Source organism: Dendrobates tinctorius, unplaced genomic scaffold, assembly GCF_039654945.1.
Source record: "Dendrobates tinctorius isolate UK_male_01 unplaced genomic scaffold, ASM3965494v1 ptg000331l, whole genome shotgun sequence".
NCBI classification, from domain to species: Eukaryota; Metazoa; Chordata; class Amphibia; order Anura; family Dendrobatidae; genus Dendrobates; species Dendrobates tinctorius.
This window is the reverse complement of record NW_027361997.1, coordinates 1078398-1222576: the sequence shown is the minus strand read 5'-3', so window position 1 is coordinate 1222576 and position 144179 is coordinate 1078398. Positions and strand designations below refer to the sequence as shown.

The 144179-nt window shown below is 43.7% G+C and overlaps 2 protein-coding genes across 3 annotated transcripts; both read left to right on the top strand.

Annotated features, from left to right (window-relative positions):
• Nucleotides 1-30773: 30773 nt before the first annotated feature.
• Nucleotides 30774-72478, top strand: LOC141074237 (uncharacterized). 2 transcript variants are annotated; one of them, XM_073561836.1, is made up of 5 exons: nucleotides 30774-30988; nucleotides 31260-31405; nucleotides 43153-43341; nucleotides 43425-43548; nucleotides 64168-72478. In XM_073561836.1, exons 2-5 carry the CDS (start codon nucleotides 31328-31330, stop codon nucleotides 65967-65969), a joined length of 2193 nt encoding a protein of 730 aa, XP_073417937.1. In that variant the 5' UTR covers nucleotides 30774-30988; nucleotides 31260-31327; the 3' UTR covers nucleotides 65970-72478. The 2 variants fall into 2 exon arrangements, with proteins under 2 accessions (XP_073417937.1, XP_073417936.1); XM_073561835.1 differs by having other exon boundaries at nucleotides 30774-31066.
• Nucleotides 72479-86528: 14050 nt separating this feature from the next.
• LOC141074247 (oocyte zinc finger protein XlCOF7.1-like) lies at nucleotides 86529-126166 on the top strand. The gene is made up of 5 exons (XM_073561861.1): nucleotides 86529-86770; nucleotides 117514-117621; nucleotides 118609-118794; nucleotides 119466-119538; nucleotides 124464-126166. The coding sequence occupies exons 2-5, from the start codon at nucleotides 117547-117549 to the stop codon at nucleotides 125810-125812; spliced, it is 1683 nt and encodes a 560-aa protein (XP_073417962.1). The 5' UTR covers nucleotides 86529-86770; nucleotides 117514-117546; the 3' UTR covers nucleotides 125813-126166.
• The last annotated feature ends 18013 nt before the right edge of the window (nucleotides 126167-144179 follow it).

The window sequence follows — 144179 nt, the reverse complement described above, 5'->3', positions numbered from 1 at the left end:
CACACTCATACATACATACACACATGGGTATATATACACATATATATATACACATACACCCATGCACACAAAAGAAAGGACTTTATTACAATTATTATAACAGTCTCACTACAGAGATGAGTAGATCAGAGTTGCTGCACTAAGGCTCATGATTTCTGTGCACACATTACTGTCTATAAGGACGTCCTCTATACAGCAACTCCATTCTAGCTGTCTCACTACAGAGATGAGTAGATCGGAGATGCTGCACTGAGGCTCATGATTTCTGTGCACACAGCACTGTCTATAAGGACGTCCTCTATACAGCAACTCCATTCTAGTTGTCTCACTACAGGGATGAGTAGATCGGAGTTCCTGCACTGAGGCTCATGATTTCTGTGCACACAGCACTGTCTATAAGGACGTCCTCTATACTGCAACGCCATTCTAGTTGTCTCACTACAGAGATGAGTAGATCGGAGTTGCTGCACTGAGGCTCATGATTTCTGTGCACACAGCACTGTCTATAAGGACGTCCTCTATACAGCAACTCCATTCTAGCTGTCTCACTACAGAGATGAGTAGATCGGAGTTGCTGCACTGAGGCTCATGATTTCTGTGCACACAGCACTGTCTATAAGGACGTCCTCTATACTGTAACGCCATTCTAGCTGTCTCACTACAGAGATGAGTAGATCGGAGTTGCTGCACTGAGGCTCATGATTTCTGTGCACACAGCACTGTCTATAAGGACGTCCTCTATACAGCAACGCCATTCTAGTTGTCTCACTACAGAGATGAGTAGATCGGAGTTCCTGCACTGAGGCTCATGATTTCTGTGCACACAGCACTGTCTATAAGGACGTCCTCTATACAGCAACTCCATTCTAGCTGTCTCACTACAGGGATGAGTAGATCGGAGTTGCTGCTCTGAGGCTCATGATTTCTGTGCACACATTACTGTCTGTAAGGACGTCCTCTATACAGCAACTCCATTCTAGCTGTCTCACTACAGAGATGAGTAGATCGGAGTTCCTGCACTGAGGCTCATGATTTCTGTGCACACAGCACTGTCTATAAGGATGTCCTCTATACTGTAACGCCATTCTAGCTGTCTCACTACAGAGATGAGTAGATCGGAGTTGCTGCACTGAGGCTCATGATTTCTGTGCACACAGCACTGTCTATAAGGACGTCCTCTATACAGCAACGCCATTCTAGTTGTCTCACTACAGAGATGAGTAGATCGGAGTTCCTGCACTGAGGCTCATGATTTCTGTGCACACAGCACTGTCTATAAGGATGTCCTCTATACTGTAACGCCATTCTAGCTGTCTCACTACAGAGATGAGTAGATCGGAGTTGCTGCACTGAGGCTCATGATTTCTGTGCACACAGCACTGTCTATAAGGACGTCCTCTATACAGCAACCCCATTCTAGCTGTCTCACTACAGGGATGAGTAGATCAGAGTTGCTGCACTGAGGCTCATGATTTCTGTGCACACAGCACTGTCTATAAGGACGTCCTCTATACAGCAACTCCATTCTAGCTGTCTCACTACAGGGATGAGTAGATCAGAGTTCCTGCACTGAGGCTCATGATTTCTGTGCACACAGCACTGTCTATAAGGACGTCCTCTATACAGCAACTCCATTCTAGCTGTCTCACTACAGGGATGAGTAGATCGGAGTTGCTGCACTGAGGCTCATGATTTCTGTGCACACAGCACTGTCTATAAGGACGTCCTCTATACTGCAACGCCATTCTAGCTGTCTCACTACAGGGATGATTAGATCACAGTTCCTGCACTGAGGCTCATGATTTCTGTGCACACAGCACTGTCTATAAGGCCGTCCTCTATACAGCAACGCAATTCTAGCTCTCACTACAGAGATGAGTAGATCAGAGTTCCTGCACTGAGGCTCATGATTTCTGTGCACACAGCACTGTCTATAAGACGTCCTCTATACAGCAACTCCATTCTAGCTGTCTCACTATAGGGATGAGTAGATCGGAGTTGCTGCACTGAGGTTCATGATTTCTGTGCACACAGCACTGTCTATAAGGACGTCCTCTATACAGCAACTCCATTCTAGCTGTCTCACTACAGGGATGAGTAGATCGGAGTTGCTGCTCTGAGGCTCATGATTTCTGTGCACACAGCACTGTCTATAAGGACGTCCTCTATACAGCAACTCCATTCTAGCTGTCTCACTACAGAGATGATTAGATCGGAGTTGCTGCACTGAGGCTCATGATTTCTGTGCACACAGCACTGTCTATAAGGACGTCCTCTATACAGCAACTCCATTCTAGCTGTCTCACTACAGAGATGAGTAGATCGGAGTTGCTGCACTGAGGCTCATGATTTCTGCGCACACAACACTGTCTATAAGGATGTCCTCTGTACAGCAACTCCATTCTAGCCGTCTCACTACAGGGATAAGTATATCGGAGTTCCTGCACTGAGGCTCATGATTTCTGTGCACACAGCACTGTCTATAAGGACGTCCTCTATACAGCAACTCCATTCTAGCTGTCTCACTACAGGGATGAGTAGATCGGAGTTGCTGCACTGAGGTTCATGATTTCTGTGCACACAGCACTGTCTATAAGGACGTTCTCTATACAGCAACTCCATTCTAGCTGTCTCACTACAGGGATGAGTAGATCAGAGTTCCTGCACTGAGGCTCATGATTTCTGTGCACACAGCACTGTCTATAAGGACGTCCTCTATACAGCAACTCCATTCTAGCTGTCTCACTACAGAGATGAGTAGATCGGAGTTGCTGCACTGAGGCTCATGATTTCTGTGCATACAACACTGTCTATAAGGATGTCCTCTGTACAGCAACTCCATTCTAGCCGTCTTACTACAGGGATAAGTAGATCGGAGTTCCTGCACTGAGGCTCATGATTTCTGTGCACACAGCACTGTCTATAAGGACGTCCTCTATACCGCAACTCCATTCTAGCTGTCTCACTACAGGGATGAGTAGATCAGAGTTGCTGCACTGCGGCTCATGATTTCTGTGCACACAGCACTGTCTATAAGGACGTCCTCTATACAGCAACTCCATTCTAGCTGTCTCACTACAGGGATGAGTAGATCAGAGTTCCTGCACTGAGGCTCATGATTTCTGTGCACACAGCACTGTCTATAACGACGTCCTCTATACAGCAACGCCATTCTAGCTCTCACTACAGAGATGAGTAGATCGGAGTTCCTGCACTGAGGCTCATGATTTCTGTGCACACAGCACTGTCTATAAGGACGTCCTCTATACAGCAACTCCATTCTAGCTGTCTCACTACAGGGATGAGTAGATCGGAGTTGCTGCACTGAGGCTCATGATTTCTGTGCACACCACACTGTCTATAAGGACGTCCTCTATACTGCAACGCCATTCTAGCTGTCTCACTACAGGGATGATTAGATCACAGTTCCTGCACTGAGGCTCATGATTTCTGTGCACACAGCACTGTCTATAAGGACGTCCTCTATACAGCAACTCCATTCTAGCTGTCTCACTAAAGGGATGAGTAGATCGGAGTTGCTGCTCTGAGGCTCATGATTTCTGTGCACACAGCACTGTCTATAAGGACGTCCTCTATACAGCAACTCCATTCTAGCTGTCTCACTACAGAGATGATTAGATCGGAGTTGCTGCACTGAGGCTCATGATTTCTGTGCACACAGCACTGTCTATAAGGCCGTCCTCTATACAGCAACGCAATTCTAGCTCTCACTACAGAGATGAGTAGATCAGAGTTCCTGCACTGAGGCTCATGATTTCTGTGCACACAGCACTGTCTATAAGGACGTCCTCTATACAGCAACTCCATTCTAGCTGTCTCACTATAGGGATGAGTAGATCGGAGTTGCTGCACTGAGGTTCATGATTTCTGTGCACACAGCACTGTCTATAAGGACGTCCTCTATACAGCAACTCCATTCTAGCTGTCTCACTACAGGGATGAGTAGATCGGAGTTGCTGCTCTGAGGCTCATGATTTCTGTGCACACAGCACTGTCTATAAGGACGTCCTCTATACAGCAACTCCATTCTAGCTGTCTCACTACAGAGATGATTAGATCGGAGTTGCTGCACTGAGGCTCATGATTTCTGTGCACACAGCACTGTCTATAAGGACGTCCTCTATACAGCAACTCCATTCTAGCTGTCTCACTACAGAGATGAGTAGATCGGAGTTGCTGCACTGAGGCTCATGATTTCTGCGCACACAACACTGTCTATAAGGATGTCCTCTGTACAGCAACTCCATTCTAGCCGTCTCACTACAGGGATAAGTATATCGGAGTTCCTGCACTGAGGCTCATGATTTCTGTGCACACAGCACTGTCTATAAGGACGTCCTCTATACAGCAACTCCATTCTAGCTGTCTCACTACAGGGATGAGTAGATCGGAGTTGCTGCACTGAGGTTCATGATTTCTGTGCACACAGCACTGTCTATAAGGACGTTCTCTATACAGCAACTCCATTCTAGCTGTCTCACTACAGGGATGAGTAGATCAGAGTTCCTGCACTGAGGCTCATGATTTCTGTGCACACAGCACTGTCTATAAGGACGTCCTCTATACAGCAACTCCATTCTAGCTGTCTCACTACAGAGATGAGTAGATCGGAGTTGCTGCACTGAGGCTCATGATTTCTGTGCATACAACACTGTCTATAAGGATGTCCTCTGTACAGCAACTCCATTCTAGCCGTCTTACTACAGGGATAAGTAGATCGGAGTTCCTGCACTGAGGCTCATGATTTCTGTGCACACAGCACTGTCTATAAGGACGTCCTCTATACCGCAACTCCATTCTAGCTGTCTCACTACAGGGATGAGTAGATCAGAGTTGCTGCACTGCGGCTCATGATTTCTGTGCACACAGCACTGTCTATAAGGACGTCCTCTATACAGCAACTCCATTCTAGCTGTCTCACTACAGGGATGAGTAGATCAGAGTTCCTGCACTGAGGCTCATGATTTCTGTGCACACAGCACTGTCTATAACGACGTCCTCTATACAGCAACGCCATTCTAGCTCTCACTACAGAGATGAGTAGATCGGAGTTCCTGCACTGAGGCTCATGATTTCTGTGCACACAGCACTGTCTATAAGGACGTCCTCTATACAGCAACTCCATTCTAGCTGTCTCACTACAGGGATGAGTAGATCGGAGTTGCTGCACTGAGGCTCATGATTTCTGTGCACACCACACTGTCTATAAGGACGTCCTCTATACTGCAACGCCATTCTAGCTGTCTCACTACAGGGATGATTAGATCACAGTTCCTGCACTGAGGCTCATGATTTCTGTGCACACAGCACTGTCTATAAGGACGTCCTCTATACAGCAACTCCATTCTAGCTGTCTCACTAAAGGGATGAGTAGATCGGAGTTGCTGCTCTGAGGCTCATGATTTCTGTGCACACAGCACTGTCTATAAGGACGTCCTCTATACAGCAACTCCATTCTAGCTGTCTCACTACAGAGATGATTAGATCGGAGTTGCTGCATTGAGGCTCATGATTTCTGTGCACACAGCACTGTCTATAAGGACGTCCTCTATACAGCAACTCCATTCTAGCTGTCTCACTACAGAGATGAGTAGATCGGAGTTGCTGCACTGAGGCTCATGATTTCTGTGCACACAACACTGTCTATAAGGTTGTCCTCTGTACAGCAACTCCATTCTAGCTGTCTCACTACAGGGATAAGTAGATCGGAGTTCCTGCACTGAGGCTCATGATTTCTGTGCACACAGCACTGTCTATAAGGACGTCCTCTATACCGCAACTCCATTCTAGCTGTCTCACTACAGGGATGAGTAGATCGGAGATGCTGCACTGAGTCTCATGATTTCTGTGCACACAGCACTGTCTATAAGGACGTCCTCTATACAGCAACTCCATTCTAGCTGTCTCACTACAGGGATGAGTAGATCAGAGTTGCTGCACTGCGGCTCATGATTTCTGTGCACACAGCACTGTCTATAAGGACGTCCTCTATACAGCAACTCCATTCTAGCTGTCTCACTACAGGGATGAGTAGATCAGAGTTCCTGCACTGAGGCTCATGATTTCTGTGCACACAGCACTGTCTATAAGGACGTCCTCTATACAGCAACTCCATTCTAGCTGTCTCACTGCAGGGATGAGTAGATCAGAGTTCCTGCACTGAGGCTCATGATTTCTGTGCACACAGCACTGTCTATAAGGACGTCCTCTATACCGCAACTCCATTCTAGCTGTCTCACTACAGGGATGAGTAGATCGGAGATGCTGCACTGAGGCTCATGATTTCTGTGCACACAGCACTGTCTATAAGGACGTCCTCTATACCGCAACTCCATTCTAGCTGTCTCACTACAGGGATGAGTAGATCAGAGTTGCTGCACTGCGGCTCATGATTTCTGTGCACACAGCACTGTCTATAAGGACGTCCTCTATACTGCAACTCCATTCTAGCTGTCTCACTACAGGGATGAGTAGATCAGAGTTCCTGCACTGAGGCTCATGATTTCTGTGCACACAGCACTGTCTATAAGGACGTCGTCTATACAGCAACTCCATTCTAGCTGTCTCACGACAGGGATGAGTAGATCAGAGTTCCTGCACTGAGGCTCATGATTTCTGTGCACACAGCACTGTCTATAAGGACGTCCTCTATACTGCAACGCCATTCTAGCTGTCTCACTACAGGGATGATTAGATCACAGTTCCTGCACTGAGGCTCATGATTTCTGTGCACACAGCACTGTCTATAAGGACGTCCTCTATACCGCAACTCCATTCAAGCTGTCTCACTACAGGGATGAGTAGATCGGAGTTCCTGCACTGAGGCTCATGATTTCTGTGCTCACAGCACTGTCTATAAGGACGTCCTCTATACCGCAACTCCATTCTAGCTGTCTCACTACAGGGATGAGTAGATCAGAGTTGCTGCACTGCGGCTCATGATTTCTGTGCACACAGCACTGTCTATAAGGACGTCCTCTATACAGCAACTCCATTCTAGCTGTCTCACTACAGGGATGAGTAGATCAGAGTTGCTGCACTGCGGTTCATGATTTCTGTGCACACAGCACTGTCTATAAGGACATCCTCTATACAGCAACTCCATTCTAGCTGTCTCACTACAGGGATGAGTAGATCAGAGTTCCTGCACTGAGGCTCATGATTTCTGTGCACACAGCACTGTCTATAAGGACGTCCTCTATACAGCAACTCCATTCTAGCTGTCTCACTACAGGGATGAGTAGATCGGAGTTCCTGCACTGAGGCTCATGATTTCTGTGCACACAGCACTGTCTATAAGGACGTCCTCTGTGCAGCAACTCCATTCTAGCTGTCTCACTACAGAGATGAGTAGATCGGAGTTCCTGCACTGAGGCTCATGATTTCTGTGCACACAGCACTGTCTATAAGGACGTCCTCTATACAGCAACGCCATTCTAGCTCTCACTACAGAGATGAGTAGATCAGAGTTCCTGCACTGAGGCTCATGATTTCTGTGCACACAGCACTGTCTATAAGGACGTCCTCTATACAGCAACTCCATTCTAGCTGTCTCACTACAGAGATGAGTAGATCGGAGTTGCTGCACTGAGGCTCATGATTTCTGTGCACACAACACTGTCTATAAGGATGTCCTCTGTACAGCAACTCCATTCTAGCCATCTCACTACAGGGATAAGTAGATCGGAGTTCCTGCACTGAGGCTCATGATTTCTGTGCACACAGCACTGTCTATAAGGACGTCCTCTATACCGCAACTCCATTCTAGCTGTCTCACTACAGGGATGAGTAGATCAGAGTTCCTGCACTGAGGCTCATGATTTCTGTGCACACAGCACTGTCTATAAGGACGTCCTCTATACAGCAACTCCATTCTAGCTGTCTCACTACAGGGATGAGTAGATCGGAGTTCCTGCACTGAGGCTCATGATTTCTGTGCACACAGCACTGTCTATAAGGACGTCCTCTGTGCAGCAACTCCATTCTAGCTGTCTCACTACAGAGATGAGTAGATCGGAGTTCCTGCACTGAGGCTCATGATTTCTGTGCACACAGCACTGTCTATAAGGACGTCCTCTATACAGCAACCCCATTCTAGCTGTCTCACTACAGGGATGAGTAGATCAGAGTTGCTGCACTGAGGCTCATGATTTCTGTGCACACAGCACTGTCTATAAGGACGTCCTCTATACAGCAACTCCATTCTAGCTGTCTCACTACAGGGATGAGTAGATCAGAGTTCCTGCACTGAGGCTCATGATTTCTGTGCACACAGCACTGTCTATAAGGACGTCCTCTATACAGCAACTCCATTCTAGCTGTCTCACTACAGGGATGAGTAGATCGGAGTTGCTGCACTGAGGCTCATGATTTCTGTGCACACAGCACTGTCTATAAGGACGTCCTCTATACTGCAACGCCATTCTAGCTGTCTCACTACAGGGATGATTAGATCACAGTTCCTGCACTGAGGCTCATGATTTCTGTGCACACAGCACTGTCTATAAGGCCGTCCTCTATACAGCAACGCAATTCTAGCTCTCACTACAGAGATGAGTAGATCAGAGTTCCTGCACTGAGGCTCATGATTTCTGTGCACACAGCACTGTCTATAAGACGTCCTCTATACAGCAACTCCATTCTAGCTGTCTCACTATAGGGATGAGTAGATCGGAGTTGCTGCACTGAGGTTCATGATTTCTGTGCACACAGCACTGTCTATAAGGACGTCCTCTATACAGCAACTCCATTCTAGCTGTCTCACTACAGGGATGAGTAGATCGGAGTTGCTGCTCTGAGGCTCATGATTTCTGTGCACACAGCACTGTCTATAAGGACGTCCTCTATACAGCAACTCCATTCTAGCTGTCTCACTACAGAGATGATTAGATCGGAGTTGCTGCACTGAGGCTCATGATTTCTGTGCACACAGCACTGTCTATAAGGACGTCCTCTATACAGCAACTCCATTCTAGCTGTCTCACTACAGAGATGAGTAGATCGGAGTTGCTGCACTGAGGCTCATGATTTCTGCGCACACAACACTGTCTATAAGGATGTCCTCTGTACAGCAACTCCATTCTAGCCGTCTCACTACAGGGATAAGTATATCGGAGTTCCTGCACTGAGGCTCATGATTTCTGTGCACACAGCACTGTCTATAAGGACGTCCTCTATACAGCAACTCCATTCTAGCTGTCTCACTACAGGGATGAGTAGATCGGAGTTGCTGCACTGAGGTTCATGATTTCTGTGCACACAGCACTGTCTATAAGGACGTTCTCTATACAGCAACTCCATTCTAGCTGTCTCACTACAGGGATGAGTAGATCAGAGTTCCTGCACTGAGGCTCATGATTTCTGTGCACACAGCACTGTCTATAAGGACGTCCTCTATACAGCAACTCCATTCTAGCTGTCTCACTACAGAGATGAGTAGATCGGAGTTGCTGCACTGAGGCTCATGATTTCTGTGCATACAACACTGTCTATAAGGATGTCCTCTGTACAGCAACTCCATTCTAGCCGTCTTACTACAGGGATAAGTAGATCGGAGTTCCTGCACTGAGGCTCATGATTTCTGTGCACACAGCACTGTCTATAAGGACGTCCTCTATACCGCAACTCCATTCTAGCTGTCTCACTACAGGGATGAGTAGATCAGAGTTGCTGCACTGCGGCTCATGATTTCTGTGCACACAGCACTGTCTATAAGGACGTCCTCTATACAGCAACTCCATTCTAGCTGTCTCACTACAGGGATGAGTAGATCAGAGTTCCTGCACTGAGGCTCATGATTTCTGTGCACACAGCACTGTCTATAACGACGTCCTCTATACAGCAACGCCATTCTAGCTCTCACTACAGAGATGAGTAGATCGGAGTTCCTGCACTGAGGCTCATGATTTCTGTGCACACAGCACTGTCTATAAGGACGTCCTCTATACAGCAACTCCATTCTAGCTGTCTCACTACAGGGATGAGTAGATCGGAGTTGCTGCACTGAGGCTCATGATTTCTGTGCACACCACACTGTCTATAAGGACGTCCTCTATACTGCAACGCCATTCTAGCTGTCTCACTACAGGGATGATTAGATCACAGTTCCTGCACTGAGGCTCATGATTTCTGTGCACACAGCACTGTCTATAAGGACGTCCTCTATACAGCAACTCCATTCTAGCTGTCTCACTAAAGGGATGAGTAGATCGGAGTTGCTGCTCTGAGGCTCATGATTTCTGTGCACACAGCACTGTCTATAAGGACGTCCTCTATACAGCAACTCCATTCTAGCTGTCTCACTACAGAGATGATTAGATCGGAGTTGCTGCACTGAGGCTCATGATTTCTGTGCACACAGCACTGTCTATAAGGCCGTCCTCTATACAGCAACGCAATTCTAGCTCTCACTACAGAGATGAGTAGATCAGAGTTCCTGCACTGAGGCTCATGATTTCTGTGCACACAGCACTGTCTATAAGGACGTCCTCTATACAGCAACTCCATTCTAGCTGTCTCACTATAGGGATGAGTAGATCGGAGTTGCTGCACTGAGGTTCATGATTTCTGTGCACACAGCACTGTCTATAAGGACGTCCTCTATACAGCAACTCCATTCTAGCTGTCTCACTACAGGGATGAGTAGATCGGAGTTGCTGCTCTGAGGCTCATGATTTCTGTGCACACAGCACTGTCTATAAGGACGTCCTCTATACAGCAACTCCATTCTAGCTGTCTCACTACAGAGATGATTAGATCGGAGTTGCTGCACTGAGGCTCATGATTTCTGTGCACACAGCACTGTCTATAAGGACGTCCTCTATACAGCAACTCCATTCTAGCTGTCTCACTACAGAGATGAGTAGATCGGAGTTGCTGCACTGAGGCTCATGATTTCTGCGCACACAACACTGTCTATAAGGATGTCCTCTGTACAGCAACTCCATTCTAGCCGTCTCACTACAGGGATAAGTATATCGGAGTTCCTGCACTGAGGCTCATGATTTCTGTGCACACAGCACTGTCTATAAGGACGTCCTCTATACAGCAACTCCATTCTAGCTGTCTCACTACAGGGATGAGTAGATCGGAGTTGCTGCACTGAGGTTCATGATTTCTGTGCACACAGCACTGTCTATAAGGACGTTCTCTATACAGCAACTCCATTCTAGCTGTCTCACTACAGGGATGAGTAGATCAGAGTTCCTGCACTGAGGCTCATGATTTCTGTGCACACAGCACTGTCTATAAGGACGTCCTCTATACAGCAACTCCATTCTAGCTGTCTCACTACAGAGATGAGTAGATCGGAGTTGCTGCACTGAGGCTCATGATTTCTGTGCATACAACACTGTCTATAAGGATGTCCTCTGTACAGCAACTCCATTCTAGCCGTCTTACTACAGGGATAAGTAGATCGGAGTTCCTGCACTGAGGCTCATGATTTCTGTGCACACAGCACTGTCTATAAGGACGTCCTCTATACCGCAACTCCATTCTAGCTGTCTCACTACAGGGATGAGTAGATCAGAGTTGCTGCACTGCGGCTCATGATTTCTGTGCACACAGCACTGTCTATAAGGACGTCCTCTATACAGCAACTCCATTCTAGCTGTCTCACTACAGGGATGAGTAGATCAGAGTTCCTGCACTGAGGCTCATGATTTCTGTGCACACAGCACTGTCTATAACGACGTCCTCTATACAGCAACGCCATTCTAGCTCTCACTACAGAGATGAGTAGATCGGAGTTCCTGCACTGAGGCTCATGATTTCTGTGCACACAGCACTGTCTATAAGGACGTCCTCTATACAGCAACTCCATTCTAGCTGTCTCACTACAGGGATGAGTAGATCGGAGTTGCTGCACTGAGGCTCATGATTTCTGTGCACACCACACTGTCTATAAGGACGTCCTCTATACTGCAACGCCATTCTAGCTGTCTCACTACAGGGATGATTAGATCACAGTTCCTGCACTGAGGCTCATGATTTCTGTGCACACAGCACTGTCTATAAGGACGTCCTCTATACAGCAACTCCATTCTAGCTGTCTCACTAAAGGGATGAGTAGATCGGAGTTGCTGCTCTGAGGCTCATGATTTCTGTGCACACAGCACTGTCTATAAGGACGTCCTCTATACAGCAACTCCATTCTAGCTGTCTCACTACAGAGATGATTAGATCGGAGTTGCTGCATTGAGGCTCATGATTTCTGTGCACACAGCACTGTCTATAAGGACGTCCTCTATACAGCAACTCCATTCTAGCTGTCTCACTACAGAGATGAGTAGATCGGAGTTGCTGCACTGAGGCTCATGATTTCTGTGCACACAACACTGTCTATAAGGTTGTCCTCTGTACAGCAACTCCATTCTAGCTGTCTCACTACAGGGATAAGTAGATCGGAGTTCCTGCACTGAGGCTCATGATTTCTGTGCACACAGCACTGTCTATAAGGACGTCCTCTATACCGCAACTCCATTCTAGCTGTCTCACTACAGGGATGAGTAGATCGGAGATGCTGCACTGAGTCTCATGATTTCTGTGCACACAGCACTGTCTATAAGGACGTCCTCTATACAGCAACTCCATTCTAGCTGTCTCACTACAGGGATGAGTAGATCAGAGTTGCTGCACTGCGGCTCATGATTTCTGTGCACACAGCACTGTCTATAAGGACGTCCTCTATACAGCAACTCCATTCTAGCTGTCTCACTACAGGGATGAGTAGATCAGAGTTCCTGCACTGAGGCTCATGATTTCTGTGCACACAGCACTGTCTATAAGGACGTCCTCTATACAGCAACTCCATTCTAGCTGTCTCACTGCAGGGATGAGTAGATCAGAGTTCCTGCACTGAGGCTCATGATTTCTGTGCACACAGCACTGTCTATAAGGACGTCCTCTATACCGCAACTCCATTCTAGCTGTCTCACTACAGGGATGAGTAGATCGGAGATGCTGCACTGAGGCTCATGATTTCTGTGCACACAGCACTGTCTATAAGGACGTCCTCTATACCGCAACTCCATTCTAGCTGTCTCACTACAGGGATGAGTAGATCAGAGTTGCTGCACTGCGGCTCATGATTTCTGTGCACACAGCACTGTCTATAAGGACGTCCTCTATACTGCAACTCCATTCTAGCTGTCTCACTACAGGGATGAGTAGATCAGAGTTCCTGCACTGAGGCTCATGATTTCTGTGCACACAGCACTGTCTATAAGGACGTCGTCTATACAGCAACTCCATTCTAGCTGTCTCACGACAGGGATGAGTAGATCAGAGTTCCTGCACTGAGGCTCATGATTTCTGTGCACACAGCACTGTCTATAAGGACGTCCTCTATACTGCAACGCCATTCTAGCTGTCTCACTACAGGGATGATTAGATCACAGTTCCTGCACTGAGGCTCATGATTTCTGTGCACACAGCACTGTCTATAAGGACGTCCTCTATACCGCAACTCCATTCAAGCTGTCTCACTACAGGGATGAGTAGATCGGAGTTCCTGCACTGAGGCTCATGATTTCTGTGCTCACAGCACTGTCTATAAGGACGTCCTCTATACCGCAACTCCATTCTAGCTGTCTCACTACAGGGATGAGTAGATCAGAGTTGCTGCACTGCGGCTCATGATTTCTGTGCACACAGCACTGTCTATAAGGACGTCCTCTATACAGCAACTCCATTCTAGCTGTCTCACTACAGGGATGAGTAGATCAGAGTTGCTGCACTGCGGTTCATGATTTCTGTGCACACAGCACTGTCTATAAGGACATCCTCTATACAGCAACTCCATTCTAGCTGTCTCACTACAGGGATGAGTAGATCAGAGTTCCTGCACTGAGGCTCATGATTTCTGTGCACACAGCACTGTCTATAAGGACGTCCTCTATACAGCAACTCCATTCTAGCTGTCTCACTACAGGGATGAGTAGATCGGAGTTCCTGCACTGAGGCTCATGATTTCTGTGCACACAGCACTGTCTATAAGGACGTCCTCTGTGCAGCAACTCCATTCTAGCTGTCTCACTACAGAGATGAGTAGATCGGAGTTCCTGCACTGAGGCTCATGATTTCTGTGCACACAGCACTGTCTATAAGGACGTCCTCTATACAGCAACGCCATTCTAGCTCTCACTACAGAGATGAGTAGATCAGAGTTCCTGCACTGAGGCTCATGATTTCTGTGCACACAGCACTGTCTATAAGGACGTCCTCTATACAGCAACTCCATTCTAGCTGTCTCACTACAGAGATGAGTAGATCGGAGTTGCTGCACTGAGGCTCATGATTTCTGTGCACACAACACTGTCTATAAGGATGTCCTCTGTACAGCAACTCCATTCTAGCCGTCTCACTACAGGGATAAGTAGATCGGAGTTCCTGCACTGAGGCTCATGATTTCTGTGCACACAGCACTGTCTATAAGGACGTCCTCTATACCGCAACTCCATTCTAGCTGTCTCACTACAGGGATGAGTAGATCAGAGTTCCTGCACTGAGGCTCATGATTTCTGTGCACACAGCACTGTCTATAAGGACGTCCTCTATACAGCAACTCCATTCTAGCTGTCTCACTACAGGGATGAGTAGATCGGAGTTCCTGCACTGAGGCTCATGATTTCTGTGCACACAGCACTGTCTATAAGGACGTCCTCTGTGCAGCAACTCCATTCTAGCTGTCTCACTACAGAGATGAGTAGATCGGAGTTCCTGCACTGAGGCTCATGATTTCTGTGCACACAGCACTGTCTATAAGGACGTCCTCTATACAGCAACGCCATTCTAGCTCTCACTACAGAGATGAGTAGATCAGAGTTCCTGCACTGAGGCTCATGATTTCTGTGCACACAGCACTGTCTATAAGGACGTCCTCTATACAGCAACTCCATTCTAGCTGTCTCACTACAGAGATGAGTAGATCGGAGTTGCTGCACTGAGGCTCATGATTTCTGTGCACACAACACTGTCTATAAGGATGTCCTCTGTACAGCAACTCCATTCTAGCCATCTCACTACAGGGATAAGTAGATCGGAGTTCCTGCACTGAGGCTCATGATTTCTGTGCACACAGCACTGTCTATAAGGACGTCCTCTATACCGCAACTCCATTCTAGCTGTCTCACTACAGGGATGAGTAGATCAGAGTTCCTGCACTGAGGCTCATGATTTCTGTGCACACAGCACTGTCTATAAGGACGTCCTCTATACAGCAACTCCATTCTAGCTGTCTCACTACAGAGATGAGTAGATCGGAGTTGCTGCACTGAGGCTCATGATTTCTGTGCACACAACACTGTCTATAAGGATGTCCTCTGTACACCAACTCCATTCTAGCCGTCTCACTACAGGGATAAGTAGATCGGAGTTCCTGCACTGAGGCTCATGATTTCTGTGCACACAGCACTGTCTATAAGGACGTCCTCTATACCGCAACTCCATTCTAGCTGTCTCACTACAGGGATGAGTAGATCGGAGTTCCTGCACTGAGGCTCATGATTTCTGTGCACACAGCACTGTCTATAAGGACGTCCTCTATACCGCAACTCCATTCTAGCTGTCTCACTACAGGGATGAGTAGATCAGAGTTGCTGCACTGCGGCTCATGATTTCTGTGCACACAGCACTGTCTTTAAGGACGTCCTCTATACAGCAACTCCATTCTAGCTGTCTCACTACAGGGATGAGTAGATCGGAGTTGCTGCACTGCGGCTCATGATTTCTGTGCACACAGCACTGTCTATAAGGACGTCCTCTATACAGCAACTCCATTCTAGCTGTCTCACTACAGGGATGAGTTGATCAGAGTTCCTGCACTGAGGCTCATGATTTCTGTGCACACAGCACTGTCTATAAGGACGTCCTCTATACAGCAACTCCATTCTAGCTGTCTCACTACAGGGATGAGTAGATCGGAGTTGCTGCACTGAGGCTCATGATTTCTGTGCACACAGCACTGTCTATAAGGACGTCCTCTATACTGCAACGCCATTCTAGCTGTCTCACTACAGGGATGATTAGATCACAGTTCCTGCACTGAGGCTCATGATTTCTGTGCACACAGCACTGTCTATAAGGACATCCTCTATACAGCAATGCCATTCTAGCTCTCACTACAGAGATGAGTGGATCAGAGTTCCTGCACTGAGGCTCATGATTTCTGTGCACACAGCACTGTCTATAAGGACGTCCTCTAAACAGCAACTCCATTCTAGCTGTCTCACTACAGGGATGAGTAGATCGGAGTTGCTGCACTGAGGTTCATGATTTCTGTGCACACAGCACTGTCTATAAGGACGTCCTCTATACAGCAACTCCATTATAGCTGTCTCACTACAGGGATGAGTAGATCGGAGTTGCTGCTCATGATTTCTGTGCACACAGCACTGTCTATAAGGACGTCCTCTATACAGCAACGCCATTCTAGCTGTCTCACTACAGAGATGAGTAGATCGGAGTTGCTGCACTGAGGCTCATGATTTCTGTGCACACAGCATTGTCTATAAGGACGTCCTCTATACAGCAACTCCATTCTAGCTGTCTCACTACAGGGATGAGTAGATCGGAGTTCCTGCACTGAAGCTCATGATTTCTGTGCACACAGCACTGTCTATAAGGACATCCTCTGTACAGCAGCTCCATTCTAGCTGTCTCACTACAGAGATGAGTAGATCGGAGTTGCTGCACTGAGGCTCATGATTTCTGTGCACACAGCACTGTCTTTAAGGGCGTCCTCTGTACAGCAACTCCATTCTAGCTGTCTCACTACAGGGATGAGTAGATCAGAGTTGCTGCACTGAGGCTCATGATTTCTGTGCACACAGCACGGTCTATAAGGACGTACTCTATACAGCAACTCCATTCTAGCTGTCTCACTACAGGGATGAGTAGATCGGAGTTCCTGCACTGAGGCTCATGATTTCTGTGAACACAGCACTGTGTATAAGGACGTCCTCTACACAGCAACTCCATTCTAGCTGTCTCACTATAGGGATGAGTAGATCGGAGTTCCTGCACTGAGGCTCATGATTTCTGTGCACACAGCACTGTCTATAAGGACGTCCTCTATACAGCAACGCCATTCTAGCTGTCTCACTACAGGGATGAGTAGATCGGAGTTCCTGCACTGAGGCTCATGATTTCTGTGCACACAGCACTGTCTATAAGGACGTCCTCTCTACAGCAACTCCATTCTAGCTGTCTCACTACAGGGATGAGTAGATCGGAGTTCCTGCACTGAGGCTCATGATTTCTGTGCACACAGCACTGTCTATAAGGACGTCCTCTGTGCAGCAACTCCATTCTAGCTGTCTCACTACAGAGATGAGTAGATCGGAGTTCCTGCACTGAGGCTCATGATTTCTGTGCACACAGCATTGTCTATAAGGACGTCCTCTATACAGCAACTCCATTCTAGCTGTCTCACTACAGGAATGAGTAGATCGGAGTTGCTGCACTGAGGCTCATGATTTCTGAGTGCACAGCACTGTCTATAAGGATGTCCTCTATACAGCAACTCCATTCTAGCTGTCTCACTACAGAGGTGAGTAGATCGGAGTTGCTGCACTGAGGCTCATGATTTCTGTGCACACAGCACTGTCTATAAGGACGTCCTCTATACAGCAACTCCATTCTAGCTGTCTCACTACAGGGATGAGTAGATCATAGAATCATAGAATCATAGAATCGTAGAGTTGGAAGGGACCTCCTGGGCCATCTGGTCCAACCCCCTGCTCAAAGCAGGATTCGCTAAATCATCCCAGTCAGATGTCTGTCCAGCCTCTGTTTGAAGACTTCCATTGAAGGAGAACTCACCACTTCTCGTGGCAGCCTGTTCCACTCATTGATCACTCTAACTGTCAAAAAGTTTTTTCTAATATCTAATCTGTGTCTCCTCCCATTCAGTTTCATCCCATTGCTTCTAGTCTTTCCTTGTGCAAATGAGAATAAAGTTGATCCTTCTACAATGTGACAGCCCTTTAGATATTTGTAGACAGCTATTAAGTCTCCTCTCAGTCTTCTCTTTTGCAAACTAAACATTCCCAAATCCTGCAACCTTTCCTCATAAGACAGGGTTTGCAGACCGGTCACCATTCTGGTCGCTCTTTTCTGAACTTGCTCCAGTTTGTTGATGTCTTTTTTAAAATGTGGTGCCCAAAACTGGACACAATATTCCAGATGAGGTCTGACCAAAGAGGAGTAGAGGGAAATAATGACTTCACGTGATCTAGACTGTATGCTTCTGTTAATACATCCTAGAATTGCATTTGCCTTTTTTGCTGCTGCATCACACTGTTGACTCATATTCAGTCTGTGATCTATTAGTATACCCAAGTCTTTTTCACATGTGCTGTCACTTAGCCCTATTCCTCCCATTCTATATATGCTTTTTCCATTTTTATTGCCCAGATGTAGTACTTTGCATTTCTCCCTGTTAAAAACCATTCTGTTTGTTGCTGCCCACTTCTCCAGTTTATTTAAATCTTTTTGAATCCTCTCTCTCTCTTCTCTAGTATTAGCTATCCCTCCTAGCTTTGTGTCATCAGCAAATTTAATCAGTTTACCCTCAATGCCTTCATCTAAATCATTGATAAAGATGTTGAACAATACAGGGCCCAGGACAGAGCCCTGTGGTACCCCACTTGAGACATTCTTCCAACTGGATGTGCAGCCATTTACGACCACTCTTTGGGTCCGATCACTAAGCCAGTTATGAATCCACCTAACAGTTGCCTTGTCCATTCCATACTTAGTCATTTTTTCAATAAGGATTGTATGAGAGACTTTGTCAAATGCTTTGCTGAAGTCAAGATATACTATATCTACAGCATTTCCTTGATCCACCCAATCAGTGATACCGTCATAGAAGGAAATTAAGTTAGTCTGACATGACTTATTAGTTACAAACCCATGCTGACTCTGTTTAATCACTTCATTCTTATCCAGGTATTGACATACATGTTGTTTAATAATTTGTTCAAAGATCTTTCCTGTTATAGAAGTCAGACTCACCGGCCTATAGTTACCTGGGTCCACCTTCTTCCCCTTTTTGAAGATAGGAACAACATTTGCTCTTCTCCAGTCTTCTGGCACTTCTCCTGTTCTCCAAGAATTTTCAAAGATTATAGAGAGGGGTTCAAAAATTTCTTCTGCTATCTCCTTCAGTACTCTGGGGTGTAATTCATCTGGACCTGGAGACTTGAATTCATTTAGGCTAGCTAAGTGTTTCCTCACTATCTTTCTGTTTATAGATATCCTGGACTCTTCTATTCCCTTAATAGGACAGTGAATAACAGTTGATGTTACATTTCCTTTCTGAGAGAAAACAGATGCAAAATAGGAATTTAAAAGTTCAGCCTTCTCAACATCCTGTCTTACCATTTCATCATTTTCATCCTTTAAAAATCCTATAGCATCTTTGACTTTTCTTTTACTTTTGACATATCCCCAAAATCCTTTATTATTGCTTTTGACATCTCTTGCAAGCCTCAATTCATTTTCAGCTTTAGCTAATCTGATTTGTGCCCTGCAGGTTCTGCAGACAGCATTATATTCTTCTTTAGATATGCCTCCCTCTTTCCATTTTATAAACATTTTTTTCTTCCTTTTTAGCATGTGCTTAAGTTCTGTGTTCATCCATCCTGGTTTCCTTAACTGCTTCCTATTCTTCCCTCTTTTCGGAATTGTTAACAACTGTGCTTTGAGAATTTCATTTTTCAAGATTTCCCATCCTTCCTGGACATTTTTGTCTTTAAGGATATCCAGCCATTGGATCCCTCCAATTCTCTTTCTGAATCCCTTAAAATCTGCCTTTCTGAAATCTAACCTTGACGTCTGAGTCTTCACAGGTCTTACGCCTCTAGTTATCCAAAATTCTAAAATAGCATGGTCGCTACCTCCTAGGGTCCCAGCCACTTTTACTTCCTCAACCATTTCCTCCCTGTTTATAAGGATTAGATCCAAGGTAGCAGTTCCCCTTGTTTTCTCCCTTACCTTTTGGAAGATAAAGTTGTCAGCAAGAGAGGATAAGAATTTCCTTGACCTGTTAGTTTTGCCTGAGAGAGATTCCCAACAAATGTCTGGATAGTTGAAATCTCCCATGACAACTATGTCATATTTTTTGGAGAACTTGGCCATTTGATGCATAAAGAGTTCATCCATAGCTTCAGCTTGCACAGGCGGCCTGTAGTAAATGCCTACAATGGTGTCCTTTCCATTGTTCTGTCCTTGTATTCTTACCCAGTTTCCACAGAACTCGGAGTTCCTGCACTGAGGCTCATGATTTCTGTGCACACAGCACTGTCTATAAGGACGTCCTCTATACAGCAACTCCATTCTAGCTGTCTCACTACAGGGATGAGTAGATCGGAGTTGCTGCACTGAGGCTCATGATTTCTGTGCACACAGCACTGTCTATAAGGACATCCTCTGTACAGCAGCTCCATTCTAGCTGTCTCACTACAGGGATGAGTAGATCGGAGTTGCTGCACTGAGGTTCATGATTTCTGTGCACACAGCACTGTCTATAAGGACGTCCTCTATACAGCAACTCCATTCTAGCTGTCTCACTACAGGGATGAGTAGATCGGAGTTCCTGCACTGAGGCTCATGATTTCTGTGCACACATTACTGTCTATAAGGACGTCCTCTATACAGCAACTCCATTCTAGCTGTCTCACTATAGGGATGAGTAGATCGGAGTTCCTGCACTGAGGCTCATGATTTCTCTGCACACAGCACTGTCTATAAAGACATCCTCTATACTGCAACGCCATTCTAGCTGTCTCACTACAGAGATGAGTAGATTGCTGCACAGAAGTTCATGAATTCTGTGCACACAGCACTGTCTACAAAGACATCTGTACAGTAACACCATTCTAGCTGTCTCACTAGAGAGATGACTAGATTGAAGTCACTGCACAGAGGACAATGATTTCTGTGCACACTGTACTGCCTATAAGGACATCCTCCATACAGAAACACGATTCTAACTTTCAGTACTGAAAGGAGAACAGAGATAATGTAAGGTACTAGCAGGAAAGCAGGATGCAGTGACGGTATGCAGACAATAGAGCAAGGCTGTGTGCACACGTTGCAGATTTAGATGCGGATCCGCAGCGTTTTTGGTCACACAGATTTGCATCAAATCCGCCGTGTAGTGCCCAGCCATTGTTAATCTATGGGAAATGGAGATTTGTTGTGCACATGCTGCGGAAAAATCAGCACAGAAAAGCAGCATTTTTTTTCTGCAGCATGTCAATTCTTTTTGGGGTTCTGCAGCGTTTCTGCACCCATTGACTTCCACTGAGGCAGGCAATGGGTGCCAGAAACGCTGCAGATCGGGAGGAGGGAGGTGTGTGGGAGGAGCTATGTGCGTGTATGTGTGTGTGCCGGTGTCTGCGTGACTCTGTGATTGTGCGCGGGGGTCTGCGGGGCTGTGTGTGGGTCTGCGGGGCTGTGTGTGGGTCTGCGGGGCTGTGTGTAGGCAGGCATCGTCCGATGGGACTACCAGTCCCATCCGGCTATGCCTGCTACATTGACACAATTAGCCAATTATGGGAAATAGTAGTCCCATCATCCGGCTAATGTTTTCACTGTAAAAAAAAAACACATATAGAAAAAATATAGTACATACTTACCATATACACCTAATCCCCGAAGCCATCAATCATCTGCAAATGAAATTAAAATAATAAACAACAATATACTCCCTGTGTCCAACGTAATCCAATTAATGATTGTCTCATGACGATCTCCTGTGGAGAGCTGTCACATCAGCAGATGCGACCGCTCTCCAGGGGCTCCGGTGATACAATTATGGAGCTATTCCTCCATATTGTATCACTCGGGTGCCGACAGGTCACTTGAGTTCATCCTGTCACTTGCGGCACCGCAGCGTGAGAATTTTTTTCACGCTGTAGTGCAGTAAAGTGAGAGGTTTAACTCTGATGATAACCCTCCCGCAGTGTATCTCCGGTCAGTGTGTCATCAGAGGCCCTATAGAGCGGTCACATCTGCTATCTATAGGGGAGATCGCTGTGGGACACATTATGGAAGGGATTATGTCAGAAGAGGGAGTATTTGTGTTTATTATTTTACATGTTTTACAGGAGAGCGATGGCTTCGGGAATTAGGAGTGCAATAAAAAGATGGAAAACTGTGTAGTGTTTTATTTAATTAAAATACTTTTTTCTGGCTGTGTCTTTATTTAACCCATTAATAACTATAGGATTAGTAATGGATAGGTGTCTTATTTACGCCTCTCCATTATTAACCAGGCTTAATGTCACCTTACAATCAAAAGGGACATTACCCCTTATTACCCCATATGCCACACTACAGGGCAGTGGGAAGACAGAGGCTAAGTGCTGGAATTGTCGCCATTTCTGGGGCGGCTGCAGGCTGTTGTTTGTAGCCGGGGGGGGGGCAATATCCATGGCCCCTTCCTAGGCTATGAATATCAGCCCACAGCTGTCTGCGTAGTCTTTCTGGCTATTAATTATAGGGGTCTATTTTAATAGCCAGTAAAGGCTATGCAGACAGTTGCGGGCTGATATTCATAGCCTGGGAAGGGGCTATGGGTATTACCGGTTTTCCAGGTTATAAACATCGGCCCCCAGTCGTTGGTTTTCCCTGTCTGGCACAGAAAATTGCAGGGGAAAGGGAAGAGAAAACTTTGTTCACCAAAATATACCTGAGACTGTCCGTGCCTGAAGATCAGTGACTGACTACCACATGTAAGCAAATAGAAATAGAAGACTTCCGGAACAGTAATCTTTCCTCAGTAAAAATTCTTTCCCTATTTAAACATCCCCAGGGATATAAAACAACATCATGGGGACCCCCCCCCATAGGCCTGACACGTCTCGGACCCAGTAGAAGCAGTCCTTCCTCAAAGGTGTTGTTTTTTATGGCTGGGGATGTTTAAATAGGGAAGGAATTTTTACTGAGGAAGGATTCCTGTACCGGAAGTCTTCTATTTCTATTTGCAGAAAAATGCGTGGGAGCCCACGCAATTCTTTTTTCCATTTTTTTTTTTAATTAAACAGATATTGCGTTTAAGGTTAGGGTCACACTTGCAAGAAACTCATTCAAGGCTCACACCTCAATACCCAGCGCTCAAGACCGGAGTGTGCGGCTGCATACATTTCTATGCAGCTGAACGCTCCGGTCCGAGTGTCGGCGGCAGTGCTGGGTATTGAGGTGCGAGACTCGTGCGAGTTTCTCTATCTATCTATAGATATATTGATAGATAAAAAAATTATTTTGGCGGGGTACATAACTCCCCTTCTGTTGGGTCTATGTGTTACCTACCTCAGCACATGGGGGGTGTTCCCATTGTCACGGGGTCCTTCTCTGGTATCACACAATCAACAAAGCAAGCGAAGAGTGAACAATTCCAAGACCTTTATTCAGGCAAAAATACGAAAAGGTCCATATTCAGTCCACCACACAAAGGATAAGATAGTCCAGAATAAGAATGCAGTCCAGTATCAGGATAAAATGTCCAGGGAACGAGATTCCAAAACTCTAGCACCAGAGGATAAAACAGGTCCTTCTCTCTCTGAAGTGCTGTCTGTGCACGATCCTGTCCACACCGGAACTGACTTGCCCAGCTCCTGTTCTCTCTCCACCCCCTTCCTTGTTCAGGGAAAGTCAAACAAGTTGGGGCGGTTTCCAGGCCCCCCAGAGGAGAACAAAGGGCCTTAGGGATTAATGCACAACAGGGGGGTCATCAAGAGACAGATACAGTGAGGCTGTAGACTTACAATGTAGCATATGTAGACTCACATAGCATATCACACCATCACAACCTCCCCCCCCCATAAGTGAGCACGCCATGAGGTCTACACAGACCTCTGGCCTGCTCACTTTAGTCCACATTGCTCAGTTATTTATAGTTCCTTGTACAGTGGCAGGGGTAGGTCGGCCTGGGGAGCCTATGGTTCTTGTCGAGACAGTCCATCGGCGTTCTGGTGTTGGCTTCCCCGCTTGTATTGGATGGAGAAGCTGTAGGGTTGTAAGGACAAGCTCCACCGCAGCAATCTTCCATTGTCCCCTGATACGCGATTCAGCCATGTGAGGGGGTTGTGGTCTTTAACGATTGTTAAGTCTCTGCCATACAAGTATGGCTGCAATTTTTTTAGCGCCCATACGATGGCAAGGCACTCCTTTTCAATAGTGGCATAGGCAACTTCCCGATCCAGTAGTTTCCGACTGGCAAAAGCAACAGGATGTTCTTCTCCGGCGGCGTTCACTTGGCTAAGTACTGCCCCAATCCCAAAGGTGGATGCATCTGTCTGCACGAGGAACCTGCGTTTGTAATCCGGGGCAGCCAAGACAGGAGCAGTGACGAGGGCAGTCTTTAACGCTGAAAAGGCATCCTCGCATGCCGTCGTCCACGTCACATTCCTAGGCATGTTCTTGCGGGTCAGGTCGGTTAGGGGCTTGGCCAAGGTGCTGAAGTTAGAAACAAATTTGCGATAGTAACCAGCAGTTCCTAAAAACGCAAGTACCTGCTTTTTAGTCTGGGGTCTACACCAGTTGCTAATGGCTTCCACCTTGGCAGGCTCTGGCCTTAGTGTCCCACCCCCTACTCTATGCCCGAGGTACTGCACCTCAGCCATCCCTATTTGGCACTTATCAGGGCGAATGGTCAGTCCTGCAGTAAGGATACAGTCCAGCACTATGCCCAAGTGTTTAAGATGTTCCTCCCAGGTTGTGCTAAAAATGGCGATGTCGTCTAAGTAAGCACAGGCAAAGTCCTGACATTGTTGTAACAGTCGATCCACCAGTCTCTGGAAAGTAGCGGGGGCAGTTTTCATCCCAAAGGGCATTCCCAGGAACTCATAAAGTTCAAATGGAGTAATTAAGGCTGAGCGCTCCCGAGCGTCCTCCGTTAGGGGTATCTGCCAGTACCCCTTGCTCAAGTCTAACGTGGTCACAAATTGGGCACTGGCCAGACGATTCAATAGATCATCAATCCTGGGCATGGGATAAGCATCACTCTTGGTGGCATCATTTAGTCATCTGTAATCAACGCAGAATCGTGTTGTACCATCCTTCTTGGGGCCCAGGACGACAGGAGAGGCCCAAGAACTGTGAGATGGCTGAATAACTCCCAGTTGTTTCATCTCCTCCAGTTCGTTCTTTATCATGCCTTGAACAGCCTCTGGAACCTGGTAGGCAGCCTGCTGGATGGGGCGTTGTCCGGGGCTTTCCACATGGTGGCTGGTGAGAGTAGTCTTCCCCGGCTTTGAGAAGAAAGCAGCAGCCCTCGGCCTTAGTATGGCGACAATATCGTCCTTTTGTATATCCGATAAATGGGAGCCCAGGGGCACTTGTTCCAGTGATCCTCCCGCTTGGGCAACCTGGAGGAGATCTGGGAGACACTCGTCGGCGGCGGTATCACTAGGGGGGTGGCAGACAGCTAGAACAGGCAGAAATCGGTCGTGGTAGTCTTTCAGCATGTTAATGTGGACGGTTTTCTGTCGTCGACCACTAGAGTCCAGGGCAATAACATAGTTAGTGTCATTAATTTTCTTGACAACCTGATAAGGGCCTTCCCACACTGCTTGAAGCTTGTTGGCAGGGGAAGCAGTAATCATGAGCACTTGCTGTCCTTCCATAAATTCCCGGTTCCTGGCATTACGGTCATACCAGGTTTTTTGTCTGGACTGGGCCATTCGCTGATGTTCTTTAGCGAAGGTAGCCAGCTGGGCGAGACGGTCTCTGAGCTCTAGAACATAGGGAACGATGGGCATTCCGGTATCTGAGATGTCTCCCTCCAAATATTCTTTCAGAAGAGTGAGAGGCCCACGGACCTTCCGGCTAAACAGTAGTTCGAAGGGAGAGAACCCTGTGGACTCTTGGGGAACCTCCCGATAGGCGAAGAGATGTGGCAGGTACTTTTCCCAGTCTTTTTCAATGTCAACAAAAGCCCTCAGCATATTTTTTAGGGTTCCATTAAAGCGTTCACATAGTCCGTTTGTCTGCGGGTGGTATGGGGTGGTGCGAATGGCTCTAACACCACAGGTATGCCATAGGGACTGGACCAGATCTGACATGAACTGAGTGCCTTGATCCGACAATATTTCACTAGGAAACCCTACCCGGGTAAAGATGGTAACAAGGGCCTCGGCTACTTTTACTGTTGTAATACTGGACAGGGCTACAGCTTCAGGATACCTAGTGGCATAGTCCACCACGGTCAGGATATATTTTTTTCCCCGACCTGCTGGGGTGGGCCAGAGGACCTATGATGTCGACGGCTACACGTTGAAATGGTTCCTCAATTATGGGCAGGGATTGCAGGGGTACCTTATGTCGAGCTCTTGGATGCCGCATTTGCTGGCACACATCGCAGGTGCGGCAATAATGGGCTACCGACTGCGAGACGCCCGGCCAGTAAAAACTTTGGGTGAGTCTCTTTTCAGTCCTTTTTATCCCTTGATACCCAGCCAAGGGGATGTCATGGGCCAGTTGAAGTAGCTGTGCCCTGTACTTCTGAGGGGCAATGAGTTGCCTGGTCGTTGCGTCAGGGTTGCCCTGGTCACTGCCCTTTGTTACACGATAATACAGTCCGTTTTCTTGAGTGAAGCCATCCCCATTATCTCGCATGTGCCCAGTTTCTGCCTTTCGCCTAAGGGCTGCTAAGGTAGTGTCACCCTCTATTTCTCTCCTAAACTCCTCTCTGTCCCAAGACTCTCCCAATGTGGTAGTGTTAGGGTTTCTAGGTAGAAAACCCAAGAGTGGACCCTCTGGGTCGTGGCTCCAGAGCCCCCTAGGGCGAGCGGACCAGGTGATGACCACCCCCTATACAGGGAGTGTTAGGGGCAGGCCCAAGGGAGATGGAACCACGACAGCCGGAACCAAAGGGACAACCCAGGGTAAATACAGGAGAGCAGATCAGAGTGTGGAAAGGTATACGAGGGGTAGAGTAGATCCAAAGTAACAGGAGGCAGGCAGTGGAAGCCCGAAGGGTCAGGACGGAACCGAGACCAGAAGCTGAAAGGAAGATGAGGGAAAGGGGGTTAGGAAAGGCTGGGCCTGGGAAATGAGACAAGGAAAGAGACAGGGGAAGGAGCGTAAAATACAGGAGACAGGCAACAATAGGGCAGAGGTACAGGAGAGGGACCGGCACGGGGAACACAGGAGAAAGCAGAGGAACCAAGGAGGATGGTAGGCAGAGACAGGGAGACACGGGAGCAGGCTACAGACGGGGACAAAGGCAAAGATACAGGAGAGCGCAGCACAGAGGGTGCGCGGGGACCTGATGGCCAAGGGTGACGCTGCGCAAGGATAGCAGGCGCCACGGGCTAAGACAAACAGGCGTCTTACCTGTCCAGACGCCCAGCTGAAATACCTGGTGGGCGCTGCCATGATGGGGGCGGAGCCACCGGGTCACGTGCCCTCAGGATGCACAGAGGCCGAGGAAGGGCGAGCGCACATGCGCGGACCTCCGACGCGCCGAACCCCTGCAAAGCCAGACAGGGGACGGCGCGAGAGCGGAGAGGGGGGGCGCCGGCAGGAGGAGGACCCCAGGTGAGCGCCGGCGGGCGCAACAGGTAGCAGCGAAAGTATTGCTTACCGACTCTGATGTGGTTCGTGGTGGTTGCTCCCCGATGGGGTCCGGATGACGTAGTGCTTGAAGGGCCTGTAGTCGGGTGACTGCTCCTACAAATTGGCACTGTAACTCCACAATGTCGTTCCCAAGGAGGATAACTGCAGGAAGTCCTCCCATAACTCCAATCCAACAGTTTTTCTCCACAACCATAATCCAAACGCACAGAAGCTCGCTGTATATATTTGCGGGCACCCCCCGCCAGAACAATGGGAATTCCCGGACCCTGGTAAATTGCCTCGGGTCAAACCACACGGGGGTCAGCGATAGTCAAGAATGCCCCCGTGTCTCTAAATCCTGACACTTTGTATCCATCAATAAAGACATCCTGCAGGTGGCATTGCCGTTGCTCTGAGTAGCTAAAGGACAGAGGCCGGAGTCCGTACACTCCAGGAGGGGTATCTATGGCGCCGTGGTCGGTGGTCCACTCTGGTGGTAGCTCTTCCTCAGGTGTGGTGGAGTGTACAAGATGCACTGGACGAGGTGGGGCTGCGTGGGGCTCCCTCCGAATCCTGGAGGGACAGCCAGACTGCAAATGTCCAGGTTGCCCACACCCATAACACCTCCTCTCTGTGATACCCCCAGGTCGTGGTCGGAACTGTTGGGGCCTAGGATTGTGAGGCGTGATTGTCATCGGCTTGCGACTAGGTGGAAGGGCAGATATAAATGGAGGGGGACGGGGTGCGGGAGCAGGCCGTGGTTCATTGTCCAGAAGCCTCCTCCATTGCGGCCGGATAGTAAGGGCTTCATCGGCCAGGGCTGCAGCTCTATCCACGGTACATGGCGTGCGCTCCCGGACCCATTCCCGTACCTCTGCAGGGCACTTGGCAAGAAATTGTTCTATAAGGAACGCCTGTATAACATCTTCCACAGTAAAGACGTTTTCTGCTTCCAGCCATCTCCGACATGCCTCGGACATCTTATGTGCATACATCCTAAACGATCCCCCCCGTGATGCATGGGAGGTCTCGGAACTTGGCCCTATATGAGTCTGGGGTGATAGCATGGTAATCCAGGATAGTCCGCTTTACAATGTTATAATCCCGGTTCCGCAGTGCATCAATGGTTCGGTAAGCCTCCGCCATGCTTCCGTTCAGGAGCCCCACTAACAATCGCATCCAGCTAGAGTGAGGCACCTCCATCATAGCACACTGCTGCTCAAAGTCTTTCAAGAACCCCTCCACATCTCCAGAAGCCTCATCAAATGGCTTAAACTCTGTCCGGGTGATCCGTACAGGCTCCCGGATTGTTGGGGTTACACTCCACATTGCGTTACTCCCTTTTTCAAGCTCCATTGCTTCCTGTCTCCGCTGTGCCCGGCGGGCAGCCTCCTCCTTGTACTCCTGAGAGACGCCGGGGCCCAGAACCGCCATCTCTTCTTCATACCACACCAACCACTGGCTTTTCTGGAAGGGGATCCCTGTCTCCAGTACTCATCCTTCAGACATCTGGGAGGAGGTGGCCTGGCTAGCGCCCACCAGTAGATCGATTAAGGCCTCTTTAGTCAGTCCCTGGTAGTTCAGGCCCAGGTCTCTGGCTCTCTCCTGTAAACTGCATACAGTCCAATTTCTGTACTCACTCTATGGGTGGTTCTCCATTGGGTTACGCTCTGTTGATCCCACTGCTGCCACCAGTTGTCACGGGGTCCTTCTCTGGTATCACACAATCAACAGAGCAAGTGAAGAGTGAACAATTCCAAGACCTTTATTCAGGCAAAAATACGAAAAGGTCCATATTCATTCCACCACACAAAGGATAAGATAGTCCAGAATAAGAATGCAGTCCAGTAACAGGATAAAATGTCCAGGGAAACGAGATTCCAAAACTCTAGCACCAGAGGAAAAAATGGGTCCTTCTCTCTCTGAAGTGCTGTCTGTGTATGATCCTGTCCAGACCGGAACTGACTTGTTCAGCTGCTATTCTTCCCCCCACCCCCTTCCTTGTCCAGGGGTAGTCAAACCAGTTGGGGCGGTTTCCAGGCCCCCCAGAGGAGAACAAAGGGCCTTAGGGATTAATGCACTACAGGGGGTCATCAAGAGACAGATACAGTGAGGCTGTAGACTTAGTGTAATAAGAAAAACACTATGGAAATAACTGGAATTGTTAAAAATAGGAATATACAAAAAATGATATCCACATAACATCACACCATCACAACCATGCTCACCTCTTCTTGTTCCAGCCGATGCTCTGGCCTACTGAGCATGTGGTGTGACGTGCCGGACACGTCAGGACAGTGGGCATATGCTGTAATGACATCATCGCATCCACTGCTATGACACGTCAGACTCCGGGGAAGAATGATAGAGGTGGAAGCGTGTGCTGACGCTCTCTCCATCATCATTGCCCCCTCTGTCCGTCAGCGCAAGGAATAATTATGGAGAACCCCAGCAGATGCTTACACCCCTATTATTCTGTGCTGACGGAGGGTCACGGGCCCCATAGCAGTGGAGAGGCCTGCCGCCATTGGCAGTATGCCGGTGATGGCGACCCAAAAGATTGTGTTCTTATTCGTCCACATATAGTGTGGTGCAAACATTGTGTGAGCCGAAGAGACTTGTCATTTGGTAGATCAGACGCTTTATGGCCACAACTCTGTAAATCTCTTGTGTGCTCCCATCACCTTGTTACATGAAGGGTTTTCTATCCTATAAAAGCAAATCTTGAGGCATTTTTCTCCTTCTAAGCTTAAAGTTCATTCCTCACTCCCGTGTATGATAATTTGTTTCCTGCTGAAGTGCTTGGTAGTGTCTTTCACAAAAACGTAGGAGCCCATGTCTGCACTTTCTTGTTGGGGGCTGTGGAGAGATGAGGCCAAACCAACACACAATGCTGGCAGCCTTTAGTATTGAACTCTGGATGCTACAGAGCGCGGACCCCATTTTGGGGGAAGGGGGGTCCCAGTGTTCACATCAGGGCATAAGAGCACAGATTATTTGTAATGATGTTCCCCTCTAGGTAGGGTAGGTGATAACGTACTGATCGGTGGGGTCCGCACTCATTGACAGACTTTCCTGCTAGGGAACTTCCATAACCGTTACAACATGGCGTCCATGCCCAGCACCTACTGATTATATATGGTAATTACTGTATAAATAGTAGCAGCGCTGATCTCCAGTCATGAACGCTCCATCAGTGAAAAAATCCCAAGGGCAATCAGGCGGAACCATAGGACTGAGGACACGGCGGAAGATGAAACTGAATGCACAAGCAAACGGTGGCACGCACGAGGCGGAACGCATGAAAGAGGACGCGACAGAGACCGGAAGTGGCCTCGGAACTTCCTGTCGTGAGGAGTTAGAAGAGGCTGATGCTTATCTTCGGTGCTAGTGGCAGGTGACTGGACTGGGCATCCTGAAATGGTGGAATAGGAGCAGGTTGCCCGGTTTACACTAGGTTGCATGATACAGAGTGGTGAGGCTGTAATTTAATACGTTTCCAGTGTCATAACTGCCTGTAGCCAGTAGGGGCACTGTAGGTATTGTTGGGACACAGCACAATGACAAGTTCATGGCTAAATGATGAGTTTGTAATATGAAATGGTAGATTATGCCCCATGGATAACGACTATGACTTCTGCTGTTTTATTCCCATATGTGACGAACAGGAGGGGAAAGTGCCGAACCCCAAACCACTGGGATCTCCTCCAGTTCTGTTCGGAATCAGGCACTGAGGATGGACAAGGGCGAGAATAATGTAGCGGAGCGGGTGCTGCACCTCACCCTGGAGATAATCTATCTGCTGACCGGAGAGGTGAGGGGTTTTGGAAGCAAGTGGCATAACGTTACATTTACCTCTATTATGGTCATTCCTGAAAAAGCAATTTATCCCTAACAATAGGATAAGGAATAACTTACTGATTGCCTGGGGCTCGACAATGGGGACCCACAAGAATTCTGAGGCCGGCTCCGTCCTGAATATAGCAGAGGTGGTCGTATGCGGGCTCCACTCCATTCTATTGGGACTGCCAATTACGGCATTCAGATTTCCAGCAGTCACATATGCACTCCATTTGGGACATCGCTGCAGAGCCCTGATAGTGGGATCTTTGGGGGTCCCAGTGGTCGGACCCACTGCACTCTGCAGTACAGATAACCAATAATAGTAACATTATAGGTAGTGATGAGCGAGTATACTCGTTGCTTGGGTGTCCTCCGAATATTTTGGCGTGCTCGGAGATTTAGATTTCGAAGCCTCAGCTGCATGATTTGTGGCTGCTAGACAGGTGATGTAAGGGAATATAGGACCTATGTCACATGACCTTCCTGTCATCGCTATTAACCCTTTTAATACCAAGGACAGATTGAATATGACCTGACGTCAAGCAAGGGCTACCACTTGAATATTGTTCCAGGGTTCTGTTATTGTGCAATGCCAAAACTTGGCTTTGAATTGGTGCCAGCCTTTGGGCATAGCTGCAGTAAATTAGGGAAGTGAGTGATGTTTCCCCTCTAACTTTTGTTTGTGTACTATAATCCGCTAGCAATTAGCATATTTGCTTTGTGATTGGCACACACAGAGCAGAACCTTTACTGGCTCAAAGACCACTAAGCCACTAAGTCAAATAAGTCCTATCAAACTCCAGTATCACCCGCAAACACGACTTCTGTAGTAAAGCACTTTTGCTTTACACTATTTGGCATCTTCGAGAGTAAATTAAGCTAGATAAAAATTTTGAGTACAGATAACCAATAATAGTAACATTATAGGTAGTGATGAGCGAGTATACTCGTTGCTTGGGTGTCCTCCGAATATTTTGGCGTGCTCGGAGATTTAGATTTCGAAGCCTCAGCTGCATGATTTGTGGCTGCTAGACAGATTGAATACATGTGTGGAGTGCCTGTTTGTTAGGGAATTCCCACATGTATTCAGCCTGTCTACAAGTCACAAATCATGCAGCTGCATCGACAGAAACTAAATCTCCGAGCACACCAAAATACTCAAACCACGCGAGCATGCTCGGGAAAACCCGAGCAACGAGTATACTCGCTCATCACTAATTATAGTATATTGGTTGTGGTTCATTATAGGATGACTGTTTTTGTATGTATTTAGTTTAAATCATATATTTAATAAAGGTTACATTTTATGAGACGTTATGCAACTGATTTGTTCTTTTTATGGTGTAATTTGTCAGAGGTGTGTCTCTAAAAGAATAATTCTTTATTATTTTGCTCAACAGTGGTTGGTCTAATTAATTCACCAAATATAACGATGAACTTTTTCATATGAAGGCAAACTTAAAGGATTCGACTCGAGAACAAAGTACATTTTAATTAACAGATCTTAGAATAAAATATTAAAATGATGTATGTTCTGTAAGAACAGTTAAAATTGTCCAATGCCCTATTTTAAATATGTAATAAAAGAATAAAAAAAAACTTGAATAATACTGATAATGAAGTATGATGCAAACAAAAGTGCCCCCGTATTTCAGTATGATACCCCCACAATGAATTCCTCCACACGAACAGTATGATGACCTTATTGTACCCCCATCTCAATCCCCCTGACAAAGAGTGGTGACCCTATCACAGTGTGATTCTCTAGCTGTAATCCCCACACAGCCATTCATACAGTATAATGGGACCCTGCATTGCATTCTATACTGTATCATGGCCACCACCTAGCGCCCCGTACACTATAATAGGCCCCACATAAAAAAATACTTGCCTATGCCCTTTTCCCTGCTGCTCCAGTCTGTTCATGGTGTCTTCAGATCCTCTGCACATCTCGGTACAGCCGGCGCGTTGTAATGACGTCATCGCTTCCGCTGCGCTGAGACGTGAGAGAGCGTCACCTGACGTTCCCTCCTCCATCAATGCTTTTAACTGTATTGGCATCTAGGATGCCAATATAGTTGAAAGCAGGGCTGTGGAGCCGATATAAAATGGACCGATTCAGAATCCTAAACTATATAATAAATTGGGCACAGTAGTACAGTGCAGGATGCGCTGTAAATGTTTTTATAAGAATTTGGAAAACTTATGAATTGTCCTATAAATGTCTGTTCTGTTCCTGATCTCGGCTTTTAGTTGAGATGAATCTGTGTTGCACTTTATGTACATGCTCAGTAGTGATCAGTGCTGTGGAGTCAGGGAAATGTCCTATAAATGTCTGTTCTGTCCCTGATCTCTGCTTTTAGTTGAGATGAATCTGTCCTGCACTTTATGTACATGCTCAGTAGTGATCAGTGCTGTGGAGTCAGGGAAATGTCCTATAAATGTCTGTTCTGTCCCTGATCTCGGCTTTTAGTTGAGATGAATCTGTGTTGCCCTTTATGTACATGCTCAGTAGTGATCAGTGCTGTGGAGTCAGGGAAATGTCCTATAAATGTCTGTTCTGTTCCTGATCTCGGCTTTTAGTTGAGATGAATCTGTGCTGCCCATTATGTACATGCTCAGTAGTGACCACTGCTGTGGAGTCAGGGAAATGTCCTATAAATGTCTGTTCTGTTCCTGATCTCGGCTTTTAGTTGAGATGAATCTGTGTTGCACTTTATGTACATGCTCAGTAGTGACCAGTGCTGTGGAGTCAGGGAAATGTCCTATAAATGTCTGTTCTGTCCCTGATCTCTGCTTTTAGCTGAGATGAATCTGTGTTGCACTAAAGTTGTGATAGTCCGTTTATATCTTTTTTTTTTTTTTTTCCGTATATGTACCTACCTACTGTCAATGTAATGCCTTTATGTATCTGTACTTGTTCCTGCCTTGCTGCTGTAATGCTCTGAATTTCCCCATGGTGGGACGATTAAAGGATTATCTTATAAATGTCTGTTCTGTCCCTGATCTCTGCTTTTAGTTGAGATGAATCTGTGCTGCCCTTTATGTACATGCTCAGTAGTGATCAGTGCTGTGGAGTCAGGGAAATGTCCTATAAATGTCTGTTCTGTCCCTGATCTCGGCTTTTAGTTGAGATGAATCTGTGCTGCACTTTTATGTACATGCTCAGTAGTGAGGCAGTGCTGTGGAGTCAGGGAAATGTCCTATAAATGTCTGTTCTGTTGCTGATCTCGGCTTTTAGTTGAGATGAATCTGTCCTGCACTTCATGTACATGCTCAGTAGTGATCATTGCTGTGGAGTCAGGGAAATATCCTATAAATATCTGTTCTGTTCCTGATCTCGGCTTTTAGTTGAGATGAATCTGTGCTGCTCTTTATGTACATCCTCAGTAGTGATCAGTGCTGTGGAGTCAGGGAAATGTCCTATAAATGTCTGCTCTGTCCCTGATCTCGGCTCTTAGTTGAGATGAATCTGTCCTGCCCTTTATGTACATGCTCAGTAGTGAGGCAGTGCTGTGGGGTCAGGAAAATGTCCTATAAATGTCTGTTCTGTTCCTGATCTTGGCTTTTAGTTGAGATGAATCTATGTTGCACTTTATGTACATGCTCAGTAGTGATCAGTGCTGTGGGGTCAGGGAAATGTCCTATAAATGTCTGCTCTGTCCCTGATCTCGCCTCTTAGTTGAGATGAATCTGTGTTGCACTTTTATGTACATGCTCAGTAATGATCAGTGCTGTGGAGTCAGGGAAATGTCCTATAAATGTCTGTTCTGTTCCTGATCTCGGCTTTTAGTTGAGATGAATCTGTGCTGCACTTTTATGTACATGCTCAGTAGTGAGGCAGTGCTTGGGAGTCTGAGTCAGGGAAATTGAGGAGTTGGAGATTTGGCTTACCGACTACAAATCTGGTTGAAAGTGCGATGCTGGATGGAGGACTCGCCCAGCGTTGCGGGTCAAATATACGCACCCTGCGAGTCAGTTTGACATATGTGCCATATATTAATATAGCCATAAAATATTTTTAACCCCTTCCTGACATGCGACGTACTATCCCGTCCACGGTACCCGGGCCCGTATGACCGTGGACGGGATAGTACGTCTACCGCGATCAGCGGCGCCTACGTGGTGAGCGCCGCTGATCGCGGCCGGGTGTCAGCTGATTATCACAGCTGACACCCGGCACTATGTGTCAGGGGCGGTCACGGAACGCCCCCGACACGTTAACCCCTTGCACACCGCGATCAAACATGATCGCGGTGTACCGGGAGTTAAAGGGAAGCATCGGCAGGGAGGGGGCTCCCTCCGTGCTTCCCTGAGCCCCCCACGGCAGCGCAATGTGCAGCGCTGCTGCGGGGGGCTCCTATCCTCCAGGCCCCCGAATCCAAGATGGCGACGGGGGCCTTCGGGGACCTGAGGAAGCTGGCTTCCTCAGTGCCTGCAAAGCGCAGGCAAGAGGAAGTCTTCAATGCCTGTGACAGATTGCTGATCTGTCACAGTGATCTGTGATGTGACAGATCAGCGATCTGTCACAGGACAGTGATGTCCCACCTGGGACTATGTAATAAAGTAAAAAAAAAAATTAAAAAAAAATGTAAAAATGAATAAAAAAAAATCGCCAAATTAGAAAAAAAAAAAAAAATATTCCCTCAATAAATCCATTTTTTGGAAATAATAAAAAAAAACAAAGTACACATATTAGGTATCGCCGCGTCCGTAATGACCCGCCCTATAAAACTGTCCCATTAGTTAACCCTTTTAGCGAACCCCTTAAAAAATAAAAATAAAAAACGAAGCAAAAAATAATGATTTATTATCATACCGCCAAACAAAAAGTGTAATAACGCGCAATCAAAAAGACGCATATAAATATCCATGGTACCGCTGAAAACGTCATCTTGTCCCGCAAAAAACGAGCCGCCACACAGCATCATCAGCGAAAAAATAAAGTTATAGCTCACAGAATAAAGCGATACAAAAATAATTATTTTTTATATAAAATAGTTTTCATTGCATAAAACCGACAAAAACATAAAAAAACGACCTAAATGAGGTATCGCTGTAACCGTACTGACCCGAAGAATAAAACCGCTTTATCAATTTTACCGCACGCGGAACGGTGTAAACGCAACCCCCCCAAAAGAAATTCATGAAACGCTGGTTTTTGTTCATTCTGCGTCCCAAAAATAGGAATAAAAAGCGATCAAAAAATGTCACGTGCCCGAAAATGGTACCAATAAAAACGTCAACTCGTCCCGCAAAAAATAAGACCTCACATGACTCGGTCAAAATACGGAAAAATTATAGCTCTCAAAATGTGGTGATGCAAAAACTATTTTACAATAAAAAGCGTCTTTTAGCGTGTGACAGCCGCCAAACATAAAAACCGCCATAAATAGTAAGTCAAACCCCCCGTTATCACCCCCTTAGTTAGGGAAAAATAATAAAACTAAAAAAAAAAGTATTTATCTCCATTTTCCCGTTAGGGTAAGGCTGTGTGCACACGCTGCGGATTCATCCGCGCGGATTTTGTAAAATCCGCAGGTGAAACCGCAGGTCAAAAGACCTGCGGTTTTACCTGCGGATTGCTCTGCGGTTTTGTCCTGCGGTTTTTCATCTCCTCAATAGAGGAGATGGCAAACCGCAGTAGAATCCGCAGAAAGAATTGACATGTCAATTCTTTCTGCGGATTGAAAACCGCAGATAATCCGCGCGGAAAATTCCGCACCGTCTGCACTGCGGTTTTTGATTCCCATAGGGAATCATGGTACTGTACACCGCAGCAGAAACTGCTGCGGGTCCGCAGCAGCCAAAACCGCTGCGGAACCGCAGCAAAATCCGCAGCGTGTGCACACAGCCTTAGGGTTAGGGCTAGGGTTAGGGCTAGGGTTAGGGCTAGGGTTAGGGCTAGGGTTAGGGCTCAGATTAGGGTTAGGGGTGTGTTGGGGTTAGGGTTGGAGTTATAATTGGGGGTTTCCACTGTTTGGGCACATCAGGGGCTCTCCAAATGCAACATGGCGTCTGATTTCAATTCCAGCCAATTCTGAGTTGAAAAAGTCAAATGGTGCTCCTTCCCTTCCAAGCTCTGCCATGCGCCCAAACAGTGTTTTACCCCCACATGTAGGGTATCAGCCTACTCAGGAAAAATTGCAAAACAATTTTGGGGGTCCAATTTCTCCTGTTACCCTTAGGAAAATAAAAAATTGGGGGCAAAAATATCATTTTTGTGGAAAAAAATGATTTTTTTATTTTCACGTCCGAGTGTTATAAACTTCTGTGAAACACTTGGGGGTTCAAAGTGCTCACCACACATCTAGATAAGTTCCGTGGGGGGTCTAGTGTCCAAAATGGGGTCACTTGTGGGGAGTTTCAATAGTTTAGGTACATCAGGGGCTCTCCAAACGCACATGACACCCGCAGACCATTCCATCAAAGTCTGCATTCCAAAACGTCACTGCTTCCCTTCCGAGCCCCGACGTGTGTCCAAACAGTAGTTTTCTCCCACATATGGGTTGTCGGCGTACTCAGGCCAAATTGGACAACAACTTTTGGGGGTCCAATTTCTCCTGTTACCCTTGGGAAAATGAAAAAATTGGGGACTAATTGATCAGGTTTCTGGAAAAAATACGATTTTTTTATTTTCATGCTCTGGCATTATAAACTTCTGTGAAGCCCTTGGGGGTTCAAAGTGCTCACCTCACATCTAGATAAGTTCCTTAGTGGGTCTAGTTTTCAAAATGGGGTCATTTGTGGGGGGTTTCCACTGTTTAGGTACATTAGGGGCTCTCCAAAGGCAACATGACACCCGCAGACCATTCCATCAAAGTCTGCATTCCAAAACGTCACTACTTCCCTTCCGAGCCCTGACGTGTGCCCATACAGTAGTTTTCTCCCACATATGGGGTATCAGCATACTCAGGACAAATTGGACAACAACTTTTGGGGTCCAATTTCTCCTGGTACCCTTGGGAAAATAAGAAAATGGTGACTAAAAGATCATGTTTGTGGAAAAAATACGAATTATTTATTTTCACGCCCAGGCATTATAAACTTCTGTGAAGCACTGGGGGGGTCAAAGTGCTCACCACACATCTAGATAAGTTCCTTAGGGGGTCTAGTTTCCAAAATAGTGTCATTTGTGGGGGGTTTCCACTGTTTTGGTACATCAGGAGTTTTCCAAACGCGACATGGTGTCCGATCTCAATTCCAGCCAAAAACGTCAAATGGCGCTGCTTCCCTTCCGAGCTCTGCCATGCGCCCAAATAGTGGTTTACCCCCACATGTGGGGTATCAGCGTACTCAGGACAAATTGCACAATAACTTTTAGGGTCCTGTTACCCTTGGGAAAATAAAAATTGGGGTGAAAAGATTATTTTTGTGGAAAAAATATGATTTTTTAATTGTACCGCTGTACGTTATAAACTTCTGTAAAGCCCTTGTGGGTTCAAAGTTCTCACCACATATCTAGATAAGTTCCTTGGGGGGTCTAGTTTCCAAAATGGGGTCACTTTTAGGGGGTTTCCACTGTTTAGGTACATCAGGGACTCTCCAAACGTGACATGGCGTCCGATCTGAATTCCAGCCAATTTTGCATTGAAAAAGTCAAACGGCGCTCCTTCCGTTCTGAGCTCTGCCATGCGCCGAAACAGTCGTTCCCCCCCACAAATCAGGTATCAGCGTACTCAGGACAAATTGCACAATAACTTTTGCAGTCCAATTTCTCCTGTTACCCTTGGTAAAATAAAAAAAATTGAACCTGAAGTTTTTTTTTGTGAAAAAAAGTTAGATGTTCATTTCTTTTTAAATATTCAAAAAAATTCCTGTGACGCACCTAATGGGTTAATAAACTTCTTGAATGTGGTTTTGAGCACCTTAAGGGGTTCAGTTTTTAGAATGGTGTCACTTTTGGGTATTTTCTATCATATAGACCCCTCAAAGTGGCTTCAAATGTGATGTGGTCCTAAAAATAAAATGGTGTTGTAAAAATGAGAAATCGCTGGTCAACTTTTAACCCTTATAACTTCCTAACAAAAAAAAATTTTGGTTACAAAATTGTGCTGATGTAAAGTAAACATGTGGGAAATGTTACTTATCAAGTTTTTTGTGTGCCGTATCTCTGTGATTTAAGGGCATAAAAATTCAAAGTTGGAAAATTGCGAAATTTTCAAAATTTTTGCCAAATTTCCATTTTTTTCACAAATAAACGCAAGTTATTTGAATGAAATTTTACCACTAACATGAAGTACAATATGTCACGAGAAAACAGTGTCAGAATCACCGGGATCAATGGAAGCGTTCCAGAGTTATGACCTCATAAAGGTACAGTGGTCAGAATTGTAAGAATTGGCCCGGTCATGAACGTGCAAACCACCCTTGGGGGTGAAGGGGTTAAACTAACCATACATTAAAAAAATAGCTTCGTATTAAAGCTCCACTTTCAGGAATTTGTTTTTTTTTTTCTTAAATTATTTTTTGTAATTTGGTTTCAATAACAATTTTGCACTGTTTGCCTTCTATAGCTTCTATATTGTTCTGTCAATTGCTGGCTGCAGAATGAGATAATGAGAATGCATCAGTCATCGACTATGATGTTTTATTGGGAGATTGTATCTCTTGCATCTCTCTTTTTATGAGTTCCTTTTAGTTGATTTAAAGGGATTGACCACTCCTCAGACAACCTCTTCTCAATTGCTATATTTTTCCATGTAAAATAACAGCATGTAGCCCCCTCCAATATGGGCACCATTTAAGCAGTGTCTGTACCTGCTCTCCCGTGGTCTCGCATATGTCACTCAAGCCCTGCAGCTCATCAGTGGCCGCTTCACACGCCGTTCCTTTGGACTGAACTGTAATGCAGAAGAAGAGGAGAGCAGCTGTTACTCTGACTTTCTCCAAATTGTCAGCTATGTCCAAAGGATGTGATGAAGCTGCCGCTGATGGGCTTCAGGGAGTGAGTGACAAAACATCATGCGAGACCCTGGGAGAGCAGGCACCGACACTGCCGGAACGGCCGTATATAGCAGACTCGCTGCTATTCATACGAATAGTGGCAGATGTGCAGTACCCGGCTCTGACCACTATTTAGTTTCCATTTTTTATGGACAATAAATTTCAGCAATCTATCTCCTGCAGTCCCACAGAGAATGAATGGAGATGCGCATGCTTAACCTCCAATCCATTCAGACAGGAGGAGTCAGATTCATGGGATCGCTGTAAGTCCCACTGCTTAGACTCATAGCAGATCAATAGGTTATCACTTATTGATAGGGGATAATTAACTTGGTACAAACCTTTTAAGGCTTTGTTCATACGTTGCAGATTTCTCTGCAGCAATATCTTGGCTTGTTAAATTCAGATTTTGTTGAGTGTTTGCTGCTGGCTTTAAACTTTCTATTGCAAAGGGTTTGACACCTTGCAGCTACTTAAATCCCCACCATTAGTCAATTTCCACACACAAAATTTCAACAACATGTAGATGAGATTTTTTTTAATCTAATTTATTTGGTTGGTACTGTATTATGCTGCTAATCGCTGCGTCAAGACGACCATACTGTCACCATAACAGATCTGGACCATTGATTCAGGATCTCCACAAGACCTCTGAAAGTTTCTTGTGGTATCCTGCTCCAAGACATTAATAACAGATTGTTTAAGACTTTTATGGTGTGGTCCCATCTATGGATCACATTTTTTTACAGCATATCTGCTAGGTGACATTGTCATCTGAAGGCTAAATCAACATCTTAAAGGAAACCTGTAATCTGATTCATCCTGGCCAAACCGCTGGCAGCTTGAATCAGAACCTAGTTGCATGACTGAAAAATCACCTGCAGTAGCTCTGGGAAGGGTCAGCCAGGGGAGGTGCCAGACCAGTCTCATCCATGATCTGAACAAGTCTAGAATATATTTTTCTGAGTGTTTGCGAAAAGTATGTCTGACTGCAGTTATGCAGCCAGCCTATGATTCATGCTGCCTATGGTTTGGGCAGCTTGAATAACATGACAGGTTCCCTTTTGAACCCTTTTTTAAATTGTTTAATCCATTCCTAAACCACTATCATCTTGGGGTGTACTTGATGTGCTTAAAAAATAACATGGCAGAAGGTGTCAATCCACATGATTAGTCAGGATATAAGGTATCACAGCAGAATACCCAAGAGATCATCACGCTGCCCCCGCCTGGTTTACTTTTTTATAGTGCATTCTGGCATGGTCTCTTCCACAAGTAAGTTGTGCACATAAAAGCATGAGTCTTAGGACACTTTGTTGTTCTATGGTCCAGTTTTGTGGATTTTGTGCAAATTGCAGACATTTTCAGCAGTGGGCATCCTGACCGACCTGCAGCTTTGCGGCCCTATATGTGACAAGCTCCTATCCACTGTCTATTTTTACAACTCTTCAACATAGCCAGTACCAATTTTTTTTTTTTTAGTAGAATGTGCTACAGTATCTCTTCAGTGGGATTGGACCAGATAAGGGTATACCTTGCTTACCACTCAGATAAATGAGCCTTAGGCATGTTTCACATGTCATTGTCTCTGGTACACGTGGTGACAGTTTTCATACGTAACTGAGGCACTGACACACATAGACCCATTCAAGTGTCTATGTGACCCACACATAAACAAGCTCAAAGTGAAAAAAAGAGCTTAAGCACCAAATGAAATATTAATATAAATCTTTATTGTAAATTATTTAAAATAGAACACATCATAAAAAGGTGCTAATGCCAAATCAGAGGCTGCAAAAAAACGATAACAGTCTAGGGAGCCCTTAATTCATCTTTGACTCCTAGTAGAAGTCCTATTAAACTTCCATAAATATTAAATGCTTGAAAGGTGCTTATAAGTTATAAAATGCTGCTAAATAGCATGCATAAGATAATACAGCATAGTAATATGGTGCTTACAAAGTGTAAAGTTCTGCTACATAAACATGCACATAAAAATATAACATGATTAAATAAGTGATGCAGGTGTTCCCGCCTCCCCAACGCACTTTTTGTGAAAGTCACTTCCTCAGGAGCCGTTTTTAAAATTATGTATTTACAGTGCAAGTGCTGGATGGTGAACACTCCCATCAGGCGCTCCTGCTGTCACTGTTATTAGCGGCAGCAGGTGTTGGCTGATGGGAGTAATAGTCTCATCAGCCGCCACCTGCTGTTATTGTTCTCACTTGAATACAACTCTCACCATTCTCAACTGCTCATGTCGATCGCCACCAGAGCAGGATAGAATGATGAGAGCGTCTTCAGCACCCGGTTTCGGGGAACTGCGCTTACTGTAGCGCTTCTTCCGTGTAGTACTGATAAGGCACATATGTGCCGCAAGTATTACACACATGGACACTGACATCTCTGGTACCAGTTTTTGCGGAACCGGATATATCAGAACTTGTGAAACTGGCCTTAGGCAGCTATTGACCCTCTTTCTGCTTCAGTAGTTGTCTTGTTTGAACCCCTTTTGGTAAGTACTAACCATTACATAGCCGGAGCATTCCACCAGGCCTGTTTTGCAGTTGCTCTAATCCAGGCATTATTTTTCCCATGTCAACAATCATTCACAGCTTAGTTGTCTATTTTATAAGCTTCCATAACTTACATTACAAAAATTAACTGTTCACTTCCTGCATCATGTATCCCACACTGTGATAGTTGCTATTGTTTAGCGATAATCTGTTATTTACCTAACGTGTGGCTGATCAGTGTATGCTTGTATCTTAGGACTATGGACCTATGAAACAGTCCAGTAACCCCATGAAAAGAAACAGACATCAATATGTATCGAGAGGATGGCACGGGAGCCAAAACTACTTCAACAAGTCTCCACCTCATCTACAGTTACATGAAAGAAACCAGGAGAAGACAATTCTTGAACTCACCAACAAGATAATTGAAGTGATTACTGGAGAGGTGAGCCTTACAGGGTCTGGTGGGGTTATTAAACAATTACACTTAATTAATATCTGAATGATTACTATTATTGTGTGCATCAGGTTCCTTTAAGATGTCAGGATGTCACAGTCCATTTTTCCATGGAAGAGTGGGAGTATTTAGAAGAACACAAGGATTTGTACCAGAAGGTTATAATGAAGACACCCCAACCCCTCACATCATTGGGTAATAGGACTTTTTTTTGTTCTGTATATTACTAAATTGATGTAATCAAAGTGTTAGGTGTTGTCTGTAGTCACAAGATCACTATTTAGATAAGTGATGCCTTACCTTTTTATCACGTTGAGAGACCACTACCAATTTTGTATCTTATGACTCAGTTTCAAATTTTCCACCTCATCTTTGTATGCAGAAAGTCAAAGAGAATTGAAAGGGTTGCCCCTTGTAAAACAATGTTTTGCCTAGACTGCAGCTTGTTAATAAAAAAAAAAATTGACAAACTGGGCTGTACTCGCCATCCCCTAGTCCACTGGTCAGTCTTGGCTGTGGCACTCACATCAACATTGCAGAAGCCAATCATTGAGCTCTGTGGCTTTGAAGGGGGCATTCCGTTGACACGGTAAAAGCTGCTGAGCTCACTGATTGACTGACATGCTGTTGACATGACATCAGTGTTGGAGTCAATAGCGAACTCTGGGAACAGAGGTGAGCGTTACAACGGTGAGTACATTGCGATTTGTTATTCTTTAACAAACTGAAGGCAGGGCAGAACATTGTCTAGAACAGGGTTCCCCAACTCCAGTCCTCAAGGCCCACCAACAGATCATGTTTTCAGGATTTCCTTAGTGTTGCTCAGGTGATAATTGCTTCACCTGTGCAATACAAAGAGAATCCTGAAAACATGATCTGTTGGTGGGCCTTGAGGACTGGAGTTGGGGAACCCTGGTCTAGAAGGGAACAACAAATATTTTTTTTCAACAATAAATTTTATTGAATTTTACAGAAAAGGCAAATAAAGAAAATCTTGATGCAAAAATATGTTTAAGGGGATACAGACAATGAACAAATAGTGTAAGAGGGCAAGAGATGGGGGGGGGGGTTAGCCCGAGGAGGGGACATAATATACCCAAGTGAAGAGACTCAACCAGAATCGGGAGAATCTGAAGCATTTTGATGGAATACAGAAGTGGCAAAGGGGGTGTGGGTGGCATATTCCACCCCAAGGAAGCCACACTTTCTCAAAGTTTCGAACTTTATCTGTGAGTATGGCTGATAATTTTTCATTAATCATATACCAAGAGAGACACTTTTTAACATCAGACAAGTCAAGGCCTGTTTTTTTTTCCAAGCCAATGCTATGGTTTGTTTGGCTGCCCAAAATATAAATTTGATGAGGGTTTGAGTGTGACTAGGGGCATTGAGAATGCGTTTATTAAGTAAAGCTTCCCAAGTGTATTTTCTAAGGTTAACGGTCATAACCACCATATATGGAACATATCACCTGTAGAGTTACACCCTGTGAAGCAATTGGGGGAGTAGTTAGCGACTGCCTTAGCCACTCTGGCTGGGGTCAGGTACCACCTTGTCAGAACCTTATAATTTGTTTCCAACATTAAGGTGTTTAATATTCCTCCAGTAGAGGAGGACCAAGTTTGGGACCACTCTGAATTGGTTAGAGTGGAACCGATATCAGACTCCCAACGCGAAGTGTAGTTTAGGCAACGCCTATGTGCAGGGGAGTTAATATGGGAGTAAAGAAGTGAAATAGTGCCTGAAGCATGTGGGTTTTGGTGGCATCTTTGCTCGAAGGGGGTAAAGGTATAAGGTAAAGTGGAGTTTTTTTGCTATGAAGTGACAAAGTTTTTGAGTTGTGGATAGCGAAACACCCCTCTGTGGGGGGATGATATTTCTCTTGTAGGGCTGGGAATGGAATAATTCCATCAACGTTAAAGGGGTTGTCCGGGTTTTTCACATAATCTCAGTACATATCTGGGCTGCAGAATTATGACAATAAGTAATTTACTTTCTGTCACTAGTTTGCACGGTTTTCTAGATATTCTGAACAGAACGTCCAAGGGGGGGGTGTTATGGCATTGAAATGAGAACTAGTCGTAACCTCCTACTCTACTCCAAACATGCCCTCTATAGCAACAACCCCACCCTCCATAGCAACAGGCCCTCCCCGTCCACATGTGCCCTCCTCACACAGTAACAAATCCTCCCCCTCTAGCAGCCTCACTGCAGAGAGCAGACCACCCAGCTGCTCCTCCCCCAGACACACGCTGAACAGTGATCTATGGAAAGTGAAGCTAGTGAGGAGGGAAAATCGTCATGTATTCTGGGTCAGGCTTCTCCCATCATTATCTGTGTCATTAGAGACACAGTGCTCACACATACACTGCACCAAATCTGCTGCTGTGTGAAGACATCAGTGGCACAGAGCTGTCTCATTCACACAGCAGAGGCTTTGTCACACAACAGATTACATCAGTGACTGCCATCCCCTGTGCAGATTAGAAGCTGCAGACCCCCATCACTGGCCATCACACAGTCTGTTCTCACTGCTGCCAGCAGCCTGGGACAGTGAGGGAAGGAATTACTGATAATGAGTTATGTATTGTAATCATGGAGTGGTCCAGAATACAGGACGATTTTCCCTCACTAGTTTCACTTTCCATAGATCACTGTTCAGCTTGTGTCTGGGGGAGGAGCAGCTGGGTGCTCTGCTCTCTGCACTGAGGCTGGTAGAGGGGGAGGATTTGTTACTGTGTGATGAGGGCTTCTTCATGTGCACGGGGAGGGCCTGTAGCTATGGAGGGTGGGGTTGTTGCTATAGAGGGCATGTTTGGAGTAGAGTAGGAGGTTACGACTAGTTCTCATTTCAATGCCATAACACACCCCCCCTTGGACGATCTGTTCAGAATATCTAGAAAACCGTGCAAACTAGTGACAGAAAGTAAATTACTTATTGTCATAATTCTGCAGCCCAGATATGTACTGAGATTATGTGAAAAGCCCGGACAACCACTTTAAAGAGATGATGGACTCTTGTAATCCCTGCAGTGACCCATAATCGAACGTTCTTAAGGGACTCTGTACCCTGGGGGAAACCAGGGATTACTCCAAATGGGGGCGAGAGACAAAAATGTCGAAATTAACTGAGAGGAATATTTCAGTGAGTCCCAAATCTTAAGGGAATGTGCCATGATGGGATTCTAAATTTGTTTACGCTGAGCTGGGCGGATCCACACTAAAGTATCGAGGCTACTCTGGTAGCATTCAGGAGCTTCCTATGATAGCCACAGGGGTGGTTCTGAATAAGCGTGTAATAGGGTTAACTGGGCTAGTTGGGCTGCTTGGTAATATCTGGAAAGGTTAGGAACTCCCAGACCTCCTTTTAAGCGATGACAATAAAGAGTAACTCTTTAACTCCTATGAAGGCCACCCTTCCAAATAAAAGTGTTTTGAGGAAGTGCAGTGGGAAGGGGATTGGATTTGCAGGACTCGAAATAGGTAGAGCAGTTTGGGGAGTATAGTTATTTTAAGCGCATGTACACGGCCGAGACAGGAGAGATGCCATGTCTGAAGTATCGAGCGAATTTTGCAGAGCATTTGAGGGTAGTTAGCTGAAAAGAGGGCGTCCAGATTGGCTGTCAATTTCACTCCTAAGTAATCTAGGTGGTTAGTGGCCCATTGAAAAGGAAGTCTTGTTGGAGCTCTGGGATAATAGTAGTGAGAAGGGATATGTTCATGGCATACGATTTTGATTGGTTAATCTGTAAGCTGGAAATTTGTTAAAAATTACTAAGGGATTGGAGTAGAGTTGGCAGAGATGTCTGCGGAACTGATAGAAGTATTATATCATCTGCAAACATAAAAAGTTTGTGAGAAACTGATGGAATATCTATTCCTTGTATATTAGCGGTAAGACGGAGATGGATAGCTAGTGGTTCAATTGCGAGAAGGAATAATAGGGGTGAATAGGGGACAACCTTGGCTAGTGCCTCTTCTAATGGAAAAGGACGCCAAGGAGAAGCCATTATAGCGAACTTAAGCCGAAGGGGAACTATAAAGGGTGCGGATCCGTAAAATAAAATGATCAGGGAACTTCTACTACTGCAAACAGTGAAAACATAAGATCCTGCTATAACTTGAAACCAAGATCAAACAGAGCATTTTAATGGTAAAAATCTCTTTTATTGAATCATGTATAAAGATTAAAAACACTTTCATGTTGACAAAAAAAGCACAAGAAAAGAAGGAACACACGACTCCCGTTCACGTAGCATTTGCTGCATGGTATTGGACCCTATAGCTAAGAATCTTAAAAATTGCCACCTTGAATGAACTCTTTAGACCTGCCAGTATGTGCTGGTGAAATTTAATAGATCAGGTGTCTGCTGTCTTAAATAAAACATGCAAAGAAAATACCAGACATAACTACTGTTATGTGGGCTAAAAGCAACAATAGTTTTGTAGCAGCCAAAGTCATACATCCACAGCCCTCAAAGAGAGTTAAATAGTCCATATCTTTATCAAGATTGCTGCCCACAGCGGTCTATGCAAAGAATATCTTTTACATGTGATTCAAACTAAAGCTACAGAGGCCATTACCTGGATCTAGCAGCGTTCAATATATGTCCCGTGGGAGCCCCGTCCTTCTGCCCCGACGCGCACGTTTCGCCCAGCTTCCTGCAAACAGGTATGGCCAAGAAATAGAATCAAAAGCTTTTTTATTATCAAGTGATATCATACTTGCTAGTTTGCTCTGTTTACAGAGGTGCAATAGATGGGAGATTCTACATATGTTATCAGAGCCTTGTCTACAAGGAACAAAGCCGACCTGGTCTCCAAGTATTAAAAATCCTAGGCCCGAGTTTAGGTGCTGAGACAGAATTTTATCTAGGATCTTGAGGTCAATATTTATAAGGGATATTGGTCTGTAGTTGGACCACAAGTGGTCTGAGTTTGGTTTCAGTATCACGGATGTTGCAGCAGGGAATAACAAATTTAATGAGTTTGTGTTAATGTCTTAATTGCCTCTCTAGTGCATTTCTGCTCAGTGCCTTGAGATACATTGATGTTTCAAGGCAATGAATAGTAAAACTGGGTAGACCGAAGGCACTAAACTGAGGAATATTACCGTAAATGGTCACAGAATTAAGTGCTTCCATTACAAAGTACAGTCAAAAGTTTGTACACTCCTGTTCATTAAGTGGTTTTCCTTGTTATTGGAATATGCACATTGGAGATTCAGATTGAAGATGGCAAAAACATGAACGTATAGATATGGAAATAAGGAGAGAAAAAAACACATTTGAATAAAAAAACAGAATATCTTAAAATTTAGCTTCCTCAAAGTACCGTATTTTTCAGACTATAAGATTCACCGGACCATGAGACGAACCTAGGTTTTAGAGGAGGAAATAAGAAAAAAAAATTGGAGCAAAAATGTGGTCAATTCTGTACTTAATATCCCCTATCCTGGTGTGCACGGCCCATATTAAAAAAATAGACCATTATACTTTACCTTCCTGCGCTCCCTCACAGTGTCTTGTTCCGGTGCCAGCAGCTGCTTTATGCTTGTAAGCAGTGCATGGCAGGGACATCATGCGCCGCTTACATGCTGAGGACAGCTGCCGGGACTATGTGCGTGGAGCACAGTGAGTATTCATTGCTCTTTAATAGTGAACACCGTGTTGGCGCACAGCTGCCGGTTTCTTGCATCTGCCGGGCTTTCACGTGTGCTGCTACTAAATAAAAGGAATAGTCACTGCATTCCATTCCTATGGGAGTGGAGAGCAGTGAATAGTCATTGCCTTAAGTAGCAGAGACATTTGAATGCCCGGCAGCTGCTGGAAGCCGGCGGCTACGGTTAACAGCGTGTCTGCGATTAAAGAGAAATGAATATTCACTGCATTACACGCCCATGGGCTTCAAGAAGGAGAGGGATGGAGTGCTGCTGACATGACGTCGCCTCCACGATCACCCAATCAAGACACAGTTGTGATGGTCTGGGATGAGTTGGACCACAGACTGAAGGCAAAGCAGTCAACAAGTACTCAGCACCTCCGGGAAACTCCTTCAAGACTGTTAGAAAGCCATTTCAGTCTATTACTTGAAGTTGCTGGAGACCTTGTCAGGAATGTGTGATGCTGCCATCAGTCAAAAGGATGCTCTTTGAGGAATCAAAGGATTAACATATATTTCTGTTTTGTTTCACGTGTTTTTTTTTTTTTTTCCTCTCCATGTTTCCATATGTGTTCCTTTGTGGTTTTGCCGCTTTCAGTATGAATTTACAATGTGCAGATTACAGCAAGTCCAAGGAAAACCATTGCATGAACATGTGTGTCTAAACTTTTTGTATTGTGCATACAATTTATTCTGCACGCAGCTTCCTGGCAGTGGAAGACCCTCTATTCTGTGTTTTTTTTTTCCCCTCATTACATCTACACCCAACCTTTCATCAGTGCTGCCACAATCCAGAGCTCAATTGCATTAAAGTCCTAATGATAAAATGAGAAAGTTTGTAACAGTTTAAGAAGCAGCAACAGTATTTTCCCTTCAGGTAAAGAGGACTTTTCGAGAAAGGAAGGAATGATGTTTATGTCAGGATTTTCTTAAAAACATCAAGGTTATTAGGCAAGTATAAAATATGACAAGCATGTCACAACCCCGCAGGGAATTTTAGTGTAGCAAACGCATATGATTAAAGACACACTGTCTTAAATTGGTTTGCTATGTTAAAAACTTGATAATTTTAAGATGATCCTGATGCTGGAACATCCTTCCTTCCTTCCTCGATTCATAATCCTGCAACACTGCTGGTTCCGAACTTCGGACTTCAATGTGGGTGAGCTGACTCAATTTCCCTTGTTTCTCCAAAGAGGACCTTTCACCACTTTTTACATGCTAAACTAGCTACGTCCCGATAAAGGGGTTAAAGATCTGAATAAAATGTTATTTTTATTTTTGTGTTTGTCATTTCAGTTGCGGAAATAAAGGTTTTTAGTGTTTTGATGCTGATTTCCACTTTAACCAAGAGAGTGTTAACAGCTTCTTCTCTGGGGATGTTTACCTTTTCTCCTGTATGCCATTGCTCAATCAAAAGAAGGCAGTGTCATACAGGAATCAAAGCAATCGCCCCAGTGAAGCTGAGAACTGGTTTTCTCACTGTGATGAGCTAAGACTCCTTTATCTAACCTCAACATACTGATGTGTCACTGCTGGCACTTAACTGTCAGTTCAGGGGAAAGCCTGCTGTGCTGTTTGTCATAACATATGGAGCTCTGCTTGTATCCTAGTCATATGACAGTAATGCACTGATAAGGAGGTAGGGAAGAGGAGGAAGGTTGGAGCTGTTCATGCTTGTAGTATAGATGGATCTGTTGCTGTAATTAAAAACCAGTGGGTGCCGTACCTACTGATGCGAAAAAAGAGAGAAAGAAGTGTGCAAAATGGACGCAAACAACCCAAAATAAATGCAAATAAATTGCAGTGGCCAATCATTACTTATTGTGTCACAATGGTTCTCCAAGGCAAACCCGTATTATAGTCGTTGATAAGGTGGAGTCTTCCATAAGGGGTGGTCGCTGTACTGAGGCCCTTTTGAGAAAGGAGTCCAGGTGGATTTTTGACCTTAAAAGCCAGGCACCAGCAGGTCTCAACGAAGAGTGGCTTTTCACTGGTTTCTATAAAAAATAAAAAAAATAAATTGTATGTCTAGTTTGTGTAGTCTAGTGTAGTCTGTGTAGACTAGTATGTGTAGTCTAGAGACTGTCTCTCTTTTTCCTCTCTCAGATCATATGGGAGAGGGAACAGTTAGTACAATTCCACTCATTTCTTGACTGTTTTTGTCCCGGGGTATTGTGGCCATTTGTCCGTTGACTGGTGACCACATGCCACCCGAACGGGAGCATACTTTATGAAGTCATATAGTAGCTTTTTTTTTTTTCTTTTTCTCTGGAATTGGCCTTTATTTGCATAATCATTTGTTTTCTTATTTTTCATATCAAATACTCACTAGGCTTTGCCTTTTGCTTTCACCTTTTTTGTATATATGACTTATTTATTCTTATTTCTTATTTCGTACAACACAGTTTGCAAAACTTAAAAATGTAAATCTTTACTGCATGGTGTTATATGAACAAATTGGTCATTTCTTGTGTTTAAGTATGGCTTTTTGGTCCTTGTGACCTTTATTAACCAGCACGTTTGTGCTATATTCACTCTTTAAGTCATGGTGGTGTTGTTCCCCTTTAATGCAGGAGTATCAGCGCTCTCTACTTGTTGGTATCACTCTTTCCTCTTTTGATTCTGTGCATTTGCGTTCATCCAACACTTGTTCTCAGTACGCCTGCGCCGATCTCCAATTCCTAAGTTTCGGTTTTGTTTTCATCACAGCGCTTGCGCAGTAGCTATTTCCGGACGCTGAATTTATGCCCGCCGCACCATTTTGTTTTCTGGGACTGCCGTCGCAGCACTTGCGCAGTGGTCACTTCCGGACGCCGACCTCACGCTCGCCGAACTACTTTACCACTTGTAAGTAGTTTATGATAAATTTGAGACTTATAAAAGGGTGCCGTTCGTGACAATGACTCACCTCCACTTCCCCTGAGGAAGCCACGCTACAGGTGGCGATACGCGTGGGGTAATATCCCCCATCCTATTTACATCTTGTGGGCATTTGACTTTATTTTGATATCTTCATTTTACCCTCATGTGTGCAGTCTTTAGTTGCTTGGAGGAACGGTTTGTTTCTTACAATAGAAGACCTGAGAAGCCTTTTTGTAGTCATAGCTCTTCATTGTGCGGTATATCTACATTCATGATAACCGCATCCTTATTATTATTTTCTTCAGACTACTGTTATATGTTTAGATATTTGATCCATCATTATCTTTATGGGCTCACTGCTTCCAGATACTTTGAGTATTGATATTCTCCAATATAGACCATCATCAGGTTGTTTCTGAAGTTAAAGTATTCTATTGTGTGGTATATTCATGCATTTTTGGGCAACTGCAATCATGCTTCATGGTCGTTCATGATTTTTTGCACTTTGTTACATCATATTTATTGTGTTTCTCCCAATTTCATGCCTCTAGAGCTGTAAATCACGCATCTGGGTCTATATTGTGGTTTGCATATACATGCTTATTTTGCACATTCATTAGTCTCTGCCCTTATTTATTGGAGGGGGTTTACATCAGGTCCTTATTTAAAGACCTGTTATTCTGGAGTGTCATTTTCAGGCCATTTTTTTGGCCTTTTTTAATTGTTTTTAAAATGTTTTTGTCACTTGTGTGCTCTTTTTACATGTTTTTCAATAAAAATAATTGATTATTAGTTTTTTATTTGCATTTATTTTGGGTTGTTTGCGTCCATTTTGCACACTTCTTTCTCTCTTTTTTCGCATTCCCTTGTTCTTTAAGTGTGTGGACTGCAGCTCCCTGTGGTTTATTTGTAGTGCCCTCAAGGTTTCCATTTTTCAGCCCGTACCTACTGATGATTGCAGCTTACAGAGAAATAAAATGAGTAGTTTCCGGCACAACTAACTGGATAAAATCTGTAAGTTTCTTGAATCATGTTAAAAGTCCGTCTTAGTTTGCCAGAAACGCGTAAGGTGTTGAGGTTTTTACCTTTTATGGACATTTAACGTTATTCAGTAAACTTACAGGTTTTATCTAGTTGGTTGTGCCGGAAACTACCCTAGTTTTCTAGTTTTATTTTTTTCTAATGCCCTGATACCTGGCATAGATGCATATCCAACATGCTGCTCACACACTGCAGCTCTACTCACTACATTGTCATATCATTACATTATGAGTAACATGGCAGTGCGGTGAATTGAGAGCTACAGTGTGTCACATACAATGCTCTGCATCTTTCCTAGTCATTGGCGAGTAAGGCCATGGTACTTGACATAGATGCAGAGCAGCGTTTGTGACCTATAGCTCACGCTGCATTTTCATATCATTACATTATGAATAATTGAACAGTGCTGTGAGATGATAGCTGCAGCGTGTCGTCTACCACACTTTGCATCTACATCAGGTACTGGGGCATTATGCCCTGATGCCAGAATAGATGCATATCAGTATATGTAATGAAACGCAGCATAGCTGTCCTCTCTTTTCTTTTATATTGTCAGCAAGCACTTGTAACCTGTTATACAGCCTATTCTAAGGTAATCTGGGAAATTATCATCTGTACTTTATTTATAAGCGAATATCTCCGTTGTGGAAATTAGGAATAAAAAGATAGAAACTATGTTTTATTCCCATCTTCAGCCACTTTATGATGTAGCCAGTTTAGCATTAAAAAGTGGTGAGTGGTCGTCTTTAATTCATCAGATCGTCGTCAGTCATGGACAGGACCAGCTACTAAGCCCTTCCTGCCCACACGTGCTCACCCAGCAGACAATTCTGTTGGGTACACAGGGCTGCCAGCTATGAATGCCAGTGTTCAGTCAGATCACATCCAGAAAGTTTTTCCCATGAAAATCTTGACTGTTCTGGCACCTCTGTTTTTGGAAGTTCAGGACAAAAGAGAAGGCCTTCTGACTGGCGCCCCATCTTTGTGTCCCAATTTCTGACACATGATGAGATTGTTGTGCAGACCTATATCAGTTTTTTGGAGAGAAGACCCAAGTCTGCACCGTATGCCTTCATTTCCTATGAGATTAAGTTGTGGCTTTGAGGCAGAAAACGGTGTCCATTTGTCGTGTTCCCATAGAACTCTAGTATTCTGCGAAGCTCCAGATGGGAAACGCTGATTTAGATCTAAGTCTTTTTTAGGTTGTGACTACTTCTGTTATTGCTTTTCAGGTCATGGATGTTGAAGTGGTTTCCACTATTTTTACACTGATGACCTATCGTCAGGATAGGTCATTAATACAAGATGAGTCAAATAAATGAAAAGAGGGTAGGTTGGCACTACTAATGTTTGCAGTTAGATTAATGATGTAACGTATGAAGATGAATATCACTGTTTCACTCCCGAGTCGGTTATCTCATAGCCACGCATGGTGCTTAACAAGAAACAGGCACTATCAAATTGGAATAGAGAAAAAACTGGCATTCACCCTGTGGCTAAAAATTGTTACATTTTCTTTCAATTATTACATACTGGGTGGAAGATACACACAGACAAAAAAGAGCGACGTCCGTTTCAGGCGCCTGAATGAAGTACTTGGCAGTGTGAAATGTCGGTTTCTTTGTGTCCTTCGCCCAGTATGTGATAAAAGAGCAATTTTTAGCTACTTGGGTGAGGGCCACAATTTTTTTCCTCTGTTCCAATGTAATATAAGATCAGTTGTGGAAGGATACCCAGCGCCCCCATGGAACACTTGTTACCACCTCTGACTGTAAACAGTGTGCGGAGGGGAATATCATAGCTTCATACATTATTTAGTGGATACTGTAGACTAGCTTATGTTGATTTGTTTACATGGGGCTGTTTATTTTTAACACTCGAAAGTGGTGGACCACCCCTTTAAAATCTGTGTAGGCCTTTCTCAAAAATGGAGATAGCACTCAAGGTGTTAAAGTGAAAAAATGCAGTTTTATTCACCTATCAATGTGCAACATTCAGCTTCCCAACTGAACTAATGTGCAAGCTTTAGTTGGGACGCTAAAACATTGCACCAAAATAGCTTGTTGCAATCATTTGTGCTATTTTGTAAACTAGAAATTTTGGACATGTGCCTCAAAATGAGGGACTTCAGGTTATCTGAATAAATGTGTGATTTTACTGGTTGTTCCCACCAATAAATGCATTGAGTCAAGTGAGACTTTGCAGAAAAAGCCAACTAAATATTCTGTGTCTATAGCAGCTTTTAATTAGCCTAAAGCCCAAGTCCCATACAGTGCTCTTACATTGATATTTATACTCTGATCAGCTTCATCTCTGTTTAAAGTGCACATCAGCAGGATTGTGCACAGTAACCTACAGACAGTGTCAGGTCAGCGCCATTATACTGATTACAATGATACTTGGGTGATAAAATCCGTCTTGTGATTGTTGTTAAATCTTTATTTTCAGTTTTGATCTAATGATATGCTCGTGCTCTGGGATGGCCCCTAGTTTACTTAATGATTATGTAGCATCAATAGTAAAAGAATGTAAAAAATAATTTAAAAAAAAGATTATTCTCACCTTCCGATGGGTACCATCCGCACGTTGAGCACTGCGCCGGTCATCTCCCGACTGTGGCGTGCGTCGTTCGAATGCCACGCCAATTCGCGGCCGGACTGCGCCTGTCGCTGTTTGGTCGCGCCCGGAGGAGCGCGACCAATCAGCGACGCGGTATTTCCGTTACAGACAGAATTAGACGATTATATAGTAGATGTGTCACGGTCCATGTTGGATTGTGACAGATTTAGCACAGATAACCTTTTTTTTCCTTTAAGCCTTTGGCTTAAGGTTCATTTTGCCCCCTTTTGTTCGCTGGGGTTATTACACTGTAGTTGATTTAGGCTGTGTGCCCACAGTAGCGTTTTTCAAGCATTTTTAGGGGTCAAACCGCTTAAAAGAAGCTTCCTAATTATTTTAATGCTTTTTTGGCCTTTTTGTGCCAATGGATGCGTTTTTTACCGCTAAGGAAACGTTTAGCGGCTAAAAACGCAGCATGTTCATTAATTTTGCGGCTTAATCCGCGTTTTTAGCAATTTCCTATGGTCCCCAAGAAGATGCGCGGAAAAAACGCATCAAAAACGCGCGTTTTTAAGCAAAAAACGCGCGTTTTCTGGGAAGGAGTCTGGTTTTGTCAGGTTTAAAACGCTACTGTGGGCACATAGCCTTAGTGCTGGTTTTGCCCCTGGTGGCTGCTGGGGTTATTGCATGTAAATTACCAAGCAGGTGTGATTAGCCTGGCTCCTACCTATAAAGGAGTGTCAGGTGTTCTCAATCACTTTGGTGATATTGTTCATTCCCAACCAACCTTGGTGGAGAAAGGAGCTATTGAGAGGAGTTCCTTGCAGCTCAGCCAGAGCTTTGAATCAGCAGCTATTCAGGTGGAAGCTGTATCCGGGTGCCGTACTCTGTTGCATGGAGCAATTGCAGCAGAGCAAAGCTAAGTTGTATGTTGTCCTTGTTTTGTTGTATTTCCCTTGTGTGTATTAGTACAGCGGTGGGATTAGTATCTGCACCATCCAGCTCACTAGTAAGGGATAGGTGCAGGGCAAGTTAGGGATTGAGGTATCCTGCTCGGCGACAGGTGAAGAGTCTGTATAGGGAACGTTAGGAGTGTTCAGGGACACTGCCTCAAGGGAGTGCAGGAGGTCTCCACGTCCTTGTTCCCTATTGCAGGGACCCACCGTTGTAACTGTTTCCCCGGTGTTCCCCTTGTTTGTCCTGGTTTTAGTGCCGTCCTGTGGGTCGCGGCACAGAGGACTGGTCACTCCGTGACAAGATGTAAACTAGGGGACAGATCACTGAGTGAGCAGTGACCTGTCAGCAGTCTTCAGTATGAATAGCTTATCAGAGCACCACATGAGAAGACCCCCACATGCCGTTCCGGAGCACGAGAATGTCTAGCTGAAAATAAAGATTAAACAACAACCACAAGATGGATTTCATCAACCAGATATCTTTTTAATAAGTATAATGCCGCCTTCGACCAGATACTGTCTGTAGGTTACTGTGCACAATCCTGCTGACAGGTTCCATTTAAAAGAGGAGCAAAGGAGACCATGGATTATATGACAACCTGGTTCTAGAATTTAGGGTGCAGAACAATAAGATATAAACCCTTTAAAGACCGCTGTATTGGACATGAAAGACTGACATATTTTTGGGCTATAAGATGCACTTTTTTTCTCAATGTGGAGGAAAATGGGGGGGGGGGGTGCGTCTTATAGTCCGGATGTCCCTAATCTGGCTGTGCTGGGGAGGTGGGGGGGAGCAGCAGCGGCTGGTCACAGGAGGCTGGAGCCGGATGCTGCGACTAACTCCTGTGCCTGCTGCTAAAGAGAAATGAATCTTCACTCCATTCCACGCCCATGGAGAGCAGTGAGTATTCCAGCTGCTGTCCTCAGCGGCTTGTAAGCATGACGTCTTTGCCATGCGCTGCTTACAAGGATAAAGAAGCTGCTGGCACCGCACACTGCAGGAGAGTGCAGGGAAGGTAAGAATGTTTTTGCTTTTTATTTTTTTTCTGTTGGGGGGCTGTGCATACCAGGATAAGGATGGGGGGTTGTGCATACCAGGATAAGGATGGGGAGCTATGCATACCAGGATAAGGATGGGGGAGCCATGCATACCAGGATAAGAATGGGGGAGCCATGCATACCAGGATAAGGATGAGGGAGCCATGCATACCAGGATAAGGATGAGGGAGCCATGCATACCAGGATAAGGATGGGAGAGCCATGCATACCAGGATAAGAATGGGGGAGCCATGCATACCAGGATAAGGATGGGGGAGCCATGCATAGGAGGATAAGGAAGGGGGCCATGCATACCAGGATAAGGATGGGGGAGCCATGCATAGGAGGATAAGGAAGGGGGCCATGCATACCAGGATAAGGATGGGGGAGCCATGCATAGGAGGATAAGGATGGGGGCCATGCATACCAGGATAAGGATGGGGGGCTATGCATACCAGGATAAGGATGGTGGGGGGCATGCATAGGAGGATAAGGATGGGGGGGGGGCATGCATACCAGGATAAGGAGGGGGGCATGCATAGTAGGATAAGGAGGGGGGCCATGCATACCAGGATAAGGAGGGCGGGGCATGCATAGTAGGATAAGGAGGGGGGGCATGCATACCACGATAAGGATGGGGGGACCATGCTCACCATTATAAGGATGGGTTGGCTATGCATACCAGGATAAGGATGGGGGGCTATGCATTCCAGGATAAGGATGGGGGAGCCATGCATTCCAGGATAAGGATGGGGGGCCATGCATTCCAGGATAAGGATGGGGGGGCTATGCATACCAGGATAAGGATGGAGGGGGGCATGCATAGGAGGATAAGGATGGAGGGCTCTGCATACCAGGATAAGGATGGGGGGGCCATGCATACCAGGATAAGGATGGGGGGGCATTCATACTAGGATAAGGAGGGGGGCATGCATACCACGATAAGGATGGGGGGACCATGCTCACCACGATAAGGATGGGGGGGCCATGCATACCAGGATAAGGAGGGGGGAGGCATGCATACCACGATAAGGATGGGGGGACCATGCTCACCACCATAAGGATGGGGGGGGGCATGCATACCAGGATAAGGATGGGGCGGCATGCATAGGAGGATGAGGGGGGCATGCACACCATGATAAGGATGGGGGGCCATTCATACCACGATAAGGATGGAGGGCCATGCATACCAGGGTATTGAGATAAGGGAGCCATTCATACCAGTATATCGAGATAAGGGAGTCATGCATACCAGGATGGGGGGATATTAATATTTATTTATATAGCACCATTAATTCCATGGAGCTGTACATGAGAAGGGGTTACATACAAAGTTATAGATATCGTTAATAGTAAACAAATTTACAATGACAGAGGGGAGGGGACCCTGTCCTTGTGGACTTACATTCTACGGGATAGTGGTGAAGAGACAGAAGGTTGGGGGTGCAGCAGCTCTGGTGGTGATGAGGCGGCAGCTCGGGAGGTGTCTAGGCAGCAGAATGGTTATTGCAGGCTGTAAGCTTTCCTGAAAAGATGGGTTTTCAGGTTCCGTTTGAAGGATCCGAGGGTGGTAGATAACCGGTCGTGTTGAGGCATGGAGTTCCAGAGGATGGGGGATATTCGGGAGAAGTCTTGGAGGCGGTTGTGTGAGGAACAAATAAGTGTATAATTGTGTATAATTATAATTGTGTATAATTAAGTATAGAATTGAGTACATCTTCTGCTTCAATTTTTTTTTTTCTAATTTCCTTCTCTAAAACTTACGTGCATCTTATGGTCCGGTGCATCTTTATAGTCCGAAAAAAATACGGTATTTTCTTTAGTTTCTGTGAGATACAGTGTTCAGCATAAATGAGTACACACTCTTTTGAAAAATAAGATTTTAGTCAATATTTCACAGTATAAAAGTGCAACTTCCAAAATTTTGACATTTTTTTTAGTCCATAACATGAAAGTAAAGTTGATGGTATAACTTTCACTACAAAATCTTTACTTTTAGGGTCTGTGCACATGTTGCATTTTTGTCACATTTTTCTCTGCTCAGGTCTGTCACTAAACCTTCCCAATATGTAGTAGGTGTAATAATATTAGCAAATGCATCCAATTAGAAATGTAGTATTGTTCTTCTGGCTCACTATGTCTCTTTCCTCATGTGCAGGCATTGCAGGACCTTAGGTATCCATGGTTATGTGAGAGTTAGTTAGCTAGTTGCTAGTGGTTGTAATCATGGATACCTAAGGTCCTACAATGCCTGCACATGAGGAAAGAGACATAGCGAATCAGAAAAACTATACTACATTTCTAATTGGAAGTATTTGATATTATTATGACACCTACTACATATTTGGATAGGATCTTGGCCTTGGGAATACCCCTTTAAAACTGCAGCATGTCATTTCTGTTTGCATTTTTACTGCACATTTCTCCTATACTAATGAATGAGGAAAACGCATGCAAAAAATTAATTAAAAAAATGCGTCCAAAATGCATTTTTTTGCTGTGTTTTTCCTGCTGACGCACCAATATTTGCAGCATATTTTTTTGCTGCAAATACTGAACTAGTGCACATACCCTTACTCAAATTAGTTGATGCCAACATGAATATACCCCACTTCAAAAAACTACCACTTTGTAGTATTTTGTAAGACCACCATGATTTTTAACGCCAGCACCAAGTGTTCTATGCATGGAATGAATAACTTGGTGACTTGTTACATCTATCTTTTTCTATTCTTCAAGAACAACTTCTTTTAGAACCTGGATGCTGGATGGAGAGTGTTGTACACTCTTCAGAATTCCCCATAGATTTTTGGTTGGGCTCTGATCAGGAGACATACTCGGCCTCTTAATCACTTTCTCCCTGTTCTTCAGAAATCCAACAATGACCTTAGATGTATGTTTTGGATAATTGTCATGTTGGAAAAGTGCACAACTACCAAGGGCACGGAGCGATCGTAGCATCTTCTCTTTCAATATAGAACAGTACATCTGTGAATTCATGATACCATCAATGAAATGTAGCTACCAGACACCAGCAAAACTCATGCAGCCTCACCAGGACTCTCTGCTACCGGGTCGGTGCAGGAGCAAGGCCCACCGACGCCAGTTTCACCTGGGTGTGCATCGAGAAGAGAAAGCCGCGAGGCAGGGGAAGGTAAGAATAATCGTTTATTTTTAAAATGTGCTATAGAAGAACGTAAAGGGCCCAAAGTGGTGGACATTATACCAGGAAGGTGCCCTGGATGGGGGAAAATGCTATAGCATGGGGCCCAACATGCTGGCATTATTAAATTTGAGCAATGTAAATATTAATTAACTAATAAACATCAAAAGCAGAGAAAAGACAAAAGCATTTAAAATTGCACATATTACGCCAAAACCTGTTTCCTAGACCAAAAATTGGCAATGGAATAAAACCCATATGGCCGGCAATAGATCCATGTAAACTTATTGGCTATCCGGGATAAGTATGAATGGACAATACCCCTAAAGTGACATCAAGTAGTATTTGGAAAAGAATAAAGGTGACCCAGCAAAGTTCCAAGCAAAAAGTCTCTTTAATGTGTTTACTTCACGGCATTAATGTCCAACTCACAGCTCTACATTGTAAACGATGTCCTCTGGATCGCAGCCGGGAACCATATCCTCCAGATTATAGTCCTAAATAGGCCGTTCCACCTCTGACCGGCACTGATGTGTATTCTGCGGGTGCCAGGAGTTCGTTCTGCAGGGATCAGTGTTAAGGTACTGTCACACTTAGCGATGTACCAGCGATCCCGACCAGCGATATGACGCGGTCAGGATCGCTGGTACATCGCTAAGTGGTCACTAGTGAGCTGCCACACAGGCAGATCTCACCAGCGACATCGCTGGGGACAGGGGTTCGCTACTTACCTGTCACTCTAGGCGATCCTGCGTCCTCCCGCCCGGCTCCACGTGTCGCTCGTCTCTCCACAGGAAGCGCCGCAGGAAGCTGACGACGAGAAACAGTCCAGGACGTTCTCGCGCGATCAGCGATAACCAGCGGGGGAGCGGGTCGTTGGTAAGTATCAGACACAGCGATATCGCTAGCAATATCGCTATAACGTCACAAGTTATAGCGATATTGCTAGCGATATCGCTTAGTGTGACAGGCCCTTTACTTTCACATAGAGCTGAGCTTTTGCAGAACTGTCTGCTTTGCTTGCTGCAAACTCCACTCTGATACCGACACACCCAAACCCTTTACTGCAGGGATTTTAAACTAGAATCTGTGGCCTGCAGCCACATGGGAAAACCAGGACAGGAATGAAACGGACTGCACGACTACCATCCTGCAGTCTGTTTCAAAATATAAAAGCCCATACTGGCTTTTGCTGAACAATCCCAGGCCAGATAACTTGACCAGGTCCATGCTTACTTTTATTTTGCCCTGTGACTCACAGGCGTCCTGCTGTGACCACAAGGCACTCCAGTGGGTCTAATAGGGCTCCGTCCACATCATGGGGGGGACACACAGCGACCCCTACATGTGACACAGATCACTGCTTCACAAGACAATAATGCAATATAAAAGAATATAGAAAAGAGAATAAGCAGCAACTTTGTGCAGGTAAACTGGCTCGTAGAAAAAGAATCATATGGGAAAGAGGACCCACATGTATTGCCACAGGAGGTGGTCATTGTAGGAACCATGCATTTAGAAAAATGCATGAAACCTATAGTGAAATATGGTGGTGGCAGTGTCTTATGTAGGGTTGCATGAGTGCTGCTGGTGTCAGGTAGGAAAATTTTCTTGGTATCATGAAGTAACAGATGCATTTCTCTATATTGAAAGAGAAGTTATTGCAATCACTTTGTTCCCTTGATAGACGTGCACTTTTCCAATATGACAATGCTACAAAACACCCATGTAAGGCCATTGTTGTCTTTCAGTAGAAGAACAATACGAATGTGATTCAGTGGACAAGTATATCTCCTGATCTGAACCCAATTAAAACACCTATGGGAAATTCTATAAAGACAAGTTGATAATCACTCCAGCTCCATCACTCTCTAAATAGGTCATTCTTGAAGGATGGAAAAAGATAGATGTTGCAGTATGTCACCAGCTTGTTCATTCAGTGCCTAGAGAACTTGGTCCTGTCCTTGAAAATCATGGATGTCATACAAAATACGAGCTCTAGTAGTTTTTCATGTGGGGTGTATTCATTTTTGCATCAACTAATTTAGTATATCTGAAGATTTTATAATGAAAGTAATATTAAGTTTACTTTATGGGTTAAACTGAGTTTTATAAAACATTTTTTGTCAATTTTGGAAATTGTTCTTATATTCAGTGAGATTTTGATTGTAATTTTTCAAAAGGGCGTGTACTCATTTATGCTGAGCACTGTATAACTTTTAAAAAATGTTGTCGATGTAGGCATGTGAGTGCTTGTTCTTTTGCACAAACAGTTGTATTAACTGCATCATTTTGGAATACACAATTCTGTTGACATCAATGGAGCCCAATGAAGTCTTTGAGAAGCTGACTATGCACTAGCATTTACTGTGCATGCTAATGGCTGTTCCAAAGACTTCTGTGGGCACTGTTGACAATAGTATGTATATCACATAGGAGACGCAGGGGTATATACATCACTGGAGACATTTGGGGCTGGTGCACACATCACAGGAGACCTGTGGGGCAGTCGCTGCAGTCTTCATCTGTGGGATGGGAGTGCATTTTGCGTTGGCTCTGCCCACAGAATATGTCCAGACGCTGACACTAGCCTGCATTAGGATATAATCCTTTATTGCATGCATCCCAGTGTTGAGTAGTGAGCTCTGTGTGATCGCAGTGCAATAAGAAATTAAAGAACTGGCTTCTGGCCTTAGTACTGCAGTCCCAGGAATCTGCCTGAGGGCCATAGCAAAGGTCATTGTGAACCATAAACAGCCTGCAGGCCAGAGGTTCGCCACCCCTGTTCTATATGATTGAAATGAATGGAGTTTAGCTGTAACACATTACAAACCCCTTTTATCGCCTATACTTCTCTCCTGTTGATTCTGCTATACTGCTCCTCCCCCACACTGCATGTCCAGATATGATCACTCATAGTGTAAATACATATCTGTCGGTTGTGTTCAGGAAACATATCGCTCTCCAGGTTGATCAGAGCAGGATGTCATATCTCACATGGGTAGCCTAGAACTGGCAGGTTGCTCCTGTGTGAGATGTAATGTCAGACCTGATCTCACTGCAGAGCAATTACAAGTTGCTTGAGCACAGCATAAATGACTACTGATACAGTCAGTAATCAGGGGAGCTGATAAAAGGGTTTGTAATGTGACACAGCTAAACTCAGCTGCACTGCCCCTCCTCCCACACTGACTCATGCAGGAGGTTAGACCAATAGATCAGCTCTGTATCATTATATCTTATACAATGAGAAATCTGCTCTAAGCTCTGTGGGGGCATGTTCTGAGTGTTGCTACCGGCTTATGATTGGTCAGCATCACAGGGAAAAGTACCCGCCCCCAGTGAAAAATGTCTGATAAAACCCACTGTCTGCAACCACTATTACATTGTGTGTCCAGATAAACATGAAAAATTTGGTAAAAGGTCCTCTTTATATTATTGAACCCATAATGAAACTTCGCTGCTTCTATTTATTATTGCTTTATTTATAGAATTTGTAATTGTAAGCACAGTATATTTCTCTCCCAACAGATTTTCCTCAAGCCACAAAAAGTAAAGCATCCTACATTCATGTTTCTTCATTGGATTGTATGAATGACGATCACAGTGTTTCAAATACGACTGATTACGTGGAGGATGTTATAGAAGTGCCTCGTTCATGTGACGAACTAGATTTTACCGATGGTGATATATATGTAACAAATAAAATACAACCTCATATTGAAGAGGAACTATATGAAAAAATAGTTCTCAAAGAATCCCATCTATATATACCCACAGCACACAAACAGAACTATCCAGCTTCTTTTAGTAACGTAGAGTCATTCTCCCTTGAGGAAGAAAATCAAGACCATCCCACAATGTATACAATAACAGATCCAACACAAGAAGAATATTCATCTATTCAAGTTAAGGAGGAACCAGTGTCGTGCAATGAAGAAAATCTAACAGACGCTAATATATATGCATCCATAAATCACAGACGGCAGTATCTGTCTGCTGGTATTAAGATAGATCCACTTTCCTTTCAAGAAGTTACTGTGGATGACACAAACATATGTACATTTGATCGCAGTCCACATGGTCATTCTCACCTTATTAAAGAAGAACCAATGACATGCGATGAAGAAGATCTTGAAGATGTATATTTAGGAGTAAACCATATTCAAGAGAATGGCCAAATATATCCATCCAAACCTAGACCATTCATATGCTTTCAGTGTGGGAAGTGTTTCACACGCAAGTCGCAGCTCCATAGACATCAGATGATCCATACAGGTGTCAGACCATACTCCTGCTCAGAGTGTGGAAAACGTTTTTTCCGTAACTCACACCTTCTCATACATCAAAGAACACACACTGGTGAAAGGCCATATTCGTGTTCCGAATGTGGAAAACGATTCACCACAAATTCAAATCTTACTATACATAAAAGAATCCACACAGGTGAAAATTTATATTACTGCCCTGAATGTCACAAATGTTTTACCAATAACTCCAACCTTGCTATTCATCTGAGGATACACACAGGAGAAAAACCATATTCTTGCTCAGAATGTGGCAAATGTTTTACAACCAAATCAAATCTTGTTCTACACCAGAAGATCCACACTGGAGCCCGACTTTATCACTGTTCTGAATGTGAGAAGAGTTTTACCACAAGTGCAAACCTGGCTCTTCACCAAAGGATCCACACAGGAGAGAAACCATACTCTTGCACGGATTGTGGGAAATCTTTCACGATAAACTCTCATCTTGTTCGACATCAGAGAGTTCACACTGGGGACAAGCCCTATACATGCCCAGAATGCGAAAAATGTTTCATCAGTAATTATGAACTCAAAAGACATCATCGAACTCACTTTGAAGAGAAAGCGTATTCTGAGACCTTTGGTGAGGAAAACATAAATGAGCCAACAGATCCCGCCAAGGATTGGAGGATTTCTGTATTGGAAAGATCACATTTTTGTGCTGAATGCGGGAAAGGTTTTGCCACGAACGCAAGTCTTGTCCAACACAGGAGGATACATCGAACTGAAAGGCCATATTCTTGTTCTCAATGTGGTAAAAGCTTTACGTGTAAATCGTATCTTCATAGGCATCAAAAAATTCACACAGGAGAGAGACCGTATTCTTGTCCTATATGCAGAAAATGTTTCTCCAGAAACTCCCATCTCAAAAGGCATCAGAAATGTCACACAAGAAAGAAAGCCTTTCCATGCCTGCACTGTGGGAAATATTTCAGTTCTCCAGCACGTCTTATTCAACACAGTCATATCCATGCAGCCAAAAACCCTCAGTCTTCTGCACTTGAAGATATTTATATTCTATAAATACTGTATTATAAGTTAGAGATTTGAGGTTGAAAAGAAGCCTTGGGATTAGGACATGGATTGTGTTTGTCAAAAAATTGTATCTTGCGGAAATGTTTTACAAACTATCTGATCAGTGTCTTAAAGTGTTTACCTTTAGAGGAAAATGTGTTTTGTTTTTTTTTTTGTTTTTTTTTTTAAATGCATGTATTTGGGGCTGAAAATTTATTTTTGCATTTGGGATTCCTTAAACGTTTTGGGCCTTTTTTGAGTTTTAAAGACTATTGGTACTTTTACAGTACACAATTATAAGGTACGAGCTTTCTTAAGGTACTGTCACACTTAGCGATGTACCAGCGATCCCGACCAGCGATATGACGCGGTCAGGATCGCTGGTACATCGCTAAGTGGTCGCTAGTGAGCTGCCACACAGGCAGATCTCACCAGCGACATCGCTGGGGACGGGGGTCGCTACTTACCTGTCACACTAGGGGATCCTGCGTCCTCCCGCCCGGCTCCACGCGTCGCTCGTCCTCACAGCAGGAAGCGCCACAGGAAGCAGACGAGAAACAGTCCTGAACGTTCTCGCGCGATCAGCGATAACCAGCGGGGGAGCGGGTCGCTGGTAAGTATCAGACACAGATATCGCTAGCAATATCGCTATAACGTCACTAGTTATAGCGATATTGCTAGCGATATCTCTTAGTGTGACATGCCCTTTAGATACGTTGGCTTCATAATAATGATGTAGTCTAAAAAGGCTTCCGATCACCCAGAGAACTAGCAAAATGCTTGTTGATCTGGTGAAATGCTCTTTTGGTTTGATCAAAAGATTGTTGTTCCTGGCAGCTCGTCATCCTGTGATGTTGAGAACAATGACAGCTTATGTGCACTGAACAATCTTTTGCAGATCTTTCAATGATCATTTGATGGGCGGTCTGACTGTGTAAACAGACTAATAAACGACTGGCAAACATGTTGCAGGATGGCAGTTGTTTAATACTTTGTATTGGGCAGTGTAAATGCAGCTTCCCTGCAGGTTCAACTTTGAGGTGGTCATAAGTCAGCTCAAAGACTGATGAGAGTTAAAATGAAAATCTTCGTTGACTCATTCTGTAGCCGCAATAGACAGTCCAACACAGAGGCTATAGAAGGCAAATGGTGCAAAATCTTTAATAATTCCCAATTGCCAAAATAGTTTTGGCCCCAAATACATGATTTTTAAGTAAAGAAAAAACTGTCCTTAAAGTTGGACAACCCATTTAATGGATCTACTTGAAGAGCTACCCTAAATAATGAGCATCAGAGTAGTTTGGTGAAGTTCACTTTAAATTGTGCTGGGTCACAACCTCAAAGAGGTTTTCCAGACTTAAACATATAACATGTCCTTCAGATAGACCAGGGATGCACAACTCCAGTCCTCAAGAGCAACCAACAGTGCATGTTTTCAGTATTTCCTTAGCATTGCAAAAATGTGGGAATCATCCCCTGTGCATTACTAAGGAAATCCAGAAAACATGACCTGTTGGTGGCCCTTCAGAACTGGAGTTCTGCACCCCCTGAGATGGACCTTTAATGTTTGATGGGGATATAATCCTCTAGCATCCTGTAGATAAGCTGAATGAGGGATCTGCTACACTGCATCAAGGTCCGCAGTCTGTTCATTGTTTACACAGACAGGTATTTTTTAGTTTTCATTGAATCTCAGTCTAGAAATGAAAGGGTTATTCCCAACATTAAAATGTATCACCATTCTATAGGATAAGTGACAACTTTGTGATCAGTGGGATTGACTACTGGGAGCCTGGCCAATTCTGAGAACAGGGCTCTTAAATACCCCTTCAGAATTGAGTTGGGGCACATTGGCACCACTGCTCTAGGACTTTTGAAAAAAGCAGAATGCCATCTCCTGATGCCCCATAGGATCAGTGGGGGTCCTTATCAGTCAGATCCCCCTGATCACAAAGTTATTACCGATCCCATGGTTAGCTGAAAACATTTAATTTCAGAAATGACTATTTTAAATATAAAATATAACAATTTTTACATTTGCCCCCAGATGCCAGCACAATATGTACAATCTGTATTGTAGACTTCTGAAAAGAGACATCTCCTATAACAGTATGCACTAGGAGTAAGTTTAGTGCTGCTCAAGCCTAGATCTTCAGCTGTTACAGGGGTTTTCTGGGACATTTTTAAAATTAGAAGGTAATCCTCTGTTGGGATATCACCCTGTTTCACAGTCCCCACACTTGTCATGTGACTACTCATGCAGTTTGCATACTTGCAATGATTACAACATGCCAATTACTTTTATTTTATCTTTCTTTCAATGGTACAATTACACTGTTAGGAATCGCTTATTAAACGTCAGCTATCAGATTGTGCATGCATGTAGTTAGAACTGGCTGGTCATAAAAGCACTTATTTCGGGAAGGTCTACACCTTCATGCTTATCAGCTAGAGCGTCATAATGCTTATGTTATACAACATGGACCTTAAAATAGCTTATCTTCATCTAAAAGCAAAAATTCTGCCTGGAGATTCACCTCTAAGATTTTACAATAAGATGGTTTCTAGTTTCAGTCTCCCAGCTAAGCTTATGTGCCCATGTTGCAGAAATACTGCGGAAATGTCCGCAGCATTTCCGCAACTCCCCGCCACGGGTAAAACGTATGCGGAATTTGCTTGCGTTTTCCCGCAAAACACAAGCGTTTTGCAAGCGTTTTTCCCTTGCAGAATGCTTAGGCTTTCCAAGTGATTTGAAGCATCACTTGGAAAAGTAATTGACAGGTTGGTCACACTTGTCAAGCATAGTGCTTGACAAGTGTGACCAACTTTTTACTATTGATGCTGCCAATGCAGCATTAGTAGTAAATGATAGGATGTTAACAATAATTAAAAAAATAAACGGGATATACTCACCTTCTGTCGGCCACTGGAGCGCTCCCGCCTCTCAGCCATGCTGCCGGCATCTTCCGTTCCCAGGGATGCCTTACGACAATGACCTCTGATGACGTAGCATCTCGCGAGATCGCTGTGTCATCAGATGTCATTCGTGCAATGCATCCCTGGGACCGGAAGATGCTGACAGCGTGGCTGAGAGGCGGGATCGCTCAGGGGGCTATCAGAAGGTGAGTATATGCCTATTTTTTTATTTTAATTATATTTTCTACAGGGATATGGTACCCAGGGCATGGAGGAGAGTCTCTTCTCACCAGACCCTGGGTACCATCCGCACATGAAGCGCTCACTTTACGCATGGTGGGCATAGCCACATACGTAAAGTGAGGTTTTTTCAATGCAATCCTATGGTGGCGGAATTGCCGTGATTCCGCAGTAAGAATGGACATGATGCGGATTTTACCGCTATGCGATTCCGCAGTGGTAAAATCCATAGCATGGACACAGCAACTGTGGAATCCCATAGGATTGCATGGGGATGCATTTTTTAAGCGTTTCCGAGGCCGCAAAAACGCGGCGGAAATGCATAAAAAAAAGCAACGTGGGCACACAGGCTCATGGGCAAAGTGTGGAAGGAAGTCATTACTGTAACTGAAAACATTAGAACCTCTTGTAAAAAGGATCTCTTGGGAAGACAAAAAATGATTTGAGATTTACTGAGCAAAATATACACAATGTGCCAAAAAGTATACTTACATGGTGAGTGCCAATACTTATTGCACCAGCCTCAATAATTTTAACCTGTTTCTAGATAAGGGGCGTGGCTAAGAGTTTTTAAAGGCACCAGATTTTTTGGCAAAATATTGGTGTAAAGTATGCCAGGAAAAGTACCGAACGTGTCCAGTGAGTTGGGTCAAATTTAGCAAGTGCCATTCTGATAAATTTGTCTGGGTTTTCAGCTGTCTAGTTTTCTTGTACCCTAACTTAAGGACAGTACTAGTTTCCTCAATCTGTCTCTTCAACCAAAATACTTTCCATCACAGACGTTTGAGAAAAAAGCAATTGTAGACATGTATCCATGTCTCTATGGTAGTGTAGGAAGGATTAAGCTTCCATTGTCCCTTTTTAGAAACTTCTGGTCCCCAAGTTCTGTTTGTTGTAAAAAAAAAAAAAAAAGCGCTTTATTCACCCACTCCACCTGGAGAACAGCACTGTGTCTCTGCTTGTGCTCCTGCTGTCCAGTATTGGTTGTAATACTGACGTCACATCGTTAGTGTGGCAGCCAATCAGTGAGCTACGTGGCTCTGCCGGACTATATGAAATGCCCCCTTCAGAGCCGCTGAACTCAATGATTGATCTCCACCAAAGTAAGAAAGTGATCCGCACCGCTAATATCATTGTAGCCAAATTTACAAGGTATGTAATTGTGCTGCCAGCATATAAACCTGAAACTTCGAGTGCCCACCAGAAAAACACAGTACTCGAAGTCCTGATGCAAGAAAAGAGATGGGTGGCACTCACCAGTCTTGAAAATCAACCCGTAGAAGCGCAATTGCGCGAAACGGCCGTCATCGCTCGTACACTCCATTTCCCATTCTCCCGTTGAAGATGTTTTAACCGTTTTCAATAAAAGGATGGATTTTCAAGACTGGTGAGTGCCACCCATCTCTTTTCTTGCGTTAGGGCAATGATTGATCTGTCAACATTACTTCAGCGCTACAACCAATAACCGATACTGGGAACAGCAGCAGAGACTTGGCGCTGGACCCATGTACAGTTTGTTTTTTCTTATGCTAAACCCGGCTACCAAAGCTTTCTAATAGAGGACATGCCCCCAGCACCAAATGTTTGAAGGTGGTGCTACTCCTATCATTGCGCCAAACTGTTTGCAACAGCACAAGTCCTTCCTCCCTTTCCTCGCACAGATTCTGAAAGCTGATATCCGAAGAAGGGACGTTTTTTCATTTGACCTCTGATGTTTTGCCGAACCTTGCCGATTAAATGTGTGAAGGTCACATTAACCATCTAAAAGAATAACCTATCAGAACTCTGATTTCATTTCTTAAACTGCTCTGCTAAAATGAAATCTGTACTGTGATTGGTTGTTATGGCTAACATCGTTTTCTTGTAGACAGTTTGGACAAATTCCACCACATATGTATAGTTCCTGGCCAAATACAATGGTTGTAAGAAGTAATTAGTGAGGGTTCTCGCTAGTTTACATCCTCAGAGGTATCCTCAAGTTTGAGCTAGATTATTTGAAATGTTGGGAGGGACTGTTGTCTCAATTTTTTTATCTATTAGCAGTTAGTATATGATGTGTAAAATAGATTAGGTTTAGGCCTGCAGTAAACCTTCTGTAAAGTAAGCGAGGATCAAAGGATGTATGTTTTTTTTTTTTTAGGTAGAGTTACAATGAAATCTGAATTTCCAGTTCTTTGTACAAAATGTCTTGTAGAGATGTGCCTCAGGATCCAATATTAACATGTTATGTTAGAAAACTGCATGCCTTACTGTATTACTGTACATATGTAGCTGTTGTCTTCAGGGCCATGTATGACTGCTTTCTGCATTGACAAAAATTGATAAATAAAGCCCAAGGAGTTTGCGTTACTAGCTCCCAGGGCAAGAATGTAGGTGCTCCTACCTCAGCCTATGTCTTCCCGTTTTGTACTTTCCCTAGTACACATAGGGGCATGTTTGTGAGTGTAATTACACAATATTACTAGCCTGGAGAGGGGGACATCACAGTGTATGCACCCTGGGTAACCTGACCGTTTGAAATCTCAACTCTTTAGGTCTCAAATGGCTGTAAAAACCTAATACCATCTTACACCAGATTATAACCTTAAAGGGGTTGGTCACTGTATCTTTATTTTAGCACATGAGTTGGGGGCGTGATTTTTAGTACTTATGAATATGTAAGTATTACAGGTTCTCCTCCTGCACTTGTTAGTGCAGCTTTCCTCACAGACTGTGCAGCTATCCTAAATCATAAAATGTCTGCTGATGAAGGAGCATGTGACCAGACCTCTCCATCAGCCTCCTCCGATAGTAAAGCAACTTTCCCACATGAGGTTATTTTCAATTGGACAATGACGATGGACTGATCTGGTCACATGCTCTTCCACTGGTGGTCATTTTATGAACCAAGAGCTGCCTAAAGGTGTTCACAACCAGCTTTCCATAAAATGTCAATTCCTGAAGATATGATTGCATCCATTTCCTACTCCATGCACTTGTCCACATCACGAATAGGCACACCAGGCTTTATGAAATGTGGCACTTGAAATTATCACTCGCAAAATTAGTGAAACCTCTGCATGTTGTGACTGACAGTCCATTACATTACATCCCCAACCTGTTCCCTTTCCCATTGTGGCTTGTGAATGACTTCTGTAGTTTGCTCGTCTAGTTGTGAACCAGGAGGCTTAGAATGAATACTTCTGTATGTTCCTCACAGAAAGTGGTGTGCTACAGTCTATGGAATTGTGGAAGAACACAAAAACAGAGCGTTTCAATGGTCAGAAGGATATTCCATGTATACTCTGTAAGCAATGCTGTATCTGTAACTACACTCTATGGGGCCTCATAGAATAGCTGTTTAATAAAGATTTCCCAAACTACATCTGTGCTGCCTTTGTCTTACGCCTTCACATTTGGGTTAATACATGCACATTTCCTTTGAGAAAGCTAAAAGATTTTCCTTACTATGTAATCTATTGTGTTTCCTGTTTATGGGAAGACCCAGCTAAAAGGTAGAAAATGTTGATATTTCTCACATATTTAGGTTTATGCTGCCCTAATTTGAGAAAACAGAATAGAGACCCTGATTCCAGCTCTGCATAGGGAGATGGCGGTCCATCAGTCGAAGGGGCTGTCTTGTGCTCCTAAAATAAAAATATTGGCAGGATCTTCGTCTACTGGAAATGCCCATAGTCCGTGGCCCCATGATTAGAGCCTGAGACCCTCCAGTGCCTCTTGATTTGTAGGCTCCGAAATGTTAATTTTGAGGTATGTCACATTGCAACGTACTTAGTCTGCTAATCAGTAGGAAGATTGAAGGGGTCTGGTCCTGCAGATATAGGCTACTGACATGGCTGAGTCCTGCAAGTTTCCTTTGCTCAATTCTGATATTCAGGATTCTATTCAGGATATGTGCCCAAGATGTTTATTAGATGGCATACCCCCTGATTTTTTTTTTTTCTGTTTTCCAATAATCTTTATTAGATTTTTAAAGAATTTTTATGAGGGAAGGGAAGGGATATAAAAACAAAGGGATAGGAAAGGGAAAGAAAAAAAAAATTTCCCTGTGAAGACAGGGAAATCCCCAGGAGTGGGGAAGTAGACAGGCTATATACATATCACATCAGAGACCACAAACTTTTACATATTAATTTGGAATAATACAAAGAATCTTTTAAGTGATCGTCAGAGTTGTGTATCAGTAGAAATAAAAATCAGTACACAGAAATATGCTGTAATGTTTGCATGTCTGTGTTAGCTAAGAAAAAGCTACAAACTCAACGTTACTATGCAGTTGCTTAATTTCGCTACAATAGAGTAAAAGGCTTATCATAGTAGTTTAGAAATCTTCGTATTAATACCTAAAAAAAAAAAAGCAATTCTTGTTTGCCGCCAATGTGTTGATTAGTAAACATATATAAGGTAGAGTATAGGAGGTATAGTAGCCTGCCCCGTCCGGGGTATCCGATGATGCCCCTAGGACCCATTGGGGGGGAAAGTCCGGTTCAATTCCAGAATATTATAAAAGTGGAATATAATATCCATAAAGACAAGTATGAAAACCTGACATACGTAATAAGAGTAAAATTCAGTTCTTTCAGTCAGGATGATGGTCCGAGTTCAAAGAAGAAGAGATTCCCTGGGAGATCTTGGAAATCTTTATTCCAGCACATTCTAAAAAGTCAGTCCCTTCGTCTGGAGAAGTAATGGGAATTAACCTTGCTGCATATTTCACCAGGAGAGTCAAAGATTGAGTCCAAAAATATGGTATCTTGGCACGTAGCAGTTCGCGTGTAGTAGAGGAGAATGCTTTCCTTTTTTTTTAAGGTGTTTCTTGATAAGTCCTTAAAGAAAGATAGATGACTGTAGGGGGAAGATTTCAATTTTGGTTCTTTAGACATTCCAAAAAATGCACTTCTTATCCAGTTTGGATGAAACGACACAATAACATCTCTTGCTAAATCCTGCGGAAGTGTGGGTGGTCTGCGCATTCGAAAAGTTTTTTCGATCAGATAGTTCTCGCTGGTATTGGGAAACAAGTAGCTGATCATTGACGATGTATAACTCTTTAACTGGTAGGTCTGGACTGATTCAGGGATCCCTCGTATTTTAACATTGTTTTTTCTTTTAAAATCCTCATAATTGGCCAGGGTGGTTAAAAGAAGCAATGTCCTTTTTAATTTTATTCAATGAGTCAGAGAACATGGATAGCGTTTGCGAGTCGCTTGACTGTAATATGTCACTTTTAATTTTGATTGGATCGATTATCTTTAAGTCGTGAAGATAATGACCAGAGACTCCTGAAGAAGTCAAAGAAGTTGAATGGGTATCATCGACTAGTATTGTTGACGTGTCTTTAAAAAGTTTTTTAATAAAAACTTCAGAAGCTTTGTGTTTATCTGTTCGATTTAAGTCAGACAGCTGGATTTTTAGGTTATTTAATAATTCCAGATCGCCCTCTCCCTTAATGGCCTTTCCAGAAGATTCAACTGAATTTAAAAAAGCTAACAACATTTTCACCATGAACCCCTCTGTGGGGTAGTCATCGGATGCTGGAATCTCGTCTATCCGTAATGGGTTAGAAACAGGGATTCTCATGATTTTGCTCAACCTTGTCGGCTTGAAATGGAAATCTCTCAGCAAACCCAGAGTCCTGTTGCGTATTCAAATTACTTGAAGACGAAGATGTAGAAAAAAAATCACATCTGAATTATTGCTGAAAGATTCCCCATACTCAGGTGATCCTATATCCTCACAAAAATCTGAGTGTACACTATACAAACCCTCCGATAAATTGAGAGATCCTTCAGAATGAACTGTCAAGGCTTCATTATCACAGCTATCCCTTATAAATTTCCCATTCAGAGAATGCATAGTGGTGTACTGAGCTGAGTCTGGGTCTATGGGGTTAATACCAGAAACTTGTTGCTTTGGGTTAAAGAGGTTAGGAGGAGAATCTCCCCCATTCAGCACTCCCAAACGCAACCCATGATCCCTTACAAAAGGCAAGGACTCAGACCCATTTATGTGCATATCATTATCATCAAAGTCAGGAACCCCAGCAGACCTCTGCTGCTGTGACTTTATATTGCAAACATTCCCCTGCATCTTCCCTATATTCAATTTGTCTCCGCACCCCCGACCACTGCGATAATTTCTCATTTGTCACCTTAGTATTAATGCGCTTTTCGTTGCCAGGGGGGTTATGTGAACAGGTTGTGAGGGTCCTTTCAAGTAGGGTGTTGGTAATGCAGTCCCCTGCTTCTCCATAGTCGTTCCCTGTAGTACCACTTCTTGGACCTGAAATCCAGCTCCTACCTGTGCCCTCGGCATGAACACAGGTGCATCGCATCTCAGCGTAGGTTTCCCGTGGGGATTCCGTTGTGAAGTCGCAGATTCCTCTTCCTCTCCCGACGCCTGAGCACTGCAGGACTCTGCTCTGCCCTCAACAGGGCAGAGCAATGCGCCGGAGCCATTTCAGGATGGGAGAAGACATCGCATGAAGAAGGAAGGCGCCGGACGGGACGGCGACACCCATCGGACCAGACCGCCCACCTCGGTGAGTATAATATAACGTGTTTTCTTCACTTTCAGGTTACATCGGGGGCTTATCTACAGCATTACAGAATGCTGTAGATAAGCCCCCGATGTCTATGCCAGCAGCTGCAAGGCCAAAAAAAGGGTGACAGATTCTCTTTAACAGCGAGATCAAAATATACTCCAGAATTCTAGCAGGTTAAAAAACATCCTTCCCTGCCTACTTTGTGATGACTATATTGGTTTTGTGGAAGACCATCAAGCTCCTAACTGTACTAGAAGACTGATTAACATAATAAATAGTTAAATATTCAGGCACCCCATCGATTTTTCTTACGTAATTAAGAGAAGGCTTTTGACAGACTCAATTGGGACTATATAAGGGTCACTCTAATAAAATTTGGCTTTAATCAAAAAATTCTCATCAATATTGGCTCTTTATTCAAATCAAAGCGCAAAGATATATGTTAATAACCATTTATATAAGCCTTTTTTAATTACTAATGGGACAAGACAAGGTTTCCCTCTTTCTCCCCTTCTATTCGTGCTAGCAATAGAACCACTACCAGAAAAGATAAGAAATAATTAATATATACTCGGTTTTGAGACACTATTAGGACAATTAAAAATCAGTTTATTCACGGATTATATATTCCTGACTCTGACAGATCCTATTAATTTAATTAAAGCCTTGTTAACAATACTTGAATCTGTCTCTAAATTCTCCTAGTTTTAAAATTGCCAAAAATCCAAAGGTTTAAATTTTTATATTAAGTATATACATTAAGTAATCTTATAAATTTTGAATGGGTAGAGAGAGAAGTCACTTATCTAGGGATAATCATTTCCAAAAGTTTAATTTCAATCATATTTTTTAAATTGGAACTTATTAAAAATATTTCAAATGATTTTAGAGGTTTCGAAAATGGTCCCTCACGGTTGGGGAAAATATTAGTCGTCAAAACTTTTATTTTACCCAAAATTTTGTACATCTTCAGAGCTTTAACCTTAATTATACCTTCCTATTTTCTTGATAAAATTCAAACTACAATCAACTCTATTGTATGGGATGAGAAAAAAAGCAAGGGTTGCCTCAGATAGTCTCTATAGAAAAAAAGTCATAGTGGACTAGGTCTCCCCAACATCAAAGTGTATTTAATAGCTAACTTGATTAAACATAGTCTAAATTGGTTCAACAGGAATAATTCTCCCGCCTGGATTCAACTAGAATATACATTGAACAAGAATTGCCCTTTGCAAGATTTGATATTTAATAATTTAAGACATTCATATATCCCTCAATTTCCGATCTTTCAAGCTATGGTTCATGCATGGAAAACGCTATCCAAGTCGGATAAAGAGTACAAGAAATCATTAGCATTAGGCGGATTATGACTGATGATCGTTTTTTGACGGATCCGTTTGAATTTTAGCGTCCGCCATCTGGAGTAGACGGACAAAGGAATGTTTTTTTTCAGCGGCGGACCTCTATTTTAAACTATGCATGCCCGGAAGATCTTTCCTTTCATGCATTTTAACCCTAAACGCCGTTCTGGCAGCAGCGACAAAAAATCTCTCTCTCCCTCCCCTTTTCCAGACCTCTGTTCCTTTAAATTTCAAGCACTTAGCGGATCCGTCCAAAATATGGATCCGTTTTTTCACACTTTGACGGTTTGCAACTGACGTCAAACAACAAGTGTGAAACAGGCCTTAAGGAAAATATCCAAAAATGTATTCTTAAAAAAAAAACACCAAACGCGGAAATAATATAATTACTACTTAACAATACGAACAACAAATCTCTCTGTAGTACAAAAAGTTTATACCAGTGCTTTAATAAGGATAATTCAATTCTTAAGAATGTGTACATGTCACGCTGTTAATCTGACTTAAATATTTCTTTACAGTTGGAAGAATGGGAAAGTGGCATTAGATATTCATACTCGTCCAATATCTCTATGGCACTTCACAAATCTTATTATAAAATCTTGGTAAGATGGTGTTACACTCCCTCTAGACTTTCTCACATTAGTTCGAAAATTGATCTGGAAGATATTGACCCATCAGTCCGGTCTGTTCTAATTCATACTTTTTTGGTGGTTAAAAATTCTCTGGCATTTTATTGGAAAAAATCAGATACCAAAGTTTCCCAATATCATGGAAAACATGCACCTACATAGTTCCTTGGAACTACATTTGCCATAATTAATAATAGCCTTGCAAAATATTCCAGAAAATGGGATAAATGGAAATTGACATTTGCTAAATCCTAAGTTTATCCTTACAATAATCTTATATTAGATTTACATATTACAGTTTAATATTTGTATGATTAGTATACTTTAACATAATTCAGTGTAATTCATTTCCGGTTTTAAATATGATGGTTCGGGCGAGACATTTTTCTTTTTTACCTATGTATTGTCATTTCCAAATTTAGGGTATAATATTGTGTAGGATACATATTTATATTTGGCTATATATTGCAATGTTTTGTATATATGTATCCCTAGAGTTCTCTAAATTTGAATCTCCCTTCCCTTTCAAAGTTTTTCCTTCCCTTCCTTTTCTATTTTTCATCCCTTTTACATATTTTTTTTCTCTTTTAACCCCTTAACGTCCATTGACGGACACAGTCCGTCATGGCCGGTTGTAAGTTCCCGCACCATGACGGACCATGTCTGTCATGCATTTAAACTACCACTGCGTGGTAAACATGTAGTGGTAGTTCAGGGCCGACAGCTGTCTGTGAGGCACAGCAACGGGTGCAGGGACCCATGCCGTCAGTCCCCACACCCACATCGCTGTGATGGGTTAGTCAATCTGACTGACCGTGAAAGCTGTTGAAGCAAATAGCGCAAAAATAGGGTCTTATCTGAGAGATAAATGGTTAATACAATTGAGAACAGTCATTGTGTTAGGCGCATCAGCCTGTCAACTTGAAATGCTATTAGTTTTTATGTCCCCGGCGGCAATAAAAACCCACGGAATCAACAGAGAGGGAGCAGTGACTGATGCCTGCAAGCCTCAGATTTGCCTCAACACTGTAAAATAAATACTCATTCATATCATGTGTTATGCTGTGAGGCTGGAAACCTCCGGGAGCTGAACCCTCAGGACCGCGACGACGAACCTCCCCTAGGCGAGCTGACCAGGTGGACCACCCCCTATACAGGGAGTGTTAGGGGCAGACCCAAGGGAGACTATCGCCGCGGAAGCTGATACCCGGGGACAACCGGAGGATGACGTAGGCCGGGAGAGGACTGGAGAACCGGAGGGGAATGAAGACGACCACAGGGGAGACTGCTGTTGCCGCGAGGATGGAGGTGACCACCAGGAGGGATGCTGGAACAGGCGGACGAGGACAGGAACGGAGCAGACCTGGAAAGGAACACGAAAGGGTAACTGACAGGCAGACTAGCGGGAAGTCAGGAGGAGTACAAGGCACAGGGACAGACAGAGCGCTAGGAAGCGTGGACCCGATATCAGAGCGCGAAGCACAATTGATAATCAGGCAGGGAGCCTAGGGAGAGGCTGCCTGATATAGGGCACGCAGGAGGACTTCTGGGTTAGGGAGAGGCGGAGTCTGGGATCCGAGGGATAGGACGCCTGGACGGGGGGGCGTGCGCCTGCGTACCTGGAGAGAAGCAGAGGAGGCGGGCCGAGAGGACCGGAAGTGCCTGGACAGCGTGGAGCCAGAGGGGAGAGCGGAGACCGCCGGCGTCATGGCAACAGGGGACGCAGCAGAGGCGGGCGGCGCGGCGGCGGCAGGAGCAGGGCCCGAAGCAGAGTCAGGACGCGCTGTGGCGGCAGCGGTCCGAGCGGCGGCTACAGGAGCCAGAGGACGCGCCGGAGAGGTGAGCGTGACAGTATCCCCCTCCTTACGCCCCCTCCTCTTAAGGCCAGAAAGGAATCGGGCTAAGATACGAGGAGCCTGAATATTCTCGCGGAGCTCCCAAGATCTCTCCTCGGGACCGAATCCCTTCCAGTCAATTAAGAAGAGGGTCCTACCTCTGGATCTTTTCATCGCAAGAATGTCTTTAACTTCAAAGACATCCTGTGCGGACACAGGCAGGGGTGAGCGGCCAGTGGAAGAGTGAAAACGGTTCAGGATAACAGGCTTTAGGAGAGAAGCATGGAACGAATTAGGAATTCTCAGCGAGGCGGGAAGTTTTAACTTGTAGGACACATCATTGATTCGAGCCAAGACTTCAAATGGACCTATATACCGAGGACCTAGTTTGTACGAGGGTTGTTTTAGACGGACAAATTTTGAAGACAGCCATACTTTATCTCCGGGTTGGTACAGTGGAGAATCCAGGCGTCTTTTGTCCGCATGTCTCTTGATCCTACCTTGAGCCAGATCAAGCGCGGTTTTGGTCTCCTGCCAGACCCTGGAGAACTCTTCGGTCAGAAGATCGGCCGCCGGAACACCCGAGACAGGAGGTACCGGCAGAGGTACACCTGGATGTTGTCCATAGACAATGAAGAAGGGTGATTTGGAGGAGGATTCACTGGTATGGTTGTTGTAGGTGAATTCAGCCCAAGGGAGTAGGTTGGATCAATCATTCTGGTGGGCGTTGGAAAAATGACGGAGATAAGAAACAAGGATTTGATTCGTGCGTTCAGCCTGGCCGTTGGTCTGGGGATGGTAGGAAGAGGAGAAGTCCAACGTTACCTCCATCATACTGCACAGGGCCCTCCAAAACCGTGAGGTGAACCGAACCCCTCTGTCGGAAACTATATGTTTGGGGAAGCCGTGAATCCGGAACACATGGGTGACGAAAATCTTCGCCAATTCAGGCGCGGAGGGTAAGCCGGGCAGAGCAATAAAATGGGCCATCTTAGAAAACCGATCCACCACGACCAAGATGACGGTGTGACCAGAAGACCGGGGCAAATCAGTAATAAAGTCCATTGCGACATGCTGCCAGGGGGCCGAAGGAATCGGAAGCGGGTGTAAGAGTCCGGAGGGTAGATGCCGTGGGACTTTGTTTCTGGCACACGATGGGCACAAGGCGATGAAGTTTCGGACATCTTGACGAAGCCATGGCCACCAATAAAAACGAGAAATGAGAAGGAGCGTTTTCTTGAGGCCTACATGGCCGGCTAGTTTGGAGGCATGGCCCCAACGTAGTACTCGTCTCCTCTCACTTTCCTGCATGAAGGTCTTACCCGACGGTAATGAAGTCAAGTTAACGGGTGCGACCATGATAACTTTACTGGGATCCATGATGTGTGATGGCTCCTCTACATGATCCGAGACCAGAAAGGACCGGGACAACGCATCTGCTTTGAGATTCTTGTCTCCAGGACGGAAATGCAGTTCAAAGTCGAAGCGGGCAAAGAATAGTGACCACCTGGCTTGCCGGGGGTTAAGTCTTTGTGCTGACTGGATGTATGCCAGGTTCTTGTGTTCGGTGTAGATTTTGAACGGATGCACAGCTCCCTCCAGAAGGTACCGCCACTCCTCCAGGGCAAATTTGATGGCAAGCAACTCTGTCACCAATGGCGTAGTTCCTCTCCGCGGTGGAGAACATCTTCGAGAAAAAACTGCAGGTGAGCAGAAGGCCGGAGGAAGATCTCTGGGAAAGAACTGCCCCTGCTCCGATGGCTGATGCGTCTACCTCGAGAATAAAAGGTTTGTTGATCTCAGGACGATGGAGGATGGGAGCTGTAGCGAAAGCTTGTCTCAAGGCTTGAAAAGCATCCTCAGCTTCCGAGGACCAGAGGTGAGGATTGGCTCCCTTTCGGGTTAAGGCGGAGATTGGAGCGGTCAAGGTAGAAAAGTGTGGAATAAACTGCCGATAATAATTGGCAAAACCAAGGAAACGTTGGATCGCCTTGATTCCCTGGGGACGCGGCCATTTGAGCACGGCGGACACTTTTCCTGGATCCATACGTAGGCCCGAGTCCGAAATGATATAACCCAGGAACGGCAGAGAAGATTGCTCAAAGGCGCATTTTTCGAGTTTGGCGTAGAGATGATGCTCTCTTAATCGCAGTAAGACTAGACGGACGTCTTTTGGGTGGGCAGCCAGGTCCGGGGAAAATACGAGGATGTCGTCCAAATACACCACCACACACGAGTAGAGAAGATCTCGAAACACATCGTTGACAAACTCCTGAAACACCGCGGGAGCATTGCACAGGCCAAAAGGCATAACCAAATACTCATAGTGGCCGTCTCGGGTATTGAAAGCGGTCTTCCACTCGTCTCCGGAGCGAATGCGGACTAGATTATAGGCCCCTCGGAGATCCAATTTCGTGAAGACTCGTGCTCCCCGTAGACGGTCAAATAGCTCCGGAATGAGAGGCAGCGGGTATTTGTTTTTGATGGTGATGTTATTGAGACCCCGATAATCAATGCAGGGATGAAGAGATCCATCCTTTTTCTTGACGAAAAAGAAGCCTGCTCCTGCAGGTGATGACGACTTGCGAATAAAGCCTCTGGCCAAGTTTTCCTGGATATATTCGGTCATGGCCAGAGTCTCGGGAGGGGATAAAGGATAGATCCGACCTCGAGGTGGAGTCGAGCCTGGGACCAGATCGATTGGGCAATCGTAGGGTCGATGCGGGGGTAGAACCTCTGCCTCCTTCTTATCGAAGACGTCCGAGAAAGCCCAATAGGCCGATGGAAGATCAGTGGAGGCCAAAGTGAGAGGCGTGAAGTTCTTCGGTAGAACGGCAGACAGACATCGGTCTTGACAAGACTGTCCCCAGCGCAGGATGTCCGTCCCCGGAGCGCCAGTTCAAGGTAAGCTTGTGCGTTCTCAACCAGGGTAGGTCCAAGAGGATAGTATGGGATAGCGCGGGCAGTACATAAAAGACAATCTTCTCCCGGTGTAGGGCTCCAATCTGAAGTTCCACTTCTTCGGTGACCTGAGTAACGGACATCCGCAAGGGTCGGCCGTCGACCGAAGCAATCTGCCGAGGAGTCTCCAGTGATCGCACAGGGATCCGAAGTCTCTTAACCGCCTCGAACTGAATAAAGTTGCCCGCTGCGCCTGAATCAAGATAAGCCCACTCAGAGAAACGTTTGGAGCCTATGTGCAGAAGAACGGAGAGAACCAAAGGTAGAGAGGAAGAATCATAATCACCTAGGGAGGCCTCTCTTACCTGTCCTAGGCGGAGGCGTTTCCCGGGCGGATAGGACAGGAACGGAGGAAGTGGGAAGCACTCCCACAATAGAAGCAGAGCCTCTGTTCAATCCTCTCTCTCTGGCGTTCTTCCACCGGTTTTAGCTGATCTACTTGCATGGGCTCCGGTGCAGGAACCACAGAAGACGACGCAGGACGGGAGCGGGGAGGGCTGCAAGCGACCGGAAGGACGCGAGGTCTTCTCTCTCTGGCGGCCTCGCGGGATCGCTCCTGGAATCGTAGGTCGATGCGGGTGGCCAAGGAGATAAAGTCCTCCAGGGAGGCTGGAATATCACGGCCTGCTAACTCGTCTTTAATTCGAGCAGAGAGTCCCCGCCAAAAGGCTCCCACCAAGGCCTCATTGTTCCACCCCAACTCAGAAGATAGGGTACGGAACCGAATGGCGTACTGACCTACCGAGAGCGCCCCCTGGTGGAGATTAAACAGCGCTTCGGTAGTAGAGGCTAAGCGACCCGGTTCATCGAACACCTTCCGAAAGGTGTCCAGAAAAATGGACAGCTGGGAGACAATGGGATCATCTCGTTCCCAGAGGGGGTTTACCCAAGCCAGGGCCTCCCCTTCCAAGTGGGACACGACAAAAGCAACCTTGGCCCGGTCAGTGGAATACTGCAGAGGGGACAGCTCAAAGTGTAGCAGACATTGGTTTAGGAACCCTCTACATAATTTGGGATTGCCGTTAAAGCGTGGGGGCTTTGCTAGACGGGGTGGTGGGTGGGGAGCTGCGGCCTGGGGTGGAGTGGAGGCTGCGGACTGGAGAGCCAGAAGACGGTTATCCACTGAGGCCATGTAGTTTAAAATGTGGGCCTGAGTGTCACGCTGCTGAGCGAGCTCCTGCTGAAGACCCGCCACCTGAGGAGCGCTAGTGGGATCAGAGGTCTGTATGGATGACAGACGGGACTCCATGGACTTGAGGAAGGATATTATCCTCGCCTGGTTTTCTCGTACGAACAGGAGTTCCTTCTGAGTCGGGGTCGGGGTACCAGCGGGGTCCATGGCCTGATTATACTGTTATGCTGTGAGGCTGGAAACCTCCGGGAGCTGAACCCTCAGGACCGCGACGACGAACCTCCCCTAGGCGAGCTGACCAGGTGGACCACCCCCTATACAGGAAGTGTTAGGGGCAGACCCAAGGGAGACTATCGCCGCGGAAGCTGATACCCGGGGACAGCCGGAGGATGACGTAGGCCGGGGGAGGACTGGAGAACCGGAGGGGAATGAAGACGACCACAGGGGAGACTGCTGTTGCCGCGAGGATGGAGGTGACCACCAGGAGGGATGCTGGAACAGGCAGACGAGGACCGGAACGGAGCAGACCTGGAAAGGAACACGAAAGGGTAACTGACAGGCAGACTAGCGGGAAGTCAGGAGGAGTACAAGGCACAGGGACAGACAGAGCGCTAGGAAGCGTGGACCCGATATCAGAGCGCGAAGCACAATTGATAATCAGGCAGGGAGCCTAGGGAGAGGCTGCCTGATATAGGGCACGCAGGAGGACTTCTGGGTTAGGGAGAGGCGGAGTCTGGGATCCGAGGGATAGGACGCCTGGACAGGGGGGGCGTGCACCTGCGTACCTGGAGAGAAGCAGAGGAGGCGGGCCGAGAGGACCGGAAGTGCCTGGACAGCGTTGAGCCAGAGGGGAGAGCGGAGACCGCCGGCGTCATGGCAACAGGGGACGCGGCAGAGGCGGGCGGCGGCAGGAGCAGGGCCCGAAGCAGAGTCAGGATGCGCTGTGGCGGCAGCGGTCCGAGCGGCGGCTACAGAAGCCGGAGGACGCGCCGGAGAGGTGAGCGTGACATCATGCCAGAAAGGCCCAAATGCACCGCTTGTGTGAATAAATGGACAAAGGAGTTATGGTATTCTTTCCCGAGGATGGTTTGGAGAAGTTTCCCCCATATGGTTCATGAATTGTCATTGGTAAAGGTCTACAAGGTGATAAAAAAAATGGCTGATGCCCTGAGACACCATAGAAGGAACTGCCACTCACTTTAGCTGGAGTAAGATGGGAGTCGGATGCCTGAAGTTCCTTGTTGTGCCAGTTGTACCCTGAATAGTGGTCTTATATACGGGACTCTTTGTTGTTGGCCACAGAAGTCCTACTCCTTCTAAATGTACCGTATTTTTCGGATTGTAAGACGCACCAGACCATAAGACGCACCCCATATTTTGGGGGTGGAAAATAGGAAAAAAAGATTTTTATAAGACAGGGTCCATCTTATAGTCCAAATTTAAGGTATATTCCCTAGGAGGCGGCGGTGGCGAATCAGGTTCACAGGAAGCATGGTCCCTTCCTCAGGTGGCTGAAAGTGGCAGAAGTGGGGCACTTTTGCGGTCCCTGGGTGGGAGAAGTGGGTGTCCCAGTGATGCAATGCTGTGGGCCTGCTGTCAATGGTGAGGCAGAGCGGATGCTGCGGGCCCAGTGTCGTCGGTGAGGCAGAGCGGAGTACATTTCTTTTCTGGTGTCCATACTCTCAAAGCTGTGGGCTGCCAGGGGCGGCGCCTGCGCAGACTGGGATCTCGGCCCAGCCAAGATCTCAATCTGTGCAAGCCATGGGCTTAAGGGAAATGGCTGCTGGAGGTGGTGCTTGTACTGATTAGGATCTCAGCTGTGCCGAGATCCCAGTCTGCGCAGGCGCTGCCCCTGGCAGCCCACAGCTTCAGGAAAATGGCCGCCGAGAAAGCAATTCACTCTATTTTGCCTCACCGCCATCGCACTGCTTCTGCTGTCGCTGGCTTCCTGAGGAAGGGACCCTGCCTCCTGTGATCTTGCTCCACCCCAGCCGCTGCAACCCTCTGATAAGCTACATTTGGACCTAACGATACACCCCCCTTTTTCCCCCTAAATTTGGTTGGAAAAAAGTGTGCCTTATAGTCCAAAAAATACAGTAAATGTTTTCGGAAGCCCTACTCTACGTGTGCTACAGGGTGCATTGGAGTGCCTCCTAATGTTTGGAAACCCTTGCACAGAATGCATACGCTTTACCAGTCTAGGAGACCCACTCCTTCCAAATGGGGAATATTGTTTCTTTATTGCAAGCAATGAGAAAGTGCAAAAACTGCCTGTGTGAACATAGCCTAGGGGGTGGAGGAAGTGTATATACAAGTCATTATACAGGAAAGAATGATTTCTCTTCGGTTTTGTATGTTTTCTGGTTCTGGCCCGGGAGTCACAGATGCGTCGTCCCCATGCTGGCTCCATCCATGTCAGTGCTTTGCCTGCCCCCAGACACCCTAGGAGGGTCTGCAGAAAACGCTTGAGTTTCCCACTGGCTGCCATCATACTAGTAAGTAACTCGAGTAGTCAAACATCTGACCTCCTGGATGCAAGCACCGCGCACCCCCTCATCCACAGGGGCAACCTGTGCAGCCGCAGCTTCTGTCCCAGGCTCATTACTGGACTGTGTGCGCCCCAGTAATGGGGGGGTAGCCGTGTACTTGGTGACGTGTGTGGCTATCACACGGAAATCCTCCTTCAGGAGAATGGGAAATAGTCGTGTTTACAAAACTTGGCGAAATCCCATTACTCCCTCAGACGTAAGAAACCTTTTCTCTATATGACAGGAGAACAGTCCTTGTGGGGAGGAATTGCCCATGCACTGTGAGCTGCTGAAACCTGGTTCCATCCTGGACCTGACCACTAGGGGGACACCACGTCCTTCGCTCACTACCTGTCTCTGACATATGGAAACACCTCACTTTCTGCAAACTGTACAATGGCTCCTCCCACACAAGTTTGGCCACGTGGGTGTGACGTCACGGAAGCGCTGTAGCCCGGCCCCTAGGATTTAGCCTCTGTCGTAGGGAAGACTAGGATCGGGGTCAGCGGCTCAGCGTGGAGGCTGCCTGCTGTGTGTGCTGTGCCGGGCTCATTGCGGGAGTAGTCACACGTGGTTGGAGTCCTGTGTGTGGACGTGACGTGTGACTTCCGCCTCATTTCTAGGCACAGTAGTGCATGAGTGCTCGCGGCCGGAGTATGAGGTACGTGACGTCACCTGCACAGGAGATGTGGTCACGTGAGATCGCTGCATGTCAGTGCCACCCGTGCCCGGTCCCCCCACAGACGTGCTCCTGGGGTTCACTAGCGGCACGTAACCTACCTGTAACGTCTGGTCGTCACTCATTCTGCCAACCAGCCAGCCTCGCCCTCCTCAGCGCCAGTCCTCACACCGGTGTCACCTACCAAAGGGCACAAGTGCCCGACATAGCGCTCGTCCAACTGCATATAGTGCTGGGAATGGGCTGATGGGCGGGGGTCCGTCTACTGGGTATACAGTGTGTCTGGCCACTAGCACTGCTGGGCACACCCTGTGTAATATGCATAGATATTGGAGCTGCCATATATAATGCTCATCTGTTATACCCTCATCGGCACATACTGTATATAGTACGTGCACACACAGCTTGTTGTATCTCCCATATATAATACTCAGTATATACACTGACGTCTGTTATACCCTCATCGGCACATACTGTATATAGTACGTGCACACACAGCTTGTTGTATCTCCCATATATAATACTCCGTATATACACTGACGTCTGTTATACCCTCATCGGCACATACTGTATATAGTACATGCACACACAGCTTGTTGTATCTCCCATATATAATACTCCGTATATACACTGACGTCTGTTATACCCTCATCGGCACATACTGTATATAGTACATGCACACACAGCTTGTTGTATCTCCCATATATAATACTCAGTATATACACTGACGTCTGTTATACCCTCATCGGCACATACTGTATATAGTACGTGCACACACAGCTTGTTGTATCTCCCATATATAATACTCCGTATATACACTGACGTCTGTTATACCGTCATCGGCACATACTGTATATAGTACGTGCACACACAGCTTCCTGTATCTCCCATATATAATACTCCGTATATACACTGACGTCTGTTATACCCTCATCGGCACATACTGTATATAGTACATGCACACACAGCTTGTTGTATCTCCCATATATAATACTCCGTATATACACTGACGTCTGTTATACCCTCATCGGCACATACTGTATATAGTACATGCACACACAGCTTGTTGTATCTCCCATATATAATACTCAGTATATACACTGACGTCTGTTATACCCTCATCGGCACATACTGTATATAGTACGTGCACACACAGCTTGTTGTATCTCCCATATATAATACTCAGTATATACACTGACGTCTGTTATACCCTCATCGGCACATACTGTATATAGTACGTGCACACACAGCTTGTTGTATCTCCCATATATAATACTCCGTATATACACTGACGTCTGTTATACCCTCATCGGCACATACTGTATATAGTACATGCACACACAGCTTGTTGTATCTCCCATATATAATACTCCGTATATACACTGACGTCTGTTATACCCTCATCGGCACATACTGTATATAGTACATGCACACACAGCTTGTTGTATCTCCCATATATAATACTCAGTATATACACTGACGTCTGTTATACCCTCATCGGCACATACTGTATATAGTACGTGCACACACAGCTTGTTGTATCTCCCATATATAATACTCCGTATATACACTGACGTCTGTTATACCGTCATCGGCACATACTGTATATAGTACGTGCACACACAGCTTCCTGTATCTCCCATATATAATACTCCGTATATACACTGACGTCTGTTATACCCTCATCGGCACATACTGTATATAGTACATGCACACACAGCTTGTTGTATCTCCCATATATAATACTCCGTATATACACTGACGTCTGTTATACCCTCATCGGCACATACTGTATATAGTACATGCACACACAGCTTGTTGTATCTCCCATATATAATACTCAGTATATACACTGACGTCTGTTATACCCTCATCGGCACATACTGTATATAGTACGTGCACACACAGCTTGTTGTATCTCCCATATATAATACTCAGTATATACACTGACGTCTGTTATACCCTCATCGGCACATACTGTATATAGTACGTGCACACACAGCTTCCTGTATCTCCCATATATAATACTCCGTATATACACTGACGTCTGTTATACCCTCATCGGCACATACTGTATATAGTACGTGCACACACAGCTTGTTGTATCTCCCATATATAATACTCCGTATATACACTGACGTCTGTTATACCCTCATCGGCACATACTGTATATAGTACATGCACACACAGCTTGTTGTATCTCCCATATATAATACTCCGTATATACACTGACGTCTGTTATACCCTCATCGGCACATACTGTATATAGTACATGCACACACAGCTTGTTGTATCTCCCATATATAATACTCAGTATATACACTGACGTCTGTTATACCCTCATCGGCACATACTGTATATAGTACGTGCACACACAGCTTGTTGTATCTCCCATATATAATACTCCGTATATACACTGACGTCTGTTATACCGTCATCGGCACATACTGTATATAGTACGTGCACACACAGCTTCCTGTATCTCCCATATATAATACTCCGTATATACACTGACGTCTGTTATACCCTCATCGGCACATACTGTATATAGTACATGCACACACAGCTTGTTGTATCTCCCATATATAATACTCCGTATATACACTGACGTCTGTTATACCCTCATCGGCACATACTGTATATAGTACATGCACACACAGCTTGTTGTATCTCCCATATATAATACTCAGTATATACACTGACGTCTGTTATACCCTCATCGGCACATACTGTATATAGTACGTGCACACACAGCTTGTTGTATCTCCCATATATAATACTCAGTATATACACTGACGTCTGTTATACCCTCATCGGCACATACTGTATATAGTACGTGCACACACAGCTTGTTGTATCTCCCATATATAATACTCCGTATATACACTGACGTCTGTTATACCCTCATCGGCACATACTGTATATAGTACATGCACACACAGCTTGTTGTATCTCCCATATATAATACTCCGTATATACACTGACGTCTGTTATACCCTCATCGGCACATACTGTATATAGTACATGCACACACAGCTTGTTGTATCTCCCATATATAATACTCAGTATATACACTGACGTCTGTTATACCCTCATCGGCACATACTGTATATAGTACGTGCACACACAGCTTGTTGTATCTCCCATATATAATACTCCGTATATACACTGACGTCTGTTATACCGTCATCGGCACATACTGTATATAGTACGTGCACACACAGCTTCCTGTATCTCCCATATATAATACTCCGTATATACACTGACGTCTGTTATACCCTCATCGGCACATACTGTATATAGTACATGCACACACAGCTTGTTGTATCTCCCATATATAATACTCCGTATATACACTGACGTCTGTTATACCCTCATCGGCACATACTGTATATAGTACATGCACACACAGCTTGTTGTATCTCCCATATATAATACTCAGTATATACACTGACGTCTGTTATACCCTCATCGGCACATACTGTATATAGTACGTGCACACACAGCTTGTTGTATCTCCCATATATAATACTCAGTATATACACTGACGTCTGTTATACCCTCATCGGCACATACTGTATATAGTACGTGCACACACAGCTTCCTGTATCTCCCATATATAATACTCCGTATATACACTGACGTCTGTTATACCCTCATCGGCACATACTGTATATAGTACGTGCACACACAGCTTGTTGTATCTCCCATATATAATACTCCGTATATACACTGACGTCTGTTATACCCTCATCGGCACATACTGTATATAGTACATGCACACACAGCTTGTTGTATCTCCCATATATAATACTCCGTATATACACTGACATCTGTTATACCGTCATCGGCACATACTGTATATAGTACATGCACACACAGCTTGTTGTATCTCCCATATATAATACTCCGTATATACACTGACGTCTGTTATACCCTCATCGGCACATACTGTATATAGTACATGCACACACAGCTTGTTGTATCTCCCATATTTAATACTCCGTATATACACTGACATCTGTTATACCCTCATCGGCACATACTGTATATAGTACATGCACACACAGCTTGTTGTATCTCCCATATATAATACTCCGTATATACACTGACGTCTGTTATACCCTCATCGGCACATACTGTATATAGTACGTGCACACACAGCTTGTTGTATCTCCCATATATAATACTCCGTATATACACTGACGTCTGTTATACCCTCATCGGCACATACTGTATATAGTACATGCACACACATCTTGTTGTATCTCCCATATATAATACTCCGTATATACACTGACGTCTGTTATACCCTCATCGGCACATACTGTATATAGTACGTGCACACACAGCTTGTTGTATCTCCCATATATAATACTCCGTATATACACTGACGTCTGTTATACCCTCATCGGCACATACTGTATATAGTACGTGCACACACAGCTTGTTGTATCTCCCATATATAATACTCCGTATATACACTGACGTCTGTTATACCCTCATCGGCACATACTGTATATAGTACGTGCACACACAGCTTGTTGTATCTCCCATATATAATACTCCGTATATACACTGACGTCTGTTATACCCTCATCGGCACATACTGTATATAGTACATGCACACACAGCTTGTTGTATCTCCCATATATAATACTCCGTATATACACTGACGTCTGTTATACCCTCATCGGCACATACTGTATATAGTACGTGCACACACAGCTTGTTGTATCTCCCATATATAATACTCCGTATATACACTGACGTCTGTTATACCCTCATCGGCACATACTGTATATAGTACATGCACACACAGCTTGTTGTATCTCCCATATATAATACTCCGTATATACACTGACGTCTGTTATACCCTCATCGGCACATACTGTATATAGTACGTGCACACACAGCTTGTTGTATCTCCCATATATAATACTCCGTATATACACTGACGTCTGTTATACCCTCATCGGCACATACTGTATATAGTACGTGCACACACAGCTTGTTGTATCTCCCATATATAATACTCCGTATATACACTGACATCTGTTATACCCTCATCGGCACATACTGTATATAGTACATGCACACACAGCTTGTTGTATCTCCCATATATAATACTCCGTATATACACTGACATCTGTTATACCCTCATCGGCACATACTGTATATAGTACGTGCACACACAGCTTGTTGTATCTCCCATATATAATACTCCGTATATACACTGACATCTGTTATACCCTCATCGGCACATACTGTATATAGTACATGCACACACAGCTTGTTGTATCTCCCATATATAATACTCCGTATATACACTGACGTCTGTTATACCCTCATCGGCACATACTGTATATAGTACGTGCACACACAGCTTGTTGTATCTCCCATATATAATACGCAGTATATATACTGACGTCTGTTATACCCTCATCGGCACATACTGTATATAGTACGTGCACACACAGCTTGTTGTATCTCCCATATATAATACTCCGTATATACACTGACGTCTGTTATACCCTCATCGGCACATACTGTATATAGTACGTGCACACACAGCTTGTTGTATCTCCCATATATAATACGCAGTATATACACTGACATCTGTTATACCCTCATCGGCACATACTGTATATAGTACATGCACACACAGCTTGCTGTATCTCCCATATATAATACTCCGTATATACACTGACGTCTGTTATACCGTCATCGGCACATACTGTATATAGTACGTGCACACACAGCTTGTTGTATCTCCCATATATAATACTCCGTATATACACTGAAGTCTGTTATACCGTCATCGGCACATACTGTATATAGTACATGCACACACAGCTTGTTGTATCTCCCATATATAATACTCAGTATATACACTGACATCTGTTATACCCTCATCGGCACATACTGTATATAGTACGTGCACACACAGCTTGTTGTATCTCCCATATATAATACTCAGTATATACACTGACATCTGTTATACCCTCATCGGCACATACTGTATATAGTACATGCACACACAGCTTGTTGTATCTCCCATATATAATACTCCGTATATACACTGACATCTGTTATACCCTCATCGGCACATACTGTATATAGTACATGCACACACAGCTTGTTGTATCTCCCATATATAATACTCCGTATATACACTGACATCTGTTATACCCTCATCGGCACATACTGTATATAGTACATGCACACACAGCTTGTTGTATCTCCCATATATAATACTCCGTATATACACTGACATCTGTTATACCCTCATCGGCACATACTGTATATAGTACATGCACACACAGCTTGTTGTATCTCCCATATATAATACTCCGTATATACACTGACATCTGTTATACCCTCATCGGCACATACTGTATATAGTACGTGCACACACAGCTTGTTGTATCTCCCATATATAATACTCCGTATATACACTGACATCTGTTATACCCTCATCGGCACATACTGTATATAGTACATGCACACACAGCTTGTTGTATCTCCCATATATAATACTCCGTATATACACTGACGTCTGTTATACCCTCATCGGCACATACTGTATATAGTACGTGCACACACAGCTTGTTGTATCTCCCATATATAATACGCAGTATATATACTGACGTCTGTTATACCCTCATCGGCACATACTGTATATAGTACGTGCACACACAGCTTGTTGTATCTCCCATATATAATACTCCGTATATACACTGACGTCTGTTATACCCTCATCGGCACATACTGTATATAGTACGTGCACACACAGCTTGTTGTATCTCCCATATATAATACGCAGTATATACACTGACGTCTGTTATACCCTCATCGGCACATACTGTATATAGTACATGCACACACAGCTTGTTGTATCTCCCATATATAATACTCAGTATATACACTGACCTCTGTTATACCCTCATCGGCACATACTGTATATAGTACATGCACACACAGCTTGTTGTATCTCCCATATATAATACTCCGTATATACACTGACGTCTGTTATACCCTCATCGGCACATACTGTATATAGTACGTGCACACACAGCTTGTTGTATCTCCCATATATAATACTCCGTATATACACTGACATCTGTTATACCGTCATCGGCACATACTGTATATAGTACATGCACACACAGCTTGTTGTATCTCCCATATATAATACTCCGTATATACACTGACGTCTGTTATACCCTCATCGGCACATACTGTATATAGTACATGCACACACAGCTTGTTGTATCTCCCATATATAATACTCCGTATATACACTGACGTCTGTTATACCCTCATCGGCACATACTGTATATAGTACATGCACACACAGCTTGTTGTATCTCCCATATATAATACTCCGTATATACACTGACGTCTGTTATACCCTCATCGGCACATACTGTATATAGTACATGCACACACAGCTTGTTGTATCTCCCATATATAATACTCCGTATATACACTGACGTCTGTTATACCCTCATCGGCACATACTGTATATAGTACATGCACACACAGCTTGTTGTATCTCCCATATATAATACTCCGTATATACACTGACGTCTGTTATACCCTCATCGGCACATACTGTATATAGTACGTGCACACACAGCTTGTTGTATCTCCCATATATAATACGCAGTATATACACTGACATCTGTTATACCCTCATCGGCACATACTGTATATAGTACATGCACACACAGCTTGTTGTATCTCCCATATATAATACGCAGTATATACACTGACATCTGTTATACCCTCGTCGGCACATACTGTATATAGTACATGCACACACAGCTTGCTGTATCTCCCATATATAATACTCCGTATATACACTGACGTCTGTTATACCGTCATCGGCACATACTGTATATAGTACGTGCACACACAGCTTGTTGTATCTCCCATATATAATACTCCGTATATACACTGAAGTCTGTTATACCGTCATCGGCACATACTGTATATAGTACATGCACACACAGCTTGTTGTATCTCCCATATATAATACTCAGTATATACACTGACATCTGTTATACCCTCATCGGCACATACTGTATATAGTACGTGCACACACAGCTTGTTGTATCTCCCATATATAATACTCAGTATATACACTGACATCTGTTATACCCTCATCGGCACATACTGTATATAGTACGTGCACACACAGCTTGTTGTATCTCCCATATATAATACTCCGTATATACACTGACATCTGTTATACCCTCATCGGCACATACTGTATATAGTACATGCACACACAGCTTGTTGTATCTCCCATATATAATACTCCGTATATACACTGACATCTGTTATACCCTCATCGGCACATACTGTATATAGTACATGCACACACAGCTTGTTGTATCTCCCATATATAATACTCCGTATATACACTGACATCTGTTATACCCTCATCGGCACATACTGTATATAGTACATGCACACACAGCTTGTTGTATCTCCCATATATAATACTCCGTATATACACTGACATCTGTTATACCCTCATCGGCACATACTGTATATAGTACGTGCACACACAGCTTGTTGTATCTCCCATATATAATACTCCGTATATACACTGACATCTGTTATACCCTCATCGGCACATACTGTATATAGTACGTGCACACACAGCTTGTTGTATCTCCCATATATAATACTCCGTATATACACTGACGTCTGTTATACCCTCATCGGCACATACTGTATATAGTACGTGCACACACAGCTTGTTGTATCTCCCATATATAATACGCAGTATATACACTGACGTCTGTTATACCCTCATCGGCACATACTGTATATAGTACATGCACACACAGCTTGTTGTATCTCCCATATATAATACTCAGTATATACACTGACCTCTGTTATACCCTCATCGGCACATACTGTATATAGTACATGCACACACAGCTTGTTGTATCTCCCATATATAATACTCCGTATATACACTGACGTCTGTTATACCCTCATCGGCACATACTGTATATAGTACGTGCACACACAGCTTGTTGTATCTCCCATATATAATACTCCGTATATACACTGACATCTGTTATACCGTCATCGGCACATACTGTATATAGTACATGCACACACAGCTTGTTGTATCTCCCATATATAATACTCCGTATATACACTGACGTCTGTTATACCCTCATCGGCACATACTGTATATAGTACATGCACACACAGCTTGTTGTATCTCCCATATATAATACGCAGTATATACACTGACGTCTATTATACCCTCATCGGCACATACTGTATATAGTACGTGCACACACAGCTTCCTGTATCTCCCATATATAATACGCAGTATATACACTGACGTCTGTTATACACTCATCGGCACATACTGTATATAGTACATGCACACACAGCTTGTTGTATCTCCCATATATAATACGCAGTATATACACTGACCTCTGTTATACCCTCATCGGCACATACTGTATATAGTACGTGCACACACAGCTTCCTGTATCTCCCATATATAATACTCCGTATATACACTGACGTCTGTTATACCCTCATTGGCACATACTGTATATAGTACATGCACACACAGCTTGTTGTATCTCCCATATATAATACTCCGTATATACACTGACGTCTGTTATACCCTCATCGGCACATACTGTATATAGTACATGCACACACAGCTTGTTGTATCTCCCATATATAATACGCAGTATATACACTGACGTCTGTTATACCCTCATCGGCACATACTGTATATAGTACGTGCACACACAGCTTGTTGTATCTCCCATATATAATACTCCGTATATACACTGACGTCTGTTATACCCTCATCGGCACATACTGTATATAGTACGTGCACACACAGCTTGTTGTATCTCCCATATATAATACGCAGTATATACACTGACGTCTGTTATACCCTCATCGGCACATACTGTATATAGTACATGCACACACAGCTTGTTGTATCTCCCATATATAATACTCAGTATATACACTGACCTCTGTTATACCCTCATCGGCACATACTGTATATAGTACATGCACACACAGCTTGTTGTATCTCCCATATATAATACTCCGTATATACACTGACGTCTGTTATACCCTCATCGGCACATACTGTATATAGTACGTGCACACACAGCTTGTTGTATCTCCCATATATAATACTCCGTATATACACTGACATCTGTTATACCGTCATCGGCACATACTGTATATAGTACATGCACACACAGCTTGTTGTATCTCCCATATATAATACTCCGTATATACACTGACGTCTGTTATACCCTCATCGGCACATACTGTATATAGTACATGCACACACAGCTTGTTGTATCTCCCATATATAATACTCCGTATATACACTGACGTCTGTTATACCCTCATCGGCACATACTGTATATAGTACATGCACACACAGCTTGTTGTATCTCCCATATATAATACTCCGTATATACACTGACGTCTGTTATACCCTCATCGGCACATACTGTATATAGTACGTGCACACACAGCTTCCTGTATCTCCCATATATAATACTCCGTATATACACTGACGTCTGTTATACCCTCATCGGCACATACTGTATATAGTACATGCACACACAGCTTGTTGTATCTCCCATATATAATACTCCGTATATACACTGACGTCTGTTATACCCTCATCGGCACATACTGTATATAGTACGTGCACACACAGCTTGTTGTATCTCCCATATATAATACTCCGTATATACACTGACATCTGTTATACCCTCATCGGCACATACTGTATATAGTACATGCACACACAGCTTGTTGTATCTCCCATATATAATACTCCGTATATACACTGACGTCTGTTATACCCTCATCGGCACATACTGTATATAGTACATGCACACACAGCTTGTTGTATCTCCCATATATAATACTCCGTATATACACTGACGTCTGTTATACCGTCATCGGCACATACTGTATATAGTACATGCACACACAGCTTGTTGTATCTCCCATATATAATACTCCGTATATACACTGACATCTGTTATACCCTCATCGGCACATACTGTATATAGTACATGCACACACAGCTTGTTGTATCTCCCATATATAATACTCCGTATATACACTGACGTCTGTTATACCCTCATCGGCACATACTGTATATAGTACATGCACACACAGCTTGTTGTATCTCCCATATATAATACGCAGTATATACACTGACATCTGTTATACCCTCATCGGCACATACTGTATATAGTACATGCACACACAGCTTGTTGTATCTCCCATATATAATACGCAGTATATACACTGACATCTGTTATACCCTCATCGGCACATACTGTATATAGTACATGCACACACAGCTTGCTGTATCTCCCATATATAATACTCCGTATATACACTGACGTCTGTTATACCGTCATCGGCACATACTGTATATAGTACGTGCACACACAGCTTGTTGTATCTCCCATATATAATACTCCGTATATACACTGAAGTCTGTTATACCGTCATCGGCACATACTGTATATAGTACATGCACACACAGCTTGTTGTATCTCCCATATATAATACTCAGTATATACACTGACATCTGTTATACCCTCATCGGCACATACTGTATATAGTACGTGCACACACAGCTTGTTGTATCTCCCATATATAATACTCAGTATATACACTGACATCTGTTATACCCTCATCGGCACATACTGTATATAGTACATGCACACACAGCTTGTTGTATCTCCCATATATAATACTCCGTATATACACTGACATCTGTTATACCCTCATCGGCACATACTGTATATAGTACATGCACACACAGCTTGTTGTATCTCCCATATATAATACTCCGTATATACACTGACATCTGTTATACCCTCATCGGCACATACTGTATATAGTACATGCACACACAGCTTGTTGTATCTCCCATATATAATACTCCGTATATACACTGACATCTGTTATACCCTCATCGGCACATACTGTATATAGTACATGCACACACAGCTTGTTGTATCTCCCATATATAATACTCCGTATATACACTGACATCTGTTATACCCTCATCGGCACATACTGTATATAGTACGTGCACACACAGCTTGTTGTATCTCCCATATATAATACTCCGTATATACACTGACATCTGTTATACCCTCATCGGCACATACTGTATATAGTACATGCACACACAGCTTGTTGTATCTCCCATATATAATACTCCGTATATACACTGACGTCTGTTATACCCTCATCGGCACATACTGTATATAGTACGTGCACACACAGCTTGTTGTATCTCCCATATATAATACGCAGTATATATACTGACGTCTGTTATACCCTCATCGGCACATACTGTATATAGTACGTGCACACACAGCTTGTTGTATCTCCCATATATAATACTCCGTATATACACTGACGTCTGTTATACCCTCATCGGCACATACTGTATATAGTACGTGCACACACAGCTTGTTGTATCTCCCATATATAATACGCAGTATATACACTGACGTCTGTTATACCCTCATCGGCACATACTGTATATAGTACATGCACACACAGCTTGTTGTATCTCCCATATATAATACTCCGTATATACACTGACGTCTGTTATACCCTCATCGGCACATACTGTATATAGTACATGCACACACAGCTTGTTGTATCTCCCATATATAATACGCAGTATATACACTGACATCTGTTATACCCTCATCGGCACATACTGTATATAGTACATGCACACACAGCTTGCTGTATCTCCCATATATAATACTCCGTATATACACTGACGTCTGTTATACCGTCATCGGCACATACTGTATATAGTACGTGCACACACAGCTTGTTGTATCTCCCATATATAATACTCCGTATATACACTGAAGTCTGTTATACCGTCATCGGCACATACTGTATATAGTACATGCACACACAGCTTGTTGTATCTCCCATATATAATACTCAGTATATACACTGACATCTGTTATACCCTCATCGGCACATACTGTATATAGTACGTGCACACACAGCTTGTTGTATCTCCCATATATAATACTCAGTATATACACTGACATCTGTTATACCCTCATCGGCACATACTGTATATAGTACATGCACACACAGCTTGTTGTATCTCCCATATATAATACTCCGTATATACACTGACATCTGTTATACCCTCATCGGCACATACTGTATATAGTACATGCACACACAGCTTGTTGTATCTCCCATATATAATACTCCGTATATACACTGACATCTGTTATACCCTCATCGGCACATACTGTATATAGTACATGCACACACAGCTTGTTGTATCTCCCATATATAATACTCCGTATATACACTGACATCTGTTATACCCTCATCGGCACATACTGTATATAGTACATGCACACACAGCTTGTTGTATCTCCCATATATAATACTCCGTATATACACTGACATCTGTTATACCCTCATCGGCACATACTGTATATAGTACGTGCACACACAGCTTGTTGTATCTCCCATATATAATACTCCGTATATACACTGACATCTGTTATACCCTCATCGGCACATACTGTATATAGTACATGCACACACAGCTTGTTGTATCTCCCATATATAATACTCCGTATATACACTGACGTCTGTTATACCCTCATCGGCACATACTGTATATAGTACGTGCACACACAGCTTGTTGTATCTCCCATATATAATACGCAGTATATATACTGACGTCTGTTATACCCTCATCGGCACATACTGTATATAGTACGTGCACACACAGCTTGTTGTATCTCCCATATATAATACTCCGTATATACACTGACGTCTGTTATACCCTCATCGGCACATACTGTATATAGTACGTGCACACACAGCTTGTTGTATCTCCCATATATAATACGCAGTATATACACTGACGTCTGTTATACCCTCATCGGCACATACTGTATATAGTACATGCACACACAGCTTGTTGTATCTCCCATATATAATACTCAGTATATACACTGACCTCTGTTATACCCTCATCGGCACATACTGTATATAGTACATGCACACACAGCTTGTTGTATCTCCCATATATAATACTCCGTATATACACTGACGTCTGTTATACCCTCATCGGCACATACTGTATATAGTACGTGCACACACAGCTTGTTGTATCTCCCATATATAATACTCCGTATATACACTGACATCTGTTATACCGTCATCGGCACATACTGTATATAGTACATGCACACACAGCTTGTTGTATCTCCCATATATAATACTCCGTATATACACTGACGTCTGTTATACCCTCATCGGCACATACTGTATATAGTACATGCACACACAGCTTGTTGTATCTCCCATATATAATACTCCGTATATACACTGACGTCTGTTATACCCTCATCGGCACATACTGTATATAGTACATGCACACACAGCTTGTTGTATCTCCCATATATAATACTCCGTATATACACTGACGTCTGTTATACCCTCATCGGCACATACTGTATATAGTACGTGCACACACAGCTTCCTGTATCTCCCATATATAATACTCCGTATATACACTGACGTCTGTTATACCCTCATCGGCACATACTGTATATAGTACATGCACACACAGCTTGTTGTATCTCCCATATATAATACTCCGTATATACACTGACGTCTGTTATACCCTCATCGGCACATACTGTATATAGTACGTGCACACACAGCTTGTTGTATCTCCCATATATAATACTCCGTATATACACTGACATCTGTTATACCCTCATCGGCACATACTGTATATAGTACATGCACACACAGCTTGTTGTATCTCCCATATATAATACTCCGTATATACACTGACGTCTGTTATACCCTCATCGGCACATACTGTATATAGTACATGCACACACAGCTTGTTGTATCTCCCATATATAATACTCCGTATATACACTGACGTCTGTTATACCGTCATCGGCACATACTGTATATAGTACATGCACACACAGCTTGTTGTATCTCCCATATATAATACTCCGTATATACACTGACATCTGTTATACCCTCATCGGCACATACTGTATATAGTACATGCACACACAGCTTGTTGTATCTCCCATATATAATACTCCGTATATACACTGACGTCTGTTATACCCTCATCGGCACATACTGTATATAGTACATGCACACACAGCTTGTTGTATCTCCCATATATAATACGCAGTATATACACTGACATCTGTTATACCCTCATCGGCACATACTGTATATAGTACATGCACACACAGCTTGTTGTATCTCCCATATATAATACGCAGTATATACACTGACATCTGTTATACCCTCGTCGGCACATACTGTATATAGTACATGCACACACAGCTTGCTGTATCTCCCATATATAATACTCCGTATATACACTGACGTCTGTTATACCGTCATCGGCACATACTGTATATAGTACGTGCACACACAGCTTGTTGTATCTCCCATATATAATACTCCGTATATACACTGAAGTCTGTTATACCGTCATCGGCACATACTGTATATAGTACATGCACACACAGCTTGTTGTATCTCCCATATATAATACTCAGTATATACACTGACATCTGTTATACCCTCATCGGCACATACTGTATATAGTACGTGCACACACAGCTTGTTGTATCTCCCATATATAATACTCAGTATATACACTGACATCTGTTATACCCTCATCGGCACATACTGTATATAGTACGTGCACACACAGCTTGTTGTATCTCCCATATATAATACTCCGTATATACACTGACATCTGTTATACCCTCATCGGCACATACTGTATATAGTACATGCACACACAGCTTGTTGTATCTCCCATATATAATACTCCGTATATACACTGACATCTGTTATACCCTCATCGGCACATACTGTATATAGTACATGCACACACAGCTTGTTGTATCTCCCATATATAATACTCCGTATATACACTGACATCTGTTATACCCTCATCGGCACATACTGTATATAGTACATGCACACACAGCTTGTTGTATCTCCCATATATAATACTCCGTATATACACTGACATCTGTTATACCCTCATCGGCACATACTGTATATAGTACGTGCACACACAGCTTGTTGTATCTCCCATATATAATACTCCGTATATACACTGACATCTGTTATACCCTCATCGGCACATACTGTATATAGTACATGCACACACAGCTTGTTGTATCTCCCATATATAATACTCCGTATATACACTGACGTCTGTTATACCCTCATCGGCACATACTGTATATAGTACGTGCACACACAGCTTGTTGTATCTCCCATATATAATACGCAGTATATATACTGACGTCTGTTATACCCTCATCGGCACATACTGTATATAGTACGTGCACACACAGCTTGTTGTATCTCCCATATATAATACTCCGTATATACACTGACGTCTGTTATACCCTCATCGGCACATACTGTATATAGTACGTGCACACACAGCTTGTTGTATCTCCCATATATAATACGCAGTATATACACTGACGTCTGTTATACCCTCATCGGCACATACTGTATATAGTACATGCACACACAGCTTGTTGTATCTCCCATATATAATACTCAGTATATACACTGACCTCTGTTATACCCTCATCGGCACATACTGTATATAGTACATGCACACACAGCTTGTTGTATCTCCCATATATAATACTCCGTATATACACTGACGTCTGTTATACCCTCATCGGCACATACTGTATATAGTACGTGCACACACAGCTTGTTGTATCTCCCATATATAATACTCCGTATATACACTGACATCTGTTATACCGTCATCGGCACATACTGTATATAGTACATGCACACACAGCTTGTTGTATCTCCCATATATAATACTCCGTATATACACTGACGTCTGTTATACCCTCATCGGCACATACTGTATATAGTACATGCACACACAGCTTGTTGTATCTCCCATATATAATACGCAGTATATACACTGACGTCTATTATACCCTCATCGGCACATACTGTATATAGTACGTGCACACACAGCTTCCTGTATCTCCCATATATAATACGCAGTATATACACTGACGTCTGTTATACACTCATCGGCACATACTGTATATAGTACATGCACACACAGCTTGTTGTATCTCCCATATATAATACGCAGTATATACACTGACCTCTGTTATACCCTCATCGGCACATACTGTATATAGTACGTGCACACACAGCTTCCTGTATCTCCCATATATAATACTCCGTATATACACTGACGTCTGTTATACCCTCATTGGCACATACTGTATATAGTACATGCACACACAGCTTGTTGTATCTCCCATATATAATACTCCGTATATACACTGACGTCTGTTATACCCTCATCGGCACATACTGTATATAGTACATGCACACACAGCTTGTTGTATCTCCCATATATAATACGCAGTATATACACTGACGTCTGTTATACCCTCATCGGCACATACTGTATATAGTACGTGCACACACAGCTTGTTGTATCTCCCATATATAATACTCCGTATATACACTGACGTCTGTTATACCCTCATCGGCACATACTGTATATAGTACGTGCACACACAGCTTGTTGTATCTCCCATATATAATACTCCGTATATACACTGACGTCTGTTATACCCTCATCGGCACATACTGTATATAGTACATGCACACACAGCTTGTTGTATCTCCCATATATAATACTCCGTATATACACTGACGTCTGTTATACCCTCATCGGCACATACTGTATATAGTACATGCACACACAGCTTGTTGTATCTCCCATATATAATACTCCGTATATACACTGACGTCTGTTATACCCTCATCGGCACATACTGTATATAGTACGTGCACACACAGCTTGTTGTATCTCCCATATATAATACTCCGTATATACACTGACGTCTGTTATACCCTCATCGGCACATACTGTATATAGTACATGCACACACAGCTTGTTGTATCTCCCATATATAATACTCAGTATATACACTGACATCTGTTATACCCTCATCGGCACATACTGTATATAGTACATGCACACGCAGCTTGTTGTATCTCCCATATATAATACGCAGTATATACACTGACATCTGTTATACCCTCATCGGCACATACTGTATATAGTACATGCACACACAGCTTGCTGTATCTCCCATATACACTCACTGGCCACTTTATTAGGTACACCTGTCCAACTGTGTGTTAAGACTTAATTTCTAATCAGCCAATCACATGGCGGCAACTCAGTGCATTTAGGCATGTAGACATGGTCAAGACAATCTCCTGCAGTTCAAACCGAGCATCAGTATGGGGAAGAAAGGTGATTTGAGTGCCTTTGAACGTGGCATGATTGTTGGTGCCAGAAGGGCTGGTCTGAGTATTTCAGAAACTGCTGATCTACTGGGATTTTCACGCACAACCATCTCTAGGGTTTACAGAGAATGGTCCGAAAAAGAAAAAAAATCCAGTGAGCGGCAGTTCTGTGGCCGGAAATGCCATGTTGATGCCAGAGGTCAGAGGAGAATGGGCAGACTGGTTCGAGCTGATAGAAAGGCAACAGTGACTCAAATTGCCACCCGTTACAACCAAGGTAGGCAGAAGAGCATCTCTGAACGCACAGTGCGTCGAACTTTGAGGCAGATGGGCTACAGCAGCAGAAGACCACACTGGGTACCACTCCTCTCAGCTAAGAACAGGAAACTGAGGCTACAATTTGCACAAGCTCATCGAAATTGGACAGTAGAAGATTGGAAAAACGTTGCCTGGTCTGATGAGTCTCGATTTCTGCTGCGACATTCGGATGGTAGGGTCAGAATTTGGCGTAAACAACATGAAAGCATGGATCCATCCTGCCTTGTATCAACGGTTCAGGCTGGTGGTGGTGGTGTCATGGTGTGGGGAATTTTTTCTGGGCACTCTTTGGGCCCCTTGGTACCAATTGAGCATCGTTGCAACGCCACAGCCTACCTGAGTATTGTTGCTGACCATGTCCATCCCTTTATGACCACAATGTACCCAACATCTGATGGCTACTTTCAGCAGGATAATGCGCCATGTCATAAAGCTCGAATCATCTCAGATTGGTTTCTTGAACATGACAATGAGTTTACTGTACTCAAATGGCCTCCTCAGTCACCAGATCTCAATCCAATAGAGCATCTTTGGGATGTGGTGGAACGGGAGATTCGCATCAGGGATGTGCAGCCGACAAATCTGCGCCAACTGTGTGATGCCATCATGTCAATATGGTCCAAAATCTCTGAGGAAGGCTTCCAGCACCTTGTTGAATCTCTGCCACGAAGAATTGAGGCAGTTCTGAAGGCAAAAGGGGGTCCAACCCCTTGCTAGCATGGTGTACCTAATAAAGTGGCCAGTGAGTGTATAATACTCCGTATATACACTGACGTCTGTTATACCGTCATCGGCACATACTGTATATAGTACGTGCACACACAGCTTGTTGTATCTCCCATATATAATACTCCGTATATACACTGAAGTCTGTTATACCGTCATCGGCACATACTGTATATAGTACATGCACACACAGCTTGTTGTATCTCCCATATATAATACTCAGTATATACACTGACATCTGTTATACCCTCATCGGCACATACTGTATATAGTACGTGCACACACAGCTTGTTGTATCTCCCATATATAATACTCAGTATATACACTGACATCTGTTATACCCTCATCGGCACATACTGTATATAGTACATGCACACACAGCTTGTTGTATCTCCCATATATAATACTCCGTATATACACTGACGTCTGTTATACCCTCATCGGCACATACTGTATATAGTACATGCACACACAGCTTGTTGTATCTCCCATATATAATACTCCGTATATACACTGAAGTCTGTTATACCGTCATCGGCACATACTGTATATAGTACATGCACACACAGCTTGTTGTATCTCCCATATATAATACTCAGTATATACACTGACATCTGTTATACCCTCATCGGCACATACTGTATATAGTACATGCACACACAGCTTGTTGTATCTCCCATATATAATACTCCGTATATACACTGACATCTGTTATACCCTCATCGGCACATACTGTATATAGTACATGCACACACAGCTTGTTGTATCTCCCATATATAATACGCAGTATATACACTGACATCTGTTATACCCTCATCGGCACATACTGTATATAGTACATGCACACACAGCTTGTTGTATCTCCCATATATAAGGCCTGTTTCACACTTCCGTTTATTCAAATCCGTCAAAATCCGTTGGTTTCCGTAAAAAAACGGATCCGCCATTTTTTTGCAGGATCCGATTTTTTTGTCCCATAGACTTCCATTAGTGGTTACCGCAGATCCGTCAAAAAAACGGATCCGTTTTTTTAAAAACGGATCCGTTTGCATCAGTTTCCGTCAAAAAAACGGAAACGGATCCGTTTGGCGGACACAAAAACGGAAGTGTGAAACAGGCCTAATACTCCGTATATACATTGACGTCTGTTATACCCTCATCGGCACATACTGTATATAGTACATGCACACACAGCTTGTTGTATCTCCCATATATAATACTCCGTATATACACTGACGTCTGTTATACCCTCATCGGCACATACTGTATATAGTACATGCACACACATCTTGTTGTATCTCCCATATATAATACTCCGTATATACACTGACGTCTGTTATACCCTCATCGGCACATACTGTATATAGTACATGCACACACAGCTTGTTGTATCTCCCATATATAATACTCCGTATATACACTGACGTCTGTTATACCCTCATCGGCACATACTGTATATAGTACGTGCACACACAGCTTGTTGTATCTCCCATATATAATACTCCGTATATACACTGACGTCTGTTATACCCTCATCGGCACATACTGTATATAGTACGTGCACACACAGCTTGTTGTATCTCCCATATATAATACTCCGTATATACACTGACGTCTGTTATACCCTCATCGGCACATACTGTATATAGTACATGCACACACAGCTTGTTGTATCTCCCATATATAATACTCCGTATATACACTGACATCTGTTATACCCTCATCGGCACATACTGTATATAGTACATGCACACACAGCTTGTTGTATCTCCCATATATAATACGCAGTATATACACTGACATCTGTTATACCCTCATCGGCACATACTGTATATAGTACATGCACACACAGCTTGTTGTATCTCCCATATATAAGGCCTGTTTCACACTTCCGTTTATTCAAATCCGTCAAAATCCGTTGGTTTCCGTAAAAAAACGGATCCGCCATTTTTTTGCAGGATCCGATTTTTTTGTCCCATAGACTTCCATTAGTGGTTACCGCGGATCCGTCAAAAAAACGGATCCGTTTTTTTAAAAACGGATCCGTTTGCATCAGTTTCCGTCAAAAAAACGGAAACGGATCCGTTTGGCGGACACAAAAACGGAAGTGTGAAACAGGCCTAATACTCCGTATATACACTGACGTCTGTTATACCCTCATCGGCACATACTGTATATAGTACATGCACACACAGCTTGTTGTATCTCCCATATATAATACTCCGTATATACACTGACGTCTGTTATACCCTCATCGGCACATACTGTATATAGTACATGCACACACATCTTGTTGTATCTCCCATATATAATACTCCGTATATACACTGACGTCTGTTATACCCTCATCGGCACATACTGTATATAGTACATGCACACACAGCTTGTTGTATCTCCCATATATAATACTCCGTATATACACTGACGTCTGTTATACCCTCATCGGCACATACTGTATATAGTACGTGCACACACAGCTTGTTGTATCTCCCATATATAATACTCCGTATATACACTGACGTCTGTTATACCCTCATCGGCACATACTGTATATAGTACGTGCACACACAGCTTGTTGTATCTCCCATATATAATACTCCGTATATACACTGACGTCTGTTATACCCTCATCGGCACATACTGTATATAGTACGTGCACACACAGCTTGTTGTATCTCCCATATATAATACTCCGTATATACACTGACGTCTGTTATACCCTCATCGGCACATACTGTATATAGTACATGCACACACAGCTTGTTGTATCTCCCATATATAATACTCCGTATATACACTGACGTCTGTTATACCCTCATCGGCACATACTGTATATAGTACGTGCACACACAGCTTGTTGTATCTCCCATATATAATACTCCGTATATACACTGACGTCTGTTATACCCTCATCGGCACATACTGTATATAGTACATGCACACACAGCTTGTTGTATCTCCCATATATAATACTCCGTATATACACTGACGTCTGTTATACCCTCATCGGCACATACTGTATATAGTACATGCACACACAGCTTGTTGTATCTCCCATATATAATACTCCGTATATACACTGACGTCTGTTATACCCTCATCGGCACATACTGTATATAGTACATGCACACACATCTTGTTGTATCTCCCATATATAATACTCCATATATACACTGACGTCTGTTATACCGTCATCGGCACATACTGTATATAGTACATGCTCACACAGCTTGCTGTATCTCCCATATATAATACTCCGTATATACACTGACATCTGTTATACCCTCATCGGCACATACTGTATATAGTACATGCACACACTGCTTGTTGTATCTCCCATATATAATACGCAGTATATACACTGACATCTGTTATACCCTCATCGGCACATACTGTATATAGTACATGCACACACAGCTTGTTGTATCTCCCATATATAATACTCCGTATATACACTGACATCTGTTATACCGTCATCGGCACATACTGTATATAGTACGTGCACACACAGCTTGTTGTATCTCCCATATATAATACTCCGTATATACACTGACGTCTGTTATACCCTCATCGGCACATACTGTATATAGTACGTGCACACACAGCTTGTTGTATCTCCCATATATAATACTCCGTATATACACTGACATCTGTTATACCCTCATCGGCACATACTGTATATAGAACATGCACACACAGCTTGTTGTATCTCCCATATATAATACTCCGTATATACACTGACGTCTGTTATACCCTCATCGGCACATACTGTATATAGTACATGCACACACACCTTGTTGTATCTCCCATATATAATACTCCGTATATACACTGAAGTCTGTTATACCGTCATCGGCACATACTGTATATAGTACATGCACACACAGCTTGTTGTATCTCCCATATATAATACTCCGTATATACACTGACATCTGTTATACCCTCATCGGCACATACTGTATATAGTACATGCACACACAGCTTGTTGTATCTCCCATATATAATACGCAGTATATACACTGACATCTGTTATACCCTCATCGGCACATACTGTATATAGTACATGCACACACAGCTTGTTGTATCTCCCATATATAAGGCCTGTTTCACACTTCCGTTTATTCAAATCCGTCAAAATCCGTTGGTTTCCGTAAAAAAACGGATCCGCCATTTTTTTGCAGGATCCGATTTTTTTGTCCCATAGACTTCCATTAGTGGTTACCGCGGATCCGTCAAAAAAACGGATCCGTTTTTTTAAAAACGGATCCGTTTGCATCAGTTTCCGTCAAAAAAACGGAAACGGATCCGTTTGGCGGACACAAAAACGGAAGTGTGAAACAGGCCTAATACTCCGTATATACACTGACGTCTGTTATACCCTCATCGGCACATACTGTATATAGTACATGCACACACAGCTTGTTGTATCTCCCATATATAATACTCCGTATATACACTGACGTCTGTTATACCCTCATCGGCACATACTGTATATAGTACATGCACACACATCTTGTTGTATCTCCCATATATAATACTCCGTATATACACTGACGTCTGTTATACCCTCATCGGCACATACTGTATATAGTACATGCACACACAGCTTGTTGTATCTCCCATATATAATACTCCGTATATACACTGACGTCTGTTATACCCTCATCGGCACATACTGTATATAGTACGTGCACACACAGCTTGTTGTATCTCCCATATATAATACTCCGTATATACACTGAAGTCTGTTATACCGTCATCGGCACATACTGTATATAGTACATGCACACACAGCTTGTTGTATCTCCCATATATAATACTCAGTATATACACTGACATCTGTTATACCCTCATCGGCACATACTGTATATAGTACGTGCACACACAGCTTGTTGTATCTCCCATATATAATACTCAGTATATACACTGACATCTGTTATACCCTCATCGGCACATACTGTATATAGTACATGCACACACAGCTTGTTGTATCTCCCATATATAATACTCCGTATATACACTGACATCTGTTATACCCTCATCGGCACATACTGTATATAGTACATGCACACACAGCTTGTTGTATCTCCCATATATAATACTCCGTATATACACTGACATCTGTTATACCCTCATCGGCACATACTGTATATAGTACATGCACACACAGCTTGTTGTATCTCCCATATATAATACTCCGTATATACACTGACATCTGTTATACCCTCATCGGCACATACTGTATATAGTACATGCACACACAGCTTGTTGTATCTCCCATATATAATACTCCGTATATACACTGACATCTGTTATACCCTCATCGGCACATACTGTATATAGTACGTGCACACACAGCTTGTTGTATCTCCCATATATAATACTCCGTATATACACTGACATCTGTTATACCCTCATCGGCACATACTGTATATAGTACATGCACACACAGCTTGTTGTATCTCCCATATATAATACGCAGTATATACACTGACATCTGTTATACCCTCATCGGCACATACTGTATATAGTACATGCACACACAGCTTGTTGTATCTCCCATATATAATACTCCGTATATACACTGACATCTGTTATACCGTCATCGGCACATACTGTATATAGTACGTGCACACACAGCTTGTTGTATCTCCCATATATAATACTCAGTATATACACTGACCTCTGTTATACCGTCATCGGCACATACTGTATATAGTACATGCACACACAGCTTGTTGTATCTCCCATATATAATACTCCATATATACACTGACATCTGTTATACCCTCATCGGCACATACTGTATATAGTACATGCACACACAGCTTGTTGTATCTCCCATATATAATACTCAGTATATACACTGACCTCTGTTATACCGTCATCGGCACATACTGTATATAGTACATGCACACACAGCTTGTTGTATCTCCCATATATAATACTCAGTATATACACTGACGTCTGTTATACCCTCATCGGCACATACTGTATATAGTACATGCACACACAGCTTGTTGTATCTCCCATATATCATACTCAGTATATACACTGACCTCTGTTATACCGTCATCGGCACATACTGTATATAGTACGTGCACACACAGCTTGTTGTATCTTCCATATATAATACTCAGTATATACACTGACCTCTGTTATACCGTCATCGGCACATACTGTATATAGTACGTGCACACACAGCTTGTTGTATCTCCCATATATAATACTCCGTATATACACTGACGTCTGTTATACCCTCATCGGCACATACTGTATATAGTACATGCACACACAGCTTGTTGTATCTCCCATATATAATACTCAGTATATACACTGACCTCTGTTATACCGTCATCGGCACATACTGTATATAGTACGTGCACACACAGCTTGTTGTATCTCCCATATATAATACTCAGTATATATAATGCTCATTTGTTATACCCTCATCGGCATATACTGTATATAGTACATGCACACACAGCTTGTTGTATCTCCCATATATAATACGCAGTATATATACTGACGTCTGTTATACCATCATCGGCACATACTGTATATAGTACATGCACACACAGCTTGTTGTATCTCCCATATATAATACGCAGTATATATACTGACGTCTGTTATACCCTCATCGGCACATACTGTATATAGTACATGCACACACAGCTTCCTGTATCTCCCATATATAATACTCAGTATATACACTGACGTCTGTTATACCCTCATCGGCACATACTGTATATAGTACATGCACACACAGCTTGTTGTATCTCCCATATATAATACTCAGTATATACACTGACGTCTGTTATACCCTCATCGGCACATACTGTATATAGTACATGCACACACAGCTTGTTGTATCTCCCATAAATAATACGCAGTATATATACTGACGTCTGTTATACCGTCATCGGCACATACTGTATATAGTACATGCACACACAGCTTCCTGTATCTCCCATATATAATACTCAGTATATACACTGACGTCTGTTATACCGTCATCGGCACATACTGTATATAGTACATGCACACACAGCTTGTTGTATCTCCCATATATAATACGCAGTATATATACTGACGTCTGTTATACCCTCATCGGCACATACTGTATATAGTACATGCACACACAGCTTCCTGTATCTCCCATATATAATACTCCGTATATACACTGACGTCTGTTATACCCTCATCGGCACATACTGTATATAGTACATGCACACACAGCTTGTTGTATCTCCCATATATAATACGCAGTATATATACTGACGTCTGTTATACCGTCATCGGCACATACTGTATATAGTACATGCACACACAGCTTGTTGTATCTCCCATATATAATACTCCGTATATACACTGACGTCTATTATACCCTCATCGGCACATACTGTATATAGTACATGCACACACAGCTTGTTGTATCTCCCATATATAATACTCCGTATATACACTGACATCTGTTATACCCTCATCGGCACATACTGTATATAGTACATGCACACACAGCTTCCTGTATCTCCCATATATAATACTCAGTATATACACTGACGTCTGTTATACCCTCATCGGCACATACTGTATATAGTACATGCACACACAGCTTGTTGTATCTCCCATATATAATACGCAGTATATATACTGACGTCTGTTATACCGTCATCGGCACATACTGTATATAGTACATGCACACACAGCTTGTTGTATCTCCCATTTATAATACGCAGTATATACACTGACGTCTATTATACCCTCATCGGCACATACTGTATATAGTACATGCACACACAGCTTGTTGTATCTCCCATATATAATACTCCGTATATACACTGACGTCTATTATACCGTCATCGGCACATACTGTATATAGTACATGCACACACAGCTTGTTGTATCTCCCATATATAATACTCCGTATATACACTGACGTCTGTTATACCCTCATCGGCACATACTGTATATAGTACATGCACACACAGCTTGTTGTATCTCCCATTTATAATACTCCGTATATACACTGACATCTGTTATACCCTCATCGGCACATACTGTATATAGTACATGCACACACAGCTTGTTGTATCTCCCATATATAATACTCCGTATATACACTGACATCTGTTATACCCTCATCGGCACATACTGTATATAGTACATGCACACACAGCTTGTTGTATCTCCCATATATAATACTCCGTATATACACTGACGTCTGTTATACCCTCATCGGCACATACTGTATATAGTACATGCACACACAGCTTGTTGTATCTCCCATATATAATACTCCGTATATACACTGACATCTGTTATACCCTCATCGGCACATACTGTATATAGTACATGCACACACAGCTTGCTGTATCTCCCATATATAATACTCAGTATATACACTGACATCTGTTATACCCTCATCGGCACACACTGTATATAGTACATGCACACACAGCTTGTTGTATCTCCCATATATAATACGCCGTATATACACTGACATCTGTTATACCCTCATCGGCACATACTGTATATAGTACATGCACAAACAGCTTGTTTTATCTCCCATATATAATACGCAGTATATACACTGACGTCTATTATACCCTCATCGGCACATACTGTATATAGTACATGCACACACAGCTTGTTGTATCTCCCATATATAATACTCCGTATATACACTGACGTCTATTATACCCTCATCGGCACATACTGTATATAGTACATGCACACACAGCTTGTTTTTTCTCCCATATATAATACGCAGTATATACACTGACGTCTATTATACCCTCATCGGCACATACTGTATATAGTACATGCACACACAGCTTGCTGTATCTCCCATATATAATACTCAGTATATACACTGACGTCTATTATACCCTCATCGGCACATACTGTATATAGTACATGCACACACAGCTTGTTGTATCTCCCATATATAATACTCCGTATATACACTGACGTCTGTTATACCCTCATCGGCACATACTGTATATAGTACATGCACACACAGCTTGTTGTATCTCCCATATATAATACTCCGTATATACACTGACATCTGTTATACCCTCATCGGCACATACTGTATATAGTACATGCACACACAGCTTGTTTTATCTCCCATATATAATACGCAGTATATACACTGACGTCTGTTATACCCTCATCGGCACACACTGTATATAGTACATGCACACACAGCTTGTTGTATCTCCCATATATAATACTCCGTATATACACTGACATCTGTTATACCCTCATCGGCACATACTGTATATAGTACATGCACACACAGCTTGTTGTATCTCCCATATATAATACTCCGTATATACACTGACATCTGTTATACCCTCATCGGCACATACTGTATATAGTACATGCACACACAGCTTGTTGTATCTCCCATATATAATACTCCGTATATACACTGACATCTGTTATACCCTCATCGGCACATACTGTATATAGTACATGCACACACAGCTTGTTGTATCTCCCATATATAATACTCCGTATATACACTGACGTCTGTTATACCCTCATCGGCACATACTGTATATAGTACATGCACACACAGCTTGTTGTATCTCCCATATATAATACTCCGTATATACACTGACATCTGTTATACCCTCATCGGCACATACTGTATATAGTACATGCACACACAGCTTGCTGTATCTCCCATATATAATACTCAGTATATACACTGACATCTGTTATACCCTCATCGGCACACACTGTATATAGTACATGCACACACAGCTTGTTGTATCTCCCATATATAATACGCCGTATATACACTGACATCTGTTATACCCTCATCGGCACATACTGTATATAGTACATGCACAAACAGCTTGTTTTATCTCCCATATATAATACGCAGTATATACACTGACGTCTATTATACCCTCATCGGCACATACTGTATATAGTACATGCACACACAGCTTGTTGTATCTCCCATATATAATACTCCGTATATACACTGACGTCTATTATACCCTCATCGGCACATACTGTATATAGTACATGCACACACAGCTTGTTTTTTCTCCCATATATAATACGCAGTATATACACTGACGTCTATTATACCCTCATCGGCACATACTGTATATAGTACATGCACACACAGCTTGCTGTATCTCCCATATATAATACTCAGTATATACACTGACGTCTATTATACCCTCATCGGCACATACTGTATATAGTACATGCACACACAGCTTGTTGTATCTCCCATATATAATACTCCGTATATACACTGACGTCTGTTATACCCTCATCGGCACATACTGTATATAGTACATGCACACACAGCTTGTTGTATCTCCCATATATAATACTCCGTATATACACTGACATCTGTTATACCCTCATCGGCACATACTGTATATAGTACATGCACACACAGCTTGTTTTATCTCCCATATATAATACGCAGTATATACACTGACGTCTGTTATACCGTCATCGGCACATACTGTATATAGTACATGCACACACAGCTTGTTGTATCTCCCATATATAATACTCCGTATATACACTGACATCTGTTATACCCTCATCGGCACATACTGTATATAGTACATGCACACACAGCTTGTTGTATCTCCCATATATAATACTCAGTATATACACTGACGTCTATTATACCCTCATCGGCACATACTGTATATAGTACATGCACACACAGCTTGTTGTATCTCCCATATATAATACTCCGTATATACACTGACGTCTATTATACCCTCATCGGCACATACTGTATATAGTACGTGCACACACAGCTTGTTTTATCTCCCATATATAATACGCAGTATATACACTGACGTCTGTTATACCCTCATCGGCACATACTGTATATAGTACATGCACACACAGCTTGCTGTATCTCCCATATATAATACTCAGTATATACACTGACGTCTGTTATACCCTCATCGGCACATACTGTATATAGTACATGCACAACACAGCTTGTTGTATCTCCCATATATAATAATATATTGGAGCTGGTTCCTTGTTGCTCTCTTATTAACTGCTCATTCAGATGTCAGTTTTTCTCATAAAAGTGTGTTTCACGAAACTTGTACTCTTTATAGTGTATGGAGGTTTTCTCATATCCGTGCAAGACATTTTATCACCCAGTTAAGGCGTATATGTTACATGTCATTGATGACATTCCTATTTTCAACATGTTCGTCATTTCTCTTTGAAAGCTGCTTCTGAATTTGAGTTCTCCTTTCGTGAGCATGGATCCTAACAGAAGTCAGATGACTGGAGTCTTAAATCTTACACTGGAGATCATTTACATGTTAACTGGTGAGGTGAGGAAATAAGGTTTTTTTAATCAATCATTTGAAACACTGAGACTATTGCTACCAGTCGTTTTTCTACAGTTTTGGCTAGCTAGGACTGAAGGTATTACATGCTTGAGATTGCTGAGGTTTTGATGAGTTATAACCTCCACCAACTAGTTTTCTGGCAAATCCTTTTGCAGATCATAAATAACATATTGTGTGAGACCCCTATCACCATTTCATAAAGAGCCGTTGTAATATTCTTATGGTGTTGTGTTTTAGAACCCAAGGTGGTAGCTAAGGGCAGCCACCCAAAGGACCAATACCCACAGCCTGCAGGCAATGAGCTACTTCATAAAAAGCTTATGGGTAGCAGCAGAGTAAGATAGGTGCACGCTGAGACTGGAGGGGGTACAGTCGTGTCAGTCAGTAAATGGATAGGTTAAGGACATACCAAGGTGGAATGGAGAGTATGTGGGAAAAGATAGAGCCATGGTGATGGCTCTATGTGGATTTTGCCTATGGAGAAGCCCTACATTTAGGTGTCTGCGTTTCATGTATGTGTTCACAGATAGAACATGTACCCCCAAAAAATATATTTTTGGAGAGCTGTTCATATGGCCATTTCAAGCAGATCAAGTGTCAGCAAAAAGAAAGATAGAGACTTGTCCATTTTTGATCCAAGACACAGATTGGGGTCACTCACTGAATTTTATAGGACTGTAAAAGACTAAGATGGCACACAACCTAGGTGGATGAATGCTAGAAGACTGAGATCCTCCATCTGTTTGTTCAAAAATGAGGATAACCGATGACACACAAATGGGAAAAAAAACATGTCTGAATGTGGCCTTACTAGTCATATCTAGCTTGACTGGTTGTAAATTTAACAGAGGAATTTATAATATAATATGTGCAATACCTCTGTTAAAATTAAAATATATGTAGTAGTATTTTCAAAAGTCATCAGATTATGCTGAAATGCTTGAAATATTCACCACTGACTCTTTCTAGGATTATACAGTTGTAAAGAAGACCTCTAGAGAGCAAGACACAATAAGTTCATATAGTTCAGAAGGGTTAAATGATCCCCAGAGCCCCGTCATGGAGCTTTCACCTCATTCACTGACGCAAGGTCGAACCAATGACAAGAAGATCCTAGAACTCACCAACAAGATCATTCATCTGCTGACTGGACAGGTGAGCGCTACTGGGAATATTAGGGACTAGGGATGAGCGCAAGCGCTCATTACCCGAGTTTGCATCGGGTGCTTGGGTATGCACCAAATATTGCGGGTGCTTGAGTCAGATGTTTGCGTCCCCGTGGCCGCACGTTTCTCAGCTATTAGACTGCCACAAAACATGCAAAAATTACCTGTGTATGTCAGGCCATCTCATTATGTTTTGTGGCTCTCTAACAGCTACGGCTGCAGCGGTGCGAACATGTTACTTGGGCAGCCGATGCAAACTTGAGTAACAAGCACTTGCTCTCCTCACTAATCACGACAAATGCATAGGAAAGTCAAGTCCATGCACCGCCAGTGTGTATCCCTGTGAACACCCCGCACTCGTTTTCCACATTGATGTAATATATCCTCCAGAAGTCCAAGGCACCAGAGGATTTGATGAAGGAAAAAAAAAAGCTTTCTATAATTCCATCCATTAAAAACGCCTCCCAACTGTTTGGATAAAATGGCATTTGAAGCAAAAATTGGACCAGAACAAAACAGCATTTTTTTTTTTTCATTCTGGGTTTTTTTTTTTTTTTTTTTACATCAAATCCTCTAGTTTCTTGGAGTTTTGGTACAGCATACACTAACAGGTAGGCTTGTTTGTTTGGTGAGAGAATAACTATATGCATATTCTTCCAGGTGTGGCAGTATTTAGAGGAACATCTTTACAAATATGTAATGATGGAGAATCGTCAGCTCCTCACGTCAATGGGTAAGAATGATACTTATCATTCATTGCGAAATTTCTAGTGTTATAGAAAGGTTTTACTATACATTTAGTCCCATATTCCAGACTATATTATAGTACCCTGCAGTACTATCCTGAACCCCTTCCTGACATGTACAGAAGGTGCCATCTCTGATTTTCAGCCTGCGTCTGCCTCTAACACCAGGTGTTTAACCCTCAAGGGGGAGTGCTGTCTTTTGATAAGTCTGCATACCTATTTTCATTTCTGACGTGTCACTTTATGTGGAAATAACTCTGAAATACTTCTACATATTCCAGTGATACTGACCAATTTTTTTTTTCGTGATATAATGTTATTTATGTTTGTGGCAAATTTAAGTTAATGCAATTTGAGTTTATTTATGAAATTATCTGAAATTTGGTCAAAACTTTGAAAAATTAACAATTTTCAACCATTGAAGTTTTATGCTCTTAATGGCTTGTGCAGATGAACGTATTATCAGTCTGAGCTGAGTGCGGACCAACATTAATCTATGCCGCCGTGCACACAGGGCTGTGGAGTCGGTAAGCCATACCTGTGACTCCGACTCCTCAATTTCCCTTACACCGACTCCACGACTCCGACTCCCACATATATTGCTTATATTTAAGTGAAAAATTTATTGTAGTACAATGTGAACATCAGACATTTAATCATTTCTATGATCCAATAATCAAGATATTTAGATAGAACATAATATCTATTTATTGGAATACAACTTTAGAACATAAAAAACTGTAATAAATTGTAAATATGTAATACACTGTGTACATGTATACGGAACAGAACAAAGTTTGGACACACCTTCTCATTCAAAGAGTTTTCTTTATTTTCATGACTATGAAAATTGTAGATTCACTCTGAAGGCATCAAAACAATGAATTAACACATGTGGAATTATATAATTAACAAAAAGTGTGAAACAACTGAAAATATGTCTTATATTCTAGGTTCTTCAAAGTAGCCACCTTTTGCTTTGATTACTGCTTTGCACACTCTTGGCATTCTCTTGTTGAGCTTCAAGTGGTAGTCACCAGAAATGGTCTTCCAACAGTCTTGAAGGAGTTCCCAGAAATGCTTAGCACTTGTTGGCCCTTTTGCCTTCACTCTGCGGTCCAGCTCACCCTAAACCATCTCGATTGGGTTCAGGTCTGGTGACTGTGGAGGCCAGGTCATCTGGCGTAACACCCCATCACTCTCCTTCTTGGTCAAATAGCCCTTACACAGCCTGGAGGTGTGTTTGAGGCCATTGTCCTGTTGAAAAATAAATGATGGTCCAACTAATCACAAACCAGATGGAATAGCATGCCGCTGCAAGATGCTGTGGTAGCCATGCTGGTTCAGTATGCCTTCAATTTTGAATAAATCCCCAACAGTGTCACCAGCAAAGCACCCCCACACCATCACACCTCCTCCTCCATGCTTCACGGTGGGAACCAGGCATGTAGAGTCCATCCGTTCACTTTTTCTGCGTCGCACAAAGACATGGTGGTTGGAACCAAAGATCTCAAATTTGGACTCATCAGACCAAAGCACAGATTTCCACTGGTCTAATGTCCATTCCTTGTGTTCTCTAGCCCAAACAAGTCTCTTCTGCTTGTGGCCTGTCCTTAGCACTAGTTTCCTAGCAGCTATTTTACCATGAAGGCCTGCTGCACAAAGTCTCCTCTTAACAGTTGTTGTAGAGATGTGTCTGCTGCTAGAACTCTGTGTGGCATTGACCAGGTCTCTATTCTGAACTGCTGTTAACCTGCGATTTCTGAGGCTGGTGACTAGGATGAACTTATCCTCCGCAGCAGAGGTGACTCTTGGTCTTCCTTTACTGGGGCGGTCCTCATGTGAGCCAGTTTCTTTGTAGCGCTTGATGGTTTTTGCCAATGCACTTGGGGACACTTTCAAAGTTTTCCCAATTTTTCGGACTGACTAACCTTCATTTCTTAAAGTAATGATGGCCACTCGTTTTTCTTTACTCAGCTGCTTTTTTCTTGCCATAATACAAATTCTAACAGTCTATTCAGTAGGACTATCACCTGTGTATGCACCAGACTTCTGCACAACACAACTGATGGTCCCAACCCCATTTATAAGGCAAGAAATCCCACTTATTAAACCTGACAGGGCACACCTGTGAAGTGAAAACCATTTCCGGTGACTACCTCTTGAAGCTCATCAAGAGAATGCCAAGAGTGTGCAAAGCAGAAATCAAAGCAAAAAAGGTGGCTACTTTGAAGAACCTAGAATAGAAGACATACAGTATTTTCAGTTGTTTCACACTTTTTTGTTAATTATATTATTCCACATGTGTTAATTCATAGTTTTGATGCCTTCAGAGTGAATCTACAATTTTCATAGTCATGAAAATAAAGAAAACGCTTTGATTGAGGTGTGTCCAAACTTTTGGTCTGTACTGTGTGTATATATATATAATATATGTATGTGTGTGTATGTGTATATATATATATATATATATATATATATATATATATATATATATATATATATATATATATATATATATATATATATATACACACACACACTATGACTTATCTCGGCTAAGATAAAGCCTAGATCCTCAGGCTACATTCACACTTTGGGCGTAGCCAGGATCAAACCTAGGGGGGGAGGGGGCAGAACCTCATACTGTTCCGCAGAATTTCATACTGCACACCTCAGCTGCTGCAGAACCTCATACTTCACACCCCTACACTTGAAAATAAAGCCTGCACCTTAAGAAGATGTGATGAATGCAGTCTATTTATTCCAACTATCAGTTGATGTTGATGTTACTGAAGACGAGCAATGCCTGTCCTGGGCGTCCTTTTGGGCAGCTATGAGGTGTACCTGACTGGTGCTAAAAAAAAGGAGTGTTAGTCTGTGTGCTATCCGGCTTTCATTTTTTTTGGTACAGATATGATATGGATAAATGGATATATAGATAGAGCAGATTTCTAATCTGCTTTTGCTATTGAAAACATCATCTATGAGCTCAAAAACCTTTCAGGTGATGCGGTTTTTTAAAAAGCTGATCTGCTTTTGCAACTGAAAAACGTATCCTCAAAAAACGCAGGAAAAACGCTGTGTGTGAATGTAGCCTTAGATCAGGAATAGAACAGCCATTTATAGGACATTTCATAACTTTCCCAAATTCCTATGAAAAAATATTCAGCATATTCTGCATTGAACTACTGTACCCAATTTATTATATATTTTAGGAGTCGGAGTCGGTCCATTTTATACCGACTCCAACTCCGACTCCACCAAAATGAGCTCCGACTCCACGACTCCGACTCCACAGCCCTGCATGCACATGACTGATTTTTTTTCTATTTTTCTCCCCACCGACAGCGCCGGACCGGGCAAAAAAATTGCTTCATGCTTGAGTTTGATCTGATCGTACTTGGCCATGCATGTCAATGTGTCTGTGGAAGCCATCAGACTGCACTGACACAGTGGAGTACATAGAAGAAAAAAACTCTGTATCTTCACATCCAGAAAATCAGATACCTCTATGATCACACTAGAAGAGTGTGATCGTAAAATGGCAGGCGCAGCTATAGATGCTCACTGCGCAGGCGCCAGATTCCCAGCCTTGTAGTGTGAATACATCATAACACACTGCGGGGCGGGATCTGGGGCCTCCGCAACACGCAGGCGCGATAGCCTGATGTCAGTTCCTGGGCAGCGCCGTTCCTCGTGCAGTATCAGTGATTAGGCAACTTTATTCTTCAGGTCGGTGCGATTACAGCGATATCAGATTTATATCGGGTTTGGTTGCTTTCACACACTAAAAAACACTTTTTATTGTGAAAACTAGTTTTTGCATCGCCATATTTTCAGCGCTATAATTTTTTCGTGTTTTATCCCACAAAGTTATTTTAGGGCTTGTTTTTTGCAGGACGAGTTGACTTTTTTTTTTTTTTTTGCCATTACGTGAGTGGTAAAATTGATAAGGCAGCTTTATTCTTTGAGTCAGTACGATTACCACATTTATATAGGTTTTGGTGCTTTTACACAATAAAAACTATTTTTATAGAAAAATAATTATTTTTGCATCGCTTTATGCTGAGAGCGATAACTTTTTTATTTTTCTGCTGATGGAGCTGTATGGTGGCTTGTTTGCAGGACAAGATGATGTTTTCAGCGGTACCATGTTTATATTTGTTTGGTTTTTTTTATCATGTTTTATTCCACTTTTAGTTTGGCGGTATGATAAAGCATAGTTTTTTGCCTCGTTTTTTTGATTTTTAATTTCTTTGGTGTTCACTAAAGTGGTTAACTAGTGGAGCAGTTTTATAGGTCGGGTCGTTCTGGATGCGGCAATAAAGAAATATGTGTATATTTATTCGTTGGTACAATAGATTTTTTTTTTTTTACTTTGTTCCACTATGGCACTTTCAATTTTTGCAGGTTAATCGCTTGGGATGCCTCAGCATCCCTATGGTATGAAAACTGTCAGCGCTGCACCGACAAAGTTGCTGATCATGCTCTGAGCATCATCAAGCAGCTTTGCTACATGTGGCTCTTCTGACCCGGATGTCGTCATGACGACATTGAGTCACCATGGCAACGATTGAGACCCAGCAAGGAGTCGCGGGGTCTCCTATCCAGGGGCAGAGAGGCTTTCTGCCTGCTCCCGAAATGCTGCGATCGAGTTCCAGTGGTGCAGGATTGCTCCTGGCACGGAGTTCTGGGTGTCAGTTGTCTGAATCAGCTGACACCTGGCGGCGATCACATGCACACAGCCTCTGTGTGCGCAAAATTGCCGAGACGTATCCATACGTCCAAGGTCGTTAACGTCTTGGGTGGGAAAGGGGTTAGTACAAACATTTTTCAACTAAATAATGTTATGTTAAAATATCTTAAATGTGGTTTAGTTCCTTTTCTGTTTTTTTTGTTTTTTCACTAGATTTATCAAAGACCAAAACGAATAAAGAGCCGGGATCACACAAAGATGGGAACCTTATAGACATTAACATATGTACACCCACAGACCATGTGCTTATTAAGGAGGAGCCGAACTCATGCAATGGGAGAAACGCTGCAGACAATCTTACAAGCACCAAAGGTACTAAGGTGGATCCAACCTCACGTGAACAAATGAATCTTGCCGGACCTGAAATTTCCACATCCATAGATCATATACAGCATAATTCATCTCATGTTAAGAAAGAATCAATTGAAAATTCATGTTTTATTTTTTCTGAAAATAATACACCCAAGGGTTGTACTAAACCGGATTATACAATAACTCATAGTTCACAAGATCTCAATAAATCTTGTGGAATCCACAAAACAGAAGATGGATTTATTGGTTCTACTAGTTCTTCTAATGTCGATATCAGGAATCTAGAAAATAAGATGCCGTGTAGATCACTTTTGGCTGCAAATCAAGGAACCACCACAGTAAGGGACCAATATTCATGTTCTGAACATGGAAGTTTATTGTCTGATCAATCAAATTTAACAAATTATCCAAAATGTCACTCAGGAATGAAGATGTTTTCTTGTCTTGTATGCAATAAATGTTTTAGTACGAAACTGGGTCTCTTTAGGCATCAAATAATTCACATAGGCCAAGAAAAGAAGGTAAAAGAAGATATGGATTTTCTCCCTGAACAGATAATTTCTGATTCTGTTACTGAGCTAATTGGGAACAAAAAGCTGATGAAGTCTACTGAAGATTGTAAAGTGAATACTATGGGAGGAAGATTTAAGAAATATCAACATCAGAATTTTCTAGATAGACAACCAAGTGATCTGAAAGACCTTAATAGTGCAGTTTATGTGGAGGGTGGAGAAGTTTTTGGGTTGAAGTCACAGGTACAGTCAGTCCTTAGTGGAAAGTTATGTTCAGAGTTTAAGAAGTGTTCTGCCAGTAGTTCTCATATGGTTATCCATGAAAGAATCCACACTGGAGAAAAACCCTTCATGTGTAACATTTGTGGAAAGCGATTTGTTACCAAATCTACTCTCATTATCCATCAGAAAATACACACAAGAGAAAAACCGTATTGCTGTACTGAGTGTCAGAGACGGTTTCCCTGCAACTCTCAGTTAATTATACACCAGAGAACGCACACAGGGGAGAAGCCGTATTCCTGCCCTGAATGTGGTAAAGGATTTATCAGTAACTCAGATCTTCTGCGGCATACAAGAATCCACACAGGAGAAAGACCTTTTAAATGTTCTGAATGTGGAAAATGTTTCTCCCAAAAGCCACATCTTCGAGAGCATCAGAAAACGCACAGAAAGTAATTTGTGAAAATAATTATTTGCAGTATGTCCACTTAAATATGTGCCTTTTGTACACTTCTAAAATGCTTATAAAAATGTGTGGCTTTCTAAATCCCTGTAAAGTGTTAAATAGATTTTTTGGAATACAAAAACATTGCTACTTTCTGTAAAAAAAAAAAAACAAAAAAAAAACTGAACTTATTTACTGCTTGGGTGCAATATTTTAACTCTGCTGTAATATTCAGTTTGCAAACTGCTCCTGGTTTCTGATTCTGTTGCTCAGGATTGTTTTCTGTTCTTTCACCCTCAAGATTCTTTAATGTATGGTCTTTCTTTTCAAAGATGTATAAGCATATTTGGTGTAATTCAGCCTCATCAGACTGACGTGTGTTTTTTTTTTTTTTAATTAATAATAATTTTATTTAGTACATGTGTGATATGTGCTCCAAGAAACTTTAAAGCATCGCCCCACGCTACAGTGTACATCCTGCACCTCTTAGCTGCTGCTATCTCCTGATAGCCGAGATAAGGAAGATGTGACAGGAACAGCAAGAAAGCCAGCTATGTGAAAGAGATAAGCAGACTTTATAATAACTATTTTTTTTTTGCAAATAAGAAGCAAATGAGCAATTAAAAAGAAATTTAATGCAAAAGTATACATAGCTTTTAATATTGAATACACCTCTGTATAGGCTATATTAAAGGAGATATGAGACATTATGAAAACAAAAAAAATATGCCTAAGCACAGACAGGCAGTCAGTTGCTACCTACCTGCCAATTGTGCCCGGCGACCTTCTTCACCGGTGCACAGACTGCTCCTGCCGGGAATTCAGTTACCTGTGCTGACGTTACGTCGACAGAGCGGAAGCTTCTTTTCCGCTCTGCTCTGTGGAGAGAGCAGGGCTTCTGATGTCATTTTGATTGACATTCAGATTCCTGCTGCCTAACTGAGGAAGCCGGCTGTCAGTCACAGTGACATTGGAAATCATGCCCCATCGCGTCAGCAGAGGCAGCTGAATCCCCGGCAGGAGTGGTCTCTGACCGTTCTATGCCAAGGAAGAACAGAACTATGCAGAACAGGCAGGTACGTTGCAATTACCTGCCTATTGGTGCTTAGACACAATTTTTGTTTTTCATAAAGTCCTGGATATACCCTTTTAACCTGTCATCTGGAAAAACATTTACCTGCATACATAGTAGTAATCTGCAGGTAAAATTAATTTAAATAGTGTTCAACAGGGTTACTGGAACAGAGATTACAGGAACAAAGTGATCTTCTCCCTGTAGCTGCTTGCCTCCATTGTCCTGCTGGAAGACCGATGACCTCTGAGGGAGACCCAGCTTTCTCACACTGGGCCCTACATTATGCTGCAAAATTTGTTGGTAGTCTTCAGACTTCATAATGCCATGCACACGGTCAAGCAGTCCAGTGCCAGAGGCAGCAAAGCAACCCCAAAACATCAGGGAACCACCGCCATGTTTGACTGTAGGGACCGTGTTTTTTTTCTTTGAATGCCTCTTTTTTCTCCTGTAAACTCTATGTTGATGCCTTTGCCCAAAAAGCTCTACTTTTGTCTCATCTGACCAGAGAACATTCTTCCAAAACATTTTAGGCTTTTTCAGGTAAGTTTTGGCAAACTCCAGCCTGGCTTTTTCATGCCTCCGGGGTAAGAAGTGGGGTCTTCCTGGGTCTCCTACCATACAGTCCCTTTTCATTCAGACGCCGATGGATAGTACGGGTTGACACTGTTGTACCCTCGGACTGCAGGGCAGCTTGAACTTGTTTGGATGTTAGTCGAGGTTCTTTATCCAACATCCGCACAATCTTGCGTTGAAATCTCTTGTCAATTTTTCTTTTCCGCCCACATCAAGGGAGGTTAGCCACAGTGCCATGGGCTTTAAACTTCTTGATGACACTGCGCACGGTAGACACAGGAACATTCAGGTCTTTGGAGATGGACTTGTAGCCTTGAGATTGCTCATGCTTCCTCACAATTTGGTTTCTCAAGTCCTCAGACAGTTCTTTGGTCTTCTTTCTTTTCTCCATGCTCAATGTGGTACACACAAGGACACAGGACAGAGGTTGAGTCAACTTTAATCCATGTCAACTGGCTGCAAGTGTGATTTAGTTATTGCCAACACCTGTTAGGTGCCACAGGTAAGTTACAGGTGCTGTTAATTACACAAATTAGAGAAGCATCACATGATTTTTCGAACAGTGCCAATACTTTTGTCCACCCTCTTTTTTATGGTTGGTGTGGAATTATATCCAATTTGGCTTTAGGACAATTCTTTTTGTGTTTTTTTTTTTTCATTTAAGACAAATTAAATGAAGATAATAATAACAAAGAATTTGTGTTAGCTATAGTTTTCAGGAAGAAACTGAGTATTATCTGACAAAATTGCAGGGGTGTCAATACTTTTGGCCACAACTGTACATTTATCACCGTTTGATGAGAAAACCATTTTAAATAAGACATTGATTTAGGTTTACGTGTGGTTGGGACCTTTTCCATTTTTTTTTTAAATGAACCTTCTTTACTAGTATTTGTGGCAGGGTTTATAGAAGACAATTATTAAACTCCAGTGTCTAAATGGAATCCTATATTGAAATTCTAACATTTCAAAACTTATTTCCCCAAGCATGCATGAATGTAATGTACCTGATATTTTATTTTCAGAGGCCATATTGAGAGAATCAATACAAACATATCTTTGTCTTTTGATCCCAGCCTTTTTTTTAATCAAAGAAATGTGCATCTTGTACAACACAATAACAGAAAGGGTAATGAAGGCTCTCCTCACTTGTACAAATGTAGACACATGCAGGGTCCCAGCAATGGAACCTGAGACACTGCTGATAGTACCTATAGACCGTGGAATGCTGCCAGTCTTGAAGGAAACAGCAGTAAAAAAATGTGAATTTGAGTCCTTTAATACAGATACTGGTGTGGTGTGGAAGATCACCAAGATGTCCAAGAGAAGTAGGCTGTGTGCACACGTAAGCGTTTTTTTTTTTTTTTGCGTTTTTACCAGCAAAAACGCTTAAAAAATCGCTTAAAAGAAGCATCCCATTCATTTTAATGCATTCTGCACTTTTTGTGCATATTGATGCGTTTTTTTCCGCGAAAAAAACGCATCTCGGTAAAAAACACAGCATGCTCATTAATTTTGTGGAAAAATCCACGTTTCTAGCCATTTTCTATGAGACTGGGGACGTGCGGGAAAAAAACGTATAAACGCGCGTTTTCTGGGAAGGAGTCCGATTTTCATTCAGAAATTTTCTGCATACGTGGGCACATAGATTCATAGTTTAAAAGAGTCAATAAAAAATAACTTGAAAGTGGCATATTTTATTAGCATTTTTTGGGGCTTTTTTTTTGAAGAATGCTACCCTTACATATTTGATTACCTGGCAGGCATTAGGAGTTATTATACAGTAGTAAAAAATAATAGCAGTCCAATGTGACTGACCAGATTAGGCTGCTTTCACACTAGTGTTTGTGTACGTGGCTGCGTACTTCTTATGCTCTGTACTTACTGTATATTTAACATTTGGTATGCAGGGACATGCGTTGTATGTGGATGCGTCCCCATGCGTCGTTTTGACATGCCCGCCAAACGCAACATGTTGCGTCCCTGTGCGTTCGGCGGGCACGTCAAAACGACACACGGGGACACATCTGAATACAGCATATGTCCCTGCGTACTCAATGTTAAATTTAGGTACACAAGGTACATGCGGATCTTAAGGAATGAAGTACGCAGCCATACGCTGCGTACACAAACGCTAGTGTGATACCAGCCTTAATCACTGTTTTTGGTATGAATTAAATTACCACGTCAAACAATTTACCAGTTGGTGCAGTAGATTCTAAGAAAACCAACACTCAGCATTCACGATCTGCATGTTTTTGTCTGTATTAGAATAATTAATTGAAAGGGGGGGGGGGGGGGGGAGTTCAAAATAAAAGCAGTATGGAGTTCAATTAGTGAGGTCAATCATTATGTGAAGAAACAGGTGTGAATCAGGTGGCCCTTATTTAATCCATTTTAGCCCCAAGGGTGGTTTGCACATTAAGGAGCGGGTCAATTTTTAAATTCTGACCACTGTCCCTTTATGAGGTAATAACTCTGGAACGCTTCAATGGATCTCAGTGATTCTGAGACTGTTTTCTCGTGACATATTGTACTTCATGATAGTGGTAAAATTTATTTGATATGATTTGCGTTTATTTGTGAAAAAAATAAAAATTTGATGAAAATTTCGCAATTTTCCAACTTTGAATTTTCATGTCCTTAAATCACAGATATGTCACACAAAATACTTAATAAATAGCATATATCATATTTTGTGTATTATAAGACGCTTCGGATTAAAAGACGCACCGCAAATTTTGAGGCAAAAAATAGGAAACAAACTGCTGAGATCTCAACTCCCGAGATCTTGGTGCCGAGATCTCCATCTGCGCATGCGCTTCCTCTGGCAGCCATTTTCCCGGAGTCGACCGCATAGGAGACAATGGAATGGCGGGGGCTCTGGCCTTTCACAAAATGTCGGCAGAGCCTCTGCAGTAGCACCGGAGACCCACAGCGGCGAGCCGCACATCAGGACACACCCTCATCCCAGCCTGCGGCTTGCAGCAACGCTCCACTCTTTCCTCCAACTGGGACCCTGGTCCATCGCAGTTGGCAAGGTATAGCCGCATTATAAGACACACCCCCATTTTCCCCCCAAATTTGGGGGGAAAAGTGTGTCTTATCCGAAAAGTACAGTACCACAATTTTGGAACCAATTTTTTTTTTTTTGTTAGGATGTTATAAGGGTTAAAAATTGACCAGCGATTTCCCATTTTTGCAAAACCAGTTTTTTGTTTTTTTTTTAGGAACCACATATTTGAAGTCACTTTTAGGGGTCTATATGATAAAAGGTACCCAAAAGTGACACCATTCTAAAAACTGCACCCCTCAAGGTGCTTAAAACCTCCAAGTGCATCACAGAAGCTTATAACGTAGAGCCATGAAAATAAAAACATTTTTCCACAAAAATAATCTTTTCACCCCCAATTTTTTTATTTTCCCAAGGGTAACAGGAGAAATTGGACCACAAAACTTGTTGTGCAATTTGTCCTGAGTACGCCGATACCCCTTATGTGGGGGCAAACCATTGTTTGGGCGAATGGCAGAGCTCGGAAGGGAAGGAGCGCCTTATGACTTTTCAACACAAAATTGGCTGGAATTGAGATCGGATATCATGTCGCGTTTGGAGAGCCACTGATGTGTCTAAACAGTGGAAACCCTCCATAAGTGACCCCATTTTGGAAACTAGGTCCCCCAAGGAACTTATATAGATGTGTGATGAGCACTTTGAACCCCCAAGTGTTTCATAGAAGTTTATAACGTTGATCCGTGAAAATAATAAAATCACATTTTATTCGGTCGTCCATGACAGCACCACCTGAGAGAGGGGATCTGCCCTCCGGGAACAGGAAATCCTACAGATACATAAGGGCGGCACCTCTCCCGCGCATCAGTTGGTTTCCTGTTCCTGGAGGACAGGATTCCCTACAGATCATGCCATCATGGACAAAGGAATCCCCAGCCGGCTGTCCAACTCAGGTAGCGGGGGGGTCTCCTACCTCAGGCAGTGCGGAGCTCCCTGGTAGCGCCACTGTGACCCGCGCAGGGTTTCACGGCAGTGTGCGGGGCAGGTGGGAGCGGGGTCCGGAGGATGCCCGTCTCCTGGGCCGGCGCCGACGGGTAAGTAGGTTCCCTTCCCACGATTCTGGTCCTTGTCCCGGCGGGTGCGGCTGCGTTCGGGGGGCGCTGGGTGCCGGGGGCGCCGGAGACCTGTGCATCCGCGCGGGTGAAAGGCCGGGCCGGTGGTCGGCGCGTCCTCGCGTGCGCCCGGGCTGGATGTGATGCGACGGGGGGGGGCCGGTGGCCTGCGCGTCCTCGTGCGCCCAGACCGGAAGTGGAGCGGCAGGGGGCGGGGCCGGTGACGTCGATGGCCTGCGCGTTGCCGCGCTCCCGCCCGGACCAGAAGTGGCGGGCGGGGCTGGTGGCGCCGGACCGGAAGTCAGGTGCCGGCCGGCTTTTCTCTCTCCCCGTGCGTCGGCGGGGGGGGCAAGGCATGCGAGGGGGTGGACGTCAGGAAAAATGGTGGGGGGGCGAAAATCAGCCCCAGGCCACGTCACCTGCGGACCCGGATTTCCGGGGGGAGAAAAAGGGCACAGATCCACTGCCGAGCGGCTTCAAGCTCAGAGGCAGGATGGACGAGCCGGAAGCTCCCGTGCCACAGCTAGACAAAGAGCAGGAACGTATCTCAGAGCGGTCCCAAACCAGCCCCCAGCAAATGAAGAAACAAACTGGACAATCCGGCCATAGAAGTTCCTCCAGGCCGAAGGATCCAGCTCGCCCCCCCCATGATCCGGTACCTACACCTTCTGCTCAGGGTAAGAGATCTTCGTGAATGTGCCCTGATGCAGTGTTCCCCTTTATGTTTTTCCTCCTATAGGGGAAGAAATGTACTGACAAGGCAAAAATCAGGGAATGCGCCCTTTGTAAATGCCCCTTGCCGGATGCCTACCCTAAGAGGCTGTGCCAGTCATGCATACGGCAGACGGTGGCAGAAGAGACCCCTGACTTTGCTACAAGTCTAAGGGAGATAATCAGAGCGGAGGTTAAAGCCCTAATATCCGTACCCCAGGGGGAGTCGTCTAGGAGAAGAAAGAGAGCGAGCTTTTCAGAGTCAGGCTCTTCAGCAGGCCCTAGAGGGAACGAAGACTCCTCAGAACCCTCCACGTCCGCATCCTCTTCGGAGGACGACGCCAGCCGTTTCTGCCTAGGTCTTGAACAAGTGGACAAGCTGGTCAAAGCAGTTAGGGCTACCATGGGGGTAACAGACGCCAGACCTGAACAGTCAGCACAGGACCTAATGTTCGGGGGTTTAGACCCCAGGAAACGTAAGTCATTCCTGTTAAACGACAAGGTCCAAAATTTGATTAATAAAGAATGGAGGAAACCGGAAAGGAAAGGCTCCCTACCACCAGCCTTTAAACTACGATATCCCTTTGAGGACCCTATGGTGAATAAATGGGACAAAGCGCCGAAATTGGATGCAGCAGTGGCTAAAGCGTCCAAAAAATCCACTATTCCCTTTGAGGACATGGTCAATTTGAAGGATCCGCTGGATAAAAAGGCGGACTCCTACTTGAAAGGCACATGGGAAATGTCAGCTGGCGCCCTGAGACCGGAGGTCGCAGCTACCCGCACGGCCAGATCTATGATGGTCTGGTTGGACCAATTAGAGACACAGCTAGTGGACAGAGCCTCGAGGGAGTCTATCCTAAAAACCCTATCTACCATCCAGGACGCGGCAGCCTTTTTAGCCGACGCTTCAGCAGACTCTGCGAGAATGGCGGCCAAGGCCGCAGGGCTTTCGAATGCAGCCCGACGGGCTATATGGCTGAAATGCTAGCCCGGGGATGTCCAGGCCAGATCCCGGCTTTGCTCCATCCCATGTGAGGGAGAATATTTATTTGGACCCATCCTAGATGAACTCCTAGAGAAGGCGGGCGATGATATAATGAAATTTCCTTCCCTACCCACCACTTCCTATAGGCGTCCCTTTGCTAGGAAGAGATTTTTTCGGAGGAGGTCGTCCAGGGACCGGGGCAGATGGGAAGATAAGAAAAGGAAAGGTACCGGTTTTATGTTTGGAGGGGGACGCCAAGAAGCACCCCGCGAGTCCAAGAAACCTCCTCAATGACTAGAGGCCCCGGTGGGAGGTAGACTATCAGCCTTCTACCCAGCCTGGTCGCGGATCTCGAACAGTAACTGGATCCTGGGGTTGGTGACCGCAGGCCTAAAGCTCGAATTTACCTGTGTCCCCCAGAACAGCTTTAGAGCCACTCCGCTTAGATCTTCCTTGGCGGAACAGACTGCCCTAGAATCTGAGGTTATTGATCTATGCCAGAAGGGCGTACTGACAAAAGTACCAGAGGCAGAGAAGGGCGAAGGCTTCTACTCTCCCGTATTTTTGGTCCGTAAACCGGATAATTCCTACAGGACCATAATTAATCTGAGGGCGCTTAACAGATACCTAATCATTCGACCTTTCAAAATGGAAACAATCAGCTCCACAATAAAGTTGCTGTTTGAAAATTGTTTTATGGTGGTGTTGGATTTAAAGGACGCTTATTACCATATACCCATCTATGCGTCTCATCAGCATTTCCTTAGAGTGGCAGTTCATTTGGAGGGGTTGTTACAGCATTTCCAGTATGTCGCCCTTCCCTTTGGTATAGCAGTTGCCCCCCGGGTGTTCACTAAAGTTATAGCGGAAGTTATGGCCCATCTACGGGAGGCGGACGTCCTAGTAATCCCCTACCTGGATGACTTCCTAATTGTAGGAAAAACAGCAGCCCACTGTCTGCATCAATTGCAGAAAGCAAAATTGGCTTTAGTTAGGGTGGCTATTAAATATCAAGAAGTCCCGTCTACAGCCCATGAAGGTCCATCAGTTCTTGGGCTTAACCCTTGATTCACAAAATCAGGAATGTTGTCTTCCTCCCAATAAATTGGTCCACCTACGCCAACAGGTCTTGAACGCCTCTAATAGCCCTTCCATGTCTCTCAGGAAGGCAATGTCCCTCCTGGGTTCTCTCTCATCCTGCATCCCCGCAGTCCGGTGGGCCCAGTTCCACACAAGGGTGCTACAGGGCGAGATTTTACGCCACCAGAAAAATCCTGGGCGGGTAGCTAGAAGGTCGGTTGACTGTCCCAACACACTTTGAGGTCACTTGAGTGGTGGCTAGACGAGAACAATCTAGCCAGGGGAGTACCCTGGGAATATAACATAACCCGGGTAGTCACCACGGACTCAAGCCCTACGGGTTGGGGGGCCCAAATGGGGGAACCTTAATTCAAGACCTGTGGGATAGTCATCAGTTGGAAATGTCCTCCAACCTGAAAGAGCTAACAGCCGTAGAGCAGGCAGTTAAATACCTTCTTGTGTATCTACAGGGGCACCATGTTCGTATATTCTCTGACAATCAGGTCACCGTGGCTTACATCAACCACCAAGGCGGCACTCGGTCCAAGTCCCTGATGGAGGTAGCAGAACGGCTGTTCCACTGGGCAGAGCAACATCTCCTGTCTTTAACAGCTCTGCACATAAAAGGAAAAGAAAACACCACGGCAGACTTCCTCAGCCGCAACCTCCTAAAGCAGGGAGAATGGTCCTTAAAAGCGTCCATCTTCAACCAGATAGTAGAAAAATGGGGACAGCCAGAAGTGGACCTCTTCGCCACCAGAGAAAACAGGAAGGTGCATCAGTTCTGCTCCCTGAATCCCAGGGAGAACCCTCTGGCAGTAGATGCTCTGTTAATCAAATGGGACTTCAGGCTAGCATACGCCTTTCCTCCCCTGACTCTACTACCCCTGGTGATGAGGAAAGTCAGGAAGGACAAAGCGAGAGTCATAGTGATCGCCCCGTTTTGGCCCAGGAGGGCATGGTTCTCATGCCTAAGGACCATGTCGGTATCCGACCCTTGGGTCCTACCAGACATCCCAGACCTGTCCCAGTGCCCAGATTACCATCCTCAGGTAGCTGGCCTACATCTGACGGCGTGGATTTTGAACGGGCACTGCTAAGAGAGAGAGGTTTTTCCCCGGCCCTAATTAACACCCTGCTTAAAAGCAAAAAGCCGGTTACAACAAAAATCTATGTCAGGATATGGAAGAAATTCCTTCAGAGTTCAGGGGTAGTAGCTGGACAGTCCACTCCCATAGCACAGATCTTAGAGTTCTTGCAAAAAGGTCTGGATATGGGACTCTCCACCAGCACCCTTAAGGTACAGGTGTCGGCTCTAGGGGCACTATTCAACTGCAACATCGCCAATAACCATTGGATCAGTAGGTTCATTAAAGCAACAGGCAGGTCCAGACCGATAGTGAGGAATAAATTCATGCCATGGGATCTAAAACTAGTTCTTATGGCCATGACAGAGGCCCCGTTTGAACCTATCTCATCAGCTTCCACGAAAAACCTGTCCCTTAAAGTGGCTCTCCTGGTAGCGTTAACATCAGCCCGTAGAGTGAGTGACATCCAGGCACTATCTAGACTGCCTCCTTACATACAATTCAGGGATGATAGGGTAATTCTCACGCCCGATCCGGCATACCTGCCTAAAGTAGCCTCCAGTTTTCATAGATCTCAGGAGATAGTTCTTCCATCCTTCTTCCCTAATCCCACGAACGATAAAGAAAGGAAATTACACACGCTAGACGTTAGGAGATGTCTCCTAGAGTACCTGACAGTTACCGACCCCAGGAAATAAATAAGGCATTATCTTTTTTCCAATCAGGGCACTAGGAAGGGCCTTAGGGCTTCAAAAAGTTCGCTAGCGAGGTGGATTAGGGAGGCCATTTCTTTAGCATACACCTCAAAAGGCAAACCGGCCCCTGGCAAGCTGAGGGCGCTTCCACCAGGGCCATGGCAACCTCGTGGGCCGAGAGATCGGAGGTCTCAATCGACCAAATATGTAAGGCAGCTACTTGGTCCTCTCCGAGCACCTTTTATAACCATTATAGACTAGACCTGGGTGCTTCCTCAGACCTCTCCTTTGGTGTCAGGGTTCTGCAGGCTGTAGTCCCTCCCTAAAGTAATTATTACTCTCTGTAATTCTCTCAGGTGGTGCTGTCATGGACGACCGAATAAAGTCGTAGTTACTCACCAGTTAACGGTATTTTTCGTAGTCCATGACAGCACCCGTACATTCCCTCCCTTTAGTTTAATTTGGGTGTGCACTTCTTCCTCTTATATGTACACGGGTAATTGATAGTCGTGTAGGGTATTGTATATAAATTATGCTATTAACCATTGCGGTCCTCTTGTGCTCTGTAAACCAACTGATGCGTGGGAGAGGTGCCGCCCTTATGTATCTGTAGGATTTCCTGTTCCAGGAGGGCGGATCCCCTCTCTCAGGTGGTGCTGTCATGGACTCCGAAAAATACAGTTAACCGGTGAGTAACTACGACTTTCCTCACAAAAATGTTATTTTAGCCCAAAATGTTGCATTTTCATAAGGGTAACAATAGAAACTGCACCAAACAATTTGTTGTGCAATTTCTGTTGAGTGCGCCGATACCCCATATGTAGGGGAATACTACTTTTGAGGCACAATGCAAAGCTCAGAAGGGAAGAGGCACCATACTGGAGTTCAGATTTTGCTGGAATGGTTTGAGGGTACCATGTGACATTGGCAGAGCCCCTGAGCTGCCAGAATAATAGAAACCCCCTATATGTGAACTCATTTTACAAACTACACTCCCCAATGAATTCATCTAGCGATGCTGTGATCATATTAACACGACGTGTGCTTCACAGAATTTTATACCACTGAGCGAAGAAGAAAGAATAGATTACATTTTTACCACCAAAATGTTGATTTAGCCCCAAGTTTCAATTTTTTTTTAAGGGCTAATAGGAAATTTTTTTTTACAAAAACTGAGATCCATTTTTCCCTGCGTGTACCAATACCCTACATGTAATCGGGAAATATTTTTCAGGCACAGTGCAAAGCTTAGAAGGCAAGGAGCGCCAAATTTTACTGTTAAGGTTTGCAGGTGCCATGACACACTGGGAGAGCCAATGAGGTGCCAGAACAGCAGAACCCCCCATAAGTGACCCCATTTTAGCAACTGCACCTCTCAATGTATTCATCTAGGGGTGCAGTGATCATATTGACACCATGAGTGTGTCACAGAAATTTATACCATTGGGCAGTGAAAACAAAATAACTATTTTTACCACCAATATTTTGTTTCAGCCAAAGATTTCACGTTTTCACACAAGAAGTGGGTAAAAATAGCACTAAAATTTGTCCCACAATTTCTACGGAATGTGGCCATACCCCATATGTGGCATTACAGGACTACTGAGCCATATGGAGAGACTCGGGAGGAACGGAACACTAGGTGCCTCCTGGAGCCCAGATTTTCCTAGAATAGTTTGCGGAATTCATATACAGAGCCAGTAATTGCCAGTAGAGCAGAATCCTCCTCAAGTGACCCCATTTGGGAAACTATACGCCTTGGGGAATTCATCTATAGTTGTAGTGATGATTTTACCTTCATGGGTATTTTCCAGAAATAAGCAGCAATGAATGTCGCCGAGTGAAAATTGCAAACTGACGTTGAAGTGACCAGTACGATGTAGTGACCAGTACGTTGCCCCCTATATTTCTGTTAACAAATGACAGACATGAGTGGGGACTTGCTTTTTTTGTGGATTGAGTTGAAGCTTTTATTGGGAACATTTTACATAATGTTTGGGATCACATTTATCCGGCGCGCTAAGCTGAACACTTACTTTGAGGTTTCCATCTGAATCTCTGAGTGACGTGATTCAGATGAAACCCCCGAGGGATTCATTTACTATAATGAGGCAGCAGAGTCAAGCCCCCATTACCTATAACGATGTCCCAGCGATCCCACCAACGATCCGACATGATGGGATCGCTGGGACATCGTTAGGCTGATCGCTGGTGAGCTGTCACATAGAGAGCCCCAGCGATCAGGATCAGTGATGCTGGATTCTAATGTAAACATTGGGTATCAAGGAGCCGCGGCTCCTGGATACCCGCTGTTAACCTTGGAAACCGGCGTACACGCTGGTTTCCAAGGTAAACATCTGGTATCTAAGAGCCGACCGACTCCTGGATACCCGTTGTTTACCTTGGAAACCAGCGTGTACGCCGGTTTCCAAGGTAAACGGGTATCCAGGAGCCGCGGCTCTTAGATACCCGATGTTTACATTAGAAACCAGCGTCGCTGGTCTCTCGCTGCCCCACGCAGCGATGCGTGCTGGCCAGCGGGAGACCAGCAATCGAAAAACGGCCCAGGCCGATGCTGCACGATCAGCGATAACCGGCAGGGGGGCGATCGATGATCCCCGTCACACACAGCGATCTTGCTGGCGCGTCACAAAATCAGTGATCTCGCTAGTGTGTGACTGGGCCCTTACTCTGGACTCCGTTTGGCCTCTGTTCAGCGGTGTCCTTCCTTTCAAAAGTGCACAAACCTGTGGTCGACAGCACTTTTATGCAATCCTAAAAAGACAGACACCGCCGGATCACAGGTCAGTTGGCGTCCACAGTGCCTCCATCTGCCTCATTATAGGGAATCTTCTGTCAGGGATTCCGACTGAATCACGTATTTCAGAGATTTACACGGAAACCCCCGTGCAAGCGCTCAGCGCAGGATAAATGTACACCCCTCTATTCTTGATAACTAACGTTGCTAAAGCTGACAGCTGAAGGTTGCAACCCCAGCTGTGAGTTTTGCCTGGCTGGTTATAGAAAATACAGGTTAACCCACGCCGTTTTTTTTCATTTATAGCGCAGGCGGCGGCTGATGAATACCCCCATCAGCAGCTCCTGCTGTCACTGTTATTAGTGGCAGCAAGGGTAGGCTGATGGGAGTAATAGTCCCATCAGCCACTGCCTGCTGTCTCATCACTTAAATATATCTCTCATCATTCTCCCCTCCTTGCACCAATTGCCGGCAGAGCAGGGGAGAATGATGAGAGCCGTGTTCAGCACCTGGCGCCGAGGAACAGCGCTTACTATAATGCTTCTTTCCTGGCACCCGTCTGTGTGGTACTGATGGGGTACACGGATGCCAAACGGACACTGACATCTCCAGTACCTTTTTTTTTTTTTTTACAGTACCAGAAATACCAGGACGTGTTTGAAAGAGGCCTTATAGCGGGTTTTTATGTTTGGCTGCTGTCACACACTAAAAGACTCTTTTTATTGCAAAAATGTTTTTGCATCACCACTTTTTGAGAGATAATTTGTCCATATTTTGTCCCACAGAATTATGTGAGGTCTTCTGTTTTGCAGGACGAGTTGACATTTCTACTGGTACAGTGATACCTCAGTTATTTTTTTTTGTTTTACGCTTTTATACAATAAAAACTTTTATAGAAAAAATTATTATTTTTGCATCACTTTATTCTGAGAGGTATAACTGTTTTATTTTTCTGCTTGTTTGTTGCGGACAAGATGATGTTTTCAGTAGTACCATGTTTATTTATATCCGCCTTTTTGATTGTGTTTTTTTCCACTTTTTGTTTGGCGATATGATGATAAATCATTGCTTTTGCCTTGTTTTTTTTCATAGTGTTCACTAAAAGGGTTAACTAGTAGATAGTTTTATAGGTCGGGTCATTGCGGACGCACTGGACTATGGGATGGTGGATATGTATGATGGGTATATGGGCATGGGACTATGGGATGGAGGATATGTATGATGGGTATATGGGCACGGGACTATGGGATGGTGGATATGTATGATGGGTATATGGGCACGGGACTATGGGATGGAGGATGTGTGATGGATATATGGGCACGGGACTATGGGATGGAGGATATGTATGATGGGTATATGGGCACTGGACTATGGAATGGAGGATATGTATGATGGGTATATGGGCACTGGACTATGGGATGGAGGATATGTATGATGGGTATATGGGCATGGGACTATGGGATGGAGGATGTGTGATGGGTATATGGGCACTCGACTATGGGAAGGAGGGTATGTATGATGGGTATATGGGCACGGGCCTATGGGATCGTGGATATGTATGATGGGTATATGGGCACGGGACTATGGGATGGAGGATAATTATAATTTTCTATAACTAACCACAGTTAGTTACTATGCCCGGGCAGCGCCGGGCTCTTCAGCTAGTTCTTTATATTTTTGTTTTTAATTCAAATATTTATTTATTTAGAGAGAGAATATATATTGATTTTTTTAATTATTATTTTAGATATTTTTAAATATTTTTACAATTATTTAAGAAAATGTTTTTACTTTTTTCTATCATTTTTACTTTGTCCCACTATGAAACTATCATTTTTTGCAGACTGATCGCTTCTATAGCATGGAGATGAAGCAGCTATAGAAACTGTCGCTCAGCACTGACAGAGAGACTTACTGATCATGCACTGTGCATGATCAGCAAGTTTCCTAGCTCTAGTGACCCGGATGTCATCATGATGACATTGGGTCACCATGGCAACGATCGGGACCCCGCGGAACACCGTGGGGTCTCCGAACCAAAGGCAGAGGGGCTGTCAGCCCTCTATCGGCTTCCGTAATGCTGCAATCATGCTAGATCACAACATTTCAGGGGTTAAAGTGCCAGGAGTGGTCTGTGACTGTTCCTGGCACCTAGTGCTGTGTGTCAGCTGTCTGAATCAGCTGACACCCGGCGGCGATCGACCGTGCAACCCCCCGTGTGCGCGGGTGATCGCGATAACGTAATATTCCGCCCCTGGTTAAATAGGCTCAGGGCACATGGACGGAATATTATGTCCGATGTCAGAAAGGGGTTAAAGGTGAAGCCACGACATGTTGTACATAAATTTCTCCTTGAAAGCCTGAGAAATATGGGTCATTCGAGACATTATTCAGAAGAACAGTGTACTTTGATTAAAAAGTTGATTGGAGAGGGTAAAACTTATAAAGAAGTGCAGACAATGAAAGGCTGTTCAGCTAAAATGATCTCTAATGCTTTAGAATGGAAATCCAAACCAGAGAGGCATGGAAGAAATGGAAGACTACTATTCGAATGGATGGAAGAATAGCCAGAATGGCAAAGGCTCAGTCATTGATCAGCTCCAGGATGATCACACACAGTCTCAAGTTACCTGTGAGGACTGTGACAGTAAAGCCCCCATCACACACAGCGATCTCGCTAGCGAGATCGCTGCTGAGTCACAAGTTTTGTGATGCAACAGCGATCTCACCAGCGAGATCGCTGTGTGTGACACCAGCGACCGGCCCCCCTGCCGGGTATTGCTGATCGTCCTGGAATGGCCAGGACATTTTTTTGATCGCTGGTCTCCCGCTGGCCAGCACGCATCCCTGCGTGTGGCAGGCGGGAGACCAGCGAGCTGGCACTGGTAACTAAGGTACACATCGGGTTTCTAAGCAGCGCGCAGCGCTTAGAAACCCGATGTGTACCTTAGTTACCAGCGCGCTGGGGCAGGGAGCTGGTAACCAAGGTACACATCGGGTTTCTAAATGCCGCGCGCGGCTTAGAAACCCGATGTGTACCTTGGTTACCAGCTCCCTGCACCAGCGCGCTGGTAACTAAGGTACACTGCGGGTATCTAAGCGACGTGCGTCGCTTGTTTACCTGCGTGTCACTGGTGCTGATCGCTGGTGAAGCTGCCTGTTTGACAGCTCGCAGGCGATCATGTAGCGACACACCAGCGATCCTGACAAGGTCATATCGTTGTTGGGATCGCTGGTGCATCGCTATGTGTGACGGGGCTCTTAGAAGATGCCTGTGTGAAGCTAATCTCTTAGCAAGAAGTCCCCGCAAAGTCCCACTGTTAAAAAAAAAAAAAAAAAAAAGACATGTACTGGAGCGGATACAATTTACCAAAGAACACATCAACTGGCCTAAAGAAAAATGGAGAAACATTTTGTGGACTGATGAAAGTAAAATTGTTCTTTTTGGGTCCTAGGGCCGCAGCCAGTTCGTCAGACACCACCCAAACTCTGCGTTCAAGCCTCAGTACACTCTGAAGACCGTGAAGCATGATATGGGCATGTTTCTCTTACTATGGTGACAGACCTATTTACAGCATACCAGGGATCATGGAGCAGTTTGCATATATTAAAATACTTGAAGCGGTCATGTTGCCTTACGCTGAAGAGGACAAGCTCTTAAAATGGGTGTTTAAACAATACAACGACCAGAAACCCACCAGTAAATGAGCAAAATCTTGGTTCCAGTCCAACAAAATTGAGGTTATGGAGTGGCCACCCCAATCCCCAGACCCTAATCCGATAGAACACTTGTGGGGTGACATCAAAAATGCAAAGCCAATAAATGCCAAAAAATTGTTGGATATAGTTCATGCATCCTGGGAATAACAGTTGACAGGTGCCAGAAGTTGGTTGACTATGCAACATAGATGTGAAGCAGTTCTAAAAAACTGTGGGTATATATCTAAATATTAGGTTAGTGATTCACAGGAATGCTAAATCATCATACAAACTAGTACATATTGTGAGTTTGTAAAGATAAATGCAGATACTGCGGTTTATTAGAACAGCCCAATATTCATTTTTTGTTATTTTCTGTAAAATAATTAAATTATATACATTTCTCTTCATGATTTGAATGAGAAAACAGTGTGCAATGTTCCCAATACATGGAAATAAAAAGTAGTATTAACATTTTGTAATTAACTCATGTTTTTGAACACACTGCTATTATTATGAACACTACTATATAGATAGTTTAATGCATATCGGTTGTTTCAGGTAACATTTCAGAATGAGCTGTTGAGCATGTACAAAAGAAATGAAATTATTTATGTCCATTAAGAGACTTGTATTTTGCCTCTTTCACCAGATTTCTCCTCTAAATGCTCTATTTGTAGTTTTAGGTGGTCCCTGATCTAGTAGTTGGAGGCTCCCTGACAATGTCTCCCATTCACATTACACAGAAACATGAGAGATTTCTGATCTTCTGTCTCATAGCACATGTTCATAAGCAGCATCATCATCATAGAAAGCATTATACAGCAGTACTGAGCAGTGCAACTGTGAATCCAGTAATGAGTGAGATAAAATACTTACTAGAATGAGCAGCAACTCTGTGTTTGTGTCTGTTCCATAGTACTCCATAGGCAAGCTCTAGGGAGTGAAATAGCTCTACATTTTAAGCATGACGGATTATTGCTGTTTTTCAAACTGAATAATGAATTCAAGAGGAGAGGAAGTGACATCAGTAGAATAACAAGCACATGTCTCATATGATATATTACAAAATGTCTTACATTTGCTGGTACTGTTGGTTTATACAAAGTTTATTAAAACAGTGGCCGTTTAAAGGACATAGGAGTCTAAAGGAGTCTGGAGGAGGCAAAGTAAACTGGTGAGTACTAAGAGATATGGAGGGAGCTGAGTGGTTTTGAAGAGAAAAATTGCATGACACAAAATTGCTTACAAGAAACCTGTCATTTTGAACCTGCCCAGCCGGGGGGAAATTAACTTTATTCCCTGGTAGCATTCAGGTTTCAATCATGGGAGTTGTGCCGACACTGGTTCAGTCACTATTCTGTATAAAGTGCGGTGGTGGCTGTAACCGCGGCACCAACACTGACAGCAACTCAGCCTTAATGCCAGCAGTCAGAGCTGGGGTCACAGTTACAGACACTGCTCTCTATACACAGAGCTGAGATTGAACCACTGCTGCCGGTGGCGAAAATCCGTGTGCAAACTTGGTCAAGAACTACAGGAAACATCTGACCTGTGTAATTGCAAACAAAGGTTTCTGTACCAAATAT

Excerpts from the sequence above, each read along its gene's own strand:
- LOC141074237 (XM_073561835.1), top strand. Across the intron at positions 43,342-43,424 it reads TTGAAGTGATTACTGGAGAG|GTTCCTTTAAGATGTCAGGA; the intron begins GTGAGCCTTACA and ends TGTGTGCATCAG. Across the intron at positions 43,549-64,167 it reads CCAACCCCTCACATCATTGG|ATTTTCCTCAAGCCACAAAA; the intron begins GTAATAGGACTT and ends CTCTCCCAACAG.
- LOC141074247 (XM_073561861.1), top strand. The coding sequence starts at position 117,547 with ATGGATCCTAACAGAAGTCAGATGACTGGAGTCTTAAATCTTACACTG. Across the intron at positions 117,622-118,608 it reads TTTACATGTTAACTGGTGAG|GATTATACAGTTGTAAAGAA; the intron begins GTGAGGAAATAA and ends GACTCTTTCTAG. Across the intron at positions 118,795-119,465 it reads TTCATCTGCTGACTGGACAG|GTGTGGCAGTATTTAGAGGA; the intron begins GTGAGCGCTACT and ends ATATTCTTCCAG.